Genomic DNA, 144,179 nt, shown 5'->3' with positions numbered 1-144,179 from the left:
TTTCCGTTGTTTTCCGCTTCAGCGTTTCTCTACTTCCCTTTTTCGGAAGAATATTGTATTCAACTTATCATCTACTTAATAAAACGCCTTAGTGCAGTTTTTCCGCTACGTTGCTTTATTCTATCAATTTCGTTTGGTTATCGCAGAGAATCCGAGCCTTCAGGGAAAACTAGGTTTACTTAGTTTTCCTTCGATTTATTTAACTAAAATCGACAGTGCGAATTTCGGTTCCCACATTCTTGGTACAGGGATACCAGATGAGAGCTCTATGCTTACTGAAGTGCCAAGGGCCGAGCCAGGTCATGAGCTCAATCAAAATCCACACCACAAGTGGAAACCAAAATCTGAACAAAGAATTGTTCAAGTGCCAAAACCTGAGATAAATTTCACTATAGATCAGAATGATATTATTATTTCCATGATAAAATTAATGCACTTGTCTTGTCCAAGGGAAAGTGAAATAGGTACAGGAGGCCAAGGTGAGAACAAACCAAAGAAAAAAATAAAATTTCTTGCTGCCACAGCTGAAAGTAAGGTTCTTTGTTCTTTGTTTTTATCAGTTTATAAATTCCTCTACTTTGGTATAATACACTTGTCTTTGCCAAGATGTTTTGACCCAGGTATAAGCAAAGAAAAGGCATTCCAATTCGTGATGAAGTCTTGCAACAAGATGCCTTAACCATGTTGTCAATAGATGCTGTCCATAAAAGTGATGCTGAACTAGTACCATTTAAATTCAGCAAGGGAAGTTTCTCTGATCTTAAAACATCTATTACACTTGATTATTCAGATATGACTCACTTGTCTTTGCCAGAGATTTTTGATCCAGGAATAAGACCAGAAGATGATCATATCAACTTAGGTAAAAAGGTGCAAGAAAGGCAGCCACCAATCCAAAGCTGTCCAAAGAAGAATTTAATTCTTCATCATGCTGATGCACCTATGGTAAATTCGACCATATCACATTCTGTTTATGAAACTCCTCTATCAGATATAATTCATTTGGTCTTTGTCCAGAATGTTGAGAATTTTTCAGGTTGCAAAGAAGAAAGCTTTAAAGAAATCCCACCGGATACTCTTTTATTGCTTGGAGAATCAGTCCCAAAGATGGTCAGAACCATCAACTCCAAAAGTGTGGAGAACCATCAGCTCCAGAAGAGAAGAAATGACAATGTCCAAGCCAGAGGCGTGATAATTTCCCATCTTTTTAAAGAAGAGCCACCAGATGCACAGCCCATTACCAAACCAAAATTGTATCAAGGTAAGGTTCTAAACTCCCAAAAGAGAATGAAACCTGATTTGCTCTATTGTGGTGTATCAGGTTATCCAGTTTTGAGGTCAAAACCTTCACAAGGGGGAGGGAATGATGCGGTCATCAAACCAGTGGTCGAACCAGAGATCAACCAACCTGCCCAAACCGGCCACTTTGGAGGTACCAGCGACAGAGGTCCAGTCCCAGGCGAATATCTCAACAACCAGAAGGTCTTTGTCATGAATCCAATTTTCCTAGAAGGCCAACTCATCAAGAATTCAATGAGGCTTGGAATTACAAGAAAATCTTCACGGAGGAAGAAGTTATGAATTTTACAAACCGGAGGTTCTCCAGCCAGTCCATCTACGAGTACCCGACTTTTGAAGGAGATTCCAGCCCAATGAAGAAGCGGCCTGAACCAAAGCCAATCATAGGATTCAAGAGGGATCTCTCATCTTTCCAGAAAGCCTAATATCAGGAGAAATGGCCACGGAAATCAGGAGTTACATCCAATTTGCCAGACCGGTCAAACCAGTCCTACACTTGCCTCAATTGGAAGCTAACCGGTTCATCAGCTTCAACCAGACATTGGCGTCCAGGAGATCATTTCAACCAATCAGGAGGTATTCAAGAAGTCTTTAGCTACACCAGAACCCAGGAGATCACTTGATTCAATGAAGACTCACTTAAATCAAACCGGAGCTATTTATGGAAAGATTGGACAATCTTTCGGTTTGATCACTCTCAAGCAATTTCAATCCGACCAGAAGACATCAGGACTAAACCAGGACGTCCAGGAGACATTATATGTGTCCAATAAGAGTTCCACAAGCTTCTACAATGTACCAGCCCCCATTGGATCAGGAGGATCCACACTTACACCAAAACTGTCTTATTTGGAGATTCTTGCAATAAAGCTCCAACAGCTCTTTCTCTTCAGATCAGGCACGACTTCAGCTCATTCAAGACAGTAAAGAAGATTCCCAGGAAGCTCACTTATCCCCTTAAACCATCCAAGTTCAAGAAGATATCAAGATACAAGATCATCTCTCTTCAAAGGCCACAAATCAAGCTAAAGGCTAGTTTCATGGAACCATCAAAGCCTTTGCTTCCAAGACTTTTATTTCAATTTTATTTGTTTCCTTTAGTCAATTTTAGACTGTTAGAATGTCCCAAGGTCGAGCCTATATAAGCTCAGTAGTTGTCTTTGAAATAATCACCCTTGAATTTTATGAATGAAAATGCAGTTTTCTAGTTTTATTAAAACTATTGTTTCAAGTCTTTAGAGTTTGTGAGAAGCAGCTCCAGAGCAACCAGGCTTATCAAAGTCTCCTTTCACAGAGCTTTGTGGTGTCTATTCAATCCATTTCGTCCATCATCCCATCTGGTTGAGAGATTCAATCAAACCTTCATCCGCAAATCCACTTCAATCCATCATTTGATCAAGCTGAGAGTGATACACATCCAGCAGCTTGATTCCACCATATCTATCCTTTATCTTTGTCTATTTACTCTGATTTATTCTTCATATCATTAGCATCTCATTCATCTTCCATTTGTTTCTGTTTTGTTTTATAAAAACTCATAAAAACTCATAAAAATCTATCTTTTTTGTTTTCAGGTTGAACCTCAGTTCATCAAGTCTTATAGTCTTATTTCCAGGCTGTATCAGCATATTTGGTAAAATAAGTAATGCAAAATCAAAGTATTGCGCGGTATAACGGCGGTTTATGTGCTTTTGGGTATAAGTGTGGTTTTGATAAAAAAAAAATACCGCGGATTTTATAAAAATATGCATAGCACATCACAATTTGATGTACTAGAGATTAGTGTGTGTTTTAAATTTGACGGCATGCATATAAAAATGCAGAAACTTGTGAGACAAATCCTCTCATATCCCCATATCTCATATGTCAATTTCTATAGGACCTCATCTAAAATCATTATTATTCCAAATTATTTTTAATCCGAAAATTAAGTCAATTACTGTTTTGCTCTCTGAAAACTAACCCTAAATATTTGTAACTCATTTTTTTACTTCTTTCTCTCCATCTCTCCCCGACGGTTCCTCTTTTCTCTTAGTCTTTCTTGTTTATTCTTCCATCTTCTTCTTTATCAAATCAGATAATAAATTTTCTTCGGTTAACCCTAAATTTAGATCTGGAAACCGAAAGAGAACAAATCTCTGGCGGTTCACAGTCTAAAGTGATGATGAAAAAGGTGATGAAAATGAAAAAGAAAAGGTGGCGACTACCTGAGATTGTTTATGCAGCGGTTGAATCTATTTCTACAATCATAGATCTACAATTCTATTTTGGGGTTTTTAGAGTTCTTCATGTTCTGGATTTTTGTTAAATATATTTTAGGGTTTTTCATGTTCTGCATTTTAATGATTCTTTATGATTTGTGTTTTTAATCATTTTATCTTCAAATACGGATTCAGTATAACTTGATATTATTGATTTAGTAGTATTTAGTGTTACTCGGTATAACTAACTCCGCAGTAGTATTCAGTGTAATTCGGTATTACTAGTAGAATCAGTAGAACTTAGTAGAGTTTTTTATAGCTGCACTCAATAATACTCAGTATAAATCAATATAACCCAGTATTACACAGTATAACAAAGTATAACTATACCTATTTGAAATTGCAGAGAATTTCTAAATTTTGAAATTTTCGTAAATTTGAAAATTTTGAAATTTTTTTTTTTCAATTTGAAAAAAGAAATTCGAAAAACAAAAAAGACAAAATCGAATTTCTATGTTTCATAGTATAAGAGATTGAGAGAAGAAGTTGGAGGCATAAGTTGACTGGAATGTTGTTGACTCGAAAGACAAATTATTTATAGGTATGCATACTAGAGACGTGAATTGAAAGTTATACGTCTCCTACAGAGAAAACGAGTTTTAATTGTTAATAAGATTTCCTAATAGCCATTCTTGATTTTATTGAGTCCAAAAATTAGACGCTTTGTCTTTTCTGGACGTAATATACGTACTTGTTTTGACTTTTCTTTTGCATTTTTCTCTTTACATATTTTACTATTTTCCATTAATAAACTTCCAAAGGTACCTAACTTTTGGCAGTAACCTAACTAGCTGTACAAAATAATACATCTGTTACATATGGTTATTTAACTACTGAATTTATAAATATGCATTCAGATTTGATAGGAACTTCTAATAATACACAGAGATGCTTCAGTATTTTATGTTTTAATAATTTTTAACACATAAAGATACGTTAGCCGACATTAATTGAGTAACAAACGATTAGGCTCAAGAAAAAAACAAAAAAAATACGTAGTAACATTGGGTTTGGGTCAACGCTCATCCGACTCGTCCTCCTGAAATGCTTGAAAAAGGTCCCAAAGAAGATTGATCCTTTCAAGTAAAATGGACACGTGTCAAAATAGTAACTAACCATAGAGAGTAAAACAGAACACGAACTCTTTAAGAGGAAATCATTAACACTTGTTGTCCTCCTCTGTTTTTGAAGACGAGAAATACTTGAAAAAGGTTCGTTCTCTTATGTTTTTTTCTTGTTCTTGTAACTCAGTATGTGATTGTTCTTCAACTCTCCTTATAGCACTTGAAATTCTTTTTTTGTAGTTATAGATAGATCCATGCCGTTAATTTAGGCTTCATGATTCCTTTTAACTGAGAATGAATGAATATTCCATAGTTCTCTGATTAGGTCTTTTTGCCTTTTGTTTCTGATAAGGTTGTTTCAGTTTAGAGTCAAAGCTTCAAATGAGCAATATAAAGCTAGGCGTTGAAGTCATAAGCGCGCATGATCTGTTCCACAGAGACAAGCAAAACTCATGTAGCCCTTTCGTGGAACTCAAGTTTGATAACCAGATATTCCGCACAACCACAAAACCAAACGATCCAAACCCCGTCTGGCACGAGTCGTTCTTCTTCCTTGTCCCTGATCCTTCCTTCCTCTCCACCCGTACACTCGAAGCCCATGTCTACAGCTACCAGGACGGAACCGATGCTAAGCCCTTTCTTGGCAAAGTTCGAGTCAATGGAACATCCTTTGTTCCTCGCTCTGAGGCAGCTCCTTTCAACTACCCTCTAGAGAAACGCAGCGTTTTCTCTCGCGCTCGTGGAGAGCTTGGTCTTAGAGTCTTCATCACTGACGAACCTTCTATCACACCTTCTTTTCAAGAATCTCCTCGAGCTTATATCCCTAGTCCGCGGAGGAGTGAACCTGTAAGGAGCTCCCTAAACACAGCTGATGCTAACATGATGAGTGCTGGTGGTAATAGAACAGAGCTTACGAAGCCTAAAACACGTACGTTATATAACGTTACTCCTTCGGTGAACCAACAACAGCCGACAACGATGAACTATGGCATGCAGGAGATGAGAGAGGCTCCTCCAAGAGTAGTTCAATACAACGGTCCAGCTCCACCATCAGATTTCTCTGTGAAAGAAACAAGCCCTTTACTCGGTGGTGGACAGATCATTGGAGGACGAGTGGTCCGTGGTACAAAGAGACTAGCAAGTGGAACATATGATCTGGTTGAAGAGATGAGGTTTCTCTTCGTGAGAATCGTGAAGGCGCGTGATCTCCCCGACAGAGACCTCACCGGAAGCCTAGACCCTTTTGTCGAAGTAAAGATCGGAAACTTCAAAGGAGTTACCACACATTTGGACAAGAACTCGGATCCGGAGTGGAACCAAGTCTTTGCCTTTGCTAAAGAGAATCTTCAGTCAAACGTTCTTGAAATAGTGGTCAAGGATAAAGACCTTATCCTTGATGATTACGTTGGTACTGTTCGGTTTGATTTAAATGAGGTTCAGTCTCGTGTTCCTCCGGATAGTCCTTTAGCTCCCGAGTGGTACAGACTTGAGAACAAGAGAGGTGAGAAGAAGAGAGCTGAGATCATGCTTGCTGTCTGGGAAGGTACTCAAGCTGACGAAGCTTTCGGTGATGCTGTCTTCTCGGACTCATTGACATCTTCGGACACCTCCAACATTATATCCGCCAACCTCCGGTCGAAAGTGTACCATTCTCCTCGGCTATGGTACCTAAGGGTGAGGATAATAGAAGCTCAGGACGTGATCATCGTGTCCGACAAGTCCCGTCCTCCCGAGGCCTTTGTGAGGATCCAGATTGGTAATCAGATGTTAAAGACGAGAGTCTCTCAGAGAACGTTTCATCCGACATGGGACCAGGAGTTCATGTTTGTAGTCGCGGAACCGTTTGAAGAAAACTTGGTCCTCTCGGTGGAAGACCAATCTGCACCTAACAGAGACGAGCCAGTAGGCAAAGCTGTGATTCCTCTCGCTGCTATCGAGAAACGTGTGGATGACAAGAAGTTTCGTAGCCGCTGGTTTCATCTGGAAGACTCCATCTCAGACGCAATGGATGAAGACAAAGCCAAAAAAGTGAAGTTCGCTACTAGGATCCACGTGGCCGCGGCTCTTGAGGGTGGCTACCACGTTTTCGACGAGTCTACTTACTACAGCAGCGATCTTAGACCAACGGCGAAACCGCTCTGGAAAAAACAACCGATAGGAGTCTTGGAGCTTGGGATACTCAACGCAAACGGGCTCCACCCGGTGAAAACTAGGGACGGGAAAGGCGTGTCGGACACGTACGTTGTTGCTAAGTACGGACACAAGTGGGTTCGGTCAAGAACTGTAATCAACAGTTTGAGTCCAAAGTACAATGAGCAGTACACATGGGAGGTTTTCGATCCGGCAACGGTTCTAACCATCTGCGTCTTCGACAACGGTCACTTCTCAGCTGGAAACGGGAGAGATACGACGATTGGGAAAGTACGTATCAGACTCTCCACTCTTCAGAGTGGTCGTGTCTACACGAACGCTTACCCTTTACTTGTTCTACAACCATCTGGTCTCAAGAAAAGAGGCGAGCTTCATTTAGCCGTGAGGTTCACATGCACATCAGTCTCAAACATGCTGATGAAATACACCAAACCTCTCTTGCCTAAAATGCATTACACACAACCTTTATCCGTTAACCTACAGGAAATGCTTAGGGTGCAGGCTCTCAACATAATGGTGGCTCGCCTAGGCCGCTCGGAGCCTCCGCTTAGACGTGAAGTAGTTGAGTATATGACAGATGCTAAGACTCATCTGTTCAGCATGAGGCGAAGCAAAGCCAACTTCTACAGGTTCACCGCGGTGTTCTCTGGAGTGATGTCGGTTTGGAAATGGATGGGACAGGTGTGCAGCTGGAGGACGCCGGTTACGACGGCGCTGGTGCACGTGCTGTACACAATGCTTGTGATGTTCCCGGAGATGATTTTGCCTACGGTGTTTCTGTATATGGCTGTGATTGGGCTGTGGAACTACAGGTTTAGGCCAAGGTTTCCTCCTCATATGGACACCAAACTGTCTTACGCAGAGAGTGTGAATGCTGATGAGCTGGACGAAGAGTTTGATATCTTCCCGACCATGAAGGATCCGGACATTGTTAAAAGGAGGTAACAAACAGATTTTGATTTTTTTTTTCATCTCAGACCTCTGAAATAATGGTCGGGATTAAAGAAACAAATCTTGATACGGTGTTTGGCTATGTCGTTCTTGTTTGTCAGGTACGACCGGCTGAGGATTGTGGCGGGGAAGATACAGTCGGTGGTGGGAGACATAGCGGCACAGGGAGAGCGAGTGCAGGCCCTGTTGAGCTGGCGTGATCCACGTGCAACAGCAATATTCGTGACGTTCTGTTTAATCATAGCCATGGTTCTGTACATAACACCTTTTAAACTATTTGCTATCCTCTCTGGTTACTACTTCATGAGACACCCTAGGCTCCGACATCGTATTCCCTCCACTCCACTCAACTTTTTCCGACGACTTCCGGCCATGACAGACTCTATGCTCTGAATAACGCTTGTATATAAATTTTCATCTTCATTGAATTTGTATTTGTATCTATATATCTGTATCCATTTTATTTATATACATGTTGAGAATCTTACATTCATAAACTTATTTCGAACTAGAAAAAAAAGATTGAACCCTATATCAATCACTGCCTTTCACATTAGCAATGTTAAAAAGAGAGAACGTAAAATCTACGAGTGATACAGATAACAAATAACCAGCTAACATACATGATGTGAGAATCCTAATCTAGGGTTAATCAAAATGAATGGTTGCAGAAATACTTAACCACTAGGATAAAATATGCGCAAAAAGTGCAGGGTGAGGTTAAATATTTAAAATTTCAAAACATATATTATTAACATATTAAATATTTATATGTGTTGGATTTTTTTTTGATATCTATATAATTGTGTGTGTGTTTTATATAATCATCTATATGTTGAGTGGTAACCATTTGTAATTGTAATTATCGACAAAAAACTATTTTGAATTTATCAAGGTATGGTCAATTTAGGCTTAAAATTTTTACATTCATAGTTTCACAATTTTACATAAAATTAAAATGAAAATATTATAAATAAACAACTACATACTGGGTTAACCTTTAAAGTTAGACATCAATTGTAAGTGTGGTTCTATTTGGGGCATAGCAACAAAATTGATCAGATCATATAATCAAATTTTTTATGCGCCAAATAAAATGAATACTCTTAAAACAGATAAAATTCTGAAATAAACATATGTGACTTTTTATTTGAATTTTCCAACTATGGTTTGTCTCTTACTCTCTCATTTCATCGGTTCAGAAGAGATATTCGTCAATCTCTTTTTCTGAACTTTGTTTTTGACAGCGGAACAAAAATCTTTGATTTATATCAAATCCCAAAGTATTGACGATCCAATTTTCTCTATACAATTATGTATGGCTTGGATAATTAATAGCTTCATGTTTATTATACTTGGTCTTTTTAACTTGTAGAGATCTAAAATTTAGAGAAGATCAGATCTGATATTTAGTTGTTTTTTTTTAATTCTCCTCAACACTGTATATATAGTCATAGTATCCATGGTTTCTGAATAAATAATTAAAGCCACAATGGATATTATTGACAAAAAGATATACACAAATTAGATTCATGAAATATTTAGTGTATTATTTCTAATTAATTTGTTTCCATATTAAGTCTTGCTTGATAAAGAAGAAATACAAATTATTGGCAGGTTATAGATTCGAACTTATTAAAACGTGTGTTTAAATTAATAGAGTAATTAATGACATATGTAAACTTGTTCAACAATATATATTGAGTTTCTTCACTACTTAAAAAAAATCAAGTCAAGATACCATATACTTAACACTTTCCGAAAACATAACTATAATATTTTCGTCGCTCAAAGTTATGTTATAGTAATAATACCTTTAATGGTGTACTAGATTTTGACCCGCGCTTTGAAAGCGCGGGTTATCCCCCTTTCTAAATTTCAGATTAGTCTGTATATTAGACTTGTGTTTTCGTTTTTATATATATTGTCATTTCGTGTTTATATATATTTTTCATTTTCATCACACAGTTTTAAAACTCATGTCTATTGATGTTATACAGTAGAAATGTTGTTTTAGATAATGATAACATTTTATAATATTTTTCATTCACCTCACAAAATAAGATCGAAAAGTTTCAAATGGAACATCATTACAAACAGGGGTAACGTAAAAACTTTAGTTTGTCTATTTGTATTATATAATATTTTAATTGACAACCACATAAATGAACTTTGGAAACATAAATAAAAAAATACAAAATATAAAATCAGGATTTCTTTCGGTCGGATTTTAAATTCAATCAACAGCTATGATTAGCTATATAACAAAACCATATAAACCCTAAACTATGTAAATTTCAAATTCAAAATCCCCATAGAACCACCAAACTATCTAAATATGCTTTCAGACAAAAATAAAATCCAACATGTATATGCAAAAAAAAAGCAAATAACTCTAATTAATATCATATATGTTTTAAACCGGTTGTAAAAAACCAGAACATAAGTTTGAACATGAAACGGAATAAACATAAGCATAATTATATAACAAAGTCTGACAGATTTAGAAACATAACTCTTTGGGAGATGAACCATAATCAATCTCAGCCGGATGTTTTCTTTTAAAGTCTATGTTGTATGTTGTCTGCCATGTTCACCTATTTCTACATGTTAACCGGTTTTAAAAGACCTTAGTTAATAAAATGGAAGCAATAATATCTAAACAATAATGAAAGATGAATTTTAATAACTAAAAATATATATCTAGTTAGAAAATCTAAAATCCCACAGATCTATTCTACCATTACATTTAGTAATAAGATCTTAACCTATGAAACAGATCTATGTATTACTGTAAAAAGCTCGTAATAAATTTGGAATATACCCATGAATATTTTTATTTTTAAAATATCCCTGTTTTGTAAGAACCATTCATTGGTTCAAAAAAATTTCTTTAGTATGATAATTATTTTATTTGAATTGTAAAATAGATCGGATTGTAGAACAGCTCGTATCAAACTTGGAATATACTTTTGGATATTTTTATTTTAAAAGTATCCCTGTTTGTAACAACCACATATTCGTTAGTAAAAAGAAATTATTTAGTAAATGATATAAAATGAGTTTAGGGTGTAGGTATTGTATTTCAGAGTTTAGGTTATTAAGGAAGTGAACCCAAAGCATAAGTAGGGATGTATATGGTTCAGCTAATATATTTTGGGGTTTAGTTTCAACGTTTTGGGATTGGAACTGAATCACTAATATTATATCCCACTTAATATATTGTATATAATATATAGTATAGATGTATCTAAATTTACTATTAATGTGGGTTGACACCTCTAGTATTGTTCTGAAGTGGGCCTATTTTATATGACATTCAGTTTTAGAAAAAATCAACGTGTGGGCCTTTTAAAACAATCTTGTTACCGAACCAAACATTTGCAAAAGCCAATAGATTTAGGAGAAATCGTGTAATATCAAAAATACGGGATTGCCCTTAATTAAGGTGTCGATTTCTAATGAAAATGAATGGCAAAGGTAGTAAAGAAAAGGGTATTTTAAGTAAAAGGATCAATAGGATCCTGCTTTAATACAATAGATGCAATGCCAAAGGTTTAAAACTCAAAACTTTTGTGCATCATGACACTTGGCTGAATATTATCTTAAAGTTTAAGCTTTAATTTTTTCGTCCATCATGACAATTGTGCACATTAGCTACAAATAAATTTACATAATAAAAAATTATAAAAAATGTAACAGAACAATATATTCTCCACTCTACAGCTTTAACAGATGCTTGATTATATATGTTTGTGATACTGATACGGATTCAAAAATATTGTGTATAGAAGTTTAATGTATAAATTTATAACCAAATCAGCAAGATTCATAATATGATAATACCCCTTTGTGTTTGAAATCATCAAGTAATTAGGAGATATTAAACTTGTTTAAATGTTTGACTGACTGAGTTTTTCCAGCAATGGTCTTATTACAAAAGCAAACCTCATAGTGAACATATATATCCATAGTGTTTAGTTTTTAAGTTTCGTTTTTGTTAATGTTTTATTTTGTATCATCAATTGGTAGATTGCGTTTTTCTAATATTAGAAAGACGAAACGTTCCATCGTACGATTCAATACCTTGCTTTAGTTAATACACTATAGTTTATAGTTAATGTTTTCTAGCAAAAAATAAAATCGAATGTGGACCAACCAGTTTTCCAATTGAAATATTATCTTGCCACATATGATTAATTGAGTACTTAATTGAGTGCCACATAGGATTGAGTCTCTTTTTAATTAATACAAAATTGAGGTTACATCTTTTTAAATGTTTCCATTTTAATATATAGGAGATATGATGGAGCTTATAAACAGAAGAGGAGGAAGAGTATGAGTTAACAGGATCAGGTTAGACTAGATCCTAACCAGCTCCAAAAAGCTAGGCTACTTCATGAGACACCCTAGGCTCCGACATCGTATTCCCTCCGCTCCACTCAACTTTTTCCGACGACTTCCAGCCATGACAGACTCTATGCTCTGAATAACGCTTGTATATAAATCTTCATTTTCATTGAATTTGAATTTGTATTTGTATCTATATATCTGCATCCATTTTATTTATATACGTGTTGAGAATCTTACATTCATAAACTCATTACTCGAACTAGAAAAAAAGATTGAACTCTATATCAATCACTACCTTTCACATTAGCAATGTTAGAAAAAAGAGAACGTAAAATCTACAAGGGATACATATAACAAATAACCAGCAAACATACATGATGTGGGAATCCTAATCTAGGGTTAATCAAAATGAATGGTTGCAGAAATACATAACCATATGATGGAGCTTATAAACAGAAGAGGAGGAAGAGTATGAGTTAACAGGGTCAGGTTAGACTAGATCCTAACCAGCTCCAAGAAGCTATAAATCATCATCGTTATAATTGATGGACATGAAAGTAGAGGCCCATAAAAATTTATGGACGTCGACACAGTCAAAAATCAACCCTGCTTAGTGGCTTCATGGGTAGACCAGTGTTAAAACAAAAAGTTCACTCCATTATGGAAAGGAAAATGGAATGAAATTAAACCATTTTGTACTTTAAAATGGAGTTTGAAGTAAATTATCAAGTGAGATCGGAGATCATCTGATTACTCTATAAATGAAGTAATTCTAGCAATTATTTTATTTTGGAGTTAAAAATGAATTAGAATTGGAGTAGATTATATTCTAAAATAATGTTTGGAATAAAATACAGTTGGATTGGAGATGTTAACAATTATTATGAAATCATATATGTTAAAAGTTCAAATTATTAAGAAAAAAGACCATGGTGGCACCAAACCAAGTTTTTGTCACAAAAATAGCATCACAAGGAAGAAAATGATCAAAAGAAGTTTTATTGACGGGTAAATATGCATTTATAACTCTTGGGTTAATTAATCTAAGACTTAGGGTTTAGAGTTAACGGGTGGAGTTTTAGGAATGTATTCAAATTTTAAAAAATAAAAAATAAATATTAAAATTTTTAAAACAAAAATGTGCTATGTTGGTCATTTTATTTTTTGAGTGCTATTTTGCGACAAAAACTTAAAAAATGCTATTTAAGAGAATTGTCCAATTATTAACTCCGCATTAAGCATTACTCTACGAGTTTTAAATAGATTTGAAAGTTGATAACCCGATTGAGCTATCTTAATTAAAATATGTACATTCTGCTTGATCTAGTTGGTTTGCATTTCAAAAGAACTTAGATGCTTTGGGAAAATAATCTGTTGCAGGATCCGATTGGGAAAATACTTATTGTAGGATCCGAATCGGACCTTGCGAACTGAATGAACTGATAGAAATAACTGGCCGAAAAAGATTTGGTGATGATGATGGTTGAACTGAGTTGATGGGCGATCTGGTTTGCAACGGGCGATATAGATGGATCTATGGTGATTCTGGATTGGATAGAGATTGAAGATGGAAACAAGAAATTGGTTATTCAAAACTTTTTTCTAGTTCAATAGATAGACGATGGTGTGAGATATCAAACTAAGTCTCACATTGGATAATTAGACAAAAAGTATCTTATATATAAAGAGAACTCCAACTCTAATTAGTATGAGGCTTTTTGGGAAGGAGACCAAAAATAAATTCATGCGGGCTTACTTCTTAGGCCCAAAGTGAACAATATCGTACTAATCGGATAATAAAGAGTTGGACGTGGACTCAATAAATTCCAACAATTCGTATCAGAGTTGGACATGGGCTCACTAAGGAGATGGAGTTCACGAAGTGCACCAAGGAACCTACGGTATATCAAAAGAGAGAGAAGGGGGAGCTTCTCATCATAGCCATCTATGTCGATGATTTGTTTGTAACAGGGACTTTGCTCAAACTTATTAAACAGTTCAAGGACGATATGTCAATAAGATTTGAGATGTCAGACCTCGGGAAGCTTACATACTATCTTGGAATAGAGGTAATGCAAGGAGCTGATGGCATTCGAATTAAACAAGGAGGATACGCGAAAGGTATAATCGTCAACACGGAGATGGACTCATGCAATCTAACTCATGTTCCGGTGCATACAAGTTTGAAAATATCAAAGGCAGAGGAGGAGCCTGAGGTTGATGCAACATCGTATCAAAGCACCATAGTATGCTTAAGGTATCTTCTTCATACTCGACCGGACCGCATTCTCGGTCGGTGTATTGAGTAGATATATGCAAGTCCAAGAGACAGCCATGGACAAGCCCTGAAGCATCTGTTGCGATATATAAAAGGCACCACTGAGTATGGTCTCTTCTTCAAACTGGATGGAACAACGGAGATTACAGGTTACAGCGATAGCAGTCATAACACAGACATTGATGATGGAAGAAGCACAACATCGTTTATGTTCTACATTGGAACATCGCCAATCACATAGACATCGTGTACTATTCATGTGAGGCGGAGTTCATGGATGCTACAGAAGCTGAAAACAAGCAATATGGTTAAAGGAGTTAATGGCCGAGATCATCAACAAAAAAGACAAGAAGGCCATGTTGAAGATTGACAATAAATCAGCTATTGCTCTCACCAAGAACCCGGTGTTTCATGGGAGAAGCAAACACATACTCTCAAAGTACCACTTCCTTCGGGAATGTGTCGAGTTTGATTTTATTGAGGTTAAACATGTACCTAGAGTAGAGCAGAAGGCATACATACTCAAAACCATTAGAAAGAATCAAGTTCAACGAAATGCGCAAGTTCATCGGAGTTCAAGAGATCAACAAGCCTAAGATTTAAGTTGGAATTAAGGAGGGGAATGTTGGATAATTCCAATTAACTTGAGGAGTAAGTTAACTCATTAAAGTGAAGTTTAATGGGTTGAGAAAAAAAGGAAAACATATCGAGCATAGAAATGTTTTCATATCATTATAAAGAGTTCTCAATAAGAGATGTAACATCATGAGAAACACATTGATTTAGTTTTGAGAGAGTTACTAAATCTAATAAGAAGAGTTAGTTCTTATAATATTTTGTGTTCTTGCAACATTAATTGATATCAGAGAGATGCAATCTTGGCACCACCTTGGATACCAATGGTTAGAAGATCATGAAATTTGTGATGTTGGACGAAGATCATCCTCAATTCGCTAGCTAGAGGAAAAGGACACGAGAGGAATATGATCCTTAGTTTGAGGGGGATAATGTGAGATATCAAACTAAATCTCACAATGTAGAATTAGACAAAGAGTGTATAATATATAAAGAGATGTTCAATTCTAATTAAGACGAAACCTTTTGGGAAGGAAACCAAAAGTAAATCCATGTGGGACAGTCTTTTAGGTCCAAAATAGACAGTATCGTACTAATCTGATGATATATAATTGGACATGGGCTCACTAAATTCCAACAGAAAGAGTGATTCAGATGGATCTTAAGTGATTGGATGTTCAGCTTTCGTCACTTTGGCTCCAGTCTTTTGGTCCAACTTGCAAAGGGACCAAAGGCTCATCCTAGTTTTCATAGTTATCTATTAATTCATCTACTTTTACCTTTAAAAAATAAAAACAATAAAAAGTCAATAGATACATAGACGCCTAATATTTACTATGTGGATGAAGTTTGATGATTTCATCAACTGAAACAACATAACAAATTTTTTTAAATATCTCCCACTCACTTTTAACAGGCCAGCCATGGTCCTTTTTTATTTACTTTTCGTAAAAAATCATTGTTTAGATAAAGAAAAAAATCTCAAAATACATCCCATCTGATAGTAAAATACAATGGATTTCGTTTCTTAATTGGTAAAAAAAAAGTTCTCAACATAGAAGATAGCTAGTCAATTTTGAAATATATAATAATTTTTTTTTATCATATTAGGATAATCGTTATTGGCTACAACTATATTTTCTTCATTTTGTTCTTTGTTTTAGAAGTTTGTGTTCTTCCTTTACTTTAAAGAGAACAAAATACAGCACTTACACATCAATGATCCACATTCCAGTTAACAACGTTGTGAGAAATTCTAGGGTCGTGCATATCATCTCTGAAATTTGATTCAGTTTGTTATTCATGCCGCTTCAGTCTGACAAATCTGAATTACCATAATTTTTAAAACAAATCAAATATTAAAATTTAATATTCTTTAAAAATATATTAAATCACAAATATCAATATTTTCAGATCCACTCCAGCTTTAATACAAACTTGTTGATAATCCGCGTCCATGTGCGGAATGATTTTTTTAATAATGCTTTTTTGAAAAAATTGTGTTATATATTACATTTTGTATAAAGTATTAGATCTTAGATATAAGATTGGAACTCACATGCAATTCGGACTTTGGTGGATCCTTAAGTCTTGAAAATCATTGAAAGTATCTTTTTGAGTAGGACTCAGATGGTAGATAGAGATGAATGGCATTTTACACAAGATAGAAAATACACGGTCAAGTCAGGATATCATGTAGAACGGGTTTACCAAAATCAGAGGTAACATATGGACCAACAGTTGATATTTTTGAAGGCCTACTGCTGGAAAGTATGATGTCCACCAAAAATAAGGTATTTTGTGTCAATTGGTGTAAGGGTGTATAGCATTTTAAAAAAAATCTGCAAGCGAGGGAAATACAAGGTATATGTTGTGTTAGATGTGGAGCCTCAGAGTAATTTATAAACCATGTGGTTTTTGAATGCTCTCTAGCACTTCAGATTTAAGTGCTTTCAAATATCTCATCTAATCCACCAATCTTCCCAACTAGTTCTCTCTTAAAGAGTTGTCCCGCAGATGGATAATCATAATTTTGCATGGATACTTTGGTACTTTTGAAAAAGTAGAAGTAACATGGATATTGACCAAAACATTTAAATTAGCAGAAACAAAATCAAAACTTTGGGCGGATTCACATGTGCTGAACACTCAGCGGGCACTACAACATGTAGAATCTGCGACTCTTCCGCCAATCCTTGGCCGTTGGTGTTTCACAGATAAATTTTGGAAAGATAATGGTACTTTATCTAGAAAAGTTTGATATAGTACTTTACAAGGTTATTGATACACTAAAAATGAATCCTTGCTACTGCCAAGTTAACAGTTGTAATTGTAGTACTTGAGATGCAAATCCAGAGGACCAGTCTACACTCTAGTTCTATGAATTTCGAAATCAAGCTAAAATGAAGATAATGATTTGGTTTAAAAAGTGACGTAGAGAACAAGTAAAAAGCACAGGCGATGAATTCAAATTAAAAGGAGTTAATCTAGGATGAATGCGAGTGATCTCAATCACGACCGAGCAACTATTCAGGTTCGATGCAGTTCTATCTAGAACTCGGAGAACAGGCTAGAGCAACACACTGTCGTGTAGTTGATCCTTTCACCGATCAGACTCAGCTCCTAAGATGTCGCTTGGTCTGATATCTGATGGTGAACCTTAATGATTGACTCCGATTTGTTCACAATGCACCTTAACATCTACTTTCGTGTGGCTAAGGATGCAGTGCTCATTCATACAGGATCTAGCAACCTATTACACTTTTGATGCACAGATATGCTTGGGATCAAACGCTAGATGATCAGTTTAACGCAGGCATGAAACAATGAATGAACGAAGATTTACTAAATGATAACCTATCTATGCTCAGTCGCGAATGCACTCTATCACCCTAGATCAACAGTCGACTACTCAATCATGATGCAGTGAAGAAAAACAGATGAAACTGAAATACTCATGATCAGATTAAGAAGAATAAAACTAGGGTTCAGGGTGTTCTTCGAAATAAGAGGTGAGCCGTCGCCCTTACAAAAAGATTGAATCCAAAAGTATGAAACTTGTCTTGCAAAAACTAGCGTCCGAAAAAATAGTAAAAAGATAGATGGCGTTTTATATGGAGGAGCCAATAAGAAGAAAAGAGATTAGGGCAACAGGGCTTTAATTCCCGAAATAAAGAGTTTCCATATTCGTCGGGAACAATCTCCGGATCACTCCGTCTGCTTGTTCCGCTTGAGCGAGAACAGTCTCGGGACTGTTCTACTTGAGTGTTCTCCGCAGGATTGCTCCAAAAGGACATCTTTTCATCAGGCACCTTCTCTTCTCTCTTCTACTAACTCCAGACCTGTAAAAGGACAAAAAGGACTAGACTGACACGAATTAGTCACTTGAAACAAATGAAAACATATATACAATGATGTGAAAAACACCATATATCAATTCCCCCAGACTTAGATCCTTGTTTGTCCTCGAACAAGGCAAGTATCAAGAACAGGGAGAAAGGGTTGAAAGCGTGGGAACTCGCTTATTCTCAGCAACCATACTCTTAACACAAATCTCTGAACCATACAAGCTGTAGATTAGGACCACACACACTTACTGAGAAACCCCTGATCGCTGTTCGAAGATCGGCTCCTTACTCTACATCTCAACTTGAAAAGGCAACACTTTCGAGACAAAACTCCTTATGTTCAATTAAGATCAGCGTGAGCTTCTTGTCACAGGCTCTATTCAGAGAGAACGGGCTAGGTATAGAACAGGCTAACTTTTATGGTGGAGTTCAGTAGTGTTTAGGGTTTACCAAGAGCGGGTGCAGGATTTCGCACAAAATGGTCGTGAGAGGACGGCTCCATTGAGGTCCACAGTCCTTACTCATCTCTGCTAATCGGACTGCTCTCCGATAGATCGATCATAGGACTGCTCTGCGCGATTCAACTTCCCCTTCAGAACACTTCACTGAAACCACCATTACTTTCTCAACTTCCCCAGTGGCATGCATCATGGATTCTTCCCCTTCTCGTCACCAGTAAATCAAAGCAAAAACAAAAAAAACTTTTTCTTTTTTTTTATATATATACTGAAATACAAAATGCTAGGGTGACGAGTAAGGAGGTAACAAGTGATGTACATGATGCCACTGGTGATTCATTCTGGTCTGTTCTAGCCATTTACTCCCTTCATTGTTCTCTTGTGTACCGGAACATGCACTCTGGTTGTTCTCTTGTCTGCGTTGATTGTTACGCCTTCTTCTATTGTGTGAGCATTGATGAGTAAGAACTGCGTCGATCCTTTCCTCTCCGACCTTTTTGCACATATCTGCACATAAAGTACTAGAAAAGCAAATGCATGAGGGTGGAACAAAAGGTCAGGGTTCAAGGTGGGGACTAGCTAAAGATGAGCTAGCCACTCAGGAACAACACGAGGGATATAATCGGATAAGAAGTCCTGAGTGTAATTATTATTCTACCCTGATCTAGTGCCCATGACAAGAAGAATTAAAGTCCAGATTAGGTTCAGATAAAGTGGAGTTAAGTCTGCCCAGTGTAACCTGATCGGTATAGAACTTCTGGAGTGTCAAATGAGATAAGTCAGGGTGTTCCAGGTCCATATGTGGGTCTTTCATCACTGCTAAGGTCACTGAATAAGAAGGTTAAAGCACGAGGTGGTTAAAGAGCAGCACAAAATAAGGTCCTGATTCCCACAATAGTTTTGACTGACTCGATCCAAAAACTGACTCGATAAAAACATGAAAATGACACAAGGACTGACTCAACAATCACACACGCGAACATAGTACAGTCGCTCCCCCAGACTTAGTTCACACCATCCCTGGTTGTGAAAATAAATCAGAGGAAGCTGAAACACACCAAACAGAAACAAATAACATGAAAAATAAATAGTTCAGATGGATAAGACAAGGGATAGAAATAGTCCTTTCGAACTCAGTCTGAATCGCCGCTACCGGAGTGACCAGCTGTCCTCCTGTTCCTCGGCAGTCTCTCTGCTCCAGTGGATGTTCCGGCTTGTTCCTTGCCTGGGCGCCTCGTTCTCTGCGGTGTACGCTCCTCCTGGGCTCCAATGCAGCCACCTGTGATCGCCCTGAGTATCCTCTTCATGAGGCTGTTGTTCTTCTTCTGGGACTCGACCATCCAGCGTCTGTAGGCGTGTTCATCAGCCACATCGGTGAAGTCCTCCAGGTCATACTCACCATCAGCCGGTTGAGGCACATGCTCCACATCATCCATGTCATCATCATCGTTCTGCACTGGCGCTCGCGGATCATCGCAGAGGTTCTGTTCACTGAGTGAGAACATGATGTTCTCCAGAGACAAGAAATCTGTGAACCCAGGCATAGGCAGCTTGCAGTACAGAGGGTTCCCTTCTTTGTCTTGGAACTTGTAGGTGCTCTCGTCGCGCAAGATGTGGCATGCGATCAGGTAAGGAGTATCAATGTACTCCATCTCAGAGACAACCGTGTAGGAGCTGAGGTTGATGCTGAAGCGCTGGAACAAGGGAGTGAGAAGACTGCCGGAACGATCCTTCTTGTCATCTGTCCGAATCAAGGTATCCTTGCGCTCAGCGAACATGGAGATGAGATGGAACCCTGGGTTGGTCTTGACTTCCTGAATCGGAGTGATCTTCTCTCTGCGCATCTCGTCCTCAAGACCCGTGTAGAGAACCTGGAGCTCTCCATTCGTGATCTTGGAGGTGTACTCCTTCGCGAACAGGACGTTGGATACGATCTTGGCAATGATCCGGATATCAGGGTTCCGGATCTGCGACTGGTAGGCCTTGCGAGAGGTGAACTTGCCGGATGCAATGAGGTCCCAAAAGGTGTTTGCCGGCTTGAACTTCTTCTCCACTGAAACTCCCTTTGACGTGTCCGCAATCTCGAGCAGCTCGTTCAGATCGTTGAGGGAGATGGAGCAGAACTTGCCATCGGCCATGAAGGAGAAAAAGCAGTTCTCGTATGTAGGCTCATTGGGGTTCAGATAAGTGATCTGGCACGTCGCGAGCACTTGCCTAACCAAATCCGGGTACATAAACTGGGCTTGGAAACAGATAGGCATGATTCCCATAGCCTGCATCGTATCGAACACCTCAGTGTCAAGGCCAAGATCGCCTAGAGTCTCCTGGTGAGCGAACCGCGTGGGCAAGATCTCCGCTTGAAGGAGCCGGTTGTATCTCCCCGCTGACTCCTTGTCCCATCCCTCAACATTGTAGTCAAGGAGCATCGGATCATTGAGGTCGATGGGTTCGCCCTCAATCTTGTTCGGCCACGGGTAACCAGGTGGAGCTCTCGCGGCTGGAGAAGCTGTGCTCTTGGCGGTTCTAGCGTTTCTCATCTTTGGAGGCATCTGCAAAACAATAGCAAAACCCAACATCAGCACAGTTCGTCGGTTGTTCTAGAAACGATGGAACAATCCAATCTTCTTATTTAACCCAAGTCCATCGATTACTAGACAACCTACACAAGCCTCAATCTCAACAGTACAAATCGCAAAGGCCAAGAAAGCAACAATCGGTTCCTCTTCCATTCAAAATCAATCATGAATTCAATCCTAGTAGCAAGAGTATACTATCAAGAGCTACAATCTAGGATGAAATCGCAAAGCGTAAAGGAAAAAGAGGATCCAAGAAATCACTCCCAAATCGCGATTTGCATGCGCAAAGAGGGGGAGAGTTCTTGTCCGATTACCTTGATTGGAGAGGTGATTCCTGCAAAACAAACCAATCTCTAGAGAACCCAAGAGGTGAGAACCAAAAATCGTGAAGATAGAATCAAAAAGGGGAGAGTTTGCGATTTAGGGTTCTTGAGAGGGGTGGGTTGATTTGCGGCGAGAGAGAGAGATAGTGGGGACTGGAATGTTTGGGCTTTAAAAAGCCAATCAAAACCGCTTCCCCTTCCTTTTTATTTGATTTTTTTTTTTGGTCGAGCACTTACCTGGGAACAATCGGCGGAACAACCGCTGGAGTGCTCTCCTGGAGTGATCTCGAATTTTCTTGATTTTTCAACCTGCAAGTTAGTTCCTAGAAAGATAAAGACAAAAAGAAAACAATATTTACACTCACCAGTGGGTTGCCTCCCACCAAGCGCTTATTTCTGTCACTAGCTTGACTTCAATGAGCCGATTAGGCTTGAGGGGGATCGCTTAAGGGTATCTCTACACCTTCAGCGATTGTTGTGTCAGCAAGATATGGCTTGAGACGCTGACCATTGACAACAAATTCTCCACCTCTTGTGTCCAGCAACACAACAGCTCCATAGGGGCGAACCTCCTTAATGGTGAAAAGTCCAGACCATCTGGACTTAAGCTTTCCAGGGAACAGCTTAACCCGTGAATTCATGAAGTGTAAGATTCGATCATTCGGAGCAAAGTTTCTGCTGATGATCCGTTTGTCATGGAACGCCTTGGTCTTTTCCTTGTAGATCTTAGAACTCTCATAGGCCAGATGCCTGATCTCCTCCAACTCGTGGATCTGAATGGTTCGCCTCTCCTTGGCGGGTTTGATGTCGAAGTTGAGTAGTTTGACAGCCCAAGCCGCCTTGTACTCTAGCTCAACAGGTAAGTGGCACGCCTTGCCATAGACCAGATGATAGGGAGTGGTTCCTAAAGGGGTCTTGTAGGCTGTTCTGTATGCCCAGAGAGCATCGTCAAGCTTAAGGGACCAGTCCTTGCGGGTGGTGTTGACAGTCTTCTGCAGGATGTTCTTGATCTCCATGTTGGAAAGTTCCACTTGACCACTTGTTTGGGGATGATAGGTGGTTGCAACCTTGTGTTTCACACCATTCTTGCTCAGCAATCCTTGGAACAACTTGTTGATAAAGTGAGTTCCACCATCGCTTATAACCACTCTAGGCACTCCAAATCTTGGAAAGATGATGGAGGTGAACATCTTGGTTACAACTCGCGCATCATTGGTTGGACTAGCAATCGCCTCTACCCACTTGGAGACATAGTCCACAGCAACTAGGATGTACTCATTCTTGTGAGAGACTGGGAATGGTCCCATAAAATCGATCCCCCAGCAGTCGAACACTTCAACTTCTAAGATGTAGTTTTGAGGCATCTCGTTTCTCTTGCTTATACTCCCCATCCTTTGGCATGAATTGCATCGTGATATTAAAGCGTGAGCATCTCTGAACATAGTGGGCCACCAGAAACCGGCTTGGAGGATCTTGGAAACTGTCTTGAAGGTGGCAAAGTGACCAGCATAAGAGGAACCGTGGCAGTGGTGAAGGATCCCTGGAATATCAGCCTCTGGAACACACCTCCTGAAGATCCCATCTTTGCCTTGCCGATATAGATACGGCTCATCCCAGAAGTAGTGCCTTGCCTCCCTTAGAAATTTCCTCTTCTCATTCCCAGTGAACCTCAAAGGCTCTTTCTCAGCTGCCAAGAAGTTGGCAATCTCAGCAAACCATGGAAGGTTCGGGTACTCCTTCTAGATCACTGCAACGAATGCTCCATCTACGCAGGAACAGTCCTTGATGACAAGTGACGACTGTTCCATGTTACGCAGATCAATCGCATTGACGTACTCCATCGGTTGTTCCTCATCAAGAACTGTCTCATCTGACACTTTCATCCTAGAGAGATGATTTGCTACTCCATTATCAACCCCCTTCTTGTCTCTTATCTCCAGATCAAACTCTTGGAGCAAGAGAATCCATCTTAAGAGCCGCGGTTTAGCATCTTTCTTCGTGAGTAGGTACTTGAGAGCCGTGTGGTCTGTGTGCACAATCACCTTTGATCCAACAAGATAGGATCTGAACTTCTCAAAAGCGAACACGATGGCAAGGAGCTCCTTCTCTGTGGTTGCATATCGGCACTGAGCTTCATCTAAGGTCCTGCTTGCATAGTATATCACGTGAAGCTTCTTGTCTTTACGCTGTCCAAGGACTGCTCCCACTGCAAAATCACTTGCATCTGTCATGATCTCAAAAGGAAGATCCCAGTCTTGAGGTTGGACTACTGGTGCACTGACTAGAGCTCCCTTGATCGTGTGAAATGCGGCTAGGCAGTCACTGTCAAAAGCAAACTGAGCTTCCTTGCAGAGCAACCGAGTGAGTGGTCTCGCGATCTTAGAGAAGTCCTGAATGAACCTCCTATAGAAACCAGCGTGTCCCAAGAAACTCCTGATTCCCTTCACTGAAGTTGGTGGTTGCAGACTCATCATGACCTCAATCTTTGCCTTGTCCACCTCAATGTCTTTCTCTGATATCTTGTGTCCCAGAACAATCCCATCTCTGACCATGAAGTGGCATTTCTCCCAGTTCAGCACCAGATGCTTCTCCTCGCATCGCTTCACCACCCTGCACAAGTTTGACAAACAGACATGAAAGGAGCTTCCATAGACGCTGAAATCGTCCATGAAAACCTCCATTATGTCTTCAATCAGATCAGTACAAATCGACATCATGCATCGCTGGAAGGTCGCCGGAGCATTGCACAAACCGAAGGGCATCCTCTTGTATGCATATGTTCCATAAGGGCATGTGAACGTCGTCTTCTCCTGATCGTCTGGGTGGATGGGAATCTGAAAGAAACCTGAATAACCATCTAAAAAGCAATAGTAAGGGTGGTTAGCCAATCTCTCAAGCATTTGATCAATAAAAGGAAGTGGGAAGTGATCCTTACGAGTCGCAGCATTCAACTTACGAAAATCAATGCACATGCGATGACCAGTAACTGTTCTAGTGGGGATCAATTCATTCTTTTCATTGGTTATCACAGTGATCCCACCTTTCTTAGGTACTACATGCACAGGACTAACCCACTTACTATCAGAGATCGCATAGATCACACCTGCTTCTAGAAGTTTCATTATCTCTTTCTTAACAACATCTTTTAGATTTGGGTTTAACCTCCTCTGATGTTCTACAGAAGTCATCGATTCATCTTCCAGGTGTATTCTATGCATGCACAGATCAGGTGAAATGCCAGGTATGTCAGCTAGAGAATAACCCAATGCCTTATGATATTTCCTCAGTTCACACAAAAGCAGAGCAGTCTCTGCATTGTTCAGGTCAGCATTCACAATGACAGGATATGTGGAGTTGGGTCCGAGAAATGCATACCTGTGTCCCTTGGGAAGGGATTTGAGCTCTACCTTTGGAGCTTTCAGCTCGCTCCATGAATCATCGGTCTGAGCTGCCGGAACATACGGGTTCTGAGACGCGGTTGTTCCAGCCGATATGCTGGACTCACTGTTCTCCCCCAGACTTAGATCCGCCACCATTCTCTCGATACTCCTGGCTGAATCCAGGAATTTGGCATAGGCATCAGCATCAACACTCTCTAAGCTCTGCTCGGCTTCAGCTCTGACTAAGGCTTGTTCAAGTGGATCCTCGGTGAGAATCTCCTCGATCATTCCCTCATGCGGCTCTAGCGGATCACCATCTTCTTGGACAGTGAAAGTTTGTCCATCCAGCATCGGTTTCTTGAGCATCTGATCCATCTCAAACTTCATCACGATATCTCCAAGGTGGAGATCAATCTTCCCCTGTCGGACATCAATGATAGCTCCAACTGTGCAGATGAATGGTCTGCCTAGGATCAGGGGATCATTGGAATCTTCCTCGACTTCCAGAACAACGAAATCGGCAGGAACGAGTGTGTTCCCAACCAGAACTTGAAGATCTTCGAGGATTCCAACTGGGGACTTCACAGATTGATCAACAAACACTAGTGACATCCTGGTAGGTTTGAAGTCAGTGTATCCAAGGCGCTTAGCCACTGTATATGGCATAAGGTTTATGCTTGACCCTAGATCGACCAGTGAGCATGAGAAAAATGTTCTCCCAATCTGAACCGAGAGGACAAATTTTCCCGGATCACCCAACTTCTTGATCCTTCTGTTCTGGAGCACCGCTCTGCACTCCTTAGAGACAATCATGAACTCGCTGTCATCAGATATCTTCCCAGAGATCAGTCCCTTAACAAAGCTACGCATGGATGGTATCATCTGGATCGCACTCATTAGAGGGAGCTTGACAGTTAGGTCTTCTAGCATCTTCCTGCACTTCATCTCTTCTTTATCCTTGCGTGTAGCCTTAGCTGGAACAGGGTAAGATACTTTTGGTACATACTGACGAGCAGGAGAAGGTGCTGCAGTCGGTGGAACAACCCCAGCGGGTAGCTCTGCTTCAGTTGGAACAGTCATAGTAGGTTGTTCTGCCTCTTCCTCATCTGTGGGTACAGCTTTAGGTGGCTGATCCGACTCCTTCTGCTTCCCTTCCTCAGCCGATGTGAATCTCCTGGGGTCTAGATCAGGCAGTTGCTTTCCACTCCTTAGACCTACTGCATTGCACTCCTTGGGGTTCTTGTCTGTTTTTCCAGGGAGAGTTCCTTGCTGTCTCTTCACACTCTCAGCAGTCTGAGCAATCTGAATATCCATCTGTCTCATATGGCTTGAGACATTGTCATATTTGGCACTCAGGTCATTGAACATATGATTCATCTTGGTGTTGATGTCGCTTGTGACCTGGTTTAGTGCCTTCCCTTGGATCTGCTGTCCTTGGAGCAGTTGGCTCATCATATTGGTGAGGCTCTTCATGTCATCATGCGGAGCAGTCTGGGCCGGTTGTGCAGCCTGCTGATTAACCGGCTGTTTCTGGCTGTGGAATTGGGCATTCTGAGCTGGGTTGAGGATAAAGGTTCTTTCATGATTGCCATAAGGCCTTTGGTATCCACTGTTCTGACCCTGATTTCTTTGAGCTTTATCGTCTGGTTTAGGGGCATTGAACAGGTGGGGATTGTTCCTCACGTTAGGGTTCGGATGATAGTTCTTGAACTGCCCTCCTTGCCCATTCACATAGCTCACTTCATGCTGATCCTCAGCTGACTGATCTGCCTTTGATGTGCCTTCCGCGGTAGCTTTATCCTGAGGGGATTCTTCCATGATGAAGACCTGGTTCTGATTGCTCTTAATCAGATGATCGACCTTGGCAGAGAGCTCATCAATCTTGCTGTTATCGATGCTTTTCACCTTCTGAGTGCGATCATTCTCGCGGTTATTATCAGCTGAGCTTGAGGCCATGTTCTCAATCAACTCAAAGGCACCTTGAGTGGACTGGGTCATGAAATCTCCCTTACTGGCTGAGTTTAAAGCGTTCCTGTACTCCCAGCCTACTCCATCGTAGAACACTCCCAGCAGATAGTCTTCTTCGAAACCATGATGTGGGCACTCTCTGCGGTAGACGTTGAATCGCTCTCATGCATCGCAGAACGGCTCATCCACCAACTGTTTGAAGGTCATGATCTTCTGTCTCAGGGCTGCAGTCTTCGATTTTGTGTAGAAGTGGTTTAAGAAGGCCTCTCGGACTTGTTCCCAAGTGGTGAGTGATCCCGTGGGTAGGGAATCAAGCCAGCGAACAGCTTTCCCATCAAGAGAGAAAGGGAACAGAGTACACTTGATGTAATCGGTGGTACTCCATTCGCTTTAGTGAAACCACACATCTTCTCAAAGTGCTCGATGTGGTCCATCGGTATCTCAGCAGGAAGTCCATTGAAGATCTTCCTTTGCACTAGACTTATCAAGGCTTGCTTGATCTCGAAGTCTTGCCTAGTGCACGGTGGAAGGGTTATGGCAGATCGCGTAGCAGGCAGATTGCGCAGTAAATTTCTCTGGCCGATCTGGACAACTTTCTCATGTTGGTTCTGCTGGTTCACAACATTCAGAGCAGCTTGCTCGGCAGCAGCTTGCTGCGCTTGGATCGTCTGCTGCATCTGCTGCATCTGCTGTTGCATGAGTGCAAACGCAGCAGTGAGATCATCTGGATGATCACCCATGTTGGTGTTCGTTGATCTCGGCTGTTGACGGTTCTGTCGTTCCAATCTCGCTAGTTCCTCGTTGGTAAGCTGATGCAATGGTCCTTGTGCGATGTTTCGAGTATGTCTACTGGTCATGCACCTGGATCATCAGCTGAAACAAAGAAATAAACACGAGTTAGATATCTTAGACTAGATATGAAACCAAAAATTAGAGGTAAAAGAATCTGGTCTCCGTCGCAACGGCGCTAAAACTTGATACACTAAAAATGAATCCTTGCTACTGCCAAGTTAACAGTTGCAATTGTAGTACTTGAGATTCAAATCCAGAGGACCAGTCTACACTCTAGTTCTATGAGTTTCGAAATCAAGCTAAAATGAAGATAATGATTTGGTTTAAAAAGTGACGTAGAGAACAAGTAAAAAGCACAGGCGATGAATTCAAGTTAAAAGGAGTTAATCTAGAATGAATGCGAGTGATCTCAATCACGACCGAGCAACTATTCAGGTTCGATGCAGTTCTATCTAGAACTCGGAGAACAGACTAGAGCAACACACTGTCGTGTAGTTGATCCTTTCACCGATCAGACTCAACTCCTAAGATGTCGCTTGGTCTGAGATCTGATGGTGAACCTTAATGATTGACTCTGATTTGTTCACAATGCACCTTAACATCTACTTTCGTGTGGCTAAGGATGCAGTGCTCATTCATACAGGATCTAGCAACCTATTACACTTTTGATGCACAGATATGCTTGGGATCAAACGCTAGATGATCAGTTTAACGCAGGCATGAAACAATGAATGAATGAAGATTTACTAAATGATAACCTATCTATGCTCAGTCGCGAATGCACTCTATCACCCTAGATCAACAGTCGACTACTCAATCATGATGCAGTGAAGAACAACAGATGAAACTGAAATACTCATGATCAAATTAAGAAGAATAAAACTAGGGTTCAGGGTGTTCTTCGAATGAAGAGGTGAGCCGTCGCCCTTACAAAAAGCTTGAATCCAAAGTATGAAACTTGTCTTGCAAAAACTAGCGTCCGAAAAAATAGTAAAAAGATAGATGGCGTTTTATATGGAGGCGCCAATTAGAAGAAAAGAGATTAGGACAACAGGGCTTTAATTCCCGAAATAAAGAGGTTCCATATTCGTCGGGAACAATCTCCAGATCACTCCGTCTGCTTGTTCCGCTTGAGCGAGAACAGTCTCGGGACTGTTCTACTTGAGTGTTCTCCGCAGGATTGCTCCAAAAGGACATCTTTTCATCAGGCACCTTCTCTTCTCTCTTCTACTAACTTCAAACCTGTAAAAGGTCAAAAAGGACTAGACTGACACGAATTAGTCACTTGAAACAAATGAAAACATATATACAATAATGTGAAAAACACCATATATCAGTTATGACGGTTTGCAGTGGATTATTTTCAATTGGTGAAGATGGTTTTGGAGCGAGAAGAATGACAAGCTTTTACAAATTATTTAGAAGATATCAAGATCTTGAAAGAAAGTTTTCTCAACTCGAAGATTATTCAAGTACCAACGCAAAATTAAAATGCGTACAGTCTAGCACGTAGTGTCAGGAAGTAGTCGTCTTTCGTCGTTCACATAGATACGGAGCTAACAATTTGATTTACAGAGTCTTTTTAAATTGATGACAAAAATTATATATATTATTGGAACTGAGTGACAAATTATTAAAATAATGTATATTCACACAAGAAAAACGTAATGTAATTATTGCCTTATTAAAAATTAATACGAGTTTTAAAGTCATTGGAAACATTTGTGTATATAGTCTGCATTCATATATTGTATTTATCTGTTAACTATAAATTATGCCATATTAACTTTAACCGATTTATTTCTCAAGTAATACAGACTCTTCGTATAATGAATTATAGATTCCTTGTATAACCATACTAATTGAAATTAGACACATAATTCAAGTCTCTTACCAAATAATAAACCAATAACTAACACAAGTAAAATTACAGATTCTTCATATAATGAATTATAGATTCTTTGTATAACAATACTAATTGAAATTAAACATGTATTTCAAGTCTCTCTTACCAGCTAATAAACCAATAATTAACACAAGTAAAATAAAATATTATATCACTTTGTTGTATAATGATATACTTAGAATACCTTACATGAAAAAGTTCAAAATTAAAATATTCAGGTCTCTATACATTTTCAAAACAAATTTTTAAATTAGCACATTTATATATTTTTATATGCCATATTGTTTGATTTAAAAGATATTAAAAAAAAAAAATATATATATATATATATATATATATCTATAATCTCAATATCTATTAAATGATACTTCATATTCATATGATTTATGATCATCTCTGTCTTTTTATAACAAAAAAAGTAAAACAATGTTCACGAATTTTCATTGTTAGACTTTTAACAGTTTTAGTAGTTTATAATCATTAAAAAAACAAAAATTAACATATAATAATATGTACTCCCTCTGTTTTTTAAAGATGTATGTTTTGGTGTTTTCACACATATTAAGAAAACACATTAACTATATATCATTTTTAGAAATTATCAAATTCCAATGCATTTTAACCAATAGTCTTTCAATAAATTCAATCAATTTTATTGAAATTTGCAATTTTTGTATAGGAAACATAAAAAATACATCTTTGTGAAACAATTTATTTTTCTAAAACATCTATCTTTAAAAAACAGAGGGAGTATATTTTAATGTGATTATTTAAAAATTTTAATAATATAAATTAGAAAAAAAATGATCAAGGAAGCAAAAATTATTATCAAATTCTTATTATTCAAAATTATTAATTGTTATATATATGTTAATCATATTAGGTAATTATTATAGATTTTATTTAAAGAAAAATAGAGAATTTTTGTACATTCCTAATCAATTTGATAGTCAATTTAATAAAAATATAATATATATTTAGGTGGACCAACCTATCTTTCTAAGAATTCTGAAAATCATTCTAGTGATGCCACGTGGCTACAATCAAAAGTTGTAATGCTCCTCAATTATTATATAAGGGATAAATGTATATCTACAAATATAAATCTAATATGATTATTATTTTAATATATAATTTTATTAGTTTTATTTACAAAATTACTTATAAAATATTTAAATAAAAAATTAAATATTTATAAAGCATCAAAAATTTCTTAAATTTTGTGTTATATATAAAAATAGAGAAATTGTCAAAAATACCATTTTTCTTATACCATTTTTCAATTATACACTAACCAACTATACCACCACATTTTTAATAGAAAAATGATCATTATATCCTCAATTTATAAACCTAAAGCATCTGTGTCTTCTTCCTCAGATACGATTCTGGCGAGCTCCGGCAAAAAACAACGTCGGATATGTGAGGCGAGAATCCGGCGAGCTCCGGTATAGGACGACGATCGGATCCGTCGATGATGGCGAATCTAGTCTCTGGTGTTCTCCTCAAGCTCTTCCAGCACATGAACACCAACGTCAAAATCGTCGGAGAACACAGGTCCTCTCTCTTACAAGCCGTTAGCATCGTACCTGCTCTAGCAGGAGGTGAGTTTTTCCCAAACCAAGGCTTTTATCTCAAAGTTTCTGACTCCTCTCCCTGATGAGCACGATGATTTGATTCTCAGCGATAAGCTTCACCTAAGTCAGTTTATACATGTAGACAGAGTCGATACTCTTCTTCTCTGCCTATTCTCTGTGGTAGACAAAGTCAATCCCTAATTCACCCTACTTCTTTTGCAAAGTTTGCTGATGGGGTTAAGATGCAATAGCACGTGAAGCCATAGGTGTTTTCAGAGAGAGGGAGGTCTCCTCTGGGAATGGAGAGCCCAATCGTTGGAAAAAAGCTTCCCATGAATAAGAGCTAAGGCGTTGAGGAAGCTGGGAAGGGAACATAGTAAAGTATAAACTTGTAGATTTTATACAGTTGTTGATGAGATCACATATGTAATTTTTAATAAATTAATAGATGAAAGAGCTTAAGTTTCAGCCTCTAATTAGTGTTTGTAAACAATAAAGCACATTCATTTGTCATCTGTGCATCTTATTTTAATCCATCTTTGGCTCAGGTTTTTAGCAGAAGCAAAGCAGTGTGATCTTCTTGTGCGTTGAGGGACGGTAGAGCAAGGCATGTTGGAGGAGAATAGCTTAGATCCCGCCATGAAGGGTGATTTACGAAGCACAGACTTGGAACAGAGAGCTTCTGTATTAGAAGACAATGTACTACAGTTTGTGAGAGGGCTTTCGCTTCTTTCTTCAATTCTACAAATTCTTATAAATGATTTTGTTTGTTTGTGATGACATCAACAATGGTTTTGGATGGGATAACGTTTTTGGTGATAATGAAGAGATGCTAAGAGTTTGTACTACTGACGTTGTAGAGCTTGTGCTCCTAAAATATTCCAAAACATGGAGGTTTAAGTTCAGAATTAGCTCGTGTACTATGGAGAGCAGACTATTATTTCTTAGAAATGATTTATAAGCCTCTATAAAACGTTATAAGACTTCATAAAATAATTACCTTTTGATATTCTACAAATCTTTATAAATGATTTTATAAATCTTTATAAATAACTTTAAATATTTTTATAAAACTAAAAACACATGCAGGCTTTATAAAGAGATGATGATACGTGGCAGATTCTTTATAAAGTAAGGTTCCACCGCTTCAGACTCTTGTAAATGGTTTTATAAACTATTACAAATACTTTTTTTTTATTTCTTATCAATGATTCATAAATAATTATAAATTATTTACAAAAATTTATAAGAAACTATAAACACTTATAAATAGAGAGAGTGTTGGCGTGAGGATGAGCTATTATCGCGGTATACCGTTTACTTTGCAAACAAAAAAGGAGTGTCTTCTCCATGTATTTGGGGGTTTAAGTTGAATTATTATTATCTATAAACTAATTTTAGTTTTATAAACCCTTTTAAATAGTTTTATAAACCTTTAAAATAGTTATATAAATATTTATATTTGTTTTATAAATTTTATAGATGGTTGATACAAGGGTTTATAAGCTCTTATAGAATTTATAAATGGTTCATAAATGGCTTTATAAATAGTTATATAAATATTTGAATGGTTTTAGAAACCTTTATATTTTTTATAAACCCTATATAAACTCTTCAAACCCCATTAAAACATTTTATAAACCCTTACAATCTTATATTTTTTTTATAAATTTATTTAAACCCTTTATAAACTCTTATAAATTCTATATAAAATTTTTATAAACATCTTTAGACCTTTTTTTTGCTTAAAGCCCAACACTTTGATACACAATATTAAATTAATAAAACTAAAGAACACGTGCAAGCTTTGTAAAGAGATGATGATACGTGGCAGATTATGAGGCACATACAGACAGCAAGCAAGGCTCCACCGCTCATAAATTTTACATACCTTTATAGATTATTTTATAATCCTTTATAATTGTTTATAAATTTTATAAATTATTTTTATATACCCTTATAAATTATTTACATATCCTTATAAACCTTTATAAAATTATTATACGAACCATTATAAATTGTTTTATAAGGCTTTATAAATGGTTGTAGACTCTTTTAGTTGATTAATAAACATATACAACTCTTATAATACCCATTATAAATTCTATTATTAGACTTTATAAATGGTTATAAACTATTTAAATGTTTTAGAGTTCTTATAACTAATTTATTTTACCTTTATAAGCCATTATAAATTGTCTAAGCAGATATATAACTCTTGAAAAAGATTTATTAACTTTTCTTTAAAATGTGCTATGAAGAATATTAAACTCTCATAATATTTTTATAAACCGACTCATAAACGTTTATAAATATATTTATAAAAAAATTATAAATGATTTATAAGTTCTTATAAATGGTTTTATAAACCCTTATAAGAGGTTTCTAACATGCAAGATAATATAGATCGGTTAGAGCCCAAGCTGCAACAAGATAATCACATTTCTGTCCAGTAAAGTCTTCGCTTGCCCAATGCTTCAATAGGATTAGAGCATTGTCTTTAAGGGAAAATCAAGATTCAACAAAGTTGTGGACTCCTTATATTTGGTGATGAATCAGAAACTTTTTTATGAGAATCATTCATTATTCATGGAACTGATATTACAGAGGATAACGGGCAACAAAACTCACAATCTTTAATGTGTATTTAGACATTAAGCATCAAACCAAACTCACAATCATATATCACAACAACAAGAGTTCTGGATTTTTCAACTCAAAAATGACTAACCGATCATTCATTTTTCAAACTTCAGAAGCTGGCAAAACGTGAAATCACGGTTCTTGCTTTCCAACTCCGAAACTCTTTTAGCAGCAAATCATGAGTCCAGTTCTTGCCATTCCAGCTTTACAATGAACTACCACCACCGTTAACGACGGAGGAGGAGGAGGAGAAGGAGGAGGTGTTTTGCTTTTTGGAGGAAGGAGACGTGAACCCACTTCTTCTTCCACTTCCTCACTGTTCCACCATCCCGGTTCCGTAACGAGTCGAGGACCTAACGCCGCAGTCGTCCAATCTCATTCTCGTCGTCGTCGCTCGATTGCGTCCTTGCCGTCGTCGTGTCGCCGTCGTCATCACTCAATCTCGGCACGTCGTTGTCTCATCGGAAGCAACGATGAATCCATGAATCTCAATGGAGGCTAGGTTAGATGACGAGGAGATGGATATCAATTGTTGAAGATGAAAAGTGAGGGTAGTTGAGTCTTTTACACATTAAAAATGTGGTATTTTTGAAAATGTCATTTGATTAGTGGTATAATTGAATTGTGGTACCAATAAAAGTGTATTTATGAAATTTCCCCATAAAAATAACTAATTTAAAAAACTTCCAGAACATATAGTCACAAAATTGTTTTATTTTCTTTTATATTATGTAAAAAAAAATTTGAAAAAAAAATTGTATAGTTTTAGATTTACTTAGATCGAATAGAATGGATGTAATATCCGTAAATATCCATAAATTTTTGGATATTTGTAAAATAAAATATTTTTATTACTTTAAAACAAATCAGAAAATCAAATATCTATATAAACATCTCCAATGTAAAGTTTTTTTTTCTAAAATGTAGTAACTCCGTAATTGATTTGGATTTTACTATAACCCTACTCTATTTTTAGATTATAAAATGGAGTAACAAAGAAAAACTAAAATAATTACTCAATTTTTTTAACACTTAGATTTTTATTAATTTGGGATGGCAACACTCCTGCAAATTACAAAAGAAAGATGAGAACAATGATAAAAAAGGATCACAATGATCTTACCAATCCTAATCTAGGCTGGAAATCATGAGAAACATTGATAACAGTCTTGGCCAAAGTTAATTTTACTTCATAGTGTTGCTCTGCTTTTATCCACACTAGTAGCTTAAAAAGAGCGCAGCTTGATATTGAAGGAAACTCGTCGCCAGAAACATGACCTGATCCGGAAAGAATTAGTCATCAATTTCGTCAACAAATCATCTTGATGAAAACTACTCTTGAAGAAACCAAAACCCAAGCCCAGCTGACAAAAGGAGACAAAGTTTGATACCATTGACAACGTTCTAACAAGATAAGAAATTGTTAAACTGAACACCATGGACCCAATGTCTGAAGAAGCTTCTGGGATGTCACAACAAAAGACAAACCCACACGAAAGACACTCCAGCTTATATGACCAACCAAACCTTAATATTTCTTCCATGCCTCGTTCTTGAAAATTAAGAAACGATTCTTAACTTCTAATAAAACGAATCAAACGCGAGGAACGTTTAAACTAACAACTTGAACGAACAGATGTCATGTATTTCCTATCTCTAATTTCAAGAGCCACGCAAACAAATCAAATGACAGATGGGACTTCTCTGCCACAACCGATACCTGCAAAAGAGAAGCAAAAGAGTTTGACCCATCAACAGGAAGGACACAGCCTGATCGATGATGCTGGAACGGCTCCACCCTAATAACGCGCCACCACTAATTAGACCTCCGACCCTTATGACCAATAAAGGCGGTATTTAATACGTGATTCGTCAACGAGAACCGAAGAATGAAGTTTCTCTTACTCACCAAATTCACAACCGAGAGGTGATTGGGCAGTAAACAAATCAACAAGGCCAGTGAAGCAAGTACTGGTTATTGATCCAAACCAGCCAACGAGAATCAACGAAACCCAAAGGGATCTCTACACACTTAAAATCCAGTGAAAAAAAGAAAAATGATCTGGAGCCGCTGATGCCTTCACACATGTCTCGTCGTTACTCTACTACCCTTCGAACGCCTCCATTCCGAACAGAGACGTCATCGCCAAGACAACAGAGCAAGCAAACATGTCAACATGAGACGGAGAAGAAACTCTAGAGATAAACCAAAACAATATGCAAAAATAAAGAGAGAAAAGCCACCGGCACCGGCGTAGCGGCCGGATATCAGTGAAAACAAATATTGAAATTAGATTGTTTGCAAGGGAGCTTATAAAAAAATTACTCAATTTATGTTTACTTCGTTATAGAGTGGAGAATGAAGTGAATTTGAAAACACAAGTACTAATGGTTATACTACTATTTGATCCGTGCCACACCTAATAAATTCAATCGAAAGTACTAATGGCTGAATCAACAAAATAGTAAAATTCAACTGAATAGAATTGAAAAAAAAAAAAAAAAACTGAATAGAATTGTGTAGATTTCAATATTAAATGCGTATTTCTTTAAATGGTAAGAAGAATAATAATCCATTAGTAAACGCGTGATTAAGCGTGTGTTAGCTGTAGTATATCTAGGAAACCAGTCCCATACATTTATAATTTTTATTTTTTTTATTTTTTGTAACTTAGTCCCATACACTTATATTTAACACAAGAAATTTAATACTTGAGACTATCTTTTCTTCAGTCGCCTAATTGTCATTTACCCCAAAGTATTCGTGATTTAACTTTAAAACCGGTAGCCAATTAGACAAAAACGAAAACCATCGTCCAAGGATTTATTTCAGTCCTAACCTTGATAATGTAAACAATAACGGATATATCAAAATATAAATATAAATGATATATGAAATGTATATTTTTAAATTAACTATATAAATTTTTATTTAAATATAAATTGATAGATAGTATAACATATACAAAATGAATTCCAAAGTGTAAATTGATTTAATTTTTTTAATTTTTATTACAAAAATCCAATTAATTGAACAGATGTATGGAAATGTTCATTCGTATCGTCGCCTCGTGTATTCGTTCGCACTATATAAACAATACACCATTTATCTAAGATTTACACTTTTGATACCACTACAAGAATTTTTTTTTCTCTTTCTCCGGCCAGTCATGGCGAACTATAGGTGGCCGTCGAAGCTATCGAAGTTATCACCCCGAGCAAAACAAACAAACCTCTACAAGGTGATCCTCATCACGATTCTCTGCGCCGCCTCTTACTCCGTCGGGATATGGAAGAACTCTCGCGGGGGAATCTCACGTGCTTCCCTCACTTCATTGCCGTGCACGTTTCCTAACAAAACCTCACCGATCCTCATCTTCAATGCCCGTCACACATCCCCTGACCCTCCCTCATCGGCGACAGCGGCGCGTGTGGTTCAAATCCCGTCTTGCGGCGTTGAGTTCTCGGAGTACACGCCGTGCGAGTCAGTGAACCGGTCTTTGAGTTTCCCAAGACATAGATTGATATACAGAGAGAGACACTGTCCTCCAAAAGACGAGATTCTTCGGTGTCGGGTTCCAGCGCCGTACGGTTACTCGGTACCATTCAGATGGCCGGAGAGCCGTGACGTTGCGTGGTTCGCTAACGTGCCGCACACGGAGCTAACGGTTGAGAAAAAGAATCAAAACTGGGTGAGGTACGAGAAGGATAGGTTTTTGTTCCCTGGTGGTGGTACGATGTTTCCACGTGGAGCTGATGCTTACATAGGCGAGATCGGACGGGTGATAAATCTCAAAGACGGATCGGTTCGGACAGCCATTGATACCGGATGTGGGGTAAGTTGAAATATCTCTCTGTTTTCTTCTTCTTAATTTCATTCGTTTTGTACTATTCTTGTGACGTCTCTGTTCTTTTGGCTCTTTTCCATGTTTACATGTTCATCCCATCCCTGTGAATCTGTGATGCTCATAAATTGTTATTTTATTTATTTTTTCCATCAGCCATCGTATACTTCACGTCATTGCAAAATAAAAATAAAATCGTATGCTTTATGTTTAGAACATCTTCATTCGAAATATCCCCATAAGATTTTCATTACCAAAACATAAAAAATAGCAGATGAATAAAAGAGATGACAAAAAAAAAGATGAATAAAAGAGAATGAGATGATTTCTTTCCAAGAACTTTTCAAACAATTAAAAGATTTTCGGAATATTTTAGTTTGTATCTATAGGTTAAATATTTTATAATTTTAAATTTAACTATATAATTAAACTATACGAAACATATTATTTTTTATTTTTATTTTCTTATTATTTTTTTTTTTTACGAAACATATTATTGTGTTAGTAAAATATGCACATCAAGTTATCATCAATTTTTATGCTCTTAGTTTGAGATTTTACATAATAAAGTTATGTGTGGCGTGTAGAAGTAGTGTCAAATTGATCGATGATTGTGCAAATTACATTGAAATTCTCTATATTTATGTTCCCTTGGTTCATAGTTTAGTGTAACGACGTGTATTGCGTGTACTATACATATATGCTCACTAATTAGTTGGTTTAGGTGTGTATTCAGATTTCAGAGTAGCTTATGTCAAACTAATTGATGATTGTGCAAATTACATTTGAAGTTATTTCTAAAGAAAAAAATCAGAATTGTGGTCATAGGGTGAGCTTTCATTTATGATAGTAAGAATATTCTGGCAACCGTAGAGTGAGAAGGATGGATAGGACTCTCTTGATTTGGAATTAATAACATTGCCGTCAAAATTAGATAAAAATATTTGCCAACTTTCACTAATTTTATTCTCCTTTAAATGACAATGGATATGAACAATATTTCTACATTCCATTTTAGTATATATGATCTTTATTAATACTTGATTACCTTTTAATCCCAAATAAAGTGCAGCACAGCCATGTAAATGCTGTCAACATTAACATAGATAGTTGATGTGATTTTCTTTATCATTGATTGTTTCATTCTTAATATGGAAGCAAAGTGGACAAACCCCTTTGTTTTAATGCTTTGTCTAATAGATGTGCATATGTAGTTTTTTTGTTGTTGTCAACTGTGCATGTGTAGTTTAATTAGTTAGATAATGTTAACTCATCGACAGTATAAACTAATGATGATAATAGGTAGCGAGCTTTGGTGCGTATCTGATATCGAGGAACATAGTAACCATGTCGTTTGCGCCACGAGACACACACGAAGCCCAGGTTCAGTTCGCACTTGAGAGAGGAGTCCCTGCTATCCTCGGGGTCTTAGCTTCCATTAGGCTCCCATTTCCAGCCAGAGCTTTCGACATAGCTCATTGCTCTCGATGTCTCATTCCATGGGGCCAATACAGTAATTTTAAACTCAGCCTTCTTAGTCACGTTTTCTCCTTTTGTAGTTGCTTACCTGTGTTTTGACTGTTTGTGGATGAGCAGATGGAACGTATCTGATAGAGGTGGATAGGGTACTGAGACCGGGAGGTTACTGGATTCTCTCCGGACCGCCAATCAACTGGCAGAGACACTGGAGGGGTTGGGAGAGAACCAGAGACGATCTCAACTCGGAGCAGTCTCAGATCGAGAGGGTCGCTAGAAGCTTGTGTTGGAAGAAACTGGTGCAGAGAGAAGATCTTGCGGTATGGCAGAAACCCACCAATCATATTCACTGTAAGCGAAATCGTATTGCTCTAAAACGCCCTCCCTTCTGCCACAAGACACAACCAGATCATGCATGGTAACTATCTCCAAATGTAGACAAGAGATGCCTAGATGAAATGAAAAGTTTGTATTTCACTAGTTTTGCTCTGTTCTGGACTTTTTAGGTACACTAAGCTGGAGCAGTGTTTAACGCCTTTGCCGGAAGTAACAGGAACTGAGATCAAAGAAGTAGCGGGTGGGAAGTTGGCGAGATGGCCTGAGAGATTGAATGCAGTTCCACCGAGGATCAAGAGTGGGAGTTTGGAAGGGATCACTGTGGATGACTTTGTCACCAACACAGAGACATGGCAGAGAAGAGTGTCTTACTACAAGAGCTTCGACCAACAGCTAGCGGAGACAGGAAGGTACAGAAACTTACTTGACATGAATGCTTACCTTGGGGGTTTCGCTTCGGCCCTGGTCTATGATCCTGTATGGGTCATGAACATTGTCCCCGTGGAGGCCAGTGTCAACACCCTTGGTGTTATCTATGAACGAGGCTTGATCGGAACGTATCAAAACTGGTGAGAGTTCATAACAAATGATTCAGCTTCTTTTTGTTGAAGTTTTGATTGATTCTTTTTTTTGAACTCTATTAAAAACAGGTGTGAAGCGATGTCAACTTACCCAAGGACGTACGATTTGATACATGCCGACTCGGTGTTCAGTCTGTACAAAGACAGATGTGACATGGAAGATATATTGTTAGAAATGGACAGGATACTAAGACCAAAGGGAAGCGTTATCATAAGAGACGACATAGATCTGTTAACAAAAGTGAAGAAGATAACAGATGGGATGCAATGGGAAGGGAGAATAGGAGATCATGAGAAGGGACCTCTTGAAAGGGAGAAGGTTTTGTTTCTTGTCAAGGAGTACTGGACGGCGCCTGCACCTGATCAGTAATCAGAAAGCTATAGATATAATTTAGACCTTTCTACTATCTCCCTTCTGTTTTTTTTTTTTCGCTTTTAATATATTTTGTACACAACCAAAAGACTTTTTGGGCGAGAATGAAGAAACAAACACCTGATTCTGAATCAAATATTTCAAATAAACGGGAAAGTTTACAAAAGAGTATGCGACCATGCGTGTGGTATGAAAGGCACTTACGGCTATAATATTATACATTTGTCTAGTAGAGCTCTTATCATTTATTCCTTCTGCATCGTTGCTATAGACAGGTGATTCAGACCGGAATAAAATAACCAATAAAATGTATCTTCCTATGAAATGATCTAGCTGTTTTAACTAAAAAGTCTGAAAACTGATTACGCGCTCTGGAAACATAAGAAATGTTGAAATACGGGAAGCATATCAGTAGCGTCTCTATCCTCTCCAATTCCGTTGCAAAGCTTAGCCAAGCGTAAGGTTCCTTAATCATAGCAATCAGCTACTTACAGTCTGTTCCGAAGCTCTGGCATGTCGAATGTTGAAGCATATTCTCCATCGCCTATCGCAGTGTTTCTATTTCCGAGTGCAAAGCTGATTCTCGTCTAGGGAAATTTTGCGTTCCCATAAGTTGAGTGTTCCCACCACTATCCATCCAGACCTATTCACATCCACTAAATTGGCCATGAGATGTCTAGGATCCATATAGCAAGCAAATATTACCCAAACTTATAACTTGGGGTTCCTCGTTATTGTTCTCTTGTACCACTGGTGATATCATCTCGTTTGCATCAAATTCAGTAGGGATGTTAAAACGGTAAAACCCACACTATTTAATCCACCTCATTTAAGACTCATCCCATTTAAAATCCATATCCGTCTAGACCCATTTAAAAAAGGTCTATTAGAGATATTCATTTAGATCCACGAATTTTGCATTAATCCATTTAAATCTATTTAGACTCATTTAAACTATTGTTGTGCAGATTATAAGAAATTCATGTTTCAAGTTCCGGATAGAGCAATTTATTAATGTTAGACTACAGAAGAAAGACGTACAAGGAATCTTCAATAAGGTGCAAATAAATCTGGTTATGAGTGGATCTTCAAATGACGGCTCAGATGATGCAATTAGACGTAGATCTCATAAGACATGTAGTATTGTCGATTTTCGAATCAACTATGTAATCTTTCTCATAGTTGCAATGTCATAATAAATCAGCGTTAAAAAAAACTATTGCTGATTTAATTTTTAATTGTTTTAACTTTATGGTTTCTTAACAAAATTTAAATTAAACAAATAAAAATTTTAACTGATTTTTATTGTATAAACAAAAATCAAATTGTCCTGGTAAAACAGTGAAATCGTGTATTCCCGCAAAAACCACAAAATCAATTTTTCCTCTAAACCGCAAAACTGATTTTTCCGTCAAAACCGAAAAATCACATTTTTCTGTGAAAACCGTAAAATCAAGTTTCCCACCAAAAATGCAAAATCAAGTTTCCCACCAAAAATGCAAAATCAAGTTTCCAGCCAAAACCGTAAAATCGACGTTTTCCTCAAGAACCAAAAATTGAGTTTCCCGCCTGATGCAACCATGGTTGAACCAGCAGCTGAATTAAAGCATAATGAGCTGAAGCTCAGTGATGATGCAACCGAGTTTGAACCAGAGCTTGAACCAGCTAAAAAGACTGAAGAAATCAATTGCTGCTTCGGTTTACACTGAACCAGACGGAAATCAAGACAATGAACCAAGCCAAATCTTCACTTATTCAGTTTTTGGACTTGTCTAAGTTTTTATTTCTTCTTATTTTCGATTTTAATAAGTAGCAGGACCTTTCAACTTTTTTTCCTTATTTTCTGGTACTTAAACTCTTTGAGAACTCTCTAAAGTTTTATTCACCTCTTTTATCAAAACTTTCTCTCAAATCTGTGAATCCCTTGTTCATCTTTGAACACTGATTGCTAGGAGTTTATTCTCTGCAAGAAAAACCTGTATTTGATTGAAATCAGAGTTCATTCTCTTGATCAAAGACACATCTATACAAGATTTGATCATTCCATAGACCATCTCTGAAGATCATCCAATCAATCCATCCATCATCATCAAAAACAACCCATATCTCTCTCAAACCATCAGATCTTCCTTCATAAGAATCAGGTACAAAATGATCTCCTGACAAGAGATTCATCAAGTGGTATCTGAGCAGATTTGAAGGCTCTTGGTCTAGAGTTTGATTTTGAAACTCTTCAACTTCTCTTCTCTGTTTGGGGAATATGTTTTCTATTTTCTGTAATTTTTTCTGAAATTTTCTCAAAAATCTCTTATCTTTCTATCTGTATAATCTGCAAGAGGGCCAACAAGATTTAAAAAAAAAAACAAAAACAAGAATAATAAAAAGTTGAAGAGAAATCCAACTTGACTGAAGAGAAATCCTGCCGGCTGAAGAGAAATCCAGCCCTGGTGGTAATGCCTCTTGCAAACAAAAATCTTGCAATTTTTCTCTCTTTCTTCGGTTTTGGAGTTGAGGTTTGTTCTCTAAAGCTTGATCTTTGTTTGTTGCTGTGCTACTGGAATCACAAAGGAAAAAAAATCACATAAAAGACTTGAGAGAAACAATTGAGAGATTGTGGGCTTTGGCTATATGTTAGTGTGCTAATTTTCTTGTTGAGATTGTAACAGGAAACAATGGCTGGAGTTGTTAGCAAAAGAAAGGAGGCACCAACTGTTACTTTTAATAAACTGCAGATAGAAGAAATCGTGCCTGAGATCCTGAAAAAATGAAAAAGACTAATCTTTTACAAAAGAAACATGCTGATGATTTCTTTGGTAATGTTTCTCAGGTTCAGATGGATGCTAAGATCAAAAGGAGGAGCAGAATACCATCTTTCTATGGCAGAAAATGGAACTTGTCTTTGATGACCAAAATTATTCAGAAAGCAAAAAAAGTTAGATTGGCTACATCGGAGTTCTGTGGAAATGCCATTGAATGGTGAGATCAGCTTGTTAATACCCACGGGCGGACCCAGTGTACAAGAGGGTGTGGCATGTGTCCCACCCTAAATTTTTTTTTTCATTATTAATTAATGTAAATTTGTTCAAATACATATATGCTAAGCTTTTAGTAATAAGAAAATGGTTATGTGCCCCATACTAAAAACCAACTTGGATCCGCCCAATAATACCAGAAGAAGAACATGAGAAGGATAAGTTGCATCCTGGTTTGAGCTGATACATTTCATGAAGAAACGCTTTGTTTCTGATAACTACAGCAGAAAACATCTGAGACATGCCAAAGAGGAGACCAGACCTTGCCATGATTGTGATCAGCCAAGAAAGTCTTAGTCACATAAGCAAACAAGGCCAGACCCACGTCCTCTCTCAAGAGTTAGTGAGTCACTGTGTTCTAAGAAGGAATCAGCTATCCAAAAGCTAAAAACAAAGCCATCCAAGGTTAGTAAAGAACCTGAGATAGAAAATGATTTTTCTATTTTCTCTCCTCAGTCTGAACTTGTTGTTAATAAAACCTGTGATGAACTAACCTGTTTTGAACCGGTGCAATCGAGTAGTCTTGTTTCAGTGTCTCAAGTCCTAGAAGAAAACTTAGCAGAAGAAGCACATAAGAGTTCACCACCAGAAGAAGTGTTGGAGCAGCCCAAAATTGAAGCAGAAACTTATGCTAAGTAATTCTCTTTGAACTCTCAAGGGCACTGTAAGGATCCTAATATGGTTAATTCTCTGCCTGAAATGTTTGTTACAGTTAGTTCCAGTGATAAAAAAAGTTTTGGTCTTGAAAAGTGATAGAATTATGTGTTTCAAACTCTGTTTTTGATAACATGATTAATTCTTTTAAAGTGGTTGAACCTGATAAACTCACTGATCACAAACATTTTCAATGTGTTGTTAACAACTATCCTGGTCTTGTTCTGAGTTCTGATCGGTTTATGAAACATAATAGAAGCCTTGATCACCCTGAGAAGACACTAAAGTTGTTCCGCAACAACCTGATTTCTGTTTCAAAAAACCTTGTGAATCTTTTTCTTGCTTTGAAGATAATGGCTTTCATCTGAGTTTTTTTTAGACATGAACTGATCACTGGTGATTTGTTTTCTGCCACACATACTTGGAAAGAGTTTATGGTTAGGAATTTGCAGAAACCAAAATCACTTATAGCTGAAACCAATTTTATTTGTGATTCTGATTTGAAACCTGCTCATGCTTGTTGTGAAACTGCTAAATCTTGGTTTGTTTTGAGATCATGCTTGAAAATTGATGTTGCTTTGAGCTTTGATGATATATTAATGTACATCACATTCTTTGAAAATCATGCTAAATCTGTGAGACATGTGCTAACTGATTATGATCTTGAAGTTAACCTTTTGTATTCTTATTCTGATGACGTGGAGCACGTTTTGAAGTTGATATATGCCCCGGAAACATTCTGGTTTGCAACACTTTTTTTATAAGCATGCTGAGCCTTGGTTAAGTAATTATCGGTTAGAACTTAATCATTTGTCTTCTGAGTCTAAGAAAGTTAGGCATAAATTGAAGTTTTCCTATGTTATTGAGTGCCTTGATAGCATTCTGGTTTACAATACTTACTTTGATGTGAATCTTAAAAGTCTGAAACAAGTGCAACCTGTTCTTAGAAAGAAATGCTTGGTTATTAATCAGATTAAGAACATGTTTTTCCTATATGACATTGGATTTCTAGTCTCTGTTTTGAGTAAGGAACAGCAGGATCGGTCTCCGAGGGTTGCAAGGAACAATAGAAAATGCAAATCTTATAAGCCTGGGATTTTGAGACGGAAGTACTTGAGGAAAATGGCTTCAAAACTCAAAAGAAGTTTATGTCTAAAACCGTACTTCGGTGTTGCTTTCATTCTTATTTTCTTGATTAATTGTCTCGCTTCTTACTTGTTTCCTTTTGATGTAGGAGATACATATTTGAGGACAAAACTTTTCAAAGGAGGAGGGGATGGTGAAACCATTATTGAACCAGCAGGTGAATTAAAGCAGAATGAGCTGAATCAGTTCAGTGATGATGCAACCGAGTTTGAACCAGAGCTTGAACCAGCTAAGAAGACTGATGAAATCAATTGCTGCTTTGGTCTGAACCAGACGAAATCAAGACAAGGAACCAAGCCAAATCTTCACTTATTCAGTTTTTGGAATTGTCTAAGTTTTTATTTCTTCTTATTTTCGATTTTAATAAGTAGTAGGACCTTTCAACTTCTTTTCCTTCTTTTTCTGCTACTTAAACTCTCTGAGAACTCTTTGAAATTTTATTCACTTTTTTTTATCAAAATATTCTCTCAAATCTGTGAATCCGTTGTTCATCTTTGAACATTGATAGGAGTTCATTCTCTGCATGCAAAACCCTGTCTTTGATTGAAATCAGAGTTCATTCTCTTGATCAAATACACATATATACAATATTTGATCATTCCATAGATCATCTTTGAAGATCATCCAATCAATCCATCCATCATCATCAAAACAACCCATATCTCTCTCAAACCATCAGATCTTCCTTCAAAAGAATCAAGGACAAAAGGATCTCCTCACAAGAGATTCATCACCGCCTAAAATGCAAAATCGAAATCCATGGATATATCCGACCATATTTTTGTTGGCGCCGGAAGTGCTTACATCAAACCCGCCGGTTGTAATGTTTTCCACTTGTTCTTTTGACAGACTTGACAATCTCCAACAAAGTCTTGAACTGTTTTCTTCCATCCTTTCCAGTAGAAATCTCTCTTAATGTGATCCATTGTCTTTTGTACTCCTTCGCGGCCAAAGTTATGGAATCCTGACACCACTTATTCTACTAAAGCTGGTGCTAAGCCCAAATAAACCTTCCCTTCTAAAAAAATCAAGCCGGCTCTTGCTTCCCATCCAATCGACTCCTTGCCTCGAATTATTCTAACATGTAGTTCTCCCAAGACGGGACTCTGTTTAATTTCCTCTCGAATGCGTGAGAAAGACCTTTCTTCGTGATATATAAAGTAAAGATCTAACATGCTGGTTCCAGTGTATTGTCGTTTCTTCGGGAGAGTGTGTCAGCCACCTTGTTGGAGATACCCGAATGGAATTCAACATCAATGTCGAACCAAAGAAGCTTACTTATCCAAGGTATTTGTGGTGATGTGACAACCTTTGCTCTAGGAGAAAGTTGAGACTATAATGGTCTGTGCAAATAATGAAACGATGACCCCATAAGTACGTTCTCCAATGTATCACTACCTTGGCCAGTCCAATTAATTCCCGCTCATAGGATGCTACATTGAAATGTCGATCCGCCATCTTCCTGATAAAGAAGGCTATTGGATGCCCATGTTGTTGCAGCACTGCGTCGATGCCTGTTCCTGATGTGTCGCATTTGATGACGAATTCTTTGGAGAAGTTTGGAAGCGCTAGCACCGAAGACTCTGAAAGAGCCTTCTTTAGAGCTTTGAAGGCATTATCAGTGGCCTCATCCCTGTCAAATCCATTTATTAAGTAGGCAAACTAATGGAGCAGCAATGGTTCCATAATTTTGAATAAATTTTCTGTAATATCCGGAGAGACCGAGAAATCCTTGAATGGCTTGAACTGAAAGAAGTTCAGGCCAATCAGATATTGCAGAGATCTTTGTTTGATCGACTTTAACCCCTTCATATGAGATCACATGGCCGAGATAGCCCACTTCTCGTTGTCCAAACAAACATTTAGTTTGTTTCAGCTTTAAATTGTTACTCCTAAAGATGTCAAGAACGTGTTGAACATGCACCAAATTTTTTTCCCAGGTTGTGCTATAGATCAAAATATCATCAACGAATACTAGCACAAACTTGCGGAGAACATCTTGAAAGATCGAGTTCATCAGACTTTGAAAAGTGGATGGAGCGTGGAGAGTCCAAAAGGCATGACTAAAAATTCATAATGGCCGTGATGTTTATGGAATGAAGTTTTCTCGATGTCTTCATCATGCATAAGAATCTGGTGGTACCCCGAAGCTAGATCAGTTTAGTGAAAAAGCGAGTTCCATGTAATTCATCCAATAGTTCATCGACCAGCGGAATTAGAAACTTTTCCTTTGCAGTGATTTTGTTGAGATCCCAAAAATAAATGCAAAATTGCCATGTCTTATCTGTCTTTTTGACTAAAAGCACTGGCGATGAAAACGGAGAACTACTAATGCGAATGATGCCGTTGCAGAGCATCTCAGTGCATTGTCTTTCAGTCTCATCCTTCAATAAATACGGATAACGATATGGCCTTACTGCGACGGGGTTAGCTCCCTAGTTGAGACAGATAGGGTGATCGCAGTCCCGTTTAGGTGGAAGCCCAACTGCCTCTGCAAATTCATCCTGGAATTTGGCTAATAGAGTCCCGAACTCCCGTGCAACCGGCTCTGTCTTGAGTGACCAACTTGCTATCGTTGGCGTAGCGATCTCAAGTTCTAAGTTTCTTGGTATTGTGAATAGCGCTGAGAATTTGACTCAATGCCCGCGGGACTCGGCCCATCAGGCCCGCTGCAGGGCAGGTGCGGGCTCAAAAATATTTGGGTTTTAAAAGTTGCGGGTCAGGCGGATCGGGCCATTAGATAGCGGGGCGGGCGCGGATCCTAATAATTTTGGTAGTGGGTTAGCGGGCACCCGCATATGTTAAAAGAAACATGTTTTTTGGTTTCATGTTTGTGTTGTTTTTGTGTTTTAGATTATTAGTGTGTGGCGTTTTATAGTTTTACTTTGTAACTGTGATTTTGAAAGCCCTAATTGGATTCAGTCTTGTTTCTCTGCCGACTAATCGAGTCTCACTCTCTTTTGGTCTTTGACCTTCTGCAAATTGTCGATTCTCATACCCAATCTCGAGTCTCGACTTCTCAGTTGTAAGCCTCTCTCTGTGTCTTTAGGCTCGACTCTCTGTAGCTGCCTCTCTCTCTCGGGCGAGAACAAGATATATGTCGATCTATGTCTCTCTCAACTCTATGTCTATGTTTATGTCGCACTCGATCTATATCTCGATCTGTGTCTTTGGCTCTCTCGATCTCTCTCGGTATCTGTCTCTTTCGATCTCTGTCTCTCTCTGTTTTTGTCTCTCTCTTCTCATCTGTCTATCTATGTTTATGTCTCTGTTTCTCTCGTTGTTGAGTTCTCATAGTCTTCCTCTTGTATTTCTGTTCTGAACAGGGACTAACATGGATTATGACCAACAAAATAAAGCTGATGGTGGGAAAACCATAACAAATCCGTCAAGAACAGGAAATAAAGCATCTTTGTAATTTGTCTTTAAGTTTGATTTCAGTTTAGACAAGAATTTCTGATTTCATGTTCTTTGTTGTTTGTTAGAAATTAAACAACTTGTGCATGTTGATGAAACGTAAGACTTATGTTCTCTATTGTTTGTGTTCGTCATATCTTTTTGTGATTTGGCCAAAATTTTTTTTTTAAATTCTGGCGGGTTGCCCGCTTGACCTGCCTGATTAATGCGGGGCGGGTGCGGTTATACTATCTAACTCTTAACGAGTCACGTGGGTTGGATTTACATTTGAAAAATTGACTCATACCCGCTGCGGATCGGGTCGGGCGGGACGGATCCGACCCGCTTCCCAGGACTAATCGTGAAGATCTCGTCCTCTTTCGTACACCAGTCTTCTAATGGAGACCCCAATGTGTGAGTGCATTTATAGCCACTAGTTCTTCTCCTCTATTTGCTGCTTCGCCATGCCATTTGATGGTATATGTATCGGTTTTGAATTCCACTGTACGCTTCATTCCTTCCCAAACTACCCACCTATTTCATTCAACTAACGAATTCCCAACACTACATCAAACCGGTTGAGCTGTATTGCAAAACAATCTGCGGTTAATTGATGTCCTTAGACACACATTGTCACTCCTTTACAAAACCCATCGATAGGACATTTTCCACCGTCTGGTAGTTGAACAAAACGTCAAGATCGTCACTTCATTAGAACTCTAAGTGCTTCTACCATACTGCTCTTTATGAAGTTGTGGGTACTTCATGTATCAAGTACACCCAACCTTTTCCCGTTGCAATATCAGCCTGCACCTGAAAGGTTGTTTCAGTTTGCGCTCCGTTTAATGCATTTAAGGAGATTTACATTCTTTCTCAATGATTTCATCTTCTTTGTGTTCACTGTCTGGAATTTGTTGTATGTAAAAGAGGACATGTTTGCAGACGTGATCTGGTGTATATAAATCGTCACAGTTAAAACAAAGCCGTTTTCCTCGACGTTGAGCCATTTTTGCTCGAGTCAATTTTTCCAGACCTTTTTTTGTTGGCTGTGTGGTATCCATCTGGCATGATGCTGAAGCTCCCCCTCCTTGTACATTACTCTTTCCACTGGAATCCCTTGTTTTTTCAGAAGAAGATCTTGTAACCTGAACGTTTTTCGTGTCGGAGGAGCTAAATTTCCCCCGAACGTTCATGTCCTTCTATCTCCATTGCTTCAAAAAAAATTGGTTTCAGATACTCAACTTCTTTTCGTAAGGAGCCTGCCAATCCAGCACATAATTGCCATAGTTTTTGATCACCTGAGAGACTCGTTTGTCAGCCCAGACATTCTTCATACTGGCTACAGTACTTATCCACTGTTCCCGTGTGCCTAAGATTTGACAATTCCCCCATTGGGTTTACCGCATCTGCCTTCGCAAAACGATTCTTGCAATGTCTCTTAAACTCTCCCCATCCAAGCCTATGTGTGACCAATCGTCACAAGTTGTTGTTCCAGTGGTATGCTTACCCTGTTAAAACGAAAGTTTCTTGTCTAACTTTGGCATCATCATTGAATATTCTTTTATCTGCAAAGTAGTCATCACACTTTTGTAACAACTCCATAGCATTGATTGTGCCATTATATGGTGGAAACTCTATTTTGGCTGCTTGCACACCTCCCCCGTCGAAGTTGTTGCTTATGTCCTCACGGGCTTCGTAATACCCTCTCTCCATCAACCCTTCCAAGTTTCAATAATCTCCATAATTTGGATGCAAGCCGTGTATTGCTGCTCCAACTGGTATTACATTCCAGTCTCCTCCTCCATATCTTCTCATATGCCCTCGTTCGCTTCCTACAGCCCGACTTGGCCACGGTCCCCCAAAGAACCCAATATTTGGCTCATTTGCCAAGACGCTACTCCTCATCAGTATGTATTTCTCAGTTTTGGATACAATAAAAAGGAAGAGGCTTAGCCTTATTAAAATAGTATGTAGAAGGCAGAAACTGAGTTACCTAGTTATGAAAGTAGGAGTAGGGAGTTGAATCGATGATGTGTTGATATCGTCACTCTCAGGAGGGTTGAAAGTGAGGTCAGCTAGAACTACAAGCTTTTGCGGTCGAGTAGGCTTGTTTTTCTCTATGGAGACGACTGAAGAAGATGAAGGAGAATAAACGGGCATCAAATGATATCGCCCCCTTGCTCCCTTTACTTCCACTTAATACTTCAACTTTCGAAAGTTCCTCTGGTGAAAATTTGATCGCCTTACCGCGATCCTCGTTAGCAGTTTTTTACCATTCTTTCTAATAGAGTTTTCATGTCAGCACTCTGATCTTTCATGTTAGCGTATATCTTTGCATCCATCAATTGCATCATCTCTATCATCTTTGTTATCTGTTTCGAAAGCGCCTCAGTGTCCCCGATAGAATCAAATGGCTATAATACCAAGTTGTTATGAGCCTTAGATCGAGTAACCAGAGCCGTGCTTGATAACGTAAGAAAATATAACTAACTTTCTGTTAACCCTAAAGCTCTCTAGAGATTAAGGTTAATTGTTCGAAGATAATTTGTATTATTCATCGTAAGAGCCTTTTTATAGGCCAAAGTACATAATAGTTTTCTTAAACTATAAATAGAGAAAAGAGTTCTTAAAACTTTAAAGGAAAAAGAAAATATCCAAAAGCCGAGATATTTTATGAAAAAAGGAAAACTAATGATCTTATTTGGAATTGCCTTTCTTGCGATGATATTTGATACCGAAGCGTGTATCAAACCTCTTACCAGATAATTTAGAGAACCCATTAATTTCAAACTAAGGGACTTCACAACTTCCAAGCTCTGTAGCTTCACCACTGAAAAAAGCAATATCAAAACTAGAGGACTAAAAACGAGACCGCACCAAAGATAAAAAAAATTAAGAACCATATGCCTCATACAAGACAAAGCAAAACCAACTTCCAAAACAAAGGAACTCTACTAAAAATGCATGAAATGAAATCTCCCAACAAACCATCAGACCAAACATACTCCACAAGTCCAGCAAGAACTGAAAACGCTTCCACAAAACTAAAAAGCAAGGAATCAAACCAGTAGAACTGACTTCACCTTCCCAAGCTAAAATCTGAACCGTTAAATCTAAATGCACTACACTCTCTCAAGTTGCCTCCATGAAAAAACCTCATACTGAAGCTCCACAAGAACGCCCCATAAACGACGACCTTGATGAATAATGGAACTTATATCAAGATATTTTGAACTTAGAGCTAGGTTAAGACCAAACAACACTTAAAACCTATTCGAAAATGAGATCTTCGAAATATCAAGACAGAGCCAGGAGCACATGAGAAGCACGACATACCATCTTTGAAATACCTAAGCTTTGCCTCACCTGAACCTAAGAAAGAAGTACCACCCTACCTCAAAGCTGGTAAACGACATGAAAAAATGGACATCAAATCCCTGAACCACGACACCCCGTCTCTCTCGATAGCCTTATCTCAGTCCACAAACGAAACTATACTAGATTAAGGATTTTTTCTTGCACCGAAGAATCCATCCGGATAAGGGACCAGGTGAGATTAAAGATCACTCTTTTTCCCCTAGTGGCCAGTTTTGGATATTTTTTCTTATTTTCATATGTTTGTGTGTTTCTGTCTGTTATTTAAAATAAATTTTTGACCATAACTTGTTATTTTTTACCTTTTTATCAATCTTTTATAAAAATTATTTTTATTTTATTAATAATTGTTTTGAGGATGATCATTATCCCATTATTAATAGTTATTTTTTTCTATTACTAATAGTTGCATCACACAATTTAAAAAATAGAATAATTTTGATACACTACATATCTATTTTAGTAGAGCTAAAATTATACATTTTTACAGTAAGCTGGAGTTTTGGTACATAAAATATTAAACTTTCATAAAAAATGTTTTGTAAACACTTATGTAAAATATTAAATTTTATGTAGTTTTTGGTACATAAAATATCGGCCGCGACCGTTTAAACGTGACGCGGGATAGCACCGTAGCGAAATACCCTAATTCGGTTGAGTTCTACGCTGGCCGTGTAACGAGCATAGAGATCCGCATAATTAAAAAATCGTCCGCCTAATAACTAAATCGCCTAGCCAATTCCTCTTTGAAAACCCATTTTCCTTAAGTCGAAATAATTTATTAGCCCATTTCCCATAAAACCCAAACAATTTATTAATCTATCCATCTCCATAACCACTAACCCCATCTTCTGCCTCTCTTTCTCCGACAAAACAAAATCCCCAAATTTCTCAGAAACCCTAACGATACAAAACCACAAAATCTCAAGCAAAACTCAACCTAATCAACTTCGTCCTCCATCTACAACCTTTTGTTGAAACAAAAACAAGGTAACATTCATCTTACCATGTACTAAAGTTGAAATATATATATTTTGTAATATAGCTTAAGTTGTTGATTGTCTCTCATATTTTTTATGGGGTTGAATCTGTTGAAACGAAATTGGAGATTAATTTTTCGAGTTTAAGTCTGGTTTGATTTTGTCTAATCTGTGTATAGGGCTTAAATTGCAGATTATGACTTTTGACTTCATATATTTTGTCTCCTAGTGATGTTTGTATTTTTTTTATCTATTTTGTCTTTGTCCTTTTTTATTTACAAGAATATTCTAAAAACTTGACAACTCTTATTAAAATCAACAAAACATCAACTAGTTTAAATTTGTGAGTTTTTTTTTTTATTCTAATTTGTGTATGTGTTGCTTGATTATTCAGCTTTAGAAGAATAATTATTCCTCCAACAAATTCACCTCCACGCCTTAAGAGAAACTCGAAGGTGTAGGATGGGATTATGCAGTTTTGTGTGATGCACGATTTCCTGACAAAGTGAAATGTTTATTGTGTGGAAAAGAGTTCTCTGGTGGTATATTCAGAATGAAGGAGCACATTGGTCATCTGAAAGGAAATGTTGCAGCTTGTCCAAAGTCAACTAAAGGAGATCAAAAGAAGTCTAAGAAGGCTTTAGCTGAATCTAAAAACAAGAAAAGTATGAAGAGGAAACATGAGGAAGCTTTGAGGGCAGAGATTGATGTAAGCAAGGACACTGACAATGAAGAACTAGAAAAAGAGTTTGGAACTCTTAAAAATTCCCACTTCCAAGGTCCTATTGATCAGTTTGCGAGCCCCATTAATCCTGAAGTCTCAGTGGCTGCAAAGACACGACAACAAAATCTCCATGTTGCTATTTCAAAGGAGAAGATACATGCTGTCCACCAGTATTGTGTTCGATGGATTTATCAGTAAAATATCCCATTTAGTGCTATTGACAATGAGTCATTTAGGTTATTTTGTGAAGCTTTAGGACAGTTTGGACCTGGGTGGGTACCTCCAACACAATATCAGCTGAGAGAACATTTGCTAAACGAAGAAAAACAAAGGACAAAAGAAAATCTAAAGGCCCTAGAAGAAGAATGGGAGAGAGAAGGTTGCTTGATTATGATAGATGCATGGACTGATAGGAAGAAGCGAAGCATCATGAATCTGTGTGTTAATTGAAGAGGTGGTACATGCTTCATTTCTTCAAAGGACGCTTCTAAAGATGCCCACACATGTGAATATATCTTCAACTACATTGACAAGTGTATTGGAGATTTAGGGGCTGAGAGGGTTGTGCAAGTTGTCACAGATAATGCCACCAACAATGTAGCAGCTGTTAGGCTTCTTAAAGAGAAGTGGCCGAGAATCTTTTTGACTGGATGTGCTGCTCATACTGTTGTGATGCTTGAGGGGATTTCCAAGCTTCCGGGTTTTGTAAAGTTATAGAGCAAGCAAAAGCAGTCACAATATATATTTATGCTCATCATAAAAATTTAACATGATGAGAGCATATACAAAGAGAGATATTGTGAGACCAGGAGCTACAAGGTTTGCAACATGCTTCTTGACACTTAATAGTTTATATGAGAAGAAGGCACAGCTGAGAAACATGTTTAATAGTGATGAATGACATGATTGCAAACATTCCAAGAATGCAAAGGGAAGCTAGCGTCTGATAATGCGATGAGTTGTTCATTTTGGTACAATGTTATATCTGTTTTTAAAGTATTTAGTCCAATGGTGAAGGTTCCGAGACTTGCTGATGGAGAGAAGATTCCTTCTTTTGGTTTTATTTATGGAGAGCTCTTAGTAGCTAAAAAATCTATCAAAGAAGCTACTGATCAATTGGAGAAGAACTACCAACCTATCTTTAGGATCATTGATGAGAAGATGAAAGGTAGGTTGGATTCTCCGTTTCATATGGCTGCTTACTTCCTCAATCCATTTTACTTCTACAAAGACCCCAATATTCAGTGTGATTTGGAGGTTATGGATGGATTCATCTTCTGTGTGGAGACATTTTATCATGGTGATTTTGAAAAGAAAGATGCAGTTGCCAATCGTGAAGTTCATCTATACAAGAGTAGAAGTTTCTCTTTTGGTAGAAACCTAGCAATAAAAGGCTGTGAGAAGAAGGAAAACTTTGATCCAAATTTATTTTTTTAACTATCTTCATTTAGAAAATATATTTTACATAAGATGACTTTAAATTTCTCTCATTTAACTTTTTAATTTCAGGAAATTGGGGGTCTACATATGGATGTGCTACACGATATTTGCAAAAGTTAGCAACACGGATCCTTGCTTTGACATCTAGTTCTTCTGGCTGTAAAAGAAACTGGAGCAGTTTCGAAGTGGTCAGTGTATTACTTACTTTTTTTTCAATCTGTTTCTACACTGATATTATATGTAATCAAATGTCTCTTTCTTTTTTCAGATATACACAAAAAAAAGAAATAGGCTAGATGTTAATAGGCTAAACAGTCTAGTCTATCTCCAATTCAATGCAAGATTGTTTAACAAGCTGAAAAAGATAAGACAAAGCAATGTTGATGTCATTTTTATGATGGTAATGAAGACACTGTTGGAGATTGGCTTGTGGAGCATGTAGAAAAGATGGACAGTGACGTTAATTTTATCCTTACCACCCAAGCCCCAAAAATGAGAGATCTATATGATGATGACTTTGAATAAGAAGATGAAGATATTTTGAACATGGAGTTTGAACCTGATGTATTCTAAGAAAATCATGTCTTTCATGATTTACAGCCTCCTCAATAGAGAAAAAGACCAGGATAGCACCAAACTAAGTTTTTGTTACAAAAATAGCACCACAAGGAAGAAAATGACCAAAAGAAACTTTATTAAGGGTAAATATGCATTTATAACACTTGGGTTAATTAATCTAAGACTTAGGGTTTAAAATTAAGGGGTGGAGTTTTAGAAATGTGTTCAAATTTTTCAAAAAAAAATTAAAATTAAAATTTTCAAAACAAAAATATGCTATTTTGTTCATTTTATTTTTGAGTGCTATTTTTGTGACAAAAATTTAAACAAAGTTATTTGAGAGGATTGCCCTCCTCAGTATGGTAAATTTAATGCATTGTCTGTTTTTAACTTCTTTAACTAGGATTTTACATGTCTTCATGTTTTTGTCTTCACTTTCAGATACATAATAAGCGGTGACTTCATGTTATCAAGCTGTGACTTCTTCTAACGCATCAACTCCACTACAAGATCAAAATTAATATATTTGTTTGATTTTTGGAGAATAGAGGATTGAAAGTGCAATCCTAAATTTCTTTTTGTTGTCTCGAGATCAAAACAATATATTTTGTCTCTTGTAAGTGGATTATATTTTGTTTTGATGTGAACTAAAAGAAGTACAATTATATTTTCTGATCTAATTGGAATCTATTCCTATGATTTTTAGTATCAATGATGTGTCTTTCATAAAAAATGTATTATACAAGCTTTTTATATTATATGTATGAAATGTGATATCATACAAATAATACCGTATTATACATGTAATAGTACAAAAATTCTTCCCCGTACTCTCTAATCTTTTCCTTTTTTTTAATAAATCGCTACGTCTGTGTGTGCCGCATGCGTAGCATCTAGCGAGTTTTGGAATAGCTAAAAAGGATATTTCAATCATTGTTTTCAAAAGTCGTTGGAGATAGCGGGCAAAAGTCAAGAGTCTCTTTCTAATTTAGTTTTAACAACAGAAGGTTACATATATGTTCTTTGAACTTTTCCTAAAGGTGTAGTGTAGACAAATGGTGGAATAATTATAAACTACATTACGTACCTAACTTATCTTCTAAGTATCACATATGATGCCATCCAAGAATTAATTTGGGATTTAAGGAAAAGAAAGACTGAAAAGTGACTAATTATAATTCTTAAAGAAAAAACAAGAAATCAGAGGGAAAATATCTGTTAATGAACTTTTCCTTAAGGTGTGGATACCCATTATAAATACTGAATTTTACGTATTTAATTTAATTCATTATTACATATAGGCCCGGAAAAAAAACCGGAACCGAAGAACCGGAATATCCGAACTCGAACCGAATCGAGGACCTTCAAATATCCGCATGGTTCTTATATTTCTATATCCGAAATAACTAAACCGAACCGGAACCGAATCGAAAACCGAACGGATACTCGAATATATAAAAATATTAGTTATATATACATATAACATAACTAAATATATATATATATATTATTTGAAGATAACTACATTATTATGAAATATCCGAACTACCCAAATTATCCAGATAATTTATCCGAAATATCCAAAATATTCAAACTTTTTATATAAATAATCATAATTATTTGATATTTTATTATAAATAACTAATATTTTATCCGAACTACCCGAACAATCCGAACCCGAACCAAATGAGAACCAAAATTATTTCGGGTATTTTTTGGTTCCTAATTTTACTATCCAAACCGAACCGAACCCGAAACTATCTGAACTAAACCGAACCGAAAATAAGTCAAGTACTCAGTGGATCTTCTAACCCCCTATCCGAACTACCCAAAACTCGAAATACCCGAACCGAACCGATACCCGAAATGCCCATGTCTAATTACATGTGATGCCAGTGAATTATTATTTTTTTGATTAAGAGAAGAAAAACAGAAACTATTTAAATATTATTATTATTATTCTTTTTCCCTATAAATAAGAGGTCAAAAAGACAGGAATAACCTTGCCGTTGACGATGTCGGCCTATTGGTTTTGATAGAGACCGAATGATTCGAGAGACAGTCAGGAATCGTTTGTCTTCGAACTTGTCCTTGTCTCTATTTTTAAACTAACCCCATTTCAATCGCTAAGGTCACCGTCGCTCTTATCCGATTATCGATTTAGAAATACAGGTATCAATTTTGTTTCTTTCTGTCATTTTCATTGTTTTTTTTTGTGTGCCATCTTCATCGTCGATTCGCTGTGATATCGAAACCCCAGTCTGAATCCGTCATTCGGAATTGCAAGCGCTCTGTTGATCGTATCGCTGTGTTTTTTTTTTTAGATTTGAAACCAAAACAATAAAACGTAAAAGTTTCAATCTTTTTTTTTTGTTTGTAGGGAATTTGATCGAACAATAGAATGGATTTCGTTAAGAATCTTGATACCGACATGTCTCTAGCCATTCTTTCGTGTCTTGATGACCCATCAGATCTTGTCCGTGCCAGTGCTGTCTCACGCTCCTGGCGTGCCTTTGGTAAAATCATCTTTTATTATTGTTGCCTTTTTCCCTTGAATTGAATCTTTAGACCAATGATGTGTTATTTTTTTTTTAAATAACTTGCAGTGATTAAATACAGTCTCTCGAAGAACCTGTGCTTGAAGTTGTTCCATCAGCTAACTAGTGTGGATCGTATAATAGACACAAGCAATGATATGAAGGAATCCTTTGAAGCCTCCGGGTCAAGCAGCAGTCTCACGGATGATGATGATGATACAAGGGTACTAGAAAGAGAGCACAGGGTTTATGCCTTATTGACTAAAGGATGCACATCTTCCCCTATCAGAAGCTGTATTGCTGATGCCATTGTAGCCTCCAGCACTGATAATTTCCCAGCAGAGAGCATCTTGAACACACTCGACGAAAGAGATAGAATTGGTGGCACCCCTTCGTATTGGTCTAGTACAGGACACCACAGGACTTCCGTGCCCGAAACACTTCTTTATCAGCTGAAGGGTGATTTGTGTGTCGTTACCGAACTCAGCGTCCAGCCTTTCCAAGGTGATGATGACAATCCCATCATCCTCGTTTTTTAATTTGCTTTCCTTGTTGCTTGACGGTTTCCCCCTCCCCCAATTTTCTCTCTAGCTTATTTCCAGCCTGGTACTCCGATATACTCTTCACATTATGTTCGTTTCCGGTTGGGTCACCTCGATAACAATCAAGCTGAGTCAGGAGGAAAGATTCCTGTTGAAAACAAATATGTATGGACTTACACTTCACAAGAGTTTCCTATGGCTCAGGTGTGTCTTGTGTGTGTGTGTGTGTGTGTGTTATCAATCTTTAGCGAACACTCATTGTTCTTGAACTGTTGATAACAACCTTAATGTTTTTTTTTTAAATGAGTAGGAGAATCGGTTGCAGAACTTTAAGCTTCCAGAACCGGTTCTTTGCATTGGTGGGTATATGCTAGTGGAGTTTCTAGGTCGGGTTCAGACACAAGAAATGGATGGCTTATACTACATATGGTACATCTTCCTTCCTTGTCTCCTTATTGGTCTTACAAGTTGTGCCACTTTGAGAGTAATTTTTTTTAGTTTTTGATTGTTGATTTGATTGATTGATTGTTATTGCAGCGTGTCGCATGTGAAAGTGATGGGAAGATCACTAGCAAAATCGTTTCAGGTGGTAGATCCGGATGAGTCAGGGAAGTTTGGGTTGAAGGTGTTGAGTTACAGTGATCCACAAGAAATGGATGAGAACGAAGAAGAGGCAGAAGGGCAAGGTCCGTTTAGGCCAATGAGAAACCTTGAACAGCTCTTGAATTTCCTGCATAGACATCCTCTTGACGTCGAGTATGTTTGGCCTGAATCTGACGATGATGAAGATGCTGCTGAATCAGACGGTGAGGTTTAGTGTATGAATCACTACGGGTGGGGATGCTGAATTGTGTCTCTTTTTCTTTCTTTCTTTCTTTCTTTGATTTTAGTTTGTATTTGCTTCTATTGTTGAAGAATCTTATAGGTTTTTTTCCATCTTTTGTGAGCGCATTTAAAAGCTTCTTCTTCTTCTGCTCTCTTACAGTGTGTTGTTGAGAGTTTTCTGAAATAATAACGTTACTACAACTTATCGTATTCCGTTTCGTTTAAGTTTCACGTCCTTGGTTATGCAAGCTTCGATATTTTAGCCAGTTTGCTCTTCTTGGGGCTGTGTAGATGATTCATAAGTCTAGATTCTTGGCTCTTTGGAACAAAGAGAATTAACTCCCCCGTAATATTTATGCTAGATTGGCAGAACAATGGAAGAGATATTGACATGCGATCATATACTTAGTATAATTTCTAGCTAACAAAATTATATTTGTTATAAAATCTATCGTGTGGATGAACCATAACCAAATACTTAACCAAGTACTATACAAGTCCAACATATACAAGAGGAAGTGCAAGGAGGTTTACATCCGGTCTACATCGGTTCATCTACAAACCGGTCCGAGATTAGAAGACTCAGTCAACCTCGTTATCATCACCTTGACCAAGTCTTCATGTATGACATCAATGTAGTCAAGAGTATTAATGTGTAGATTTACTTCCTTGTAAAGCATTTGTAAACCCTTGTACAAACCACTATATAATGTGGTGTTGGCTAATGAGAAATACACACAACTTTCTCACAAATCACTCTCCACATTCTCTTTAGTTTATAACACGTTATCAGCACGATAGTGCTCTCCACCTGAGAAGTCTCTCTCCACCTGAGCTCTCTTTTCCGGCCATCTTTTCCGGCCAGAAAATCTTAAATTCAGGCGTAACTTTAAACCGCCGTATCTCTCAAACCCTGTGGAGCCAGACGACGATCCACCTATCAAACTGAAGCCCAAGACGAGAGGAATCCGTTGCCGAAGACGGCTTGTCGATCCGATCTCTGACGCATCGTGAATAGCATATACAATCCGCGCCGCCGACTCATGGTTTTTCCGGCCAGTTCCTCCACCTCTCTCTCAACCAGCTCATCCGTGGATCAACTCTCTCTCATGGTGGTCCATTCAGATTCTTGTGGTGTAAAATGGTAAACTAATCTATCCATAAAATCTAAGAACACCATTATATTTGAAAAGAAATCTAAGGATCTATATGAATCCATAATATTAAACTTGTTTCTATGATCCATTGATCCATAAGAAACTTGATTCTGAATTATGTTGAATCCATAAAAGTTATAATTCTCTAAAGGTTTTAAGTATCTCAAAAATAGATTAAAATACCTAAAGATCTATATGAATCTTGTTTATAAAAATTTATGAACCATAAACTATTTGAGATAGCTTAAACCTATGGATGCTTTGGCCAATTTACCAGATGTGATAAACATGAATGTATAATCTGGCCAAAACAAAAATCCATGAATCCTTTTCTGTGCCACTTTCGGCCAGATCTCCCAAATTCAGTCAACACATCTATAAAATCGAAATTAAAATCATTCATTGCATATCCTTGACCAATAATTTTTATTTTGTATCTGTCAAGAGTTTTAAAACTTTTCTAAATGCAAAATCAGATTTTATAAACTGAAAATCGATTTTATAAATGCTTGCTTGATTTTATTAATTGCATATCTTTGACTGAAAATGTTTATAAAAGTTTTATAACATATAGTCTTGATTTTAAATTGATATGTCATAAGATAGAATAAATATGCATGAAATCATTTGATCATATAGGTTGATAGCTAAATAATTGAACCAACCTTGAATAGATTTCATATCATATTGAATATTGATCACATAAGTTGATAGTTAATCTTGATCTTTTACCATGCCTGAAATTGATGATTAAAATTATATAGTAATCTTGTTGCATACTTGATAGCATAAGTTTAGTAAAAATTTGAATCATCTTGAATCATCTTGAACCAACTTTGAATGCAATTGTCATATTGTTTAAAAATCCTGATAATAGTTCATATCAATTAAATTGATTCATATTGCTTGCATCTAAATGATTCTCTCTGCTTGCATATAATTAGACCAAATCGGTTTTCATTTAAACTTAGCATGATTGCTTTGATTGAAATTATAAACCTGCCTAAACCGATCGAACATGGATAAGTAAATTGTTAGATCATTCACATATCATGAACTGATCATTTCCATGCATCTTCTTGTCATATAGTTTATTAAGAATTAAGCATCCTTGCTTTTATTAAAATATAAACCTTCCTTGAAACCAATTGATTGAAAATATAATTGAATTTGGTTTAGACATTTGCTGAAAATTATAAATTTTCTTGTCTTGGTTTACCCGGTAAGGGGGGAAAGGAATCGGTTATTATTTTATGATCTTTGAAAACCAAATATCCTCATGCATTAAGAATCACATTTATATTATTTTTGGTCCAATGCTTAGGACAGAACATCTGATTAGTTCTTGAGCCATGCATTTATCATTCGACCATTGTGATTGATTTTCATCCATATTGTGATTGATCCTTATTCAAAATTCTAAAGAGCTTGGAAACCCTATATGAAATTATATACATATATATAATCAATCCAAATATGAATTATAATTAAAAGGATCACTAGATGCAGTGATCAATTGATCATTGTCATACTAGAAATGCTTAAAGCAAATATATTATATGATTTGGGGGAAGCCTTATTAAATCATTATTAAATCATATAAATTAAATCATATAAATTAAGGCTTCTATTGCTTGCATAAATTCTTGATGCTTGAAAGCAATGTTAATTCAGATGTTGAAAATCATCTTGAAATCTAAATCTTGGTGACTATATCTAAATTTCTCACTTTTGAGATAGATACAAGGCGATTTTCTTAATCATAAGCCATCACCTTACTGAAAGTCTCAATGATCAATATCTCACTATTGAGAATCCTCTCGACCTTTGGATAAAACTTAAATCCAGAAATGATCACCATAATACGATGCTATTACCAAAGGTCCTATATGATTTGAGGGACCTAAAGACCCAAGACTATAAGTCTGTGGATGAGTATAACTCGGCTCTATTCATGATAGTTTCATAGTTGAAACTGTGTGGAGAGACTATCACATATGCTGACATGTTAGAGAAGAAATTCTCTACATTCCACAAGCAATGTTTTGCTTCAGCAATAATACCGAGAAAATGGTTCCTCCACATATGCAAATTTAATCTCTTGTTTGTTGCTTGCTAAGCAAAATAATTAGTTACTCATGAGAAATAGTGAGATGAGGCCTCCTGGATTTTAAGGCATTGCCTAAGGCACATACGGCCACAAAGCCATATGAAAGAGTCAAACCATGGCCATGCGAAAGGCCATGGAAAGATGACAAGGGTGTGCGTGGATATCACCTACAACATTAGTCGAGGCCGAGGCCAGGGTTATCAACCTAGCCGTGGGTATAAGTCCGTGGGAATAAGTCCGATTTTAAAAACCCAGGCCTCGACCAAATCTGCTTGCCATCAGTGTGGGATGAATAATCATTGGCCAACCAATGTAAAACTCCCAAACACCTTATTGAACTCTACCAGGAGAGCATATAGGGATAGAACCCTATGGCCCATTGGGTCCATCTAGATGGTGCGAATAATTTCGACCATAAAAATGATGATCAGCTTGAATACGAGACTTCATATTGCCTTAAAGAGGCCAATTAGATTTTGACATCATTTTACTTTGTCTTTATTCTCTATTGTGGACCAAGCCACATTACATTATGAGAAAAAAAATATTTTATTCAAGGTCATGGCTAGTCCAACACTTCTTCACTTTCCACTTGATCAACACTTCTTCTTCCCCTGTTATTGCGTTCTGTCTCTTCTGTCCCACCTTCTCTGGCTCAGTTTCCATCACTCCCTCAGACGTCATCTGTGGTGGAATTGCCACTGTCTCAACTGGCTCCCCGATGATCTTCTTGAGCTGAGATACATGGAATGTGGGGTGTATCTTAGCGTCCGTTGGTAGTTTGAGTTTGTAAGCCACACGTCCCACTCTTGCTAACACTTCAAATGGTCCATAGAATCATGCAGACAGCTTCTCATTGATGCGCTTGGCCATGGATCGTTGCCTGTAGGGGCAGAGCTTCACCAAGACCATATCTCCCACCTCAAACTCTACATCTCTTCGGTGAACGTCTGCTCTCTGTTTCATCATCTGCTGAGATCGATGTAGCTGTTCCTTGATGACTTCCAGCATTCGATCACGCTCCTTTAACTGTTCCTCCAACTCGGCATTTGCAGTAGATCCTTCCTCATATCTTAGCAGTACCGGAGGTTCCCTGCCATATAGAGCCTTGAATGGAGACATCTGTAGCGTGGAGTGATAAGAGGTGTTATAGCTCAGCTCCGCCCACTCCAAGAATTTGGCCCATGTCTTAGGCTTATCGCCCGCGTAGCATCGCAGATATGTCTCCATGCTACGGTTGGTGACCTCCATCTGTCCGTCAGTTTGAGGATGGTAGGCTGTGCTGAAACACAACTTGGACCCTGACAGTTTGAAGAGCTCCTTCCAGAAGAGACTTGTAAAGATCTTGTCCCTGTCCGATATGATCGTACGGGGGAACCCATGTAACCTGATTACTCCCTGAACAAAAGCCTGAGCAATATCTGGCGCCGTGAAAGGGTGTTTGATCTTGATGAAGTGGGCATATTTCGTGAAACGGTCCACCACCACCAGCACTGTATTGTACCCTTCTGATTTAGGGAGTCCCTCCACAAAATCCATGGAGGTGTCTTCCCATACTTGACCAGGAACTGGTAGAGGTTGCAGCAACCCGCCCGAAGCCAGTGTGGAGTACTTTTGTCTTTGACAGGTTTGACACGCCGCCACATATCTTCTGATATCCGTCATCATCCCTTTCCAATTGAACACTTCTCCAATTCTCTTTTGTGTCTTAAGCACCCCGCCGTGACCCGCCATCTTACTGTCGTGATACTCATGCATTATTAGCGCTACCAACGGAGATCCTTTTGGCACTACAAGCTTCCCTTGCCTAAGCAACCTTCCTTGGACCCAGGAGTAGTCAGGATGCCTCGCTGAATCCTCACGTAACTCAGTGATTAGCCTCTGCAACTCCTCATCCTTGTCCACCTCCCCACTGATCTCTTCCAACTGAAGGGCCGTTGGTACTGTCACTGCAAATAGCTCTGCAACTTCAGCTTTCCTTGACAGTGCGTCAGCTGCCTTATTCTCCAATCCCGGCTTGTAAGTGATATCAAACTCGAACCCCAACAACTTGGTTAGCCACTTCTGATATTCTATGTTGATCTCCCTCTGCTCCAACAGGAATTTGAGACTCTTCTGATCTGTCTTGACCAAGAACTTTCTCCCCAATAGATAATGTCTCCACTTTTGCACTGCAAAAACAATTGCCATGAGCTCTCTCTCGTATACTGACTTCAATCTCTATCTCGCAGTAAGAGCTTGGCTAAAATAGGCCACCGGTCTCTGGTGTTGCATCAACACAGCTCCCATCCCTACTCCCGAAGCATCAGATTCAACTATAAAAAGAGTGTCGAAGTCGGGCATTGCCAACACCGGAGCTGTTTCCATCGCTTCTTTCAGTTTAACGAAGGCAACTGTTGCTTCTTCGCCCCATCTGAACTGATCCTTCTGCAACAACGATGTCAACGGTCTTGCGATGCTACCATACCCGAGCACGAACTTCCTATAGTAGCCTGTAAGGCCTAGGAATCCTCTCAGCCCTTTAATGGTTCTAGGCTCAGGCCACTCCACCATTGCCCTTACTTTCTCTGGATCAGCAGCCACGCCTTGAGCAGAGATGATGTGCCCAAGATACTCTACTCTCTCGCTACCAAATTGGCACTTCTTTCTGTTAGTGTAGAGTTGGTTCCTTCGCAGAAGCTGTAGCACCAGCTCCAAATGCTCCTTATGATCCTCCTTTGTCTTGCTATATACTAGAATGTCGTCGAAGAAAACCAGTACAAAGCGACGCAGGTGAGGTCTGAACACGTCGTTCATGAGGGACTGGAAGGTAGCTGGTGCGTTTGATAGCCCAAAGGGCATCACCAAAAACTCGTAGTGGCCGTCGTGCGTCCGAAAAGCTGTTTTGGGAACGTCTTCAGCTTTTACTAAGATCTGGTGATAGCCGGAACGTAAGTCGAGCTTGGAGAAGACTGTTGCCCCGTGAAGTTCGTCTAGAAGCTGGTCAATCATCGGTATCGGATACTTGTCAGCCACGGTTACACGGTTGAGGGCTCGGTAATCGACACATAACCTCCAGCTTCCGTCCTTTTTCTTGACTAGCAACACCGGACTGGAGAAGGGGCTGTTGCTCTCCTTGATGATCCCTGCAGCCAACATCAGACCAATCTGACGCTCAATCTCCGTCTTCTGTGCTTGAGGATATCGGATAGGTCTGACGCTCACCGGGCTTGCCCCTGTCTCTAAGATAATATAGTGTTCCTTCCCTCGCGATGGAGGCAATCCGGTCGGCTCTTGGAACACATCTGCATACTGCTCCGTTACTTCTTGCCACTCAGCTTCCACCGGCGTCGTGGGTGCTGCGACAGAATCTTGCAGTCCTCCATACTCTACGACCATTGCTTCACCTCCCCTCTCCATGGTCCTCCATATGGATTTGAGAGAAACCGCAGCTGAGTGAAGGCTCATATCTCCTTGGAGTAACACCCACTCACCCTCCAGCTTAATCTTCATCGTCTGGAGTTTCCAATTAACTCGAGTCTCTCCCAAGGTATCGAGCCATTGGACCCCTAGGATGACATCAGCTATACCGAGCTCGAGGGGTAGGAAGCTCGTGTGAATCGTGCATTCCTGTAACTTCAGCTCGACGCCATTGATCACTCCTCTGCCCTGAACCTTAACTCCGCATGCTACCATCACGCCATACTTGGTAGTGTTCTAAGCAACCAATCCCAACTTTGCCATCATTTTCTCTGAGATGAAGTTGTGGGAGGCCCCACAGTCGATGAGGACAACCACTGTTTCTCCTCCCAGCTCTCCTCGTAGCTTCATCGTGCGGGAAGAAGACAGACCGACGACAGAGCTGATCGAGACCTCTGCTACTACCGCCTCGACCTCGTCTTCTTCCTCTGTCTCTGTTGGCTCCTCCTCGAATACTTCCTCGCTGCCATCGTTGTACATAACCAGCACGGTCAACTCCGGCTTTGGACACTTATGGTTCCGGTGGTACTTCTCATCGCACCGGAAACACAGCCCCGCAGCCCTCCGTTGCTCGATCTCCGCTGGGGTAAGGCGGCGGAACGGCGCCTTAACCTATTGTGATACATCGTTGTTTTCCCGGCGTCTCCTTTGTCTTTCTTTACCAATGGGCTCTGATTGTAGTTGGGTTTAGACTTTTGAAAACCAGGCCCATTGGAACTCGTTCGGTTAAGGAATGTGGAGCTTCCAGCGTTGTTGGGCTTGGAATTTCGGCCCGTTGAGCCCCCATAGGGTTTTGTCTCATCGTCGTCGTCTTCCTCCCAAGCCTCAACTTTTCGAGTAACCTTCATCATTTTCTGCAACATCGTCACTTCAAACATCCTTACGCCGGCCCTTATCTTGGATTTCAGGCCGGACATAAACGCCATTTTCAACATTGCGTCTGTGACCTCTGGTGCGTTCGTCGCCAGTGAGATGAACTCTCGACAGAACTCCTTGACGGAACCATCTTGTCGGAGCCTCAAGAGTCTCTCGCCAGCTGACGTATCCTTCATAGACGAATACTGTTCCAGCACCCTCTCTTTCATGTGATTCCAACTCCGAAATGGGTCTCTGTCTCGCTCCCAACGATACCAGAGTAACGCGTCTTCCACGAAACACATTCGGACAGCCTTCAGCTGCTCCTCCGTGAACTCGCTGAGCTCGAAGTACTGTTCCGCCCTCAGCCCCCAACTATCAGCTTGCTCGCCGTTGAACAGTGGTAGCTCCAGTTGGTCGGTAAGCGACTTCCCTCTGTCCCTACCACAGTGGTAGCTCTCCGTCTGGTTAGATCCCTGCGAGCAAGAACCCTTCCTCTCCGACCCTTCCTCTTGTATCGGGGCCGGTTTCCTAGTCGGAACTTGGCTGGTTTCTTCCGTCACCGGTGTTCGTTCCTCCTCGGCTGGTGTCTCCTCCACCTGATGAGCCTTTCCTTTGGCGACTTCGAGCGAACGAGCTTGCTCCCTCAACTGCTCGTCCTTCTCCTGCTCCCATCGCCCAAAGAAAGCACTCATCTGTTGCTGCATCGTTGACAAGGTCTGTTCCATCGTGTCGACCTTCATCAAGCTCTGCTCCAGGAGAGTGATGCGGCCCATCTGTTGCTGCATCTGTTCCGCGGTTTGTTCTGCGTCGGTTTTCTTAGGGGGCATCTTGTCCTTCGGATCTACAAGCTCTGATACCAATTTGATAGGAACAACCTATCTATTTGTATGAACTCTTGTGATAAAAAGAAAGTACTACTTTATTGATAGGTTTAAGCCAAGTTACACAGAGATGTTAAGGACTCTCTTCTCCTACTACAACTTGACCAAACAAATGATAACAAAGACATACCCTCTACTACTTTATTTATAGTGCCTAAGACTCATGTGAATGCCCACAACTATCTTGTGAGTCACAACAGGACACTACTTCCCCCACGCCATGTATCCTTCTCCATATAGCACATGACCTCTTTATTCCTTTAGTCCTTCCTCCTAATACTCCAAACTCCAAATAATCCAAACTCAAGACAGCTGTGCTGTTTTACCGTTACTCTTTGGCTTGGCCTCTTCTCTTGTACTGATAGATGATTGGAGGATGCTGTGCTCCATACGTATCACTTTCATCGACTTGTGACAGAATAGACTGCTCAAGGTCTTCGCAAGTGAGAACAGGTGGAGCAGCTGTTACTGACTTACTCGCGGAACTGTTGCTTAACTTATCAATGTTTTTAGTGGCATGGCCTTGATCCTTCGAAGCTTTTGTGTCAAAGGTTTGCAACTTATCTGCACTTTGAAGTAGTGACAGTAAGCCTCCTGGTGGCCTGCTGGATGGGAGATCTTCGACTGGCTTGTTATCTGCACCGATTAAAACTTTTTTTTTTTTTAAAGAGATGTTGCATTATCGTTTTTTGTATCATATCACTCAGCATATCATTCAGTGGATGATTGATTACCTTCTTCAAGAAATAGATGTGCGAACTTTGACGATTTAACAGTCTGAGGGCTCCGTGTCTCTTCTACTCTTTCAACAATTTTCTACAAGGATGTCTGACATTCGTCAGTTTAAGTGAGATTATTCGAATTCCAAGCAATGAAACATGAACGTTATTTCCTGAGTAAAAAAGCATTCGAAACTTTTTTTATATAACACATGGACCATTGTTTGGTTACTAATACATCAGAATTAATTATGCATCGGCCCCAAAATGGAAGTGCATATCAAATCCAGATAACATAAGGATAGCATAAATGCAAAAGCTATCATGGGAGCAAAAATTTAAGTTTTCAGGGAAAATGAGTTAACTGAAATTAGATAGGAGAAAAGATCACCTGGGTAATACTAGAGTCACCACTATTCAAATTTATAGCGGTGTCGAATATCTTATCCAGAATTGATGGCCCATTCGAAATCTCCAAGCTTTTCTTCTGGTCCAACTTCACTGTAGCCTGCTCAAATTTTCTAGGATATCCTGGAACCTCAGCAGCAGTTGAGATGGAGGAAAGCTTTTCAAAACTTTTGTCCTTATTAACTGTATTATGTGTAGATATTCCTAGAAATGAGGACAAAGTAACAGCATGTTCACTTGTGTCACCGGAGTTGACACGGACAGCTTCATCTTCTACCAGCATCTCACCGGAGCCTATCTTAAATACTGAGGGTTTTTCTCCATTCGTTCCATTTACCATATTAATGCCTTTGGGATTCAAAGGACTATGCTCATGTTGAGACGTTTCAGCCTGCAAATAGCGTGGATAATCAGTAAATAAATGGTGCGACAAAAGATAAGAGGATGGACTTATAAACTGTTTTGCAAATTCAAGTATAAATCACAGAATACATCCAAACAAAACATTTACAAGGAAAAGATAAACCAAAACGAAAAGGGTCACCAAAGTCAAACTTCAATTCTGACTGATTAGCAGGAAATGAATGATCAAATAAAACCAACGAAGTAGTAACTGAGGAATTAGCTTTCTTCTAGAACATATCAATGACATCAATGAAGTAGTATTTTCAAGAATAAGCTGTCGTAGCATGAGAATTTGAAAAAAAATTACAACTAATTGTGCTCATTTTCTTGTATGGAATTCAAAAAACATAAAATAATAATAGAGTAGATATACCTTTATAAATGGAGCAAAAAAATTTGAAAATCAATATGCAAACAAATATGAAAATTTCATGGAACACACTACTGGGTTCATGTGTCAGAAAGACAGCAACTTACTTGAGGTTTGTCCCCTTGCTTTCTTTCCAAAACTGTGCTTGCAAAACCAGGAGGTACAGACGGTCTGAGTGCATTACTCTGAGAGGAAAAGAGTGGTTATTAGAACCAGAAAATGATGGATTGTTGTTGACTTCCCCGCTTCTACTTTGGTGCTCTTTTTCATCTTTGGACTCCCCAAGCAGTTCAGTAAAATCAAAGTCGTTTTTACGTAAATCTGGAATACTTTCTGATGTTCCTTCCTCAACAACTCAAAAGAAGCTGATATGAAGTTAAAATTGTCAATTAAAGATTGGCATAAACACGCATGTGGAAAGAGTTAACTATTATATAGATTTAAGTGAATATACCTCTTCTTTTTCTTTCTTCTTCAGCTCTATCTTCGTTTGTAGAGTCAGAAGAACCAAACGTCTCATCATTTAATGAGTCTCTAGTGTCACGTCGAGTGTAAGGTGCCCCTACATATGCACAGGAGAGGTTCAGGAACTCATGATACCCAGGAGCAGCATTCAGCAATCAGTAATACTAAGGACTATCCAAACTGGCTAAAAAGGAAAAGTGGGCAGTTAACCTTGTATGGGCGAGGAGGATGGTAAGGTTCATTGGTTCTACTCAGCTGATACGAGTCATTAGATTGAGGTCTGGGCCCAGAAGGCTTCGGGAAAGAACCTTTGCCTAGAAGTCCATCATGCTCCGGTGATTGCCAAGGCCTCCGAGATGGCATGCCAGAACGCCTTCCAGGCTCTCCTAACAAAATATACACTTCAATATCAAGTTTATCAATTATCAAGAAGAAGAAGAAGAAGAGGTTACCTGGGTCCCGGTCAGAATGTGAATCAGCATCTTTATCAGTCCAGCCACCAGAGCGCCCTTCCCATCTTCCATGACTGCCGCGAGAGTTACTACCAAATTCACCCCTGGCTCTGGTGGGAGGTGATGAACTATAGTCATTCCGCCTCAGGCCGTGGGTAACAAAATCGCCAGGTGAAGGATCTTGGGAGTCACTGCACATTTAAAGAGTGTACAGAGAGCTCTCTAAACCATATACATAATACGAGTACACGGATCATATATTAAAAAATCCTAAAAGTACATTTCAGATAAAATATAGACTAACCGCAAGAGTAAATCATTAAATTCACTTGGAAGATTTGGAAGCTTCTTACAAACATCTTTATCGCTTAAGGATAATAGAAACTCTCTCGTGTATGAAACTCTTGGTTTCCTGATTCAACCCAAAAAAGAAAAAAAAATTAGCAATAAGCAGGTCTGTCAAACATAGTAAAGAGAGGATCAGATCAAACACACTTACTTATTGGATTCATCATTGGTTCCGAAAAGTTGATCCATGGGAAACTATGGTTCATCAGCTATACTCACCAGCCACAAGAACTTAGCTGGAAAAGAAACACCACCACTATATGTGTCTCGAGTTGCTCTCTACTGTTATAATTTGGATATTACAGAGCCTGAAGTTAAATCAAAAGAGACCGCATGATCCAGGTCGAAGCTATATATATGTACAGTAAGAAGGTTCCAAGAAAGAAAGCTAGCTTAGCATAAAGTCCAGAAGGCTAGTCTCGTCAGTCATTGGAAACCTGATTTGTTACACAAGGACTCTACCAATCCATCGGAAATTATAAACAGCAAAGACCAACGCGGGGAGGAAGGAGCAACTGGGAAAACAAAATTAGGGTTTCGATCTGCAGAAAATATATACTGTATATTTCACTCTTCCCACAATTTGATCTATTGACGACGATACAAGGAAGATCCAAGGGAGAAGTCTAGAGACGTAAAAAAAAAAAAAAAGTCTAGAGACGTAAAACCTGTTAAGAAGACTGACAATCCACGCCCCCGCTTTCCACTATTTGTTTTTTTTCGTATTATTCGGACCGTTTCCTCAAACTTCCAAGAATTACAGAAAACCTTTTTATGTTTTTTAGTTTTGCTATTTCTACCCATGACAACTACTTCAATTCTTCCACCAATATACAAAGGATAGTAAGATGCATCCCTCATATACACTCACAATTTTTACAAAACAAAATATTATTCCGTTCTGAAAATTTATCGTCTGATTCATTGGATAAAACAGCAAAATCTTTTCACAGGAACATCTAATACATTAATTGTTCTATTCATGTATGGTTAGGTGCTTCTAGTACATTGATTGTTCTATTCATGTTTGTTTTTCATACCATCTCTGGTTTGATAAATGGAATATATACAAAGAAAAGTCTCTTATTTTTTGATAATCAACTAATATATTCATTTTTCCCTTTCCTTTGTCTTTAACATTAAAATGATGTGTCTGCTCCAACAACGCTAGAGGAAGACTGACGTTCAAAGAAGAAACTTCTAAGTCTTTCAAAGAAGAAACTAGTTCATACTCTTGGGTTCAGCGATCCTCTCATTCATCTTGTGTACAATGAGATAGTAATCCAAGAGACACATGGTACAAACCTTATGCTTACGTCTGTATCATGCCCCCGGAGGAAGGTATCAAGCTTTTAACAAGGACTCGGTGAGGAAAGAGAAACAACTAAAGCCTCTGACGATTAATGATCAAGGTGTGAAGGATACGGTTGCTTACAAGGAGTCGGGAACAGGGCCAGCTCTTATGGCTGCTAAGCCTCAATCAGTAGAAGAGAGCTCGAATACCTTTGATGCTAAGCTGAAGAGCAAGGCTGAGCATACTGGTATTAATGGTAACAATGTAACATTTAGGCCATTCTCCGGATATGGTGCTCTTAGTTCACGTGATGAATAAAAGGCCGCAGCAGATGATCTCATTCCTTCCTATCTAATCTACTAAAGTACAACTAGTATTTAACCATGGATTTTCCATAAAATTACATAAAATGCCACTGTCGTTAAGATTATTTCTTTAATACATTATTAAGAAGTTTTTTGTCGCTTAACAACAGCCCATGACCAGCCCATTCTCATATAAATTGATATTACAAATTTAGCCCATTCTCATATAAATTGATATTACAAATTTACACGTATTTTGATGTAACTGAATCACACAAAATCATTGTCTTCAAAACCAGTAGTATACCAACTGAAATCAATCATTTATAAACCAGACCTTTTAAACCCAATTAATTATAATCCATATATATATATAGTACACCATTAGTACAAAGGAAAAAATTAAAGTGAAATCGAATATTTATACGATCATGGGTCAAGCTCTAGAAATAAACAAAAACGACGCAAGAATATTATTAACAAAATTTATTTTAGTAGAAACTATAGTTCCAAATATGTTTATATATTTTATGTATTTATAAATTAATTTTCTTTGTTTTTAAGGGATGGTAAGATTTTGAAATTGAAAAAAATTATGATCCACTTCTATATTATTTTAATTAGAAAATTTAAATTTTATATCAAACAATTTTATTAAACTTTTATTATAACTACAGAGACTAATTTTCAATCTAAATTTATATTTAAATACTACAAATACATCATTTAATTTTAAAAAAATAAAATTTTAAAATAAATACCCGCCCGAACGGGCGGGTCAAGATCTAGTGATCCACTTAAAACAGATGCTCTCAATGAAGATGACCGGCTGAATGATGAGCAACCAGCTGATGAGGATATGCAAGATGTTGTCAACTGTAATGAGTTAATGTTGATAGATGAAAATGATCTATTGGGTGACGAGCTTAAATGTTTGGATGATCTAGATCAAGATGACCGGGAAAGATCAAGGTGAGCCCTGTTCGTTTGGTTGCCGCCGGTTTCAGCGTCAGCGTCGGCGTCGGCGTCGGCGTCAGCGGCTGCGTCAAACTCGTTTAATCTGATGTTCGTTTTATAGACGCCGACGCTGACGCCGACACCGACGCCGACGCTGATTGTTGTTCGTTTCGAAGACGCAGGAAATTGATGCAGCCGCAGGACGCCGACGCATGACGCTGTTTTAGGTTGTTCCTTTGGTTAACGCTGCGACTATTTTCATTTATTCATATTTTATTTTTAAAAATTTGTAAAATTATATTTTAAACAAATAAAATGTAGTTTAAATATATTTACATCCATAAGAATATTATGTTTAATTGCTAATAAATTTTTGGTCAAATATAAAAATATTTGATGTCACAAATCATAAGCTAAATAAAAATAAAAATAATACATCAAACTACTTTATAATCATAATCAATCATATTAAAAATTATACGGAAGTAAATATGATAAAATCATACATTTAATTTTCGAAATTATCAATTCAAACAAATAAGGCAAATATGTTTTACAGATAAAAGAAATATGAAATTAAGTTGGTTGATAAAAAAAAATATTACAGCAAGTCTTACAAAAAAAACCAAATCATTAACTAAAACATGATTTAGTATGGTAAACGACCTCTACCAAATCCATTTGTGATATTATCATGCAAAGCCTCCATTACTGTATCACCTCTCGGTTCATATTCAATATGTCCACCACCATCATCATCATCACCTTCTTCTTCTTCTTCTTCTACTCCAACATCAACATTTTCCCATTCTAAAAAATCTTGATCATCCCGATGTGAATCACGTATGAAGTTGTGTAACGCCATCGTCGCTGTCACCAACTTAGGGCCTGACTGGTGTAACCGCAGCGGTTGCGGTTGCGGTTGCGGGAGTTTGCGGGTGCGGGTGGTTGCGATTTTAAGCGTTTTTTAGAGATTTGTACGACTGGTATAGCTGTTAGAAATTGTTGCGTTTGCGGGACTCTTATGACTGGTAAACTACAAAACGCAACATCTGTTAAATAATAATTTAACAATATTTACATTTTATGTAATTATAAAAATATTAAAAATCATAATAATATGATAAATATAAAATTTATATTTATAAAATCATATTATTCAATTTAAAAATTTATAGAAAATATTTTAGTTTTGAATTTTATAATATAAATTGAAATATAATATGAATACATTTTACAATTTCTATTATTTCAATTGAAAATTTTTATTGGATATTTTTAGTATTATTTTTATTTATTCTGTTTTTAAAGAAAAAAAATTTACCCTCCCGCAACCGCCCGCAACCGCAAACGCTAGCTGGAACCAGCTTTTGATTTTAAGAGGTTCGGAGCGGTTTGAAGCGATTTGTAGCGTTTTCTGTGATTGTTTCGAAACGCCAACAACCGCTATAAACCGCAAAAGCTGCGTTTGCGGGTGGTAGCGGGAAAACCAGTCGGCACCTTAATCCACTTGACCAGACCATACTTTGGATGCTTACGGTCCAAAATCCTCCATTTTGCTTTCCATACTCCAAATGTCCTCTCAATGTATGATCGCAGACTTGAATGCCTTTTGTTAAACAGCTCTCGTGCACTAACTGGTGGTCCTCCTCTCTGAAATTGAGGAATATGATATCGCATATTACGATGCGGACCAAGATACCCTGTCCTGGTCGAGTATCCGGAATCAACTAAGTAGTACTTTCCAGGAGGAGGATGTGGGAAAGAAGCCTCATTCCTCGCACAATGAGTCAAGACCTTTGAATCATGTGCTCTACCAGGTACTCCGACATATGCATATATGAACTTCATATCGAAGTTACATATAGCAAGAACATTCATTGTAACTCCTTTTCTACCATTATAGGCTTCTGCATTCTGACTTGGAGGACGAACCGGGACATGCGTTCCATCAAGTGCTCCGACACAATCTTTGAAATGAGGCCAATACTGACGATCATTCCTCACAACAGGACTTACTCTTTCAAACTCGCCTTCTTGTGGTCTTAGTGTATCTGCTGCAAACTTGAGAAGAGCACTCAAGACATCATCAAGCTTTCTTTGTACCGTATCCAATGATCTTTGATACCTTGAAGCAATAACCCGCTTAGTCTTATCTTGACCAACAACCTCAAGAAACATTGCAACAGATTCCTCAAGGTAGACATTGTGAGACTCTTTCAATCCATATTGCTCAGTTAGCAACTTACACAAAGCTTTAAAAGTTCTCTGATGCATCCGAAGAATGTCATAGCACTGCTGATCAGATTCATACATAAGCTGTTGAACATAACGCCATCCTGCTCCTCTATCTGTTCGATGACTCACTCTCTCAGTAGCCACATCAAACAAACCAAGCTCATCGTCATAATCACCATCCTCATCTTCCAATATCCATCTTTTAATCATCTGCAAAACATTGAATATAATCATAATCAGACTTAAACTTAAGTAATAGTAACAGTTTTAGTGACAACAAGCTATAATAAAAGTAACAAGCGACCATATCAAACTTAAACTTAAGTTCCATATATATATAAAGCCATAAAAGTAACAAGTTTCATACAGAGATCAGACCAACAAGATAACAAAAGAAGACTAGTCCTAAGCTCCATACTAGTCAATTAAAACGCTTTTTCTTAGTCCTAAGCTCTAGAAATTTAATTTTAGCTTCATCTGTTTTCATTGTAACAAAGGCCCTACGGTTCTCTTCACTATCTATAAGCAGTTCCATTGCTGCTTCATACAATGGCGACCACTCTTCCACTCCGGGAAGTGCAGACAAAATCTCTAGCACATTCTCAATGGAGATCACTCTCTGTCTCTCTTCACGCTCCACTCTCTGTCTCTCTTCACGCTCCAACATCTGCTCCGCTATCCTATTCTTCACCACGATAGCATCAGTCCTTTTGTCACAAGCTTCTACAACCATGTCTTTCTCCTTACGCCTTCTTTTTGCTCTTGAACTTCCGCCGGAATGAGTCTGAGCTGCTGGCTGAGTTTGGCGTTGGGTTTGTGTCTGAGCTGGTGGCTGAGTTTCTGTCTCCAATGCTTGAGGTTCTGCTGCTGGCTGAGAATCAGCTTCCTCATCACCATCATCTCCACCCACTCTAGAGTTCAAACTTGCTTCTCCATGTTGAGCACTCCATCCTTCAGCTCCAGTTATTACTACGCCACCAAATTCTGCTTCATACATATCCATGTTGTCAATCTCTTTGCACGCGGATTTTCTAATCCCAGGACACTCCTGTATAACAAAAAAAAAGCAATGATCAGTCACAAGCATACAAAAAAAAGCAATAATCACTTAACAACTAAGTTCACATAAGAGAATGTGTAACTGACCTTTTCACGTTCATTCCACCAATCATCTGACATGAGAATTCTTCCCATGTGGTCATACCCAAGCCATGTCCTGTTTTGAGTCAGCGCCTTAATCTTGATGTATTTCTTCCTACTGGTGTCGTACTTGTTCTTAAAGTCCCTCTTCCAATCGGAAAATCCCTTCTTAAACCTCAGCTCAAATGCATCCATGATGTTCTTTTTCCCTACTTTATTCATGCATGTAGCACTCTTATTTCCTTTTCTTCTCTCTTCCGCGTACAGTTGAAAAAAATACCTAGTTTCCTCGGGAGTCCAGGTCTAAAACACACCAAACAATTCTCAATAAAACTTAAACACAAAAGAACAGGCAAGAGATAAGTATATTCTCAAACACAGACCTAAAGACAGTTCCATACAACCTAAAGACAGTTCCAGACAACCAGACAGTTCCATCTTAAACTAAAGCAACTCCACGTGAATAAAGAAAGACTAATGTGAGAGAGCCTTACATCTTTTGCCATCTTAAGAAGTGAGAGGAACAACGTCAGAGAGTGAGCTTGAGAGTGTGAGGTTAAGTGTGAGCCTGCAAAAAAAAAATATCTGTCATGTATAATTTCACATCACACGAGTACGTATCACAAACTTTAAGTGCAAGAAGCAACCACAACTTCAAAACGAGTCTTGAGTAAACTGAAGACCTGTGTTACAAGAATCAAAAACACAACACATGTAACTCAGAGAGGAACCTTACAAGAGTGTGAGCTTGAGAGAGAGAGCTGAGTAATGCTTGAGAGAGAGAGAGAGAGAGAGTCTGAGTGAACATTAACAGTTCACGTAAGAGTCCATTCAACTCATCAAACAGAAATACTACAAAACAACAACAACTTTACAAACAGAACAAAACAACAGACCTCGAGAGATGTTTGACGGGGAGAGAAAGAGAGAGCTGATGAGTGTGAGCTTGAGAAGAGAGCACCTGCAAAAAAAAAACAGAAAAGGAACAAACTTTAATACTCAATACATCATCAACAAGTTCAGACAAGACCAAACTCAATACATCATCAACAAGTTAATATTTGAGAGTGATGACACCTTGAGAGAGTGCTAAGAGGGTCGTCGAGAGCTTGGCAGAGAGTGAGAGAGTGAGAGCCTGAGGGGTCTGAACAGAATGAAGAGGTGAGTCCCGTTGGTTTCCAGATGGAGTGATGAAGAGTGAGCTCGAGATGGAGAGAGAGAGAGAGAGAGCACGAGATGGAGAGATGGAGAGATGGAGAGAGCACTAGATGGAGAGATGGAGAGAGCACGAGATGGAGAGAGAGCTCGAGATGGGGAGAGAGCACGAGATGGAGAGAGAGAGATGGAGATCTAGAGGTCTGTGAGAAGAGGTCTGTGAGAAGCGTTAAATGGAGGAGAAGAGTAGCGGCTGCGTCATATGTTAGGTTTTTTTTGTAAATAATGAATTAGGTTAAGGGTAAAATTGTAAATAAGGTAAGAAAACGCAGATTTTTTGACGCTGACGCTGTTTTTTCGGCGTCTGACGCTGGACGCTGCGTCTGACGCTGGACGCTGGACGCCGATCCCTGCGTCGACGAAACGAACAAGCGTTATACGAAAAGCATTGTCGCAGACGCTGACGCCGGACCTGCGTGGACCAAACGAACAGCACTTATTTGTTTTTTTTTTGTATTATTCGGACCGTTTCCTCAAACTTTCCAAGAATTACAGAAAACCTTTTTATGTTTTTTAGTTTTGCTATTTCTACCCATGACAACTACTTCAATTCTTCCACCAATATACAAAGGATAGTAAGATGCATCCCTCATATACACTCACAATTTTTACAAAACAAAATATTATTCCGTTCTGAAAATTTATCGTCTGATTCATTGGATAAAACAGCAAAATCTTTTCACAGGAACATCTAATACATTAATTGTTCTATTCATGTATGGTTAGGTGCTTCTAGTACATTGATTGTTCTATTCATGTTTGTTTTTCATACCATCTCTGGTTTGATAAATGGAATATATACAAAGAAAAGTCTCTTATTTTTTGATAATCAACTAATATATTCATTTTTCCCTTTCCTTTGTCTTTAACATTAAAATGATGTGTCTGCTTCAACAACGCTAGAGGAAGACTGACGTTCAAAGAAGAAACTTCTAAGTCTTTCAAAGAAGAAACTAGTTCATACTCTTGGGTTCAGCGATCCTCTCATTCATCTTGTGTACAATGAGATAGTAATCCAAGAGACACATGGTACAAACCTTATGCTTACGTCTGTATCATGCCCCCGGAGGAAGGTATCAAGCTTTTAACAAGGACTCGGTGAGGAAAGAGAAACAACTAAAGCCTCTGACGATTAATGATCAAGGTGTGAAGGATACGGTTGCTTACAAGGAGTCGGGAACAGGGCCAGCTCTTATGGCTGCTAAGCCTCAATCAGTAGAAGAGAGCTCGAATACCTTTGATGCTAAGCTGAAGAGCAAGGCTGAGCATACTGGTATTAATGGTAACAATGTAACATTTAGGCCATTCTCCGGATATGGTGCTCTTAGTTCACGTGATGAATAAAAGGCCGCAGCAGATGATCTCATTCCTTCCTATCTAATCTACTAAAGTACAACTAGTATTTAACCATGGATTTTCCATAAAATTACATAAAATGCCACTGTCGTTAAGATTATTTCTTTAATACATTATTAAGAAGTTTTTTGTCGCTTAACAACAGCCCATGACCAGCCCATTCTCATATAAATTGATATTACAAATTTATCCCATTCTCATATAAATTAATATTACAAATTTACACGTATTTTGATGTAACTGAATCACACAAAATCATTGTCTTCAAAACCAGTAGTATACCAACTGAAATCAATCATTTATAAACCAGACCTTTTAAACCCAATTAATTATAATCCATATATATATATAGTACACCATTAGTACAAAGGAAAAAATTAAAGTGAAATCGAATATTTATACGATCATGGGTCAAGCTCTAGAAATAAACAAAAACGACGCAAGAATATTATTAACAAAATTTATTTTAGTAGAAACTATAGTTCCAAATATGTTTATATATTTTATGTATTTATAAATTAATTTTCTTTGTTTTTAAGGGATGGTAAGATTTTGAAATTGAAAAAAATTATGATCCACTTCTATATTATTTTAATTAGAAAATTTAAATTTTATATCAAACAATTTTATTAAACTTTTATTATAACTACAGAGACTAATTTTCAATCTAAATTTATATTTAAATACTACAAATACATCATTTAATTTTTTAAAAAAATAAAATTTTAAAATAAATACCCGCCCGAACGGGCGGGTCAAGATCTAGTGATCCACTTAAAACAGATGCTCTCAATGAAGATGACCGGCTGAATGATGAGCAACCAGCTGATGAGGATATGCAAGATGTTGTCAACTGTAATGAGTTAATGTTGATAGATGAAAATGATCTATTGGGTGACGAGCTTAAATGTTTGGATGATCTAGATCAAGATGACCGGGAAAGATCAAGGTGAGCCCTGTTCGTTTAGTTGCCGCCGGTTTCAGCGTCAGCGTCGGCGTCGGCGTCGGCGTCAGCGGCTGCGTCAAACTCGTTTAATCTGATGTTCGTTTTATAGACGCCGACGCTGACGCCGACACCGACGCCGACGCTGATTGTTGTTCGTTTCGAAGACGCAGGAAATTGATGCAGCCGCAGGACGCCGACGCATGACGCTGTTTTAGGTTGTTCCTTTGGTTGACGCTGCGACTATTTTCATTTATTCATATTTTATTTTAAAAAATTTGTAAAATTATATTTTAAACAAATAAAATGTAGTTTAAATATATTTACATCCATAAGAATATTATGTTTAATTGCTAATAAATTTTTGGTCAAATATAAAAATATTTGATGTCACAAATCATAAGCTAAATAAAAATAAAAATAATACATCAAACTACTTTATAATCATAATCAATCATATTAAAAAATTATACGGAAGTAAATATGATAAAATCATACATTTAATTTTCGAAATTATCAATTCAAACAAATAAGGCAAATATGTTTTACAGATAAAAGAAATATGAAATTAAGTTGGTTGATAAAAAAAATATTACAGCAAGTCTTACAAAAAAAACCAAATCATTAACTAAAACATGATTTAGTATGGTAAACGACCTCTACCAAATCCATTTGTGATATTATCATGCAAAGCCTCCATTACTGTATCACCTCTCGGTTCATATTCAATATGTCCACCACCATCATCATCATCACCTTCTTCTTCTTCTTCTACTCCAACATCAACATTTTCCCATTCTAAAAAATCTTGATCATCCCGATGTGAATCACGTATGAAGTTGTGTAACGCCATCGTCGCTGTCACCAACTTAATCCACTTGACCAGACCATACTTTGGATGCTTACGGTCCAAAATCCTCCATTTTGCTTTCCATACTCCAAATGTCCTCTCAATGTATGATCGCAGACTTGAATGCCTTTTGTTAAACAGCTCTTGTGCACTAACTGGTGGTCCTCCTCTCTGAAATTGAGGAATATGATATCGCATATTACGATGCGGACCAAGATACCCTGTCCTGGTCGAGTATCCGGAATCAACTAAGTAGTACTTTCCAGGAGGAGGATGTGGGAAAGAAGCCTCATTCCTCGCACAATGAGTCAAGACCTTTGAATCATGTGCTCTACCAGGTACTCCGACATATGCATATATGAACTTCATATCGAAGTTACATATAGCAAGAACATTCATTGTAACTCCTTTTCTACCATTATAGGCTTCTGCATTCTGACTTGGAGGACGAACCGGGACATGCGTTCCATCAAGTGCTCCGACACAATCTTTGAAATGAGGCCAATACTGACGATCATTCCTCACAACAGGACTTACTCTTTCAAACTCGCCTTCTTGTGGTCTTAGTGTATCTGCTGCAAACTTGAGAAGAGCACTCAAGACATCATCAAGCTTTCTTTGTACCGTATCCAATGATCTTTGATACCTTGAAGCAATAACCCGCTTAGTCTTATCTTGACCAACAACCTCAAGAAACATTGCAACAGATTCCTCAAGGTAGACATTGTGAGACTCTTTCAATCCATATTGCTCAGTTAGCAACTTACACAAAGCTTTAAAAGTTCTCTGATGCATCCGAAGAATGTCATAGCACTGCTGATCAGATTCATACATAAGCTGTTGAACATAACGCCATCCTGCTCCTCTATCTGTTCGATGACTCACTCTCTCAGTAGCCACATCAAACAAACCAAGCTCATCGTCATAATCACCATCCTCATCTTCCAATATCCATCTTTTAATCATCTGCAAAACATTGAATATAATCATAATCAGACTTAAACTTAAGTAATAGTAACAGTTTTAGTGACAACAAGCTATAATAAAAGTAACAAGCGACCATATCAAACTTAAACTTAAGTTCCATATATATATAAAGCCATAAAAGTAACAAGTTTCATACAGAGATCAGACCAACAAGATAACAAAAGAAGACTAGTCCTAAGCTCCATACTAGTCAATCAAAACGCTTTTTCTTAGTCAATCAAAACGCTTTTTCTTAGTTTATGATTTCCAGTGCAGTTATAGATTAGTGCAAAATAAGTTATTGTAAAGTCTCAAAATAGTTAATAGATTTAGTATGTTTACCAAATAGGCAAGTACCACCATTTTCCGTACAACATACTCTATCATTTATCTTTAATATGTATATCTATACTTTTTTATGTTGACAAAAAAAATCTATACTTTTCTAAACATCCTGCCACAAAGAAAACTATTTTCCAAGTAACATTGTGTACAGATCCTTATTAATTAATAAGTTAATGAAAGTGAAATATATAAGAGAGAATTAGTTCAATATATCTAAGAGGAGCTCAAATTAGGGAAATGCACATTGAGTGACATCTATACTATTAAAGTACAAGCACATTTGAATTTTTACTCTTTTTACCCCTACTAAGGAGCATTTCCTTTGTATTCATTAAGGATATTCTTGACGTTTTACGCCAGTTTCTTCTTAATTATTTTTTGGTTTGTCATTAATCACCGGTTTCCTAATTTAATTTCGGTCTGTGATTATTTCTCTGTTTGATACTGCATCGATTATCTATATTATTAAAGTACAAGCACATTTAGATTTTTACTCTTTTTACCCCTACTAAGGAGCCTTCCTTTGTATTCATTAAGGGTATTCCAGATGTTTTACGCCAGTTTCTTCTTAATTATTTTTTGGTTTGTCATTAATCACCGGTTTCCTAATTTAATTTTGGTCTGCGATTATTTCTCTGTTTGATAATGTATTGATTATTTCCATGTTTGATACTGTCATTAACCACCGGTTTTCTAATTGTAAAATTATTAATTTTGAGAACAATCATTATCATTTAAAACGATTTTGAAAAATATAAATATATTTAAACAAATTTTCAACTTATTATCACCGAATTTGTCTTATCATTAGAAAAAAATCACAATATTAAAAATACCGGGTTACCAACCGGTAATTCGTTCAACCGCAGGTCCGAGTCGGGTTTCAAAACACTGATCAAAACTATAAAACTGTTATATTGATTTATATTTAAAATATCTAATTCAAAATCAAAAACCTAAAAATACATGTACAATATAGTTTTAACCGAACATAAACGCGGATATAAAACACATATATGAGACGGATTATATAAATGCATATACAAGACGGATTATATAAATGTGATTATATAAAAATTTTACCAAACATAAACCCGCGCTTTAAAAGCGCGGGTCAAAATCTAGTCTATACTATTAAAATAGAAGACCATTTTTGAGGTGACTTTCTGTTTCAACCATATTTACAATGAAATTAAAAATATATATTTCATATCTGGAGAGGCATATTTGATACCTGATCTAGTTTTTCCAAAAACACCGCCTCTTTTCCTCGTCAACTCAATCATTAGATCATCAAGTTTAATCTTGAAAATTCTACATATGATTTTCGGTCTATCTTCGGTGGTCAAACGCAGCTCATTAAGATATCTTGTAATCTCTGGCAACTTTGAGTTGCAGGTAAATGTAATAAATATGTCATAAAATCCATAATATCTACATATAGCCATTGTATCAAGGTAGTGATGATGCATATACCGTGGTCCTCCTGTAAAACTTGATGGCATATAAATTCTTGTACCTTGCTCATTTAGAGTTTCCACACCAGCCTTGGGGGCCTTTTGATGCTTTCATAGTTATTACAATGAAGCTTCTTCTGATTGAACCAAACGTTACACAAACGATTTGATTCAATCATTGTGTATCCGTAGACAAGAAACTGTTGGAACAGTCTCCTTGGTCTGGTTTTGGTTGGCGATTCACCATCCCTCTCAAGAATTCTATACGCAAAAAAATCTCGCATTGTGAAAGATTTATGTTTCCTACCCCTCATGTCTTCATACCCAATAGGTATGTCAAGACGAAAACCATCTTCACTATAAAGGAATAATAGAGGATATTAAAGAGGAAAATACGAAGGATGAAGTTTTCTGATTCTCTGGAATCTACCTGTTTTAGTCTGGATAATAATCTCACTTTTCTCCATATTCATGACAAAATCTCCTAGAATAAGTGCTGCAACCTCATCAGCGGTAGGCAGATTGTGTGTTGTTCCATCAGAAGCTCTTCCATCAATCAACCGTAATTTAAAATTTTCACCACCATCCTCAACAATCCTAACCTGTCTGAAAGCCTTAACATAGGGATTATGCTCTTCCAAAAGGTTCTTTAACTGTCTAACAATATTCTCTTTCAGACTTGGTACGTCGGCTCCAGTTGCCCGGTAAGTAATAATCAACATTTTTTTAAATTTGCAATTTATCTTGATACAAATATGACATGCTATAAACTAAACAAAAACGTATTACCCATATGCAGTGATTCGGTTTGAAATTTCATTAACAATATCATATATGTAGAGCTGCATAAATTTGGGAATTTCACCATCTGGCGGTAACATGTCACCCAGTAGGTGATAATTTTCATCGTTCATTTTAAAAACATATGGACACGACCATTGTTAACAGTATGGTCTATTCTTCCACCCAATAATGTGAATGAAAACATCATGTTGTATGCTCGAATAAACTCACGAAAATATTTACTCAAAGCATCGCCTTTAGCTAAAAAATCAGACAGCTCAGTTGGAGGATTTCAAACAGCTGAGAGGACAATCTTTCCTTTTTTTACAACACATGGTAAACTCCGGTTCCGATTGCTTTCTTGGTTTTCCTATTCTCTCACCGTACCACATATCTTTTTTATAAAATTTACATCTAAATATTGGATCACCGTCGTCTTGGTAATCTATATTATATAGAAAACACTAATATAAGATAAGATCATACGACATCATGTGTACTGAGCTACTAATGCTATCATTACCTGTGTACTCAACATATATCTTTCCATCGGATGACGTACGTTCAATGAAATTTGATATTCCTGTCGGTTGGTACGTATGAGGTAAATTGACATCATCGAAATAATTATCATCCTCAGGATCAGATTCACTATCCACTCCGTATCTATCTTGATATGCTACAATTTAAAACATAGACAATATGAAACATATACTATAAATTTGCATTTAAAATTTGTATTAAGCAGTGTGTTACATTTAGGATGATCATCTATTATAATACTTTGACCAGAGTTTATATGCATGTTTTCTTTGTCCATATTTCCAAATTGTATTTGTGTTGGTTTTCTTATTGGAGCATTCCGTGTAAGTCTTTGACTCTTTCCTTGATTCAATATATCCACTGCAATATAACAAACAGTTTATGAATAATACACAACTTTATATCAGAATCATACTATCAATTTGTTCACGACCAACACTTACATTTGAACCTTTTAAACAAATCAAAAAATGTTTATATAACTCAGTCGTGTCGCTTAGATAACTTAACTGTATCGTTTATATAACTCAGTCATACCTCAAACATACCCTAAAATCAGAAAATGTTTATATAACCCGGCCGTGTTGTTTAGATAGCTCAGCCATATCATTTATATAACTCAGCCAAACCTCAAACATACCCTAAAATCAGAAAATGTTTGTATAACCCAGCTGTGTCGTTTAGATAACTCAACCGTATCATTTATATAACTCAGCCACACCTCAAACATACCATAATATCGGAAAATTGAATTCAAGTACTTTACAAAGTTATATTGAAGATCATCTTATCAATATCAAGTGAATATAAATCAACTGAATGTGTATAGTTTCTTGAATTTTCAAGTTCAGGCTTTAGCTTGATCTTGAGATATATGTTCTCTTACAATCACTTATACAATTCTTACTTACAAGACTCTAACTTTAATATTTTCTTAAATCTAAACCTCAAATCATGAACTATAGAATCATAAAGTTATAAAAATTATAAAGTTTATCTTTAAACATTAAATCTGATATTTTTTATTATTTAAAGTTTAAGGTTTAGGTTTAAAGTTTAGGTTTATAGTTTAGGGTTTAGGGGTTAAACTCAAATTTTAATCATTTTTTTTAAATGAAGAATGAAGCTTAACATACGCTTATTTTACTGTTATAACATGAGTGATGACATGTCAAAACTTATGATCAATCTATTTATGTGTCATTTACTTTGTTATTTTTTTTCCTTTGATCACAGTTTTAATGTCTGAGGATGGGGCTGAGTCTGGGTCGTCTAGACGTCATCGTGAAGTTGATCCAGGAAGAAAATATGGAATCATGTTGAATAACAATTCCAACTCTTGGACGTATATCTTCTGAACGACTTCAATGCTGGAATTTCACATCCCAAGCAACACTTGAGAGGGGATCATAGGAATGCCAAAGCTTGTAATTTATGTCCACCACATGTGAGAGAGGAGTTAATCAGACACAAGCAGATGAAGGATGACGAGATAGCTGCTCGTAACTTGGCTCTCCAAGAAGAAGAAGAAGAAGAACGCCTTGACGAGTATGATGAAAAGTGCGAGAAGGAAAATCAGCCGCGATGGTCTGTCCCTGCTAAGAAGAGAGTTAGAGGTCCACTGGATAAGTATGTGACTGTCCCTCCTCCTGATATTTTGCAAGGAAGAAAAGATAGAAAGAGTACTCTTGGAGCTTCTTGTGATAAAGCGTTAAGGGAAGATGTGTGTTTAGGTATAACCAGGTGGTTTTTGGATGCTGGTCTTGCGTTCAATGCAGTCAACTATCCTAGTTTTGACAAGATGCTTCAGTTAATTGCACAATATGGATTAGGATTAAAACCACCAAGCATGTATGAACTAAGGGTTCCGCTACTTAATAAGGAAGTGGAGAACACTCTTGACCAAAATGAGGAGAACAAGAAAGGGTGGGCTAGTAAAGGAAGTTCACTTATGTCTGATGGCTGGAGAGATTCAGTGGCTAAAAAAGACAATGACAACTTTCTACTTAATTCCCCTAAAGATTATGTTTTCATGAAGTCCAAAGATGTTTCTGAAGTGGTACGTATGATCTGAACCACTATTTATTTTCAATGTTTTTTTTGTCACTGATATTTTCAACATTTATATTTATTTGTTTTAACATTTTATTTTTTAGGTGAAAGATGCAACATTGTTGTTTAACTTGTTAGATGATATGGTTGAGAAAATTGGAGAACCTTATGTAGTTCAAGTCATCACAGACAATGCAAAGAACTACATAAAAGCTGGTATGTATGATCTGAACCTGAATTTATTTTCAATTTTTGTTTTAACACTTTATATTTTTTTTCTTTTTGTAACACAGTAACAGTAATATAAAATATTTAAATTCAGAAAAATTGCTTGAAGCAAAAAGACATCATCTCTACCGGACTCCATGTGCTGCACATTGCATTAATCTAATGTTGGAGGACATTGGAGAAATCACAGAATTGAAGAATGCAATGAAAAAATGCATGTTCATGAATGGATATATCTATAGTCATGTCCCTCTTGTGAACATGATGAGGAAGTTCACAAAGCAAAGGAATCTGCACAGACCGGCTATAACAAGGTTTCCTACTTCTTGCATAACCATGACTCAGTTTCTCAAACAGCAGAAGCCTTTAAGGGATATGGTCAATTCTGCTGAATGAAGTGAATCTAAATGGCCCAAAGAAGCTGGAGCAAGAAAAGTTAGACAGTATCTTATGCAAGCGAGTTTTTGGAAGAACATTCGACATGCTCTGAAGCTGAAAACTCCTCTCGTCAAAGTACTTAGGATGGTTGATGGAGAGAAAAAACCAGCTATGAGATACATTTATGCAGCCATGGATAGAGCAAAAGAGACAATCGCAAAGGATTTTAACTGGAACAAAGAGAAGTACGAAAAAGCCTTTGAGAGCATTAACAAAAGGTGGGAGTGTCAGATTCACTATCCTTTGCATGCTGCTGGGTATTTTCTAAACCTTTCAATCCATTACAAATATCATGATGATGTACGTTGCGCTGAAGTGGAAGGGGCTTGTACGGTTGCATTGCATGTAAAAATGAATATTGGTGATAGTTATTTTTATTAGATTATATAATATTGTAGCATGTACAAATATATGTATTTTTATGATTGTGCCTTCTGCATTTAAGGGAACAAAGTTTAAGCCATCAACTCCTCATGAATGTGTGATATACTTTGTTGATGACTTTCGGGAATACATGTGGTATTCTATCAAGGATTTCACGATAAAAAAATGTTGGTAGAACCAGAACAACCGCTAACATCTTCAAGCTCAAATTCATTATATCAACCATCATAAAGAAAATTCCTTTTGTATCAATTTCGTTGTATTTTTATCCTGCAAATTTCTCTGATATTATCCAGTGGAGGCTTGACTTCAAAATTTCGGTTGGTAAGTAATAATAAGTAATCTTAAAATTTGAAATATCTTTCTTTGTTCAATGACAATATTTATTTCAGTTGTTATTGGAATTGTAGTTAGTTCTAAGATAAACGATCTTGCATTTCTGAGTTTCTCTATTGAAGATGATAGGTATGTTCATTGTTACTAGATATATGTCTATCTATATTTAAACTATCTGATAATAACATGTTTATTTCTTCCCATAGCGAACATATACTCGAATGTCAAGCAGTAGGTATCATTGCAGTTGAGTTTGAGCGAAAACGAGTTCATGCTCAACAACATGGAGAACCTGAAAATTGTTTATTGCGTTTTTGGCATATTAATCACTTCCCAGATGGTATTATATTTGTATTTTTTTTAAATAGTAATTATTACCCACATTAAAATTTACTATGATAATTACCGCCAAAAATTTAGTTATTCTTACAGGGTTCAACGAATACAACCAAGTTATGTGGAAATCTGACGTGTCTGAAGTTAATGACCTATGAAAGAGGTATTGGTATATACAAAATATATACAAAATATAATGTATATAAATATCAAACTATATAATGATAATAATTATAACTTTATACACAGGTTCTTCTACGTAAATGAATTTAAGACTCATCACACCGTCGCTATGTTTAAACTTTTATTTAAGTATTGGTAAACAATTAACTCAATATAATTCGTTTAATTATACTTTGCTTCAGTTTACTCCTATATTTCTTTGAAACCCAAAATGAAATATACCGTTTGCTTACTACAGATCAACATGAATGATTTATTTATTTCATATACATGTAGCTTATATATAAGTTAAAACATCAATATATACAATAATTAAATTAAAGAATGACTTATGTTTACGAGGCCTCAATTTTTAGAACGATAGAGTTTAATAACAACGAAGCTTTCGTAATAACCACATACATGGAATATATGTATTATATAGTTTTAAATATGTAACTAGATTTTGACCCGCCCTTTGAAGGGCGGGTATATTTTTTGTTATATATTAATTTAACTTTATATTTGTGTGTTTCAATCATATTTTTAGTTTTATTTATAATCATATTTGTGTAAAATATCTATTATATTAAAATAGAAAATAACCTATTGGTATAGGTTCAATGCAACTATTTTAATATAAATATTAATATCTCCTACTAATGATTTAAGATAAATATTTTACTAAGAAAATAAATATATGATTAAAAAGCATAAATATGAAAGAATTGTTTTTTTTAAATATAAAATAAAATATATATCCGTTTTTTTAAAGGCGGGTAATAATCTAGTAGGCCTTTATAATAGGAGTTTAAGTGGTTATGGGAATTTACAAAATTTGAAATTGAGATTAGTATAATAGATTTGGTTCCTGGAATATTTTTGTTTGTTAAATAATAATGTTATTTTGGAATTAGATATAAGCTATATAATTAGGTATTAGGTAACAATAAGGAATAAAGAGAAAACAAATTCTCTAGGATAGTTTTTTTTAGTTTATCTTCACAAAAATAACACTAAAAGAGGAAAAATGATCAAAAGAGGTTTTATCAAAGGGTAAAATATGTATTTATACCATTTGAGTTAACAAATCTAAACTTAGCATTTAGAGTTAAAATGTGGATTTTGGATATGAGTTTCAAATTTCAAAAAATAAAAAAATATTAAAATTTTCGAAACAAAAAAGATTTATTTTGGTCATTTTAGTTTTAGTGTTATTTTGTGTTAAAAACTTAAAATGGCCAAAAACAAAACAAAAAAAGTATTTTCGAGAAATTTTGGTTGTTATATGCGTTAGTCCTTAGAAATAGGATAGTGGTTATGGAACTTCCTTATTGTTTAATGATTTAGATGATCAAAGGTACACATGCATATAAGCAGTTAATTAGATTATAGGTTGGCAGTTATATATATACACACGTATATAAGCTTTAATTTTCAGGTTCAGTGTTTTTTTATTGGACTCAACTAAAATCAATTGGACATGTTCCAAAATTAATAGTATTGATTGATCATAAACTTAATAATAATAATTATGCCCGCACCTTGTGTGTTTCTATAAGCTTTCAACATCTTATACATTAAAACAGAAATCATAACTTTTTTCATGTGTGATTTTTTTTTTTTAGTTGAACCATCCTTTGATTTTTTATTAAATGTATTTTATTAAGACTAATAATATATAGAATCTTTGAACTACTTTAATCATAATATCTTTTGATATCTTTTCATTTTAAAATATATATTTTTAAAATTCTAACAATCTCTTAAAAGATTTTAACAAGATCTTAATTTTCAATGTAAATATTTTCACTACTTTCGAAATTAGTTATGAAATACATTAATTTATTTTATAAAATTAAAAGTATAAATTTAGATTTAATCTATTGTATAATCATAATCAATCGTTGTAAGAGAAAATTATTATATCGAGCTAAATATGATAAATTATATTTAATTGTTCAATTTTTTATTTTTTATTTTATTAAGTATTTATGTTCAAAATATAATATGTTGGTAAAATGGGTTAACATTAGCAAACTATATAATATATGTATAAATCAACATGTATTTCATCAAATCTAATAATATAAGATATTTTAATCATGATATCTTTTCATTTTAAATATAAATATTTTTTTTAATCTGTTGAAAATATTTTAACAATATGTTAATTTTCAAAAAAGTAAATATTTCATCTAATTTCGTAATTAGTAATGAAATGTTATTATACATTGATCTATATTCAGTTATCATTTATAAAATGAAAAAACAAAAAAATTGTCTTATTGTTATCTATTTTATAATAATAATTCATGTTAAAATAAAATGATTATATTGAACTAAATATGATAAAGTTATATTAAGTTGATAAATTATAAATTTTATTTTCATAAATATAAATATTTATGCTAAAAATATAATAGGATGACATAACGATTTAACATTCGCAAACTATATAATACATGTATAAAACTGATATATCTTAGACATTTATATATATATATATTATAATATATTATCTAAAATGAATAAACGAAAAAAAATATTGCTAATAGGAAATTCTGTTTTGAAGGTCGGCGGGTCAAAATGAGCATAAATTGAATACAAACTAATTTTTAATATGTTGATTAACGCATATATTATTTTGTTCTATAAATAAATGCAAATACAATAAGATAAGTATATATAATAAGAAGCGACAAATACATGTGACCGTTTTAACCAACTGATTAATTATAACATGTAAACTACAAAATTATTGTATTTTAAATAGTTATATAAACATTTAGATATATAACTAATGTTAAAAATGTATACCGTTAAAAAATATAAATAAATATATCTATACTATTAAAATAGGATCCTGTTGTTCAAAATTTGGATTCTATCCTTGCTTTTTAAGTTATTTAAAATATTATGTTATTTATTTATTAGATATTTTTAATTGTTTTTTTTTGTTATTCTCTCTTTTCCTTTTTTTAGTTAAATTGATGCTAATGTTTAGTCAATTTTGGAAACATATATATTCAGTTAAAGACGTCGACCATTATATAATAATGTGAATACAAAATGTAAAATCTCTTTTATCATTTTCATTTCAAAATGGGCTACTATATTTATTATTCTAAAATTATATCCACTTTAACTTTTTATATAATAATTTTTGAGAATGTTATTGTTTTACAGTTTAGAATTTTCTTAAAAACTATCAGTATTTTTATCAAAATAATAATGAAAAAATTAATATGTTTGAAATTTTTGAAAATGAAAATCCAGTACGAAAATTTGATATTATAATATGTCATAAATACAAGAATATGTAAACAAATATTCTAACAAACAATCTATTAATGTGTATTAAATCTTTTAATAATAAAAATTTTGTCTAAACAAAATATATTATTCAACAAAATATTATCAAATACATTTTTATCAACTAAATTATATCCATCACTTAATATAATAGAGAAGGACTGTAAATAGACAAATTGTACAATTTTAATTCTCATACATGTATATATATATATATATATAGAAATTTAAATAAATTCAAGATATTAATAATATTAACAAATTATTTATGTCAACACATACTAATACGGGTTATATATCAAATGTTAGGTCTATCTGTTCAACCACAAGTTTGGATCAAATATAAAAAAGTGATTGAAACTCAAATATTATAATAGAACAACTTTAAAAAAATTTAAGCAAACAAGAAAAATTTAAAATTGTTATTTTTCTAAATAAAAGATTATAAATTCATACATATTTTATCAAAAAAATCAACAAAAAATATCCGCGCTTTTGAAGCGCGGATCAAAATCTAATATTTATTTAAAACTGAAACAAACACCCGCGTAAATATAGTCTATTTCTTAAAAAATGTTTCAAAAATCGCTTGTACACTTTTAGCTTGAATATCTCCAAAATCATTAGTTCAATTTCATTTGGAAAATATGAGCATCGTTCCGATGAATCTCCTGTAATAGAGAGTTTTGAACTAGTTAATAATTAATATTATCTTGATAATCTGTTTCAAGTGCTTGGGATCCATAGGAACCGGCTTTCCCATAACTTGCTTCTAAATTATCCTTTTTAGTTTATTAATTTCCTCCTTAGATCCTGCAACTTTTCTAGGGTTTTGGCCTTGTACCTTCGTGGGATTTCATACAAACTTCACAAGCCTCCATGTGCATTTTACGCTTGTGGTTTAAGTATGTTGACATTATATAATCTCCCAAGGACTAAATTATATATAATTCCACTAATCCCTAGGTAAACGTCAAGATAACATAAAGATGAAGTTAATGTATACCCTGCAACCAGATTTGAGTATATAACCTAGTAATGTTGTTCAAGAACCAGTTTTGGAGTTTGTGTTGATATTGTGTGTTGTACAGAGTTTGAAGGATGGTGAAGGCGAATGTATTATCGAAGATTAGAGCTTTCGGGGGCGTTAACAGACCCATCTATGTCTTGGTTGGTTTGGCATTTCTCATCTCAGTGGCTACTTTGGCTAAGTTCAATTACATCACACCGCTAAGCTTCTCTGGTCGGTTCTGTAATAATCATGGAAGCTTTGACGGCGACAACTATATTCTCGGAAGCCAAATGAGAAAGACTATAGAATCCGCCATCTTCAAAATCCACCAAGAAATGGATGATCTCAAGGCTCTAGAAGCTAATTCTTCTGCTCCACCGTCTGATTCATCAGCTTCAGGATCCATGTTTAGGCATGTAGCTTTCCTTGCAGATGTTCTTTCACTGATTCAGTCAGTTCACATGGAGTTACCTTCTTTCGAAGAAGTGGATCATCCGTTGAAACAGAGGAACGGTGACCCTGGCGAGCATTTCATGAGGGAAGAGATCAAGAAATACATAAAGATCAAACCTAACCGGCTTGGAAAGCAGAACTTCATGGGAGCTAATGGAACGTTCACATCGATAGGGCACGCTTGCTTTGCCATGAAGAAAGATCTAGAAGAGTATATGGACTACGACGTTGGGGAGATCTGCAACGACGACTGGAGATTAGCTCAGAAGCTTATGGTTCACGGTTGTGATCCGTTGCCTAGAAGACGGTGCTTCTCCCGTGCACCGCAGCTATACTACAAACCGTTGCCGATCAACGAGTCTTTGTGGAAGCTTCCGGATAACCGGAACGTGAGATGGGGACAGTATAAATGCAAGAACTTTACTTGTCTCGCAAGCAACACAACAGCAAGAAAAGGGTTCTTCAAATGCACTGATTGCTTCAATCTCACGCATCACGAGTCGCCGAGATGGGTTAACCGAGGAGAAATCGATCCAGAGACAAACCAAACAGCTGATTTTTCTATACAAGAAGTGCTGGAGATAAAACCGGGAGAGATTAGAATCGGTTTGGACTTCAGCGTTGGCACTGGGACTTTTGCAGCGAGGATGAGAGAAAGTAACGTCACCATTGTAACAGCAACAATCAACCTAGGAGCTCCATTCAACGAGATGATCTCTCTCCGCGGTTTAGTCCCATTGTACTTAACCGTGAACCAACGGTTACCCTTCTTCGACAGCACGCTGGATATGATTCACACTACCAGGTTTCTTGATGGATGGATCGACCTAATACTTCTTGATTTCGTGCTGTTTGATTGGGACAGGGTTTTAAGACCAGGTGGGTTATTGTGGATAGATGGTTTCTTTTGTCTGAAAGAGGATTTGGGTGATTATATGGAAGCGTTTAAAGCGTTGAGGTATAGGAGACATAAGTGGGTTGTGGTGCCTAAGAAAGACAAAGATGATAAAGAAGTTTTCTTCTCTGCTGTGTTAGAGAAACCTCCAAGACCCTTTAGATGATTGAATCGTAGCTTCATGTTTTGTGTTTACCATTGAAATGTGAAAATGCTGTAAGATATGTATTCGACTAGAAGTTTCCGGTAGTATAAATTAATACGATAAATTTCCTGTTATTCAAATATGTATTCTGAAAAACACTCTAAAGTTAATGTTATTTGTTGTGATCCGAGAATATATGATCGACATATATCATTGTCATTATCTCTTATACATTGGTGTTTATCTCTTTATTAGGATAACTATAATATCATGTATATATATGATAGTTTCAACTTAATAAAGGTTACGCTTGTACGTTATCAGCTCGTTTGCCTTTAGAAACCCTAGCTAATAGCCAAAAACCAAATAGCCTCCTCTTCCCGTTGACGAAGAGAAGCAAAGCTTCGGACGAGAAGTGAACTGTGCGACGAGAAGTAAAGCTTCGACGATCTCATAGACCGATCAACCCATCAAAAGGAAAAGAACGAAAAGTGGAATGGACTCATTTGTGGTAGACAACGAGAAGTGAACTGTGCGACGAGAAGTAAAGCTTCGACGATCTCATAGACCGATCAACCCATCAAAAGGAGAAGAATGAAAAGTGGAATGGACTCATTTGTGGTAGACAGTGGCACCAGCCATACCATCCTGAGAGACAAACGATACTTCATAAACCTGATTAATAAAACAGCCGACATCACAACCATAGCTGGTACAGCTAATCTAATCGAAGGCTGCGGCCAAGCATGCATTTTATTGCCTAATGGTACACATCTAGAGATAGATGACGCATTGTACTCACCTAGCTCTAATAGGAGCTTATTAAGTTTCAAAGACATAAGACTTAATGGTTTTTATATTGAAACCAAGGGTGAAGGAAATAAAGAATTTCTTCAGATTTATAATATCACCCAAGGCAATAAAAGAGTCCTTCAGACTATACCAGCATGTAGGACTGGACTTTACTATGTTAAGACTAGTCTGGTTGAGGCTAATGCCGTGATGAACAAAGAACTCAAAGAAGAGTTCACTCTTTGGCATGACAGGCTGGGTCACCCCGGATCAGTGATGATGAGGAAAATCATAACAAATTCAAATGGTCACAATTGGAAAAATAAAAGAGTTATCCCTAAATACCTCACATGTGAAGCATGTTCACAAGGGAAATTAATCACTAGGCCATCACCAGCCAAAGTGAATAAGGAAATGATAAATTTTCGGGAAAGAATACAAGTTGATATTTGTGGACCGATACACCCACCCTGTGGGACTTTCAGATATTTTATGGTCTTAATTAATGCATCTACAAGATGGTCACACGTTTGTCTCTTATCAACTCGTAATCTAGCACTTGCGAGGTTGCTGGCTCAGATTATAAGACTTAGAGCACACTTTCCAGATTTTCTTTTAAAGACTATACGTCTTGACAATGCTAGTGAATTCACTTCCCAAGCTTTTAATGAATATTGTATGTCCATGGGGGTAAGTGTGGAACATTCTGTAGCACATGTCCATACTCAAAACGGTCTGGCTGAATCTTTTATAAAAAGAATTCAGTGGATTGCCCGACCACTCTTAATGAATACCAAACTCCCAATATCAGCTTGGGGACATGCTGTGCTACATGCAGCCGAGTTAATTAGACTCAGACCATCAAGTGAGCATAAATACTCGCCATCCCAACTAATTACGGGTCATGAACCAGATATTTCCCATCTAAGAGTTTTTGGATGTGCAGTCCAAGTGCCTATAGCACCACCACAGAGAACAAAGATGGGACCTCAAAGGAGGATGGGAGTATATGTTGGATACGATTCTCCCACTATTATTAAATACCTAGAGCCAACAACTGGTGATTTGTTTAAGGCCAGGTTTGCGGATTGTCATTTTGATGAATCTAAGTATCCAGCATTAGGGGGATATTTTGGTAAGCTGGAAAAAGATATAAAATGGAATCAAATATCCTTAACATGGCAGGATCCTCGGACTAGAGATTGTGATCTAGAAGTCCAGAAAATAACACGTTTGCAAGAGCTAGCTAATAAATTGCCAGATTCCTTTGCTGACCCAAATAGAGTAACCAAGTCATATATACCAGCAGCCAATGCACCGATAAGACTTGATGTCCATGAGGGACATAATCAAGCTGCTACTACGTCTAAACCACAGTTAAAACGTGGTAGACCATCAGGTTCCAAAGACAAAGAAGTTCGGAAAAGAAAAGGTGCAAAGAAATCCGAATCCTTTGAAACCCTAGACATGGAAAAGGAAACTCATGTACCACCAAAAGAAACTTGGGACGCCAAGGATCTAGGTGAGGTCCCTGACAATAATGAGATCTCAATAAATTATGTCATGTCTGGAAGGAAATGGAACAGAAAACATGTCGACATGGATGATATATTTGCATACAATGTAGCACTTGAATTGATGGAAAATGAGGATCTAGAACCCACATCTATATATGAATGCATGCAACGACCAGATTGGTTAAAATGGAAAGAAGCCATTAATGTGGAGTTATAATCATTGAAAAAGAGAGGTGTATTTGGACTGATCATCCGGACACCCCATGATATAAAACCAGTGGGATACAAATGGGTTTTTGTGAGAAAAAGCAATGAGAAAGGTGAAGTTGTGAGATACAAAGCACGACTTGTTGCATAAGGATTCTCACAAAGACCAGGAATAGATTATGAGGAAACTTATTCCCCTGTGGTGGATGCTACGACCTTGAGATTTTTAATAAGTCTGGCTATAAGAGAAGGTCTAGATATGCGGTTAATGGATGTTGTAACTGCCTACTTGTATGGTCCACTGGATAATGAGATATACATGAAAATTCCAGATGGCATTGAAATGAAAAACAAAGAGAGTTCTCGAGAACAACATTGTATCAAATTGAACAAGTCTCTTTATGGATTAAAGCAATCGGATCGAATGTGGTACAATAGACTATCTGAATATCTCCTGAAAGAAGGATACAAAAATGACCAGGTCTGCCCATGTATTTTCATAAAGAAGTTCAATAAGGGTTTTGCAATCATTGCAGTATATGTAGATGATTTAAATATCCTAGGAACATCTGGAGAAATTTCCCAAACTGTTGAATATCTCAAGAAAGAATTCGAGATGAAAGATCTCGGGAAAACAAAGTTCTGTTTGGGTTTACAATTTGAGTATGTAAAAGATGGAATCCTTGTGCATCAAGAAACATATACGGAAAAGATACTCAAGAAATTTAATATGGACAAATCTCACCCATTAAACAGTCCCATGGTTGTGAGAAGCCTTGGTCTGGACACGGATCCATTTGGTCCAAAGAGGGACGATGAAGAGATCCTTGGTCCAGAGGTGCCATATCTCAGTGCCATAGGAGCTCTGATGTACTTAGCTGGCCATACACGACCAGACATCAGTTTTGGTGTGAACTTACTATCTAGGTTCAGCTCATGTCCGACCCAAAGGCATTGGAATGGGATAAAACATGTACTTCGTTGTCTACAAGGAACGAAGGATTTGGGTCTTATGTTTACTAACCAATCTAAGGAAAGTTTAGTTGGTTTTGCTGATGCAGGTTACCTATCTGATCCACATTTTGGTAGATCTCAGACTGGATATGTTTTTACACATGGAGGGACAGCAATATCTTGGCGGTCCATGAAACAGACCATGGCAGCTACATCCTTAAATCATGCAGAAATATTGGCGATGCATGAGGCTAGTCGAGAGAGTGTATGGTTGAGATCCATGACACAACACATCAGTACCACTTGTGGTATAACCAAAGGAAAGGATCCACCTACCATCCTATACGAAGATAACACAGCCTGCATTGCTCAGCTTAAAGATGGATACATCAAAGGAGACCGGACGAAGCATATTCTTCCAAAGTTCTTCTTTACCCACGAGCTCCAGAAGGCAGGAGAGGTCCAAGTGCTACAAGTCAGTTCAAGTGAGAATTCAGCCGATCTCTTCACCAAGTCCTTAGCTACATCAGTGTTCAAGAAGCTCGTGCACCAGATAGGCATGCGTCGACTGAAGGATCTTCGGTGATGCATTCATCAGGGGGAGTTCATGTGTTGTACTCTTTTTCCTTATCCACGGTTTTGTCCCACTGGGTTTTTCCTGGAAAGGTTTTAATGAGGCAACATCAAAAGCATGAATGAACCCTGAACCGGAAGTGTCGATCAAGGGGGAGTGTTGTGATCCGAGAATATATGATCGACATATATCATTGTCATTATCTCTTATACATTGGTGTTTATCTCTTTATTAGGATAACTATAATATCATGTATATATATGATAGTTTCAACTTAATAAAGGTTACGCTTTAGATCGTACAACACATTATTGAAGTTGTTATAAATCTACCTTTATTGAACAAAATTTAAGTTGAAGATTTTAAAGTATTTAAAATATTTCTAGAGTGTTTGAAACGAGTTTCTTAGTTATAAAAATAAAAATTCAAATCTCATTATCTTATACGAGGTTTTAGAGTTGTTTTGTAAAAATCACACCAAATTTTTAGATTCTCCTACAATCATCTAGAAACTCACTAAAAATCAAATCATCTATCTATCTATTTATATAAAGTAGTGTTTTCTCTCATGTGAGAGAGACACGTCACTAAGTACATGTGTCATGCTATTAACGATTTACGATTGTTACTTTTGGGCTACTATCTGGGCTTCATAATTATTAATTCATGTTGGATTCTGTAAAGTGCTCGGTCCCCTATAGTTCATCGAAAGTTCAGAACCCTACTCTGTTCATCTTCCTAATTGCAATAAGCTGAAAACTTTTAGTGGTTTCTTTTTTGAAACTGAAACGTTTAATAGTTGCGCTCCCTCATTTACTGCCTTCGCAAAAAACCTCCAACTATAAAAAGTATGCTTGACCCGTGAAATGCATTAGTTCTTTCTTCACATTCATCAGCTTTCTAAGAAATCAAAGTCGATAATGGCTAATTCTTTTGTCTTCCTCGCCGATTTGAAGGCTAGCCGCTGCACCTCCACCACCGAGGTCCGTTTGCTTAGGTTCTGGAAGCTAGGAATATTAAGCGTGACGGCGAAGGTCATGCTCTTCCTGGACGCCAAGGTAAATCGGCTTGACTGTGTAGTTTTTTTTTCTGTTTTTTAATCCTTCCTGGCGTTGTTGGTGTTTTGGTTATGAATCTTTCAAATCTAATAGTAGTTCTTCACTAGAGATCAATTTGTTCATGTATTCGTAATCAAAATAGTTTTTTTTTTTTGCTTTTAGTCCTTTCTAGCTTTGTTGGTGTTTTGATCATCAAACTTTTAAATCTAATAGCTCTTCACCGGATATCAATACGTTCATGTCTTTGTTATTCTCCAGAAGTTTTATTACCTTCAAATATTTGGGATATGATCATTGTTGTGATTGTTGATTCTGTTTCACTTTGTCCGCATAGGGAGATCTGCTTCTGTTTTTGATTATGAAAAACGTTAACAAACGTTTTAGTTCATGGTTAATGATTAAAAACGATAGTGAGAACAAGAATAATATGACAAAGAAAAGTGGACGTTGAAGGTTTCCTCTCAGCACAAGCTGCCATAGATGTGATTAAAGACTCCATGTAAGTTTGTTTTCTCCAAAACACCAGTGTATTTTTCCCGTTTACTCTGTTACCTTAGTCACAGCAAACAATGTAGTGTTTTTATGTAAACGCAGGGATTTCTAGGCATCTTACATCAAAACTGGGCTTGCAGCGTTAGTGACCATACCGGTCGAATCCGTTCCTCCAGGTTTGCATTGATGCCTTCTCCGGGTCCCTTGAGAACAAACTCACTGTGAGTGGATCAGTCTCACCGTTATGATAACATCCTGTTTTTGAATTTGGATTAAAGCCACTTCTTTCAGATTCTAGGTTTTATGTTGAGATCCGTACGATCTTTGTCAACCGGTGAATGAATGGAATCGGCAAGCTGGAATCCCGACGCCGTTGTCTCTATAATCGTCCTAAACACATCTTTAATTGTACTTGAAACAACACCTCTAACTGAAAGATGTCTCTGCAGTCTGCAGAGCATTATCAATATTCTAAGGCAAGAAACATGGAAGGGTAATATAGAACGGGGAATATCCGAAGGATTCTTTTACATGCGTTTGGGGAAGACGCATCACCAAAAGTGAGGATCTGCGGGAAAATGAATGCCAAGGTTTTAAGGAAGAAGTCGTGAGAAAGAAAGAGAAGTGTATTTTGCTTAGTGGATGTCCGACTGATCAAACTTCAGGGTACACACGAAGGGGCAAGTCTATGGAACATCCCTGATTCTATACATATCATACTTGGTGAGAAAATAAGTGAAGAAGATCACAAATAATTAACTGTTTTAAGGTGTGAGAGAGCTTCTTGAATATGAATGTTATGATAACCAAACTGGGTTGTATTGCAACGATACTAATGTGGTTGCTCCATTCATATGCTGAACTGAATTTTCAGATTTAGTTACTTCAAAGTATTCTGGAGTCTGTTGTTGACTCGGTTTCAAGAGCTTTGATTTCATTTGAAATGAATAAATATATTTTTGGTTTAATTCATTTTAACAGAATTTCTTTCGAACCAGCTTGGAACTAATTTGATTTTGGTTCAGACTCTATTATACCCAAATTTGATGGTACATGATTACGTGGAGATTCATTATATCAACAAAAATTGATAAAAATGTTTTTATAATAAAAAAATTCAATAAGATAACTACGAGAATATTTAAATTTATGTAAATATATAGTTCATGAAAATATATATATATATATATAAATAATATAGACATAAATAATAATTTTATTTTATTATAAAACCAGTTCCATCTCTAATTTTTTTTTGCTTGAATATTATGGTGTTAATTTTATATACAACAGTTTTTAAACTAAAGCACATTCTATTATGAATGTGGTCCATTTAATTAATCATTGAAAATTGTTCAATGTATCTTAAAAATGATGGGTATGACTAAAAAGACGTTACAATTGATCACAAAATTTTACTGTGAGATTTTAACTTTTTAGTAATTTATATTTGTTTTTTAAATCTAAATATAATATATAAGAAAACTCTAAATTCTTTTAATAATATAAAATTAAAACAAAAATTATGGAAGATAATTTTTTTTTCAAATATTTATTATTCATAATCATTAATTATAATATATATGTCAATCATATTGATAATTCTGTAGTTTTATTTTAAAAAAGAATAGAGAATATCATTTTGTACACGACTAATGAATTTGAAAGTTAGTTTAATTAAAAAATATAATATATATTTAGATGGAGCAACTTATTTATCTAAAAATTCCGAGAATCATTATCCTGGTGACACATCTATCTATATATATAAAAGAAGGTTGGATCTCTCCTGCTGACACATCTGCATCCACCTAAGAAATTCGAGCTCCCACAAGCCGCCACGCGTCCAGTTTGTTAAACCGCATCGTTTCATTTAAAGGGTGTCGTTCATGGGCTTATCCGCGTGTTATGTGCTGGGCTTGATCTCATATTGTGCTTGGTCTCATATGCCGGCCCAGCTAAAACCAGAGAACACGATAACCCTAATCGGATTTACAGGGTTCTCGCCTTCGTCCTCCCTATCTCCACCGGCGCCGATCGTGAAGAAACGGATACTGTAACGGATCTGTTGCTTGCGCATCGTAATTACTACAAATGTCTTAAATTCGTGCCTCTAATGCGGTCTCTTCGGTTGTTGATCATACGTTGGTGTGTCCTATAAAAGGTTCGTATCTCACTCTTTTGTTGTTTTTCTTGACCTCTTAATCTCTCTGATACCTATCATCGATAATTCCAATCTTTATCCTCTTCTCTGCTAATGGATATGACGAAGGTTTTCTTCTCGGATTTGAAATCCGGCCGGTGCTCCGCCGTCGTTGAGGCGCGACTGCTTCGGTACTGGGAAGCAAGAAACATGAAATGTGGCGGCGAGCTCATGTGGGCTGATCTTCTTTTGGTGGACGTCAACGTAAGTTAATTCCATCCGATTTGTTTTACTATTTGATTTGTGGTTTGACTGTTGCATTTTTTTTTGTTTTTTTCCCCCGTTTGGATGTTGTCTCGATTGACTAATTAGGTATTTTATTGTTGGGGTTTTGTTTATGTTGAACTGGCCGTAAAACTGAATTTAGTTACTTTGGTTTTGGGTGTGTTGTTATATTTCCATACTATGATTGTCTGATGGTTCTTTCCTATGCTGTTCTCTTGAAATCATCCTGACGTATACAAACATATCCTTCCTCCGACAATGGTACGTTAAAACCCGCTTCACGGTTCTGATCCTGATTCTGCAACCACCAAGGAGAATTTCGAAGCCTGCTTCGGCATCTGTAGAGGCAGTGCCGGTTAAATCTCCAACGGAAAGCTCTTCCGCATCTGATAATAGAGAATTTAGGCTAGGATGATGCAATCAAAAGGTACTAATACTCGCTTCACCTGTTACTGTATTAGTATTCATGTTAACACATCTTTGTTACAGCAAGAGATCAAGCATACCATAGAAAACAAGCTTCACCGGAATGCGGGGTCCAGAAGATCTAATTGCAACATAAGAAATGGAATCACTGAGAATCCAGGAAAATACAGTGGAGACTTTGTGTAGCAGTTCAAAATATTCCATAATGAGCTTAAGGATTTCTTGAATGCTGGAAGGTAGTATCGCAACTTTCTGAAGCCAACTCTATTTTTTTTTATCAATAGAAGGTAATAGCGCCATTGTGTCTTTTGTTGCAGCTTCACTGAACAACTTGATTCTATGAAAATATCTATGGATGAGAGAGGTCTTTCTTCTCTCAGTCTGTTTTTTGAATGTAAAGAGGTAAGCTCTCTCACTGTATGAGTCCACAGAATCACATCATTGCAAAGTTTGTTATATTGCAGTCTCTTTCGTGAGTCTTGACTGCATAAATTTTATATTTACCAGCGCCTTGACGCAACAGGAGAATCAACCAATGTTTTGGAGTTGATTAAAACTATGCATTCTCTGGCTTCTCTAAGAGAAACAATTGTTAAGTAACTCAATAGTGGCTTAAGAAATGATGCTCCTGATACTGCCATTGCAATGCGCCAGAAGGTGAGCTTTTTAAGAAAAAAACTCAATTCCAGCATTATCAATGTAGATGTTTGTTTAAATTATATAGTTTGCTACCTTTGAATAGTGGCACCTTTGTGAGATTGGCCTCGAGGACTACTTTTTTGTTCTACTAAGCAGGTCTGCCTAAGATTTTTTATTTATTTTTGAGCTTTATTTCTCCGCTTCACTTCTCTTGACAATGGTTTTGAGTAGATTCCTCAACGCTCTTGAAACTATGGGAGGAGCTGTTCAACTGGCGAAAGATGTGGAATCATAAAATGTTTCCTCCTGAAATGATCCTCTAGATGCTTTGGTCTTGGGTGTTCATCAAGTAGGTCTATCGGGTTGGAAGCAGGAAGAATGTTTAGCCATTGGAAATGAACTACTACCGTGGCGAGAGAGACCTACTTGAAACAGAAGGTTACTTCCTTCTCTCACTTACGTCAACTCTTTTCTATGTAAATCTTCTTGCTCATTATTATTTTTTTCATGTAGGGGAAGAGAATGGAAAAACATACACTTGGTTCTGAGGGATGGGACGTTATTATACCTGGATCCATTTCTGGGCCATTAGTTCTGAAGGAGCAAGCAAGTCAGATTCTGCGGGAAGAAAGGTCTATAGGTCATAGATGATCTGATCGATATGGAAGTCATGAAAAGAAGAGAAAAGAATCTGACGAAGGAAACAAGAAGAAGCCATGAAAAGGTGGGAGATTTGCTTCTTTATAGGCAAAGTGAGCAACTTTGACTAAAAGCCAACCAAACACATCGCTGTTCAGATGTGTATTCTCAAACTTGAACCAAACCGGTTGGTGAGATAGATAAACGTGTTATTGTATTGTGAGTAATACTTTTGCTAATTTTTAATATTGTTGGGCTTTGTACTTTATAGAAAATTTTTAATTTTTTTTTATAATAATTAGAAAATATGATTTCTAAAATAAACAGTTAAAATTGTTGTAAAAAATATAAAATTTAGTTGTGCTTTAGTTAAAAATAAATTAGACATTTAAAATAATTTGCATCATTTGTTTTAATCGTCCGCCCGCCCGTAGGGTAGGTTTACCCTAGTAGTTACATAAAAATATAGTAATGTTCCAGAGTTAATATATATGGGATATATACATCTCAAATATAATGCGTTATGTAACTATGTGTCACCAGGATAAATTTTAAATGGTAGTAAATTTTAGAGACACCAACGCATTTTGGGCTTAAAGCCATGTGACCCGATAATTACCATAACGCATTAAATGATACTATAATGATACTATTTAAATTTTAGATAACAAAATTTTTTCGCAATTATAATAAAATCAGTTTTAAATGGTAGTAAATTTTAGAAGAATAACAAAAAGTAATTTTAACTGGAACTTATATACAAATACGAGGATGAGATGAAAAGTGTACTTTCATTAAACTTAAAAACACAACAGAAATATTAAATAAAAATTAAAATAGTAAAATGTCTCAAAGTATTTGACAGCAAATAAAAAAGAAAACATATCAAAATATTAAAATTTTAAATTAAATTAAATAAAAATTGATAGAAAGTAAATAACTATATGATTAAATTTAATATACTTTGTCTCAAAATATTAAATAAAACGAAAACATACAAAAATAAAAAAATATTAAAGTGTTAAATTAAATTAAATTAAAATTGATAGATAGTAAATAATATATTATTAAAATTTTATATTACCTAGAAAAGTATATGATTTGTAAATAAATAATAAAATAAATAAAATTGTTGTAATTGTTGTAATTTTTATTTGAAAAATTGCACAATCAATTTATATAACCGCCCGCTCGTAGGTCGGGTTTACCCTACTTTCAAATATAAAGGGATGTATTCAATTTAACATCTGATGTGATTTGATTTTTAATGTAGTTTTAGATGATTTCAATAAGTTATAGAGATTTAGGTGATTTTTGTCAAACTGCTCTAGAATATTACCTAAAACCATGGATTTGAGTTTAAATTTTTTTGACCAAGAAATTCCATCTAAACACCATAAAATCACCTAAAAACTTTAAAAATCCACAACTTAAAATATTTTTAATTACAGTGGATTTCAGAATACTTTACGAAATGTCAAATTCAATAATAGTGGATTTTAAATGATTTTTTAAAATTCATGTTTGAATAACAGTGGATTTGTCATTTTAATACAAATCACCTAACACTTTTATTTAACTACACCCTTAAGATTCAATACATCCCCCATAGATATAGTTGATTATATGTTCCTATTATTGTTATTTGTTCTTACAGATAAAAGGTGTTTCACATATCTGACATTATGTTTGTAGTAAAAAAACACTGAGAGAATGTGTTCTCGTTCATGTATTTTAATGGTTTGTAAATCCATATCTATATTATTAAAGTTGAAGTACAAAATCGGAGTGTTTGGAGACATGAATTGCAGTTTAAATAGGAGGTTTGTTTGAAAATATGGATAACAATATTAAATGAGAATTGTTTGGAAACATAAATAGCAGTATATTTACTTTCTTTTATTTACACATTTAGTCATTGCATTTATAAAAAATTAGGTATTTCCTTTCTATAATATCTTTATTTACAGATTTTACCACTACATTTAAAATCAATTTAAATTAATTAATTCCAAACTTATCTAAACAAATTGATGACTCCATATATTGATCATAATTAATATGTAAAATTACTATTAAAAAATATTTCATTTATTTTAGCTAAACACATAAAAATAAATATATTTTTATTTTTTTACAAAATCAGTTAGGCATAAACATTCGGATACCCATTTAGGTACGAGTCGTTTCTTTCGGGTATAGATTTTTTGGGTTTTGAAATTTCTTTTTAGTACTTCCTTTTTGTGTTTTTTATTTATAGATTCTACCATTAAATTTAAAATTAATTTAAATTAATTAATTAAAATTTCAAAAATTATCTTAAACAAATCGATATTCATATATTGATCATTATTAATATTGTAAAAATATTAGTAAATAAAAATTTTCTATTTAACTTCATTAAGCCAAACACATAAAAATATTTTCTATTTGTTTACAAAATCAGTTAGGCATATACATTCATGTATCCATTTAGGTACGGGTCGTTTCTTTCGGGTATATATTTTTTGGGTTTTGATATTTCTTTTTAGGTACTTACTTTTTGTATTTTTTTATTTACATATTCTACCACTGCATTTTCAAATCAATTTAAATTCATTAAGTACAATTCCAAAACTTATTGAAACAAATCGATATTCATATATTGATCATTATTAATATTTTACAAATATACTGAATAAAATTTTATATTTCACTTAATTTAGCCAAACACATAAAATATTTTTTATTTGCTTACGGAATCCGTTAGAAATAAATATTTGGGTACCCATTTAGGTACTGGTCAATTTTTTCGGATATAGATCTTTTTGGTTTTGATATTAGGCCATGTTTGGATATAAATTTATGTATGAGTTTCAAATTGAATCCACCGGGTCTGTATGAATTTTATTCTGATGTATAGGAAACTAAAAATATACAAAATAACGAAAGTATTTGAAAATGATTTATATTTGAACAAAAAATAATGGCTGCACATAAAAAAATCAATATAAAAGTACTGTACATTTGCACTCAAAATCATTTTTTTTAACAACAGACTACATAAATATGTTTATTTGTATAAAAAATTAAATTACAATGTAAATATTTAATTAATATAGAAATATATCACATTGTTTAAAATATCAATATAAAAATATTATACATTTGCGTTCTAAAATTATTTATTTTAACAACAAGCCAAATAAATATATTTATTAGCGAGAGAATAAAACAAAGCCAAAAACACATAGTTTACCAGAGAGACTCTATATGTCGAACTTATTATAAAGAAGATTTTACTAAGATAAATACATTCAATAATTACAAACAAATAATATATTTCATAAAAGTGAAAATAATACCCACCCTTTCAAGGACGGGTCAAAATCTACTGTGATTTACAAATCAAAATAAGCTTTCTTCAATTACAAATCTAACACGTGGATTTTAATTAGTATTATTATCTATAAATCCAAATATTTTTCATGGGATTCCATGGAGGGAGAAATGGTTCCAGGGAAGAATTCAGATGGGCGGAAAAACGTGATTTTCCGATTTTTGCGGGAAAACGTAATTTTCAGTTTTGGTGAGAAGATTTCACGGTTATAGCGGAAAACGAGATTTTCCGGTTTTGGCGGGAAAACGTGATTTCTCGGTTTTGGCGGAAAATGTGATTTCTCGGTTTTGGCAGAAAAACGTGATTTCTCGGTTTTGGGGAGAAAACAAGATTTCTCGGTTTTGGCGGGAAAATGTGATTTCTCAGTTTTGAAAAGAAAACATGATTTCTTGATTTTTCAGAAAAACATGATTTCTCAATTTTTCAGAAAAACATGATTTCTCGGTTTTGGCGGGCAAATGTGATTTCTCGATTTTGACAGGAAAACATGATTTTCGATTTTTGGGAGAAAACGTATTTTCAGTTTTGGTGGAAAAACATGATTTCACGGTTTTGACGAGAAAATGTGATTTCTCGGTTTTGGTGGGAAAACCTGATTTTCAGTTTTGGCAGAAAAACACGGTTTCTCAATTTTGGCGGGAAAACGCGATTTCTCGGTTTTGGTAAGAAAACAAGATTTTTTGATTTTTGCGGAAAACATGATTTTCAGTTTTGTCTTGGAAACGTGATTTCACGGTTTTGGCGCAAAAATGTGATTTCCCGATTTTGGCGGTAAAACGTGATTTTTCGATTTTTGTGGGAAAACGTGACTTTATGATTTTGGCGGAAAAACGTGATATCTCGGTTTTGGCGGGAAAATGTGATTTCTCGATTTTAGAGGGAAAACGTGATTTCTCTATTTTGGCAGGAAAACGTAATTTCTCGATTTTGGTAGGAAAATATAATTTTTATTTGGTGGAAAACGTAATTTTACGATTCTGGCAGAAAATATAGTTTTATAGTTTGGGCGAGAAAAAATAATTTTGTAATTTTGAAGAGAAAATGTATTTTCAAAATTTAAAAGAAATAAAAATAGTTGATAAATATTAATGGGTGTCCATGTCCATTGGACATGGTCTCTGTTGGTCATGGGCATTTGTTTGGACCATTGTCTAATGTAAATCACCCAATATTGCCGATAATTGAAATGGTCCAATTGGACAAGCCCAATTGGACTATGGACGGACCATTTGACATCTCTATAACTCGGTCTCAGCGAGCTCAGAAAGTATGCAGGAAGTCTCGAAGTTCACAGAAGTAGCTAAAAAGATCCAGGAGTCGAATCACTATAAGAAGGAAACCAAGTCAAGAGAGAGAGACACGTGAAAAACCCTAGAGAGAGAACTCGCAATACATTTCGACCTCATCGAGCTCGCCTTAGATCTTTTCTTAGTCGGATCTCAATTGTAGTTCTCGATCACATCTCTTTATCGTGTTCAACCTTCATAAATCAATAAAAGTCCATTTTCGTCAACTGGAATCTGTTTAAATCGTTGTGTTCTAAGGATATTGTTTCCTATATCCTTATTCTCCCATGTTTCATATCTCAAACACTACAAAATACTTAGTGTAGATTTTAGTATCTACAATCCTCTTCGCCATCAGTGGGAGACCCATGTATCTTACACGGAGCTTACCCTCTTCAAAAGGAAAGTTTTCTAGAATAGAATTTCAAACATGCTCAGGAACACCGGCGATATATACTGTCGATTTCTCAAGGCTTATACTCAGACCAGACCAAGTAGTGAACTCGTCGAAGACTGAAATGACACCCTCAATGGATTGTTTTGTAACTTCTACAAAGACCATCATGTCATCTGCGAAACACAAATGAATAAAGCACAGAGACTTGCACCTAGAGTGATACTGAAATTTCTGATCCACCACTGCTTTCTTGAGTTTTAATGATACAACTTTCATACAAATCACAAACAGATATGGTGAGAGAGAATCCTTGACGCAATCCCCGTCCACTCTGAAAGTACCCTGCTAACTCCCCATTGACATGCATTGAGAAGGAAGACTTATACTCAGGTGATAGTCTACATAATCTGATCCAGTGAATGAAAGCAGGTGGGAATTCCGTGACTTCTAAAATTTTGAGAACAAAATCCCATTGTACAGAGTCGAAAGCTTTCGAAATGTCAATTTTCATAGCACATCTCGGACTGATATCAGTTTTGTGATAATCCTTAATCAGCTCAGTTTCCAAGAGAACATTTTCCATCAATAGTCTCCCTTTGATGAATGCTGATTGATTCTCATTTATTCGTGGAAAAGCACCTTGAGCCTATTGGCAAGAATTTTAGACACCACTTTATACACTACATTGCAGCCATCAATAGGCCGGTAATCTTTCATCTATGTTGCTTCAGTCTTCTTTGGAATGAGCGCAATAACTTTAGGATTTATTCTTTTAGGTAAAAACCCCATCCGAAATACTGACTGGAAAACAATCGTGAATTCATGATATGATCGGCCAAGTGGTCTTGAAGATATCACATGGGAAACCATCAGATCCAGGAGATTTGTTTGATGGCGTCGCAAACAGTACCGATTTTATCTCCTCCGCTGAAACCTCCTTAGTTAAAGTACCACTTTCTTCTATTGTGCATCTGAACTTGATCAGGTTACCGAATTCAGCCTCAGTAGCACCAACATAATTATCTGGTTTATTGTTTAGGAATGCTGAGAAAAACCTCACTGCTTCGTCCTTAATATTCTCATGTGTCTCAGCTTTCTTCCTATCTGGACATTTGACTTCACTAATCATGTTTTGGGCTTGACGAGTTCGGAGTTATGAAAAGCTTTGTTGTTCTGGTCTCCTAAATCTGACCAATGGAGCTTTGATCTCTGTTTGAGAAAATCCTCTTCTAAGCTAACAACTTGTAACCTTCTTTCATACGCCCTTTCCTCCTCCTTCACAGCATCCAGTGATGATGTAGCTACAGTTTCTGTTGCTTCTATTGATTCACACGGCGCAATTGCTTAATGAGAAGTATGAAGATGAGAATCATTCAATTGCTGAAAAAGTTGTGACTGAGATAAAATATGAATTACCAAGTTTTTGATGCCAAGGTGTTAAGTAAGAGTCTAGGGCGGATGCTACCGATGAATTATCAAGTTCTTACGCTTTTCAACGCTCTTGGTGATTTTGGAGCTTTTTTTTTGGCAATTTCAAACAAGATTTCTATAATAAAATGCCATGTCCAGTACTTATAACACTTGCTATGTAGACAAAAAAAACAGGAATTTTTATCCAATATTGCTGAGAACGCATTACTTAATGCTATACGAAAACGGGGATGTCTTGTACTTTTGGGTTCGAATGGACAAATACCGAGGAATCCTTTTGGTCGTTCTGTGATGCCATAATTTAATTGCAGGTAAAACGCACAGTCTCATAACTATGTTTGAGACCTTTACCTCATAGTATACCTAACTCTTTGCAATTTATGGACTTTTATGAAGGTTTGCTTACAGTGAAACTTAGAAGAAAATGTATATTGTCAAGAATATGGACTCAGTGCCTCCAATACCCGGGTATAGGGGGATACATGGTCTGTAATGAAGAGCTGGGCGTTACCAGTGCTGTGCAAAGGATTTTTAGGGACCTAAGGAAAGTTTTAACAAGAATTTTATTTACAACTATGATAAAAACAATTTTTTAACACGATACATCATCTTCACCAAATACATAAATCTAAAACTGTAAAAGAATAAGTTTATTATGAAAAATGCTATAATTATATTGTATAAGAAAAAAATAGATGAATTCAGAAGGTGAGTTAATCAAACTCCAGTGTAAGAGTTTTTAAAATAGGTCTAAATTACTAAAATATAAATTATTTTAAATTTTAGGGCAAGGGTTCATTCTATTTTTTTACTTTAAAATAGAGCGACTCTATAATAGAGATGAAGTTTATTCCAATGGTCCTTTATTTTAAAGTAAAAAATAGAGTGATGAACAAAAAAAAAAAACAACTTACAATATATTTGGAGTAAACCTATTTTTCACTCTATTATAGAGTGAGAAATAGAGTACCATTGGAGCATTTCTTACTCTAAACTCTATTTTAGAGTGAAAAATAGAGTGGGGTTGGAGATGCTCTTGTACTAATCGGGCACTGAAGCGAATGTTTTTTTTTAATTTACTGTAGGCACAACTCTTGCCGTTACTAACAAGATCCTTCTTAGAGTTTGTCATGTTCTCAGGGTACTTTCTTGCTTGTTTATTACCCATTGATTTGTCTTAATCCGACAAATAAAGATAACCTAAATAGAATGAAAATCGGAAATCATTGGGAGAAAGTAATCGAAAAATATGTAAAACCACCACCGGAAATGCATAACATATTAAAAATTGCTCTTTTTATAGGTTATACGATTTGTTTCATTCAATAAGTCTCAATCATTCACTCTTTCTCGACGGCTTTAATTCTTAGTCGGTGAACTTAAAGGAAAAAGAAAAGGAGAAGATGGAAGTTGGAAACACTGAGCGAGCAATCACACGTTATAGAGATCAAACTCATCTTTGTGCAAGGACTTACGGGAAAGATCCGGCGAACATCCGTCTGTGTTGATTCTTCCAACAAGTTCTGGACTCGGACTGATCAGATCGGCATTGAGAATCCAATTTGGAACTTGAAAGATTTTGTTTTCCAGGTTACTTCGGAGTTCCTCTCTAAAAAACTTCTGGCGTTTCTATCGATATTTATGATGTTGGTTGCCTGAGGGATCATCTGATTGCTTCCTCGTCAGTAACTTCCTCCGCCCACTGATTTCTTCAAGTCCGCTCAAGAAAAAGCGGCTGAGAATCGCTGGTAGTAAAAGATTCAAGAAAAAGTCCAGATCTGCGGTTAGTTTCGTTGGAGACAGATGTAGTTCGAAAGAAGTTCCGTTAGCCAGATTGGTAAATTTCTCAGACGGCAGTACGGACGTCGGACGTCGTCTTCTCCTCTGCTCTCTCCTCTTAGAGCACCATTATCAGTAGGTTCTCACCATTAGTATCTCACGAATATCAATACAAAATAAAGTAAATGAGTATCTCAAATGTTTAGATACCCGTCAAAAGTCTTAAAATATCTCATTTGAGATACTTTTGACAGGTATCTAAACATTTGAGATACTCATTTACTTTATTTTGTGTTGATATTCGTGAGATACTAATGGTGAGAACCTATTGATAATGGTGCTCTTAGAGACTGGAACGCAATTAAAAATCTGGCAGAAAAAAAATCACGTGAGATCTTATGAGACGGCAGAGGATTTATGTGATGTTTCTTGAAGAAATCGTCAGATATGTTTCAGCTAAGAACATCTCCAACAAGCCCTCTCAATTTTCATGGGTCCACCCTAAAATAAAAGATGAAAGGATGGTTCTCCAACAATCACCCTCAAATTTATTTTATAAAGAATTAATAATTTACGCTCCGGTCTTTAAAATTAATAATATTTATCTATAATTATAAAACTTTTAAAAGCTAATAAAACATATTATTTGAAACATATCAAAATAAAGTATTTAGAGAAAATAAAATAATATGTAGTCAAATATACCTATAAATAGTACAAAAAATATTAAAAAAATTTTTTAATCTAAATACATTTAATAAAATATAACTATAAGTACTAAAATATTATATATAAAAGTTATTTATAGTATTGTGAAACATATATAGTTGTAGGAAGTAAAATGAAAAGTAAATAGTGTTTTAAGAAGGTAAATAGTGCACCTTCAAATTTGAAGATGTATTATTCACCCTCTTAAAATTTGAGAAAATGAAAATCTGTTGGAGTGCAAAAACCTTCCAAAAATAAAAAGATAAAAGACTGTTAGAGATTCTCTAAGGAAAGACACGACGGGACGGCCGGAATCTCTCCATGCTTCAGGTGTTATTTTGATTTTTTTAAACCACATATTTTCTCCACGTGCAGCTCTACTGAATTGTTCAATTCATTTCGTTTGTGAACTCTTAGGCTTTCAATTTCAATTGGTGACTTTTGAACTGAATGTAAAAATAAATAAAAGGATGAACGTGTTAGTGCAAATGAGGCGAAAAAACTAGTGCAGAAAGTAAATGGCACATAAAGTTTGTTAACGGGGTTTGTTTCCTACATTCCTGGGATCTCGTCTAGATTTCATTGACCTAGAATAAGTAGCAACCTACAATTGTTATATAGTACAACACACACACTTGTTTTTACCACTCTTTTCTCAGGAGTAACCTAGAACAAGAATGCAAATACATCATTATTTGCTAACGCATACATCACGCACAACCCTCCTGACACGTCCTTTTCTAGATCTCTTCAATGAAACCGCCGTTGCTAAACTTCCTCTGAATCTAGGTTTCAATCTTTCACTTCTCGGAAGTACTTCACTAAGTACGTCATCACCCAACGCACACCAGTGACACCAAGAGCACGTCATCCCCAACGCACCACACGCTCACCATGAGCTACACACGATGGCCAACTCCACCACACAAAGCATCAACTCCAACGCCACCAAACAGAATCCACATCAGATTCCATCAGAAACTACTTCAGACACTGTTTCGACACCAAGCAGATAACACCAATATACAATGAGATCCTTCTCACTCTTCTATACAAGATCTGGCTTTCTCATAAGGCATGTATGTCCTTATATAGCAGACTAAAACTTGTTTTCTACGTCTTTAACTCACTCTCTCCAAGTCTTCCACTTGCTCTCCAAGTCTTTCCAATACACATAAGGTAACTTTCCATTTATCTTAATAGAAAACTTCATCTTCACTCAAACTCCTTTTTTTCTTTTTGGAAAATGTCAATATGTCTTCAAACACATATCATTTTTCCTTTTCCAAGCTCATCAAGTCCACGCACATCACAAAACTCGATCTCCCATTCAATTTCATTTTCATGAAACACGCCTGTACTACCTCCTGTAGTACTTCACGAACTGATACAGAACACCTCTGCAAACTGTATCTTCAGAACGAATATTCAACCGAAGAAGTGAAAAAGTCAGAAATATATGAAGTTGTGTCCATTTCATTCTTTATAGAAATTAGAGAAGAAATTTTTGTTTCATATTTTTTCTCATTCATAAGGAAATAAGGAAATGAGAGGAATAAAGTGGATCCCATAATTCTATAATATGAAAAGAAATTCAACATGAATGGTATAAAACTTAAGGAATGAACAATTCATCATCATTTTTTTCTTTAATTGTGGTTACCAAATTAAGCCTTATCCCTTTCAGTAAGAACAAAAAGAGAAATCATCTTTTTCTCAATAAGAGAAATCATTTTTTTTTCAATAAGAGAAATCATATATCATTCTTGTTGTGTGATATTAATTTTTCGCAACAGAAAGAATTTTAATAAATGATACTATAAAATACGGTCTTAAAACTATACTAGTGAAACAAAAACACCATGGAATGGTTTCATCATTGCTAATGACTGTCCCTAGTTCATCAATGACGTTCATCTCGGAGCCGACCTCTCCATCCGTATCTTTTCGACTTTGTTAACAGCAAGTACTTAGGTTGCGTGCGTCTGAAGAAACCATGATATATATACTTGCTTATGATGATGTCTTTTAATACATGTTTTGATCATCTTCGCCTTTTGAATCGGAGTCAATTTTGAAGTATATGCCTCTCCTGAAGCTAAATAAGCTTTGAAAGCCAGTGTGTAACATCCCGGGCCCGGCCCAAAATGAAACCCAAGAGCTGCAGGCCCAAGTGAGTGAAACCCTACCCCAAAGCTCCCCCATTCCTTATAAAAGGAGCAGCACACCTAGGGTTTCACCACAAGAGAGACAGCAAGCGAAGCCCTGCCCGACCAGAACCTCGCCGCCGCCTCTCGCCGCCGACGACCAGCCGACCGCCGTCGTCCGCACGCCGCTCGCCGACCGCCCCACGCGCAGCCCGAGCCGTCGATCCCGAGCCCCCAGTCGTCGCCTCCTTGATTCCTTTTCTTGTAACCTTCTCAGATCTGAACCTTAAGGTAATCTAAATCCCTAACCTTCTAAGTCATTGGGTATGACCAGATCTAAACCTAAACCCTCTCTCCTCTTGTGAATCTGTATGGATCAGATCCGGAGTGGTGACCATCTCTTCTCCTTTCTTCCTAGATCCAGATCTACCGCTCCAAGAAACTAAGGTGAGGACTGGGATGTGAACTTATCTCTTGTTGAGTAACTGTAGACATAGTCCTTGGTGATGTGATCTAGATCTTATGTGTATGAATGATGTGCCTGGTGATAGATCGATGGTTCTAATGTGATGTGTGTTATGCGTGAATGATGGAGCCCTAGTCCTACTAGGGCGACGATGAACTGAACTGAAAGTGTCTAGGATGATGATAAGTTGAGACTTGTGTAAAGTGAAAGTTGATGAGTAAGATGAGAAGTGAAGTATGAGTATGAGGTCGTGAAAGTGTAGTTGTCATTGAATCTTGTCTGTAGTCCTGCTTGGACCACCGAGAACGGGTGGGCGTCTAGAGTCTAGGGTGTGATGTGAAAGGAACCGCGCGAGGGCGGGATATAAATAAGCAAGTGTAGTGGCGCCTTAGGATCGAGTCAAGCCAAAAAGGTGGCTGGGTCAGGCTATGAATGGCCGGGGGGCAGACAGTGCAAGGTGGCCAACGTGCTGCAATCCGGGTAGCCTTTAGGAAGCTGGAGAGGGGGATGGTTTTTCCGAGAGCGGGCGCCCCTTCCAGGTTAGGCCGGCACGAGGTGGGACGTCCGTAAACGGCTATAGGTCCTATGTCTAGGTTGATTGGAGTCAGTTTGCTTTTGTCGTGCCTGATCGTATAACTTATGAATGTGTTGAATGTTATTGGGCTTGAGTGAGTTCGTGGGCTCCTGGAGCCTGCCCTCACTAAGTATTCTGTACTCACCCCTCCTTCTTTTCAGGTATGGCTGGGAGAGAGCAGGAGTAGGAGTCCGTATGGTGCAAGTTGTTTCAAGTTTCATTTGTTTTCAGAACCATTTTCATTCGAGTTTTTCTTATGTTATTGAATAATCTGTCTTGGTGTTGAGTTCTACTTATTAGAAAGACGATCTTGAGTTTTAATAAAGGGTTGTTGAATGATCTTTGGAAGACTTAGTATTTTTATAAAGGACCCCGGGATAGGGATGTTACAATTGGTATCAGAGCGGGGGTTAAACCCGCCGGTGCCGTCCCGTGCGGGTATGAAAACAGTCCTTTTTACATTCGGGTTTTAAAGAGTTTTCAAATATTGCAAAAGAGCTTTTAAAGTTTAAGTAACGGAAGTGGAAGCACCACTCGGACCGAAACTCCCTGCTCCCTAGTATGTACACCGGTTTGATCAAATTGGACCTAATACCCGCTTCGTTTGTCACAGGATGCCTCCTAAGAACACGAGAGCCACGCCAGCAGCAGGAACCGCCCAGCGAGCCGCAAGACGGGCCACCCGCTCCGCGTCCCAAGCCTCCAGTGAAGCCGAAAGTCAGAATGTGGGTGCACCAGGAAACGGGAACCCCGCACCGGAGCCAAATGTGGTGAACGCAGCGATCCTAGAGGAGCTGCGGAGGTACCGAGAAGCCTACGGGGGTCAGCTCCCCAACGGTGCAGCCGCAGCTGGAGCCGGGGCCGTTCCGATACCGCCAGCCGTGAACCCGAACCCGATACCACCAGCCGTGGACCCGAACCCGATACCGCCCCCACCACCGCCGCCGGCAGCTCCTGCGGTGGTACCTGCCCAAGGACCCACGTATTGGGACATGATGAGGCATATGAGAAATATGCAGATGGAGTTCTTCAGCGGTAAGGCAGATGCCATCGTTGCCGATAACTGGAGGAGGCAACTCGAGAGGAACTTTCTCTCTGCCCGATGCCCGCCTGAGTTTCGCAGGGATCTGGCAGTCCACCACCTTAAGGATGACGCCCTGGTTTGGTGGGAAGGGGTAGTCGACAGCTCGAATGGGATCCGCTTGACGTATGACGACTTTCTGGAAGAGTTTAACGGGAAGTACTTTCCTTTGGAGGCCATGGACCAGATGGAAAGTAAGTTCCAGGATATCCGGCAGGGCTCCCGGAACGTAAGGGAGTACGGGGATGAATTTCACAGACTCCGGAGGTTTGCAGGTCATTACTTGAGCGACCGAGAGCTGGTTCGACGGTTCCTCAAAGGGATGAGGATCGAGTTAAGGAACAGTTGCAATGTGCGAGACTACCGCAATGTTCACGAGCTGATTGAGAAGGCTGCTGAGCAGGAAGCAGGGTTAGAAGAGGAGCGGAAGCAGAACCAAACCTATCAGAACCGGGGAGTCAAACGGACCCGTGACGCAACCCCAGCCGGGGAAGCCGCCCCGGCAAAGCCTCAGTGTCGGAGGTGTGGTCGGAACCACTCTGGAGAGTGCCGGGTGGGCGCGTGCTACAACTGCGGGCAACCCGGGCATGCTTTCCGAGATTTCCCGAACGAAAGACGGGTGCGACCGGACAGAATCCGATGCTACCGTTGCAACCAGGATGGACACATTGCCCGAGACTGCCGAGTGCAACTAGGAGGGAATGTAGGAGGAGCACCACCGCAGCAGCAAAGAGAACCAGCTGGAAGGCCACGTGCTTATGTGGCTGAGGCCCCTAAGGGTCCCGAACCAATCGCGGGTATGCTCTATTACCGAATATTCGTTGCATTTAAGTGAGTTTAGAACTGAGGTTGCATAGCTTAGCGTTAGTATTATGTAGGATCCGTCGCGGTCGGGGGAGTGACGGCGTTCACTCTCTTCGACACCGGGGCAACCCATAGTTTTGTGAGCCCCAACCTTACTCGCGAATGGGCTTTTAAGGGGAGCTACAACACCAAGGTTGCGGGGGTCGAAACTGCAGGGAAGGAGAAGTTATCAACGAAAGGGAAGTACGAAGAAGTACCAGTGATCCTCGCAGGCGTAAACCTACCCGTGGACTTGCTGGAGTTGGAGCTCGGACGGTACGAGGTGATACTAGGAATGGACTGGTTAGCTCAGCACGGAGCTATAATAGATTGCGCCAAGACATGTGTTCGTATTCCGCTAGACGGGAGGCAGATTGTGTATCGAGGGATGAAGACCAGGACTGGAGTGTCGGTTATCTCGTTGGTACAAGCGGAAGAAGCAATTAGAAAAGGGGGTGAAGCCTTTCTAGCCACCATAGAAATGGTGGGGGAGACGGAGGCACCAGAATTGGGAGGTATCCCCATTGCTGCGGAATATACGGATGTGTTTGAACCATTACGCGGACCTCCCCCACACCGGAGCAATGCTTTCACGATTGAACTAGAGCCCGGGACTGCCCCGGTCTCCAAGGCGCCTTACCGGTTGGCACCCGCAGAAATGGCGGAACTCAAGAAGCAGTTGGGAGACCTAGTAGAGAAGGGATTCATAAGACCGAGCAGCTCACCGTGGGGTGCACCGGTGCTGTTCGTAAAGAAGAAGGACGGGAGTATGCGCCTCTGCATAGACTATCGGGGGTTGAACAAAGTGACCGTTAAGAACAAGTACCCCCTTCCCCGCACAGACGAACTTTTGGACCAGCTGGGAGGAGCCACTTGGTTCTCAAAGATCGACCTCGCGTCAGGGTACCATCAAATCCCCATCCACCAGGAAGACATTAGCAAGACGGCGTTCCGTACCCGGTATGGGCACTATGAGTTCGTGGTAATGCCCTTCGGTCTGACTAACGCACCGGCAGCCTTCATGGGACTGATGAACGACATCTTTCGGGAATACCTCGACCGGTGTGTGATTGTCTTCATTGACGATATCTTAGTTTACTCCAAGAGCAGAGACGAACATGAGCGGCATTTGTCAATGGTGTTGGATAAGTTAAGGGAGCATAGGCTGTATGCGAAACTCAGCAAGTGCAGTTTCTGGCAGCGGAAGATCGGCTTCCTTGGACACGTGATCTCCGAAGCTGGTGTAGAGGTCGACCCGGAAAAGATAGAAGCAATCATGAAATGGCCGACACCGTGCAACGCAACTGAGATACGTAGTTTCCCGGGCCTGGCAGGGTATTACCGTAAATTCGTCGATGGATTCGCAGCTACAGCAAGACCCCTCACCCGGTTGACGAGCAAGGAGGAAAAATTTGCATGGTCGGAAGCATGCGAAGGGGGATTTAAACAACTAAAGGAAGCCCTGACTAAGGCTCCGGTACTGGTCTTACCCAAACCCGGAATACCTTTCACCGTCTATACCGATGCATCTGGAGTGGGGCTGGGATGTGTACTCATGCAAGAAGGACGGGTCATTGCATACGCGTCCAGGCAACTACGGAAACACGAGGCTAACTACCCGACGCATGACCTAGAACTGGCAGCCGTAGTTTTTGCCCTAAAAATCTGGGGATCATATCTCTACGGAGAGAAAGTACAAATCTACACCGACCACAAGAGCCTGAAGTATGTCTTCACCCAGGGAGATCTAAACTTGCGCCAGCGCAGATGGATGGAGCTACTGGCGGATTACGATCTGAATATTGATTACCACCCCGGAAAAGCCAACCTGGTGGCGGACGCCCTGAGCCGAAGAAAAGCCGATGTATCCGCCGCTAAGGAAACACGGGAGCTAGCCGTGACCCTAGCACAGCTGTGTCTACGGGCGACGTCAGTAGACGAGAACAGTGCCGGGCTAGAGGCTGTGGAACAAGCCGACTTACTTAGACGCATTCGTAGCGCCCAGGAGTCCGACCTCGCACTTCAAGAATTGGTTGATAAAGAGGTAGTCGGATATCGCACTGCCAGCAATGGGACCATCTTGTTTAGAGGTCGAGTATGTGTGCCCAACGGAAAGGAGCTGAAGGAGGAAGTGTTAGCTCATGCCCACCAGTCGCGACTTTCTATTCACCCGGGAATGACGAAAATGTACCACGACCTGAAACAATACTACCATTGGGAAGGGATGAAGAGAGACGTGGGTGAGTGGGTTTCCCGGTGTCGGACTTGCCAACTAGTGAAAGCTGAACGTGGGGTCCCCGGAGGTCTACTACAAGAACTACCCTTACCACAATGGAAATGGGACATGGTGACGATGGATTTTGTCACAGGGTTACCGAGGACGACAGGAAACAAGGATGCAGTATGGGTTATCGTCGACCGCCTGACCAAATCAGCCCACTTCCTACCTATCAGGACCACTGATAAGACCGAAGATTTGGCACGGGAGTACTTGAGCTCGATCGTAAGGTTGCATGGGGTACCAGTCAGTATAGTATCTGACCGAGACCCGAAGTTCACCTCCAACTTTTGGCAAGCCTTCCAAAAGGCGTTGGGAACTAAAGTCCATCTAAGTACTGCATATCACCCCCAGACAGACGGACAGTCCGAAAGGACCATAAGGACATTAGAGGATCTCCTCCGGTCGAGTGTCCTGGAATGGGGAGGTAAATGGGGCGAACACCTACCTTGGGCGGAGTTCTCCTATAATAACAGCTATCACTCGAGCATTAGAATGTCTCCCTATGAAGCGCTGTACGGTCGACCATGCCGCACCCCCTTATGTTGGACCGAAGTGGGGGAGACACTCGACATGACACCCGAGTTAGTCCAAGAGGCAAGGGAACAAGTGGAATTTCTCAAGGAGAAGTTGAAAGAAGCCCATGACCGCCAGAAGAGTTATGCCGACAAGCATAGAAAGAATTTAGAATTTTCAGTGGGAGATGAGGTGTATTTGAAGATGAGGACCTTTCGAGGAAGTGACCCAAACCGGAAGTTGAAGAAACTGAGGCCTAGGTACATGGGTCCGTACGCGATCACGGAAAGGATCAGCTCGGTCGCGTACCGACTCGCCTTACCAGCAGCATTGTCAGACTTCCACGACGTATTTCACGTATCGGTACTCCGGAGATTAGTAAGAGAACCAGAGCTCATTCTACCACATCCACCTGCGGACGCTCAGCGTAATCTGACATTGGTTAGTGAACCGGTAAAGATCATGGATAGAAAGGAAGTTAGTAGCCGCGGGAAAAAGGCAAGAATGGTGCTAGTACGTTGGGAAAGGGACGGAATCTATGAAGATGTGTGGGAACCTGAATCGCAACTGCGGAATAGCCACCCCGGGATGTTTGAGGATCTTGAGAGGAACTGGAACGAGACCCAGAATTCGGGAACGAATTCATTTCTAGTGGGGGAGAGTTGTAACATCCCGGGCCCGGCCCAAAATGAAACCCAAGAGCTGCAGGCCCAAGTGAGTGAAACCCTACCCCAAAGCTCCCCCATTCCTTATAAAAGGAGCAGCACACCTAGGGTTTCACCACAAGAGAGACAGCAAGCGAAGCCCTGCCCGACCAGAACCTCGCCGCCGCCTCTCACCGCCGACGACCAGCCGACCGCCGTCGTCCGCACGCCGCTCGCCGACCGCCCCACGCGCAGCCCGAGCCGTCGATCCCGAGCCCCCAGTCGTCGCCTCCTTGATTCCTTTTCTTGTAACCTTCTCAGATCTGAACCTTAAGGTAATCTAAATCCCTAACCTTCTAAGTCATTGGGTATGACCAGATCTAAACCTAAACCCTCTCTCCTCTTGTGAATCTGTATGGATCAGATCCGGAGTGGTGACCATCTCTTCTCCTTTCTTCCTAGATCCAGATCTACCGCTCCAAGAAACTAAGGTGAGGACTGGGATGTGAACTTATCTCTTGTTGAGTAACTGTAGACATAGTCCTTGGTGATGTGATCTAGATCTTATGTGTATGAATGATGTGCCTGGTGATAGATCGATGGTTCTAATGTGATGTGTGTTATGCGTGAATGATGGAGCCCTAGTCCTACTAGGGCGACGATGAACTGAACTGAAAGTGTCTAGGATGATGATAAGTTGAGACTTGTGTAAAGTGAAAGTTGATGAGTAAGATGAGAAGTGAAGTATGAGTATGAGGTCGTGAAAGTGTAGTTGTCATTGAATCTTGTCTGTAGTCCTGCTTGGACCACCGAGAACGGGTGGGCGTCTAGAGTCTAGGGTGTGATGTGAAAGGAACCGCGCGAGGGCGGGATATAAATAAGCAAGTGTAGTGGCGCCTTAGGATCGAGTCAAGCCAAAAAGGTGGCTGGGTCAGGCTATGAATGGCCGGGGGGCAGACAGTGCAAGGTGGCCAACGTGCTGCAATCCGGGTAGCCTTTAGGAAGCTGGAGAGGGGGATGGTTTTTCCGAGAGCGGGCGCCCCTTCCAGGTTAGGCCGGCACGAGGTGGGACGTCCGTAAACGGCTATAGGTCCTATGTCTAGGTTGATTGGAGTCAGTTTGCTTTTGTCGTGCCTGATCGTATAACTTATGAATGTGTTGAATGTTATTGGGCTTGAATGAGTTCGTGGGCTCCTGGAGCCTGCCCTCACTGAGTATTCTGTACTCACTCCTCCTTCTTTTCAGGTATGGTTGGGAGAGAGCAGGAGTAGGAGTCCGTATGGTGCAAGTTGTTTCAAGTTTCATTTGTTTTCAGAACCATTTTCATTCGAGTTTTTCTTATGTTATTGAATAATCTATCTTGGTGTTGAGTTCTACTTATTAGAAAGACGATCTTGAGTTTTAATAAAGGGTTTTTGAATGATCTTTGGAAGACTTAGTATTTTTATAAAGGACCCCGGGATAGGGATGTTACACACTGACCTACGATAATATATTCAGACTGCAAAAAGATACATGGTTGAAACAGAGAAATTATATAATAATCACATTGCAGGAAACCCCAGAAAGAAATAAAGCTGGTTTATATTATTATTATTTTTTAAAGAAGAATCTATTCGGTCCCTGCGATCTTCTTCTTCAAGGAATCAACATCCTCAGCCAATTCCTTTCTGCTTGACTGAAAGAAAGATGAACAGTGAAATTTTGATTCATGTCAGATATCATTGATGCCTTTTTTTTTAATAGATTACGCAGTTCTGTTACCTTGAAAAGAAGGTATCTGTAAACGAACCATCCTGTGTACCCGAGACCAACAAGTTCCATAACTTTCGGAAGCTACACTCAAAACAGCACAAACATCAATGGAGTCGAACCGATTACACTTACTCTGATTTTTAAAAGGTTAAAAGATTGTATTGTTGTTACCAGAGGAACAGAATTGATGGCACGAACAACAATGGAAGATAACCAAACAGCCAGAATGGCTCCTCCTCCATATATTATTACAGTCGACTTGTTCTCAAGACCATCCCACTGCACCGCAACCCAAAATCAAAACAAAACACAGAGCCAATCCAACGTCTGTTTCGTTTTTGTTTCGATCACAAACAAACAGGCAATGGGTTCTTACTTTTTCCTTCAAGTCTGTGAAGAGTTCGTTGGTGTCAATTGACGTTGAGGTCTCATCTGATGAAGAAGCTCTCATCTTCATCAATTCAACCTTCTGCAAACCATTACCTGCAATTTAAACCGGAGAATGCAATGCTGTTGGTTTAGATTCATGAAATCAAATCATTTCGACACCATCCGTACAAGATGTATTTAAACCAAGATTATAAACCGAATTTAAACCACTATATCGAACCTGAAACTAGGTTCAGCGGAACAGTGAGAGAGGATCGGCCAAAAGAGCGAGGAGGCAGCGGAGTAAGGTAAGGAACGGCGGAGAAGCGGTTAGAGACGGAGGTGACACATGGAATCATCACTGCCACAGAGGAAGAAGCTGCTACTGTCATCGCTGTAAGAACAGATTCATGGCTAGTCTATATATCCGTATGCAAATATCTTAGATCGCAAGTATGTTAGTGCATAAAGAAAAGACACATAGAAATTTGTTAACGAGGTTCGTTTCCTACATCCCCGGGACCAAGTTCAGAACTCATTCACTAGAAAAGATAGCAACAACAATTGTCATATGGTACCAGCACACACCCGTGCTGACCACTCTTAGCTAGAATTACAATGATGAGAGCAATTACTACTCCTTGTCTTCTTGACGAGTATAATTCTCTATAACAAAACTACCAGATCTCTCGGCTGGTAGGACGACGTCACACACATCCATGTGCATCTTCAATAAACCCTAGACGCGTGACTGCTCATGTCACCGCCTTCGTCGCTTTATACTCCAACGAGTAAACCCTAATCTTCTCAAGCCCACTAATCTCATCTTATTAGTTAGGCTTTTCGTTGTACCTAAGTCCACATAGATCTTCTAATGTCTTGAAACCCACGTGACTCTTTTCCTTTAATAATCATCCATTGCATATGGAAATATCCCACATCATCGCATCTTGATATTTCATTTTTCTTCTCCGAAGCGTGTGTCACACACCACTCTCCATGTGTAACACAGGTGCACGAACCAAAGCTTCACCACTGCAGCAACTTTGTTTTCCACGTTCAGCACCTTCTAGACATCATCTTGTCACAGCTACTTATGTTGCGTCTCACAGCTTCATACAAACTCAGTCAACACAACTCAACAATCTCTCCCTTGTTGTCTGAGTTTAAGGATCCATGGGAAATCTCCAACAGCTTCTCGTTACATCAAGCATGATGCTCAAAAGAACAATCTTCTTCAATCTCTCCCTTTTTTATTTGAATGTGTCAACTCAAGCTCATCCACCAGTAATCACATAGCAATAGCTCTCCCTGCATCATTACAATCGCCATTGTAGCGCACACCAGATAATCTATTCCTCTTCTTCTCCTTTATGTTCTCCACACTCGATTCTCTCTTTTCAGCTGCCTTTTTGACTAGACAAAATTTTGTATACCAACACGTGGACGTTCCTCGTGGTCTTATTGGTTGCTGCTCTTATCTTTAGATATCCAACTCAGTGGGGTGTTTATAGGATGCAAGTTTTAAGGCCCATTTATAATATGGACCCATTATAAAACCCATCATCTTATATAATCGAACGCTTTTGTCGCCTCTTCTCTATGCTAGTCTAGGTGAGAAAAGAAAACATAGAAAAATGATGCACATAGAAAAAAACGATTATTCAAACCGTTGATCTTGTCTCTTTGGCAAGAAGATACCAGGAAGTGATCGTCAACATCTTAAAGATATACTAGGCATACAAAATGAAGGAGGAATGGGATCCTACTTAGGAATACCAGATGATATCAGTGGGTCTAAATGTAAGTTATTTGCATTCCTTAAGGAGAAGCTATTAAACATAGTGAATGGATGGACTGGCAGATGGTTATCGAAGGGTGGAAAGGAAGTGCTAATCAAGTCTATCCTACTTGCTCTACCGACTTATGTGATGTCTAGTTTCTTACTCCCTCTAGAAATTTGTGAGAACCTCGTTAATGCCATTGCACAATTCTGGTGGAGTTCAAATCCGCCAAAGAAAGGGATACACTGGGCTACATGGAATAAGATGTGCAAACCTAGAGAAGAAGGTGGAATTGGATTTCACATGATCCATGAGTTTAATCTAGCTCTTCTAGCTAAACAGTTATGGCGGCTTGTTCAGTTTCCAGACTCACTAGTGGCAAGGGTACTAAGAGGTAAATATTATAGGTTGAGTTCGCCTTTGCGAATTTGCTCTGTCGACTCCCCATCGTATGTGTGGACAAGTATCATCGCAGCAAAGAAACTACTGTTGTTGGGGATCAGGAACAAAGTACATTCGGGGTATGAGATTAAAGTATGGCAGGATCCATGGATCCCATCAGTGCCAGCGCGACCGGCTCGTGCTAGTGCTCCAGTGGTACGCCCGGGAATGACAGCTAGTAGCCTCATTAATTTCCAGACGAAAGAGTGGGATCTCTAAATGCTTGAACAGTATGTTCATCATGAGGACATACCAAGCATTCAGAGTATGGCCATAAGCCCAACTCACCGACCATATACGTTTTGCTGGAATTATACCAAAAATGGACAATACACAGTAAAATCTGGATATTGGGTAGCTACAAAAATTCTGAAGGACGCAGAGGAAAGACAAGTTCTGGAACCCAGTATTACTAAGCTCCAAGCCTTTGCTTGGAAGGTGAGTGCTCCACAAAAGGTTCGCCATCTTTTATGGCAACTGATCACAGGACAGGTACCGGTAACAAGAAATCTAGTACGAAGAAACATGAGATGTGACAACTACTGTCCAAGATGTGGAGAGTCAGAAGAGACTGCTACCCATGCAATCTTTGAATGTCCACCAGCTCTTCAAACATGGGCGCTGTCATCAACACCATCCAGCCCTCAAATTTTTCCTTCTACGAGCATATACAATAATATGGATTATCTGTTCTGGAGGAAAAATAGCATTCTAGAGTCAGAAGATGATAGGGATTTATACCCATTGATTATCTGGTATATATGAAAAGCTCGCAATGATAAGTTATTCAGGGGAATAGACAGGGATCCAGGTGAGCTAGTTAGGCATGCAGAGAGCGAATGCCAAGCTTGGCATAATGCTAGGGAGAATATGAATACGCTTCAAGTTATTCAAGAGCCTCAAGTCCTAAGCTTGGGTGATATATGCATGATAGATGGTTCATGGACCTCTACAGATCAATTCAGTGGACTTGGATGGGTTTTGAAAGATAGCAGGGGGAAGATCCAGTTGATGGGACGAGGAACTTGAGGAGAAGGGAGTCAGCTCTACACTCGGAATTGGAAGCTCTGAAATGGACAATGGAAACAATGCTGCAACATTCAAACTGCCAGAGATTTGGAACAGACTGCAAAGACCTGATTGCAATGCTAACGGAACCGCAAGCTTGGCCAAGCTTCTCAACTGAATTGGAGATGATCCAAACGATCAAGATGTGCTATTCGGACTTCAAAATATGCTACGTACCAAGAACTGAAAATGTGATAGCTGACTCATTAGCTAGAAATGCTCGTACCTTTCATAGATCGTTATGCTACTTTGGTTGTTTTATTCTGGTATGGTTACCCAGAGTACCTCAAGTTTTAGTAATAGAATAGCCTTTTGATGCAAAAAAAAAAAACTGTTGATCTTGTTTTACGATAATCATCACGACTTATGAGGATAATACGAGAAAAATATGAACATAAAAAGGAATTCAAAAACAAGGAACCTTAAAATACTAATCTTATCATTATCAATTTAAGTTAGTAAACATTGTGCTAAAACAAATATAGTTATACAACAAACCCCACTAAAATCGAGCGATGGTAGAGTTCTTCTTCGCCATATACTTTTTGGGGTAGAAATGTAAATATCAAATATCATTATTAACATGGTAAGTGGTAAGGAAGGTTTGGTTAGAAATGAATTTGAAATCCCATTTGCTATATAGCTAATCCGATCAAAACTTGGCCAACTGAACGATGAGTATGAGAAACTACAGCCGGAGAAAGCTTTAGTGGTAACAGTTTACTCAACATATCACTCATATACTACTGCAAGTAGTCTACTTGTAGTGGAAGGAAAGTCAACTAGCCGCTTTCTTAGATTTGTAGCTCTCTACATTCCAAAGCAAAAAAAGATTCCTGAGTTTGACAAGGAGACGTAGTAGTTTATGGTTGATTCCTTTGTTCCCGCCCTTTTTAGATCTGCAACCACTTGATTGGTGATGATAGATAGCTTTAGTTATATTATCTAAGAAAATGGACTAGAGACAAGGGGACGTAGTAGTCTATGGTCCTTTTCTGTAGAAAATTTTCATGTGCGTAAAATTTTCCAAACCTGTTCTGTTTACCATTCTCTAAAGGGATAGCAAATCAATTTTGTTTCATTTCTCTATTTTTGTTTCAAAATAGTATATAAAGTTAAATTCATTTTAGTTAAGAAGTTATTTTATTCAGAAAAGAGTAATACATTGGAATATTAATTTTATTATGTATCATTTAATTATTCTATTTTTTAACGTCTGGATTGATATTGATCAAGAGAGTTGAAAACCCAATACAAAGGTAATGCCTTCTAGGACACGGTAGATAAAATGAAAATTAAAGCAATAACACTCTAAATAAGAATCAAACATTGCTTCTATTCTTTTCTCTTGCAAGTCGATCATGGAGCCAAGAGGGACCTCCCAGGGCTAGGTAAGATTGGGATCTTCCATCTCGCAGAACACTCCTCGCTATGTCACGGGCAATCCCATTATGGTTGAAACTTTTTCTCCCTCAAAAGATACCATCGTACCGCAAACTTCTCTTTTAGCTTCATCACTTGTTGTAACAGGTCTCTGTACCGGGGCCAATGCAGAGGTGATTTAATGGTTTCTATTACTTCATTGTAGTCCGATGTTGATGCAGCAACATAGTTTCTTTACCGCCAAGCAATCATTTTAAAACTTCCTATTTACTTAGATTTCCTTTTCTTTCAAGTTATGTTATATTTCCTTTTCTTGTGTTTCTTAAACCTAAAGGGATTAGTCGTTTGTGACCGACTCTCTAGCCTATATAAAGGCGTCTTAGTATTGTTTTTAAAACTCAGCTTTTGAAAGATAATAAACTAGAGTTTTCTCTAAAGCCTTGCATTGATTCGATTATGTCATCAATACGAGAGCCTTGTTTCGAATTTGATTAAGTTCTTCGATTCAAGAAGTCAGGTCTCTAAAGATTTAACCTAAATCTTTAGATTTGAGCTGAGTTACCGTTGATACGCTGCGCCAGGTTGGTATCAGAGCTTTGCTATGCTCCTCGAAATTTTTTTTTCGTTCATCATGACAAGACCTCGTCGCGCCCCTGTTCAAACTGAAGCAGAAATCACCCGTGATGCAATCGCTGAGCTTTGATAAGAGGACTTTTCAAGGGTCCAATTATGCAAATCAAAGTAGTACTTCAGATGTCAATCCATTCCTAGTTCATTTTAAAGCAAAGAGAATACAAGTCTATACTTAATCTAAGTCTAATGATTGAGTGAATGGTTTTTATGATAAGAACAATACTAAAAAGCAATAAAGATAGAAACTTTCTTTGATTATGAGAAGAAGAACTCATGGGATAAGGGATTTAGACATTGGGTGATCAAACTTAATCTAAAGGTGTCAGCTTTCAATCAATCTATCTACCTTAGACCTAGACACAAGAGTAAACAAACTCTATCTCTAGATGAATGCTCATTCACTTCCAAAACTCAAGCATCAAATATCTTTGGTTGAATGTTTAGGAAGCAATCATTAATGACAAGTCTAATAGCCATCTTAACACCTTTAACAACAAATCTCTTTGGTAGAGTATGTTAAAAGCTTAGGAGAGTTGGTTCAGACATTTCATCGAACACCTTGTGGGTGGGAAATATCTAGAACTCAACTTTAGAGAGGCCAGCTCTAAAGAAGCATTAAAAACACTCTACTAGCAAGGATTAAGAAGGATCTACACCTAAACACCCTAGATCAAGCCTAATCACCCTTAATCTCCCTAACCCATGAATCCAAAAGTGGATTCGTCACTAATCACCATGATTACTCTTGAACCCATGAGGTTTCCAAGCTTAATCATGTTTAAGAAAGCAAGAAATAAAATTATAAACACTTAAGAACACAAGAACAAAATGGAAGAACTTTCACCCAAAAGAGGTTTTGTGATTCTTAAGAGAAAAATAAGATAATCTCTCCAAAATGGAGATTACAAAGTATTTATACTTAGGTTTAGGGTAAAGAGAGATACATAGGATAAAAGACTAGAGTGCCCCTTGGATAAGGGTAATTAGAACTTCAAAATAGTGTTTAAAATGACCCAAGGTCGAATTGGGTCGAACCGGACCGGTTTGAGAAAACAAGCCTCGACCACTCTCTCACCCAAGCTGCCTCACGCCCGGGTTGTGCATTCCGGTCCATGCACTCCGGTCTCATCATCCACGCCCGGGTTCGTCATGGCGGTTCACGCAGTCCGGTCCTCGCCCACACGCCCGGCTTCACCATCCCGGTCGAGGCAGTCCGGTCTTGCCCTTCACGCCTGTGTTGGTGATGGCGGTCTGGTCTGTCCGGTCCAGTCGTGTCTAAAAGAGTAGTTGCTTAGTTGAACATCATTCTTCATCTCCTTTGGATTTTTAAGCTCTCAAACACTTCATATCATCTCATAGTATGCTCCAACACCTGATAGGGACATATGTATGCAATATGGATCCTATAGACACTAAGCTCTAAGCTATATGATCAAAATGCACAAGATATGAAGGCTAAAAACATGTAAATATGCAAGATATCAACTCCCCACACTAGTCCTTTACTTGTTCTCAAGTAAACTTTCAAGAACTAATGAGGAGAGGTTTGAAAGAGGGGACTCATAACCAAAAGATGCTCTTCTTAGCTCTCATCCTAACAACCTTGCATAATCATAACAACTAGCTAGAGCAAAACTTCCATTCTTCTCTAACTTCTCTAGGCCTATTCAACTCTTTTGATCTCTACACTCATCATCATGATTCCACACACCCAAATCCAACAACTCTCTAACAATCATTAAGCAAACTCAATAGAAAATCTTGCAGATGGCAAAAAGGTCCAAGTCATTTGGTTTGGTAAGAAAATGTTTCAGTTCAAGGTGAAATAAGAAGTTCAAAGCAATCTTTAAAGGTGGTTCACTCTCAAAACAAAGTAGCTTTGGCAATGCACATAATATATCTAAGAAAGGGAATCAACTCATGCATACAATGTTCAATCTCCATTGTCCTATCCTTTCCCACATATATTCAAGCTCAAATTTAAACTTCAAATGCCAAAACCCAACTCTCTTCACTCACCTAAAGATTTCCCAAAGAACTTAAGACATTTTCTCAACTAGAACTCTTTCTTATGAAGTCAATCAAAGGATTTTTACACTTTTGAACACTTCTTAGTTATTTTCTAAACTTTGCTAGCCCCCTTTTTTTTATATGATTTCTTCTTTTTTTTTTTTTTTGGGGGGCCAAGAAATTCAATACAAGAGCTAAAGATCACACTTCACTTATCCCTTGAGACAAAATTTACTCTAGAGTTTTAGAAGTCTAATATTTTCTTTCATAACCAAATCATACTCCCAATATCAAGCTTTACAACACTCACCACCCCATACTAAAAGCTAAACAAAAGCGTTTCTAATCTAGCTAGAATAGAGACTAAGCATTGTCGTTCCCAATGCTCTCAACATTATGCACATGCAAAGCTTTCTAAAGAGGCCTCACTCAACAATCAATGATGGCTTGAAAGAAAGCTTGGGCTTAAGGTATGGAGTACCACTTGAAATTGTCAAAAAGATAGGCAAAAAGGATGGGACAATTCAAGTGTGTATAAGCCATGACTCAGCACACAAAGGACCATAAGCAAGAGACATCAAGTTTAAATAAGACATGAGCAATCTTCAAATAGAGAGTTTTAAACAGTCCAATCAGTTTCAAGAAGAGAATTCAAGGCACAAAGTCTACAAGCTATCAAGAGAATGCTCAATCTAGTCGTCATGATTACAAAGGTTGCCAAAATGAGAACTTAGCATGAGTATCTTTACAAGGTAAAATCATCCCCTTATGCATGAATGCAACCTATATGCATGCTTCTAGACTCAATCTTAAGAATGCTAATGCAACTACATGATTCTTTTTGTATTTTTCAAAAAAATTAAGTTTTTATGGATTTTCTATGCGATAATTATCTACAAATGGATGCTTATGACATAAAACAGATTATCAGCAACTTGCACCTCCCCCACACTTAATTCACACCGTCTCTGTGTGAAAAGTGGAGAGAGATGACCAAAACAAAGTCTAAATGCAAATGAAAATGGTATATACAAGGAAAGGTGAAGGAGTACCTCTATGGAGCGTGTGAAGAGGAATTGGTGTCTAAGGAGTAGAGTCTGGTCAATTTCCTTTGAAATTGAAAATCCAAAAGACATATGTACAGGGATAGTCATGGGACTTCCTCCCAAGTGAGCTTGTTTTAAGTATCTAGCTTGACTTTCCTTCTTTTGGCTAGTGAGAGGGAGGGTCCTTCCCACCTTCAAGAGTGATGGTGAGGACCTGAGAGAGGAGTTCTTGAAGCTTGATTGGATCATCTTGGAGCTGAGGGTTGAGGATGGCTCTTGCATTTGAGAATGGCCTTGACTTGCCCTTACACCTGAGCTTGTACTCAATGACACCATCCTTGAGCTTCATTGGATGGAGAGTGAGAGTGTGTGGGAGCATATCAAGAGGTGGAGGATGAGGTTCTTGCAGCATCTTCTTCTTGCCATGAGTGGCCTTTGAGGTTCCACTCATCCCCTCCTTTTTAGCACTTTCCAAGTGCTCAACACACAACTCTTTAGAAGTCTCTCCATTGAGACCTTTTGTCTCACAAACAACAACTTCATCTTGGGGCTTCTTATAAGCTTCTTGTCCAAAAGTGATTGTCCCACAATAGCCAGCATCCAATGGAGGTTGTAATGGGCAGGAGACAGCTTTGTTCACATTCATAAGAGTGACCTTCTTGTTGGGAAAGTCAATGCAAGCTCCAACTGTTGTGAGGAAAGGTGTACCCAAGACCAAAGGAACTCTCTTCCCAGTCGCCATGTTAAGGACGGTGAGGTCAATGGGAATGGTGCATGCTCCAATCTTCAAAGGGAAGTCTTTAATGATACCAAGTGGGGTTGTAGAAGATGAATCCCCAAACTGTAGTGAATACTTGTCTGGTTCCATACTCGCAATCCCTATACTCTTCACCATCTCCATTGAGATCACATTCACACTGGCACCAGAATCAACAAGAGCATCTTTAAGAGTGAGCTGACCAAGGGAGCAAGGTAATGTGAACATCCCTTGGTGTCCAAGCTTAGGAAGAGACTATGGAGGGATTGGTGGGTCAAGCTGTAGTGTAGAGATGTTCAGGAGCTCTGCTACTTCTTCTTTGTGAGTGAGAATGTCCTGGATGAGCAGCATTTGGACATGAGCCTCACGCATACCCGAGATCTCTGGAAGGTTGACGCCAACATCACTTAGGTCCTTCCTGAACTTGGAGATAACCTTATTCTGAGCTTTTGTGAGGACCCTTTGTGGAAATGGGAGTGGGACCTCATATGGTGACAGCTCAACCTCAGTGGCTTCTTCTAGCTTAACCTCTTTCTTGTTGTCAGCTCTCCTCTCAACTTGTTTCTCAGCCCTAGGCTCAGCTCTCTGCAGATTTGTTGCTTCAACTTTCCTTTCAACTTGCACCTGAACCCTTTCCATAACCTTATCCACCATATGTGCTTCAGCTGTTGCTACAATCTCTGTTTCATGCAAAAGTCTTTCAATCTCATCCACCTCTTTTTCATGATCACTCAGCTCAATCTTTGAAGAAGTAGTAGAGATGACAACATTGCAAGACTCCTTGGGATTCTTATCTGGTTTCCCTAGTAGTGATCCATTGGGCTCTTGGAAGATGATGGCATAGAGGCGACCTGACTCTCCAAAGCGTTGAAGCGAGAGGCAAGTAGTAGGAACTTGTTATTCAGCTCGGTATAGCTAGTATCAATCTTGGAGTGCACGGTTTGGAACTCATGACCAATGTCCTTTGCTAATCTAGACTGAGCATCCATTATCTGCTTGAACATTGACTCCATACTTGAATCAGGATATGTAGCTTGAGAAGAGTTTCCTTGAGCTTGAGTGGACTGATTGTTGTTGTTCCCAAAACTAGGAGGTGTGTTTTGCCTAGGCTGGTATTTGTTGTACTGAAAGTTAGGTTCCTTTTTGTACCAAGTACCATTGCTGTTGATGAAGCACAACTCCTCTTGCCCTTCCAAACCATCTACTCCATTCACCTTAGGAGGTGCTTCTTGACTAGGACCACCCACAAAGTTCATTTGCTCTTGCTTAGCTTGGGCGGAGAGAATCAAGTCCAACTTGTCTTGCAAAGACTTGAGCTCTCTCTTAGTTTGCTGATCATCACCTATGTTGGCTCTATCATGCTCCTCACTATAAACTGAGTCACTCTTAGCCATGTTCTCCACCAGCTCTTCTGCTTCCTCCTCAGTCTTGCCCAAGAAGAAACCATTGCTAGCAGTATCAAGCATGTTTCTGTACTGTGGTAGAGCTCCTCTATAAAAGGTGCTAAGTAAGCTCTCCTTGCTGAAGCCATGATGTGGGCATTGAGACCAGTAGCTTTTAAACCTCTCCCATGCTTCACTAAATCTCTCAAGATTCTTCTGTTGAAACCCATAGATTTCATTCCTGATCTAGGCTGTCCTGGATGAGGAGAAAAACTTTTCTAGGAAAGCCCTTTTGCACTCATCCCAAGTAGTGATGGAGTCACTTGGAAGAGTCTTCTCCCATTGGTGTGCTTTGTCTCCCAAGGAAAAAGGGATCAACTTGAGCTTGAAGGCATCTTCAGAAACACCATTGGTCTTGTACAAGCCACAGTACTTATCAGACTTGTCCAAGTGATCAAATGGATCCTCAGCAGCAAGGCCATGATACTTGTTGTTCTCTATGGTGTTGAGCAGCCCTGACTTGATCTCAAAGTTTTTGTTCTCCACAGCTGGTGCTCTGATTCCCAACCTATGACCATTAATGTGAGGTTGATCATAGGCTCCAATGGCGCGAGCTTGGCCGCTGTGGGTGTTGTGGTTGGCGCTGTGGTCTAAGGTTTGCAGCTCCTTGACCATTGCCATCTTGAGCAGCTCTATCTTGAGGTAGGTTCTCCATATCAAATCCCAACCTCTGAACGTGAGCCTGTTGCTCTTCTCCTCTTCTCCTTCTTACAATCTCTCTTTCAAGTGCAGCTATGTCAACTCTTGGAACTAGGCTTGATGAACCTCTGCTCCTCAAGTTCATACACCTGAAAATCAAAAAGGAAAGAAAGAAGCAGAACCAATATCACAATAAGAGAGAAAAAAAAATGACTTAGTCTCAAGCAAGTGACTAAATCCCAATGTCAAAATCAACTTAGAAGTTGGCAACGGCGCCAATTTGATAAGAGGACTTTTCAAGAGTCCAATTATGCAAATCAAAGTAGTACTTCAGATGTTAATTCATTCCTAGTTCATTTTAAAGCAAAGAGAATACAAGTATATACTTAATCTAAGTCTAATGATTGAGTGAATGGTTTTTATGCTAAGAACAATACTAAAAAGCAATAAAGATACAAACTTTCTTTGATTATGAGAAGAAGAACTCATGGGATAAGGGATTTAGATCTTGAGTGATCAAACTTAATCTAAAGGTGTCCGCTTTCAATCAATCTATCTACCTTAGACCTAGACACAAGAGTAAACAAACTCTATCTCTAGATGAATGCTCATTCACTTCCAAAACTCAAGCATCAAATCTCTTTGGTTGAATGTTTAGGAAGCAATCATTAATGACAAGTCTAATAGCCATCTTAACACCTTTAACAACAAATCTCTTTGGTAGAGTATGTTAAAAGCTTAGGAGAGTTGGTTCAGACATTTCATCGAACACCTTGTGGGTGGGAAATGTCTAGAACTCAACTTTAGAGAGGCCAGCTCTAAAGAAGCATTAAAAACACTCTACTAGCAAGGATTAAGAAGGATCTACACCTAAACACCCTAGATCAAGCCTAATCACCCTTAATCTCCCTAACCCATGAATCCAAAAGTGGATTACTCACTAATCACCATGATTACTCTTGAACCCATGAGGTTTCCAAGCTTAATCATGTTTAAGAAAGCAAGAAATGAAATTATAAACACTTAAGAACACAAGAACGAAAGGGAAGAACTTTCACCCAAAAGAGGTTTTGTGATTCTTAAGAGAAAAATAAGATAATCTCTCCAAAATGGAGATTACAAAGTATTTATACTTAGGTTTAGGGTAAAGAGAGATACATAGGATAAAAGAGTAGAGTGCCCCTTGGATAAGGCTAATTAGAACTTCAAAATAGTGTTTAAAATGACCCAAGGTCGAATTGGGTCGAACCGGACCGGTTTGAGAAAACCAGCCTCGACCACTCTCTCACCCAAGCTGCCTCATGCCCGGGTTGTGCATTCCGGTCCATGCACTCCGGTCTCATCATCCACGCCCGGGTTCGTCATGGCGGTCCATGCAGTCCGGTCCTCGCCCACACGCCCGGCTTCACCATCCAGGTCGAGGCAGTCCGGTCTCGCCCTTCACGCCCGTGTTGGTGATGGCGGTCTGGTCTGTCAGGTCTAGTCGTGTCTAAAAGAGTACTTGCTTAGTTGAACATCATTCTTCATCTCCTTTGGATTTTTAAGCTCTCAAACACTTCATATCATCTCATAGTATGCTCCAACACCTGATAGGGACATATGTATGCAATATGGATCCTATAGACACTAAGCTCTAAGCTATATGATCAAAATGCACAAGATATGAAGGCTAAAAACATGTAAATATGCAAGATATCAAGCTTCAAGCTCAGATGCAAACTATCACTGCCGCCCTCCATAACCTCAACGTTCAACGAAACGCCCCGCCATCCCCTATTGATATACCCGATCATGAGCAAGCTAACGAAACCGATGAAGAAGATGATAGAGCTGGGAACCTGGTTGCCGATAATCCTTTTGCTCCTCTTCGTCATAACCGAGCACTGGCTCGTGATGCTGTCCGTGGAGATGATGATGGTTTTCAATGGGAAAAAGATTTAAAACAGAGATTCCTGAGTTCCATGGCAACTCATCAGCTGAGGAACTTCTTGATTGGATCATCACGTTTGAAGAGATCCTAGAGTTCCGACGAGCACCAATGGAACGATGTGTTCCTGTTCTCACAATGAAATTTTGTGGAAGAGCAGCAGCATGGTGGACACAGTTGAAGACAACTCGAGTTCGTCTCGGGAAACCTAAAATCTTGTCGTGGGATAAGCTAAAGTCAAAACTCAAAAAAACTTTCTTGCCTTACAATTACGACCAGATGATGTTCCAACGCCTCCATACCATCCACCAAGGAACACGCTCCGTAGCTGACTACTCTACAGAATTTTTTTTACTTCTCACTCGTGTTGATATCCAGGATTCTGAACGTCAACTGGTAGCACGCTTCACGGCAGGGCTTCGTCAACAGATTCAACATACCATCAACCTCTTTCACCCTCTTACGTTGTCTGCAGCTCATCAACAAGCTCTTACCATTGAAGCTAAAACAAAGTCATCTTTCTCTTCTTGGACTGCAACACGACCATCACGTCCTACTTCACTCCCACAAAACCAAAATACGACCGAAGATACTACTCCGGTAAAACCAGAAACCGCCTTAGTCCCGTTGGCTGACAATCGGAACAACCGTCCAAGCTCCATACGTTGCTTTTCCTGTGGAGAAATTGGACATCGTCAATCGAATTGTCCGACACGTAATCGCCGGGGACTTCTCCTGGACACTGCTGGAAATGACGTAGAAGTTATATATGACGACGATGCCGAGGATCCGGACGACACACCTGAGGTCCTTACCGCCAATACTGGACCTGCTCTGATGGTGCGACGTGTCTGTCTTGCCCCTCGCGGACTTGAGGACAATCCTCAACGTCATAATCTTTTTCATTCTAAATGCACAATTGAAGGGAAAGTCTGCAAGTTTATAATCGATTTAGGCAGTAGTGAAAACGTGATTGCAGAGGAAGTGGTCACCAAGCTTCAACTACATACTGAACTCCATCCCCACCCTTATAAACTCTCTTGGCTTGAACAGAGAACTGATTTGCTTATCACTCGCCGAGCGTGTGTACAAAGACAAGATTCATTACGATGTGGCACCAATGGATGCTTGTCACCTCATGTTGGGCCGCCCTTGGATATTTGATCGTCAGATTCAGCATGATGGCTTTCTTAACACTTACAGTTTCCGTCTCAACAACCGTACGTTCACGCTTCAGCCTCACCAATAAAACATATCCCTCTGTCCTCTCCACTACTACTTTTCAAGCGCAAGCCATTCATAAAAGAGATGCGTGACACCGGGTTTGTGTTGGTTCTTGTTAGTACAACCACATCTCGGTCTACACCCGTACTACCAGATGTATTTACTCCTCTGTTACAGGAATTTAAAGACGTCTTTCCTGATGATTTGCCTCACGGACTACCACATCTCCGTGATATTCAACATCGCATAGACTTAGTCCCTGACGCAATTCTTCCTAACCGAGCTCATTATCGTATGAGTCCGTGGCAGGTCGAACTTCGAAGAGCTTATCACCAAAGGTTTCTTGAGAGAAAGTTTAAGTCCGTGCGCGGTTCCAGCTTTATTAATACCAAAAAGATGGATCATGGCGTATGTGTGTGGACAGTCGAGCCATAAACAAGATAACAGTCCGGTACCGGTTTCCTATACCCCGCCTTGACGACCTTCTTGATCAAATTGGAACTGCTTTGGTATTCTCTAAACTTGATTTGAAGAGTGGATACCACCAGATTCGTATCCAACCCGGTGATGAATGGAAAACAGCATTTAAGACTCGTGAAGGTCTTTTTGAGTGGCTTGTAATGCCATTCGGTTTGTCTAATGCTCCTAGTACTTTTATGCATGTCATGAATCAAGCCCTCCATCCTTTTATTGGGAAATTTGTTGTGGTTTACTCTGACGACATTCTCATCTTCAGTAAGACTCTTGACGACCATATCAACCACCTCCGTGAAGTTTTACGCGTCCTTCGTCGTGATCAGCTATTCGCAACTTTTAAAAAGTGTGAATTTGGTTCCGACCAGGTTCATTTCCTTGGATATATTGTTTCCGCGAAAGGGTTAGCTGTCGACCCAGCCAAAGTCGAAGCCATTCAATCCTGGCTGGTTCCAACGACCTTATCCGAGACAAGGATTTTTCACGGCCTTGCCTCTTTCTACAGGCGTTTTGTACCTCAATTTAGCACTCTTATGGCACCATTGACGGACTGTATACGTCGGGAAGGCTCGTTTTTGTGGACTCCAGAAGCATCACACGCTTTTACTATCATCAAACAAAAGCTCAGTTCCGCTCCCATCCTAGCATTACCTGATTTTTCACACGTTTTTGAGCTACACTGTGACGCTTCAAAGTTTGGTATTGGTGCGGTCTTGAGCCAACGCAATCGTCCTATTGCTTTCTTTAATGAGAAATTAAGTGGTGCTCGTCTTCGTTACAGTACGTATGACGTGGAGTTCTACGCAGTTGTTCAAGCTATTAAGCATTGGAGACATTATCTTTTTCATAAGGAGTTCGTCCTTTTTACTGATCATGACGCCCTCAAACATCTTAACAGTCAAGATAAGGTATCCTCACGTCATGCGGCATGGGTTGCTTATTTGCAACAATTTACCTTTGTCATCAAACATACTTCTGGCGTTTCCAACAGAGTTGCTGATGCATTAAGTCGACGACGTTCTCTTCTCGCGGTTATGCATGTTTCTGTTCCCGGCTTTGCGACCTTCTCTGACTTATATATGTCTGATTCTTTTTTTGGCACAATTCTTTCTGACGTGCAAGCAGGCTTGTCTACCGAGTATACACTCCATGACGGGTTCCTGTTTCATGGTGAACGTCTTTGCATTCCAAGCTGCAGTCTACGCCTTAAGATTATTTCAGAGACACATGGGGAAGACCACGTTGGTCGAGATCGTATGCTACATCTCCTATCGGCTTCATACTTCTGGCTCAACTTTGCGACGAGACGCTGAGCGTTTCGTTTAGAGATGCATCGTCTGTCAACAATCCAAAGGTAGCGCTTCAAACGCAGGTCTCTATTTGCCTCTTCCAGTTCCTACTCAACCTTGGACCGATATTAGTATGGATTTTGTTATGGGACTTCCTCGTACACAGCGAGGCTTTGATTCCATATTTGTCGTGGTTGACCGTTTTTCCAAAATGGTACACTTTATTCCTTGCAAGAAAACAACGGACGCTCTGCAGGTCGCTACGTTGTTCTTCCGTGAAGTCTACCGTCTCCATGGGTTACCAACTTCCATTGTGTCCGATTGTGATTCGCGTTTCTTAGGACACTTTTGGCGTTCTCTTTGGAAGATGCTGGGCACCAGTCTAGATATGAGCTCCGCTTATCACCCACAGACAGATGGTCAAACTGAAGTTGTTAATCGTTCTTTGGGTAATTTGCTTCGGTGCCTCGTGGGTGATTCTATAAAAAAATGGGACTCTAAGATTCCTCAGGCAGAATTTGCTCATAATCATGCTTTGAATCGCAGTTCCGGGTTTAGTCCTTTTCAGGTGGTTTATGGTATCATACCTCGTGGCCCTCTTGATCTTACTAGTTTGCCGGATCAGACACGGCGACATGGAACAGCCGTTGATTTCATTGACGATATTCACAGCGTTCATAATAAAGTGGTCACTAACTTAGAAGCTTCTTCGGCAAGTTATAAAGCAGCGGCAGACAGTCACCGTCGAAGAATTGTGTTTGAAGTTGGCGATCAGGTTTGGGCATTTTTTACAAAGGATCGCATGCCAGCACGTGAATACAACAAGTTAAAGGCAAAGAAGATTGGTCCCCTCGAAGTTCTTGAACGCATCAACGACAATGCATATCGTCTCCAACTTCCAGCCCATATAAACACTTCTGATGTTTTAATGTTCGTCATTTGTCAAGGTTCCTTGCGCCAGATAACATCCACGATTCGGGGTCGAATCTTTCTAACCCCGGGGGACCTGATGCAGCATCATAGTTTCTTTGCCGCCAAGCAATCATTTTAAAACTTCCTATTTACTTAGATTTCCTTTTCTTTCAAGTTATGTTATATTTCCTTTTCTTGTGTTTCTTAAACCTAAAGGGATTAGTCGTTTGTGACCGACTCTCTAGCCTATATAAAGGCGTCTTAGTATTGTTTTTAAAACTCAGCTTTTGAAAGATAATAAACTAGAGTTTTCTCTAAAGCTTTGCATTGATTCGATTATGTCATCAATACGAGAGCCTTGTTTCGAATTTGATTAAGTTCTTCGATTCAAGAAGTCAGGTCTCTAAAGATTTAACCTAAATCTTTAGATTTGAGCTGAGTTACCGTTGATACGCTGCGCCAGATGTTATGGTAACATTTGTGACTCCCAGATCATTTAGACTCGCCAAGGCCCAGATTACGCAGTGAATCTCCGCTACCAGTCTGCTAGGTGTGTGTGTAATAGTGTGCCGTGCATGATGAGACACATTACCAAACTGATCTCTTGCGATCCAAGCTATCCAACTGTGGAGGTACGCGTTTCTCCAATTCGCATGAACATTGCACTTGATAACTTAATTATTCTATTTAAGAAGTTTTTATAAGTAAAAAAGATGTTTTAATTAAATTGTGCATCATTTATTTTATACATATCAACGTGCTTCCCTCAACCGGTAAACGGGAGTCTGTTTGTGTTAGACTGTACTTTGAGCAGTTCAAGTTCCAGAGAGCCAAAGGGCACGTAAGGTTAATAATTTCAGTAAGTGGCCAAAGTGTCGGAAAATATTTTTTGTTTTTTTTTTCTGTTGGTAGGATTACATACAAACATTTATTTATATTTATATCGACGAAAGATCATATAACAATTTTAAGTAATCAATTAAGATAAGAGTCATTTTTGTGACTACTTGATAGAGAATAACACAAATATCAGACAAATCATACGAATCCCATGGCTGCAGCAGAGATGTTTCTTAAACCGGTGCTTCAGAAACCACCGGGCTACCATGAGCTTCATGCGCCTCCTGAAACTCCAAACGCTTTATCATCATCATCCACGCTTCGTCGCCGGCCACCTAAGCATATGATCCCGCCGTCTTTTTACCCGGATAAGAAGAAAAAGTGGACTCGTTGCCGAGTCTTTTGCTGCTCCTTCTGCATCACCCTCGCCATACTCATCATCCTCCTTATCATCACTGTCTCCGTCTTCTTCCTATGGTACAGCCCCAGACTCCCCGTCGTACGCCTCGCCTCCTTCCACGTCAGCGACTTCAACATTTCCAACGGGAAACCCAGCGACGGTTTGTCGCACTTGACGGCCGAGGCTTCGGCGAGGCTCGACTTCAGAAACCCCAACGGGAAGCTACGGTACTATTATGGGGACGCTGACGTGGCGGTGAGCGTAGGAGATGGCGATTACGAGACGAGTCTAGGGTCAACGAAAGTCAAAGGTTTTGTGCAAAAGCAGGGGAATCGGACGGTTGTGATCGTTCCGTTTAAACTGAAGAGACAAGAGGTGGATGATCCGACGGTGAAGAGGTTTCGTGCGGAGATAAAGAGCAAGAAGTTGGTGGTAAAGGTGACAGCTAAGACGAAGGTGGGATTGGCTGTGGGAAAGCATAAGATTGTTACGGTGGGGATTACTCTCAGTTGCGGTGGCGTGACGTTACAGACGCTTGGTAAACAGATGGCTAAATGCACCATCAAATTGCTTAAATGGTACGTACTACTACTACTACTACCTTGGTTAATGATTAGTGTATATAAACTTTTCCTTAATGTAAATGAATTATTTAAATCGCAGGATTAAATTGCACTCATAAGCAATGATCATGATGATTCATTTTTCATCGAAGATTCATCAGAACGTTATACGACTCGCAAGTGTTCAGGCTTCACAAAAGTCTCACCTTATCTGATTTTTGTTTTCCTTACTGTTTTTACTGAAAGCTTTCATATAAAGATTTCATTGATTTGTGATCCAATATCAAACCATTTTTCAATCAGTTTAATTTCGATTGATTATAAATATGTATCTTAGGGGGAGATAAATGCATTCACACATTCGTGTTCGTGTTCAGAGTTATTCACATAACTAACCCTGCCACATGCTTAGGAAAATAAACGGTATGCCTTGTTTTGTGCTTTCCGTTCAATTCAATGACACTA

The 144,179-nt window shown here is 38.1% G+C and overlaps 11 protein-coding genes, 1 long non-coding RNA gene, 2 other non-coding genes and 2 pseudogenes across 16 annotated transcripts; 11 read left to right on the top strand and 5 right to left on the bottom strand.

The window, feature by feature from the left end:
- The first annotated feature begins 4,717 nt into the window (after nt 1–4,717).
- Nucleotides 4,718–8,250, top strand: LOC108842070 (multiple C2 domain and transmembrane region protein 5-like). The gene is made up of 3 exons (XM_018614876.2): nt 4,718–4,771; nt 4,977–7,716; nt 7,828–8,250. The coding sequence occupies exons 2-3, from the start codon at nt 5,006–5,008 to the stop codon at nt 8,117–8,119; spliced, it is 3,003 nt and encodes a 1,000-aa protein (XP_018470378.2). The 5' UTR covers nt 4,718–4,771; nt 4,977–5,005; the 3' UTR covers nt 8,120–8,250.
- An 18,853-nt stretch (nt 8,251–27,103) lies between these two features.
- LOC130508820 (small nucleolar RNA R71) lies at nt 27,104–27,210 on the top strand. Its single transcript, XR_008943002.1, has one exon. It is a non-coding gene; the product is annotated as a small nucleolar RNA R71 (small nucleolar RNA).
- A 9,736-nt stretch (nt 27,211–36,946) lies between these two features.
- On the top strand, nt 36,947–40,650 carry LOC108843638 (probable methyltransferase PMT15). Its single transcript, XM_018616870.2, has 5 exons — nt 36,947–37,739; nt 39,051–39,261; nt 39,345–39,642; nt 39,731–40,129; nt 40,211–40,650. Exons 1-5 carry the CDS (start codon nt 37,074–37,076, stop codon nt 40,509–40,511), a joined length of 1,875 nt encoding a protein of 624 aa, XP_018472372.2. The 5' UTR covers nt 36,947–37,073; the 3' UTR covers nt 40,512–40,650.
- Nucleotides 40,651–45,181: 4,531 nt separating this feature from the next.
- LOC108833431 (uncharacterized) lies at nt 45,182–54,538 on the top strand (annotated as a pseudogene).
- Nucleotides 54,539–54,829: 291 nt separating this feature from the next.
- Nucleotides 54,830–55,703, top strand: LOC108833437 (uncharacterized). Its single transcript, XM_018606855.2, has 3 exons — nt 54,830–55,181; nt 55,331–55,449; nt 55,530–55,703. The coding sequence occupies exons 1-3, from the start codon at nt 54,830–54,832 to the stop codon at nt 55,701–55,703; spliced, it is 645 nt and encodes a 214-aa protein (XP_018462357.2).
- A 2,126-nt stretch (nt 55,704–57,829) lies between these two features.
- On the top strand, nt 57,830–59,948 carry LOC108830751 (F-box protein At4g00755). 3 transcript variants are annotated; one of them, XM_056999324.1, is made up of 6 exons: nt 57,830–57,991; nt 58,200–58,335; nt 58,426–58,860; nt 58,948–59,102; nt 59,209–59,327; nt 59,436–59,948. In XM_056999324.1, exons 2-6 carry the CDS (start codon nt 58,221–58,223, stop codon nt 59,713–59,715), a joined length of 1,104 nt encoding a protein of 367 aa, XP_056855304.1. In that variant the 5' UTR covers nt 57,830–57,991; nt 58,200–58,220; the 3' UTR covers nt 59,716–59,948. The 3 variants fall into 3 exon arrangements, with proteins under 3 accessions (XP_056855304.1, XP_056855308.1, XP_056855314.1); XM_056999328.1 differs by lacking the exon at nt 57,830–57,991 and adding an exon at nt 58,017–58,119; XM_056999334.1 differs by lacking the exon at nt 57,830–57,991 and adding an exon at nt 58,082–58,101.
- Nucleotides 59,949–68,208: 8,260 nt separating this feature from the next.
- LOC108830743 (uncharacterized) lies at nt 68,209–72,651 on the bottom strand (annotated as a pseudogene).
- Nucleotides 72,652–74,560: 1,909 nt separating this feature from the next.
- On the bottom strand, nt 74,561–76,359 carry LOC108830744 (uncharacterized). Its single transcript, XM_057004110.1, has 2 exons — nt 75,402–76,359; nt 74,561–74,721 (listed from the first exon to the last, which is right to left on the bottom strand). The coding sequence occupies exons 1-2, from the start codon at nt 76,357–76,359 to the stop codon at nt 74,561–74,563; spliced, it is 1,119 nt and encodes a 372-aa protein (XP_056860090.1).
- A 211-nt stretch (nt 76,360–76,570) lies between these two features.
- LOC130508547 (uncharacterized) lies at nt 76,571–77,895 on the bottom strand. The gene is made up of 2 exons (XM_057004109.1): nt 77,296–77,895; nt 76,571–77,197 (listed from the first exon to the last, which is right to left on the bottom strand). Exons 1-2 carry the CDS (start codon nt 77,509–77,511, stop codon nt 76,571–76,573), a joined length of 843 nt encoding a protein of 280 aa, XP_056860089.1. The 5' UTR covers nt 77,512–77,895.
- A 9,329-nt stretch (nt 77,896–87,224) lies between these two features.
- On the top strand, nt 87,225–88,423 carry LOC108830745 (uncharacterized). The gene is made up of 3 exons (XM_018604332.1): nt 87,225–87,806; nt 87,904–88,015; nt 88,122–88,423. Exons 1-3 carry the CDS (start codon nt 87,225–87,227, stop codon nt 88,421–88,423), a joined length of 996 nt encoding a protein of 331 aa, XP_018459834.1.
- A 5,547-nt stretch (nt 88,424–93,970) lies between these two features.
- LOC108830746 (probable methyltransferase At1g29790) lies at nt 93,971–95,617 on the top strand. Its single transcript, XM_018604333.2, has one exon. It carries the CDS (start codon nt 94,100–94,102, stop codon nt 95,522–95,524), a length of 1,425 nt encoding a protein of 474 aa, XP_018459835.2. The 5' UTR covers nt 93,971–94,099; the 3' UTR covers nt 95,525–95,617.
- Nucleotides 95,618–103,042: 7,425 nt separating this feature from the next.
- LOC108838406 (uncharacterized) lies at nt 103,043–105,492 on the top strand. Its single transcript, XR_008941367.1, has 8 exons — nt 103,043–103,261; nt 103,370–103,952; nt 104,015–104,187; nt 104,269–104,353; nt 104,459–104,608; nt 104,694–104,746; nt 104,822–105,028; nt 105,104–105,492. It is a non-coding gene; the product is annotated as an uncharacterized LOC108838406 (long non-coding RNA).
- A 4,826-nt stretch (nt 105,493–110,318) lies between these two features.
- On the bottom strand, nt 110,319–111,420 carry LOC108833551 (uncharacterized). The gene is made up of 3 exons (XM_018606959.1): nt 111,202–111,420; nt 110,559–110,937; nt 110,319–110,464 (listed from the first exon to the last, which is right to left on the bottom strand). Exons 1-3 carry the CDS (start codon nt 111,418–111,420, stop codon nt 110,319–110,321), a joined length of 744 nt encoding a protein of 247 aa, XP_018462461.1.
- A 12,892-nt stretch (nt 111,421–124,312) lies between these two features.
- LOC108831254 (protein CURVATURE THYLAKOID 1A, chloroplastic-like) lies at nt 124,313–125,274 on the bottom strand. The gene is made up of 5 exons (XM_018604814.2): nt 125,124–125,274; nt 124,890–124,996; nt 124,685–124,792; nt 124,523–124,594; nt 124,313–124,436 (listed from the first exon to the last, which is right to left on the bottom strand). The coding sequence occupies exons 1-5, from the start codon at nt 125,272–125,274 to the stop codon at nt 124,371–124,373; spliced, it is 504 nt and encodes a 167-aa protein (XP_018460316.1). The 3' UTR covers nt 124,313–124,370.
- Nucleotides 125,275–135,528: 10,254 nt separating this feature from the next.
- On the top strand, nt 135,529–135,634 carry LOC130508785 (small nucleolar RNA R71). The gene has a single exon (XR_008942963.1). It is a non-coding gene; the product is annotated as a small nucleolar RNA R71 (small nucleolar RNA).
- A 7,050-nt stretch (nt 135,635–142,684) lies between these two features.
- On the top strand, nt 142,685–144,043 carry LOC108840682 (NDR1/HIN1-like protein 6). Its single transcript, XM_056993118.1, has 2 exons — nt 142,685–143,729; nt 143,815–144,043. The coding sequence occupies exons 1-2, from the start codon at nt 142,963–142,965 to the stop codon at nt 143,831–143,833; spliced, it is 786 nt and encodes a 261-aa protein (XP_056849098.1). The 5' UTR covers nt 142,685–142,962; the 3' UTR covers nt 143,834–144,043.
- The last annotated feature ends 136 nt before the right edge of the window (nt 144,044–144,179 follow it).

Source organism: Raphanus sativus, chromosome 2, assembly GCF_000801105.2.
Source record: "Raphanus sativus cultivar WK10039 chromosome 2, ASM80110v3, whole genome shotgun sequence".
NCBI classification, from domain to species: domain Eukaryota; kingdom Viridiplantae; phylum Streptophyta; class Magnoliopsida; order Brassicales; family Brassicaceae; genus Raphanus; species Raphanus sativus.
This window is presented reverse-complemented; position numbering and strand designations above follow the sequence as displayed.

Bases quoted from the DNA above. Each gene is read 5' to 3' on its own strand.
- LOC108830745 (XM_018604332.1), top strand. From the start codon at position 87,225: ATGAAGGATGACGAGATAGCTGCTCGTAACTTGGCTCTCCAAGAAGAA. The intron at 87,807-87,903 runs GTACGTATGATC...TTTATTTTTTAG, and splicing joins CCAAAGATGTTTCTGAAGTG to GTGAAAGATGCAACATTGTT. The intron at 88,016-88,121 runs GTATGTATGATC...ATTTAAATTCAG, and splicing joins AAAGAACTACATAAAAGCTG to AAAAATTGCTTGAAGCAAAA.
- LOC108830746 (XM_018604333.2), top strand. From the start codon at position 94,100: ATGGTGAAGGCGAATGTATTATCGAAGATTAGAGCTTTCGGGGGCGTT.
- LOC108833437 (XM_018606855.2), top strand. From the start codon at position 54,830: ATGGTGAAGGTTCCGAGACTTGCTGATGGAGAGAAGATTCCTTCTTTT. The intron at 55,182-55,330 runs GTTTCTCTTTTG...TTTTAATTTCAG, and splicing joins TCATCTATACAAGAGTAGAA to GAAATTGGGGGTCTACATAT. The intron at 55,450-55,529 runs GTCAGTGTATTA...TTCTTTTTTCAG, and splicing joins ACTGGAGCAGTTTCGAAGTG to ATATACACAAAAAAAAGAAA.
- LOC108842070 (XM_018614876.2), top strand. From the start codon at position 5,006: ATGAGCAATATAAAGCTAGGCGTTGAAGTCATAAGCGCGCATGATCTG. The intron at 7,717-7,827 runs GTAACAAACAGA...CTTGTTTGTCAG, and splicing joins CCGGACATTGTTAAAAGGAG to GTACGACCGGCTGAGGATTG.
- LOC108833551 (XM_018606959.1), bottom strand. From the start codon at position 111,420: ATGATTAGTGAAGTCAAATGTCCAGATAGGAAGAAAGCTGAGACACAT. The intron at 110,938-111,201 runs GTACTGTTTGCG...TCTTGCCAATAG, and splicing joins CAGCGGAGGAGATAAAATCG to GCTCAAGGTGCTTTTCCACG. The intron at 110,465-110,558 runs GTATCATTAAAA...TGTGTTTCGCAG, and splicing joins TTGTGATTTGTATGAAAGTT to ATGACATGATGGTCTTTGTA.
- LOC130508547 (XM_057004109.1), bottom strand. From the start codon at position 77,511: ATGAATAAAGTAGGGAAAAAGAACATCATGGATGCATTTGAGCTGAGG. The intron at 77,198-77,295 runs GTCAGTTACACA...TTTGTTATACAG, and splicing joins GGTGGAATGAACGTGAAAAG to GAGTGTCCTGGGATTAGAAA.
- LOC108840682 (XM_056993118.1), top strand. From the start codon at position 142,963: ATGGCTGCAGCAGAGATGTTTCTTAAACCGGTGCTTCAGAAACCACCG.
- LOC108831254 (XM_018604814.2), bottom strand. From the start codon at position 125,274: ATGACAGTAGCAGCTTCTTCCTCTGTGGCAGTGATGATTCCATGTGTC. The intron at 124,997-125,123 runs GTTCGATATAGT...TTTAAATTGCAG, and splicing joins TCCGCTGAACCTAGTTTCAG to GTAATGGTTTGCAGAAGGTT. The intron at 124,793-124,889 runs GTAAGAACCCAT...GTTGCGGTGCAG, and splicing joins TCACAGACTTGAAGGAAAAA to TGGGATGGTCTTGAGAACAA.
- LOC108843638 (XM_018616870.2), top strand. From the start codon at position 37,074: ATGGCGAACTATAGGTGGCCGTCGAAGCTATCGAAGTTATCACCCCGA. The intron at 37,740-39,050 runs GTAAGTTGAAAT...TGATGATAATAG, and splicing joins CCATTGATACCGGATGTGGG to GTAGCGAGCTTTGGTGCGTA. The intron at 40,130-40,210 runs GTGAGAGTTCAT...TATTAAAAACAG, and splicing joins ATCGGAACGTATCAAAACTG to GTGTGAAGCGATGTCAACTT.
- LOC108830744 (XM_057004110.1), bottom strand. From the start codon at position 76,359: ATGATTAAAAGATGGATATTGGAAGATGAGGATGGTGATTATGACGAT. The intron at 74,722-75,401 runs GTTTTCCCGCTA...AAGATTTTTTAG, and splicing joins GTGGATTAAGGTGCCGACTG to AATGGGAAAATGTTGATGTT.
- LOC108830751 (XM_056999324.1), top strand. From the start codon at position 58,221: ATGGATTTCGTTAAGAATCTTGATACCGACATGTCTCTAGCCATTCTT. The intron at 58,336-58,425 runs GTAAAATCATCT...AATAACTTGCAG, and splicing joins ACGCTCCTGGCGTGCCTTTG to TGATTAAATACAGTCTCTCG. The intron at 59,103-59,208 runs GTGTGTCTTGTG...TTAAATGAGTAG, and splicing joins AAGAGTTTCCTATGGCTCAG to GAGAATCGGTTGCAGAACTT.